Below are 144,179 nucleotides of genomic sequence, written 5' to 3' on the forward strand. Positions count from 1 at the left end.
CTCGTCTCAAAAAAGGCCCACACCAAAGAACTTTTAGAATAACGCGCAGAGGCAGCGCTCTGCACAGGTGGAGCTCTGCGGTGTGATTCAGTCGGTGTGCTGCCCCTAAGCTGGCCCCCGGAGGGCATCCTGCCTCGTTGGACATGTGCCTCCTCCTCCTCCTCCTCCTCCTCTCTCCTTCCAGGCACCCACGTGGAGTCAGTGCCCTCATCATCCCCTCCCTCTTCATCGCTGTAGCAAACCTGGCAGTATGCTGCAGCTTGTGGAACATGACTGCCAGATTGCTGTCCTTCTTGAGCATCCCCTCTCTCTGGGCTCACGCTACTGCCTTCCTCTAGCTGAGTGTCATCATCAGAGCCCACAAAACACTGGGCATCCTCCTGGAGCATGTACCCAACACTGTGCTCAAAGAGTTCAGGAGACTCCTCAGGAGGACGTGGTGGGTCTAGGGAAGGAGTCACTGATGATGACATTGAGAGGAGGGAAGACGATGCGTTGGCAGCTGCTTTGCTAGTACCCTGAGACTGGGTGAGAGAGGATGAGGAGGATGAAGAGGGCTTGGTCATCCACTCTACCAAGTCGTTGGCATGTTGCGGTTCAACATGTCCAGCTGCCGAAAAGAAGGACAAGCGTGTCCCATGGCCACGTGCTGATGACAATGCACCGCGTCCACGACCAGCACTGTTGTCTCTAGACACAGAGCCTGCTTGCCCTCTTTTATCGGCTCGCGCCTGTCTGCCTCTCCTTACTGGCCTTCCAGACATGGTAATGGCCTGAAGGGAGTTGGGTAAAAAAGCAGTTGGGTAGTGTATAGTGTGCTAGAGGCACACAACACCCACTAACTCCTGCAGATGCCTTTATTATAGAACACCAGAGATAAAGGGGTATATACAGATGTATACTGTGCTGTGCTGGAAGCACACACAACTTCCAATAACTCCTGCAGATGGCAAGTGGGCTCAAATAGAGAACAGCTATGTAGGTGGATATAGCGGTATGTACTGGGTACAGAGCACGCAGACAGCATGCACTATCTCCTAACACTACTGACTGCAAGCTCTATTATAAAAGATAGATCACTAGCTATATAGGTGAGGTGAATATAGCGGTGTATACTGCGGTCAGGGCACGCAGACAATAACCACTACACAACAGCAAGATCGAAAATCGGCCGAAAACGATCGGTGTGTACTGTGTTGAAGGTACACAGAACACCCACTGCTTCAGACGCATACACACTACACAAGGCCGCCGCGCTGGTGGCCTTATATAGTGTGGGGCGTGCACTACACAGCCTGAGCTATGATTGGCCACAGGCATCCTGTGGCCAATCATGGCTCTCCTCGCTGCTGGCGCTGCGATTGGCCAAGCATGCGGGGTCACAGTGCATGCTTGGCCAATCATGAGCCAGCAATGCACTGCGCCATCGCAGTGCATTGTGGGCCGTGAGCGCCACACGAATTTGGCGCGAACGGACCAAAATGTTCAGACTTCGCCGAACGGACGAACAGCCAATGTTCGAGTCGAACGTATGTTCGACTCGAACACGAAGCTCATCCCTAGTGGTGACCAGGAGAGAACCTCAGCACGGAGCCAATCAAATGAGGGGTTGTGCCTCTGTAACCAAGGGTAACTAATAACCAGCGGAAACCTGGATGAGGAAATAACTTGGAAGTGAGCTGGACAGCTTTAAGTAGGCAGGTCAGACGAGCAAGATCAGGAACAGCTGGGTAACTGTGGAGAGAGATGAGAGCTGGCAATTAGCCGACAGTTGAGCAGCCAGCCCAGAGAAGGAAGGGCTAAGCCAGCCCTGACAGCGGGTTACAATATGTGAGGCGGACCACCCGTGCGTTGAACGTTAGATTAAACAAACACATTGCTAATATCTGTAAAGGATATACTAAGCACAATGTTTTGCGTCACTATGACCTTGTAGACAAGAGACCCCTCTGGTATTCTTTTGATCTGGATAGATCATTTTGTTCCCCATTGGAGGGGGAGCTTTAAAGTTAGGGAATTGTCAAGGATGGAGACCAAGTGAATTTATATCCTTAATAATTACATCCCGCATGGATTAAACATAGCTTTGGATGTCAATAGCTTCATAGATAATTCCTGACTTTTTCATTTGCAATATTTATATATGTCAGAAACCATGAACCAGACCGAGACAGAAGTACAATAAAATCACACTTGTTTATTAATTAATTAATTAATTAATAAAAATAAAAAGGTAAATAGAGTAAGCGTAGTCAAAGCATAGCCAGTGCCAGTAACCGGATTGGGTAGTCAGCCAAGCCAGAATTCAGTAATCAGCCAAGACAGAGTTCAGTAACCAGATCGCGTAATCAGCCAGGCCAGAAGTCAGGAATCCAAGTATAAGAACATCAGGCAGGATAAGGAGCCACAAGGGATGTCAGCAAAGCCAGTCTTTAAACAGGAACGATGAGATGGTTTCTTGTGATGTGACCACCAAGGCGAAGGCAGGAATGAAGTAAGCTGGAGATCTTTAACCACTTTCAGACCGGACCATTTTGCTGGTAAATGACCAGAGGTCTTTTTACAATTTGGCACTGCGCTGCTTTAACTGGTAATTGCGCGGTCATGCAATGTTGTACCCAAACAAAATTAGCGTCCTTTTCTTCCCACAAATAGAGCTTTCTTTTGATGGTATTTGATTGCCTCTGCGATTTTTATTTTTTGCGATATAAACGTAAAAAGACCGTAAATTTTTAAAAAAAATGATATTTTATACTTTTTGTTATTAGAAAAATCCAATAAACTCAATTTTAGTCATACATTTAGGCCAAAATGTATTCAGCCACATGTCTTTGGTAAAAAAAAAGTCAATAATTGTATATTTATTGGTTTGCGCAAAAGTTGTCACATCTACAAACTAAGGTACGTTTTCTGGAATTTACGCAGCTTTTAGTTTACGACTGCCTATCTCATTTCTTGAGGTGCTAAAATGGCAGGGCAGTACAAACCCCCCCCAAATGACCCAATTTTGGAAAGTAGACCCCCTAAGGAAATTGATAAGTGGCATGTTGAGCCCATTGAATATTTTATTTTTTTGCCTCAAGCGATTGAATAATGACACAAAGTTGTCACTAAATGATATATTGCTCACACATGCTATGGGCATATGTGAAATGACACGCCAAAATAAATTCTGCTGCTTCTCCTGAGTACGGGGATACCACATATGTGGGACTTTTTGGGAGCCTAGCCGCATACGGGGCCCCGAAAACCAAGCACCGCCTTCAGGCTTTCTAAGGGCGTAAATTTTTGATTTCACTTCTCACTACCTATTACAGTTTTGAAGGCCATAAAATGCCAAGATGGCACAAAACCCCCACAAATGACCCCATTTTAGAAAGTAGACACCCCAAGCTATTTGCTGAGAGGCATGTTGAGTCCATGGAATATTTTATATTTTGCCACAAGTTGCGGGAAAATTACAAACTTTTTTTTTTTTTTTTTTTCCACAAAGTTGTCACTAAATGATATATTGCTCACGCATGCCATGGGCATATGTGAAATGACACCCCAAAATAAATTCTGCTGCTTCTCCTGAGTACGGGGATATCACATATGTGGGACTTTTTGGGAGCCTAGCCGCGTACGGGGCCCCGAAAACCAAGCACCGCCTTCAGGCTTTCTAAGGGCGTTACAGTTTTGAAGGCCATAAAATGCCAAGATGGCACAAACCCCCCCAAATGACCCCATTTTGGAAAGTAGACACCCCTAAATTTAGGGGTACACTAGTGAGACTAGGTAATAAATGGCGGGTGCCCTGAAACTATAAAAAATAACTAACCAACCAGCGTCACCTGTAACAGTTATATGGTGATCACTGGTGAAAGGGTTAACTAGGGGGCAATCAGGGGGCTTTATGCGGTAGTATATGGGGGTCCCTGGCGCTATAAAAAGCTGCGGCGAACCTAAATACCTACCTGCCTAACTAGCGTCACCTGTGACACTAATACAGCGATCAGAAAAACTATCGCTTATTAGGCTGGGTTCACACTGGAGCGATGCGGGAACGCCACGAATCCGCGGCGGGTTCCCGCATCACATGCCTCCCGGCGGCAGTTTACACTGCCCTATGCGAACTGGGAGTGTCAGTGAAATGTTAATGACACCCCCAGATCAGTTCGCATATCGCAGTGCGATCTGCAAACTCGGATCGCATGGTGTGAACACCCATGCGATCCGATTCTGCTGCGGGCCAAAAAAAGGGTCCCGTGCGAATTTGCGGCGGGTGCGGCGGGTGCGATGCGAATTTAGCCATACTATCTGTATGGCTGAACTCGAATCGCACAGAGATCGGATGTGATTTGCACTGCAGTGCGGTGCGAATCACATTCGTTCTCATAAACCCCTGCAATGTGAACCCAGCCTTAGTGACACTGGCGACGGGGGGTGATCACGGGGTTAAACCTTTATTGGGGGGTTAGGGGGTACATTAGAACTAAAGGGGGCTAACCCTAACTGCCCTAACAGTTATTACAGTCACAAATGACACCAATGCAAAAAAAAAAAAAATGACATTGGTGTCACTGTGACTGGGGGGCAGGGGTAATTGGGGGGGTGATCGGGGGGGTGTGAGTGTGCCTGGCATGTTCTACTGTGAAGTGTCGTGTTGGTGCAACTCACCGATCCTCTCTCCTCGGTGTCGGAACGAAAAATACCGACACGGAGGAGAGATTACATCACTTCCTCTCCTGTGTTTACATTACAGGAGAGGAAGTGATGTCACGAAGGATTTCTATTCATCGGGAGCGATCGCGAGGGGGTGGCCATGAATGAATGGCCGCCCCCTCATCCCGGATCGCTCGCGAACGAATACCGACCGCCGCAGCCACCGGGCGGGGGCCCGATCGGGCCCCCGACCCGCGGGAAGGCAGGGACGTACAGGTACGCCCATATGCCTGCCCGTGCCATTCTGTCGACGTATATCATCGTGCGGCGGTCGGGAAGTGGTTAAGTAGGCAGGACTGATGAGCAGATCCACAACAGCTGGTTATCTGTGGAGAGAGATGAGAACTGGCAATTAGCAGACATCTGAGCGGCCAGCACAGAGAAGGTAGGGCTGAGCCAGCCCCGACAATATAATTATAATTATTTTATTTTTTTATAGTTTATTTTTGTATATATTATATTTATGAATGTAGCCGAACATTTATAATTGCAGCCATTTTAATTTGATATATTGATATTTTTTTTATATATTACAGTCAAATGCGAGGTGCTAACATTGTTTCTGGATGCGGAAGTACCTTGTTTCCTTCCCTGGGGACACTTGTTTCCTTCCCTTGGGGCTTTTTTGTTTTACTTCACTGCTCTGTCTTGTCTAAATCTGAATGAGACATGAGCTTTTTCCTTTTAATGTGAAAGTGAGGCTTGGTTGTCATTCTTTCCTCTCAGGCTGCAGATATGAAAGTGAGACTTGAACCGCAAGGTTCAAAATATATAGAAAATATGTCGAATGCACATGAGTCAATAACATTTTCTATACATTTTGAATGTGTATGTTGTTGCGAATCTTCGCGAACATTACGCATTCAAAAGCGATATGTACAAATACTTTTTAAAGTATATGATTGCATGAAGTACAACATTATTTATTCACGTTCTGAATATCTGTTTTTTGATACATTGTTAAAATAAAAATACTTTATACTAAATTATATGTCTCATAGTTCATGCCTATAAAGTCCCGCCCCTTTGAGGTGAAATTTTTGAAAATATCTAAGTTTGGGATGTTGACTGTACACAGCAGACTATCTCAAAACCTCCACTCCTTTTGATTTTTATTTATTTAGTGAGATGGCAGGAAATAATGATCATGCCCTGGAAGAAGTCTTTTTGACAACAAAACTAGTTGGGCTGAACTGTATGTTCCTGCTATCACACATTTTACATGTTTGGTTGCTCTGTAGTGACCTACTGCCTTTTTTGTACCATGCAATGCTGTTTTTACTATGGATACTTGTAAGTGCAATACTTTATATTAAATGCAGCTCAAGAGGTTTTACACTATCCAGCGTTTTTTTGTTTTATTTGGATCTGACTACATGATTGGCGGAGTCCCCTGGATGCTCTGGAGTTGTTTCTGACGTGGTCTCTTTGTACACCCCGTAATGATAACCTCTACCGGGACATATTAATCAAGCCTGTTTGACCCTTCATAATAAAGGGTCCAGGCTCTCTGGTAAGAGTCCAACCTATTATGGTGGTGGAGTGTTCACATGGTGAAGGGATTGGATAGCCTTACCACAGTTGAATCATGGAGTTTCCCATTTGACCATTATGGCATTTTTGAGAGACTAATTTTTCTGGGCTGTTTATTTAAAGTGGTTGTAAACCTCAGTCATGAAATCTGAACAAAGCTCATATATCTGTTGTGTTTACTTGTTTATCTCAAGGGCATGAAAGATGTATTTCAGGAGTTCTGACTACACTTAACTGATACTTGCTCCAGTATAGGGACTAAAGCCATGGGATCAGCATGACAATATTTTCAAAAGGAGGTCAGTAATTGGTGCCTACATATCACTGTCAATGCAGATTTCCTTCAGGGGTTCTAAAAGTTCTACGATCAGCTTGCACCGCCTATGATCGTGTCCATTTATCATGCTGTAAAAAATAATCACCTTAAGTAAAAATTAAAGATAATTTGTTCTGATCATCAGTGTCACATGGGAATGAAAGTGAGGTTAAAACTTAAACTTTTGAGTTGCCTCTAGAACTGGCGTAGAGGGGAACTCTTCCAATGGCTGTTACAGCTATCTAAGAGGGGATTTCCATGACATTGTAGAGCTATCCTCTCACTTTCTGTTGAGTCTACATGAAAGACACAGATGATAAAATGAAAACTGATGACAGTATTAAGCCTCCCCTACTCTATCCACAATTAGAAAGAAGAATATTTTTGGATTTAACTGGATTTAACTCTGTTGTGGTCCATTTTATTCACCTTTCTCACTTACTTGATACCTTATTGGTCTGTTTTAGACTCGCTGTTCTTTTACTCTGCATTATGAGTCTATATTTAACCTGTCCCATTTGTCTTCACCTTTTAGCTCTTATGTTTTTAAAAATACTGATGTGTAGACCACTTTGCTCCATTTGTGGCATTGCACACTAATCAAAACCACTCCATAACACTCCCCTTGTTTTGCAAAAAATGTAGTCCTGTAATCCAGACAAAAGTATAGCGAAGTTGGTGTCTAGGATCCTATTGCTGTGGACTCTAATGTTCATGGTGGGATCCCATCTAATGTTAGCCATAAATTATAATAATATGCATTGTCATATTTATTCCATGCAGTGGTGAAAAACTATAGTAGCAAACAGTTTGCCTACCTGTAACCCTCTACCATCAATGACAGTGCATCCTCCAACAGAGTATAGAAAAAACTTTAGGGAACACCCAACAAAACATTTAAGCCACTGCGATAAACTAGACCAAGCATACAGTGGTTTATCTATAGGTGCTCTTTGGCTTTCGGTACTTGCTCCTGTTTGATGTACAGTAAAAGCTAATGCTAATAAGTAACCGCCTCAATAACTTCAAAGTTAGCCAAGAAATGTTTGAGTTGAGAGATATTGTCATTAAAATTCACTGTCATGATTTTATATAATGCTGAAAGTGTGCCAGGTCAGCAAAAAAGAAGATAATGCTTCTTTAGATTCTATTTCTAAGGGCACAAATGGATCCTGTGGGGCTACTGTGGCTATAAGACAGATTTCGGTATATGTTCTCTAGTGGGATATCTGTTGGATTTTCCTGTCCTGGAGCATTTCTGTTTCCCTGTTGACATAATTTGCCAGCTGCTGATGTCATCATATTATAATTGTTATAATTGATTTCCGTGGAAAAAAATAACACTGAGGATGGGCCTTAGGCAAAGTATAAAGGGAAGAATGTGAAATTAAAAATAAAACTTTAAGATTGTTAACACTTTACTAGACTGTAAATGTCAAAACAGCCCCTATGTGTTCATGTTGCAGTGAAAGTGAGTGAAAATCTAAACTTTTGAGTTATATAACTGGGTATCACGCATTCTTTCACACAAACACAACCTCTTGGGAATAAAGAAATTTACGGTATGCTTTTGGAAATATAGAGATGTACATACATGCTATAAAATTGATCTTGGACCCCCATACTGTCAGTAAAATACTCATATATATATATATATATATATATATATATATATATATATATATATATATATATATATATATATAATTATACAAAATCCTCTTTATATATATATATATATATATATATATATATATATATATTTTTTTTTTACTTTTTACTATGGATTGGACCCTGACTACTCTGAAGCTTTCCTGTCGTGTACCTGGGCTATCATTGAACCAATCTGCCTGTGTGCCAATCGCAAGTACCTGTTTGCTTTGCTCAGTTCACGCCTGTCCTGGCGTGGTAGCCAGGCACTATAGCATTGTGTATAAGACCTGAGGGCAACCATGTACCAGTAGTCCTGCTAGCCTTATGGGAAAGGGGGCTGCTATAGGTGAAGAATACAGAAGTTAGCTATAGTATCTGACCACCTGCGTTAGGGATAAGCGTGACATTATCACAAGCCTTTAACAAGAAATGTTTTCTGTGAAGATGAATTACACACAGACTTTATTTGCTTTTCAAACTGACACGCCGAGGAACTGTCTATGCGTGTAAACTCCCCTCCAGCAGTAAGAATCAGAGCCCAAGGTTAACCTGCCTGATTGTTTCTCTGGTGACCATATATGTTTTCCAACTTTAAAAAACGTTGTATTCTATACTTTAAGCTTAAGCCACAGCACTTCTGGTTCTGAAGCACAGCGGGTTGAACAGATTATAACATGGTAGCAGGGAGACCCCCAGTCTTGGACTTTTAGTCTCCCTGCAGAAGAGCCAGCTCAAGGGTCAGTCAAAGCATTTTTCAAAGCCCTGGGTTTACTTTATTCTGATCCTGACCATGCCCACTCACCTGAAACTAACCTTAGGTCATTACAGCAGCATTTAAGGGAGAAGCATGCCGAGAGGTTTGCTCCCTTGCCTCCTAACACCCTGCCCACCACTTCCCCATTAGCCCTTCCTGGCTTCTCTCAACCCCTCCAGGAGGAGCCCAAGCACATTGGCACTATTCATTTATCATTTGGGAAAAAGACTAGAAGAAGATCCCAGAGACATTGCGTATAGAGTGGCAACCATGGCCAATTTGTCGCAAGCTGCCCTAATAAGCCGGGAAACGCTTAGAGTCTAGTGTGGGTAGAGTCTGCTTCTTAAGACTATGCCCCCCCTGAGACAAGCTATTTGTTCCTGTGCAGCCTAGTTCTGCCACATTTTCTCATAACCTCTCTGCTTTCATAAATTCTGGTGTCGCTAGCAATTTTACTCATAGGCACCTAGCACACCATCTACAAATTCCCTTGACTAAGGTGCACAAAATCTTTTTAATCTTAACTCTCCCTTGCCCATGGGACTGGTCACCTTTTGCACTGTACCTATTGCTCTGACCATCAAAATTTCCTAGGGAGACAATCAGCTTTTACTTGATAACTTCCCCTGCTTATCCTCTTATCTTAGGTTATCCTTGGCTTAACCTTCATAACCTACACATAGATTGGGCTACAGGGAAGATTAGGTCTTGGTCCCAGACTTGCCTCTAGAACTGCGGAAAAAAAGCTGATGATTTGCCTTTATATGACTCTGTTGAAACGGAAGACACTGACAAGTTTATTGAATCCTCTACAGGCCAGCTCTCCTGACAATTGTCGCAGTCTGAATCTTTTCCGCCTAGGGGCTGAACTTACCCGCTGTCTCACAGCTTTGAGCCCTGTTTGGAAACTCTAAAGTCGCGTGCACATGATCAAACAATCCGGTGGAAAAGTCTGGCGGACTCAAGTCCGCCGGACAATCCGCCCATGTGTGGGCTCCGGCTGACTTTTTTTACCCAAAAGTCCGGCGGACTAAGAAAGTAGTTTTGCACATAAATATGTCCGCTGGACTCGCATTTCGGCAGACAATACGGCCTTATGTGTGCTAGTCCGGCGGACAATAGGGCCGTGTATGTGCTAGTCGTACTTTTGAAATGAACAGAGAAAAGTCCGCTCATTTTGAGCATGGCTCCAGGTAGCCGGGACCAGTGAAGGAGGCGTCTCTGGCCCCCGTCACCTGATATGGTCTTAAAGGGGAAATCCTATGCTGAAAAAACGGCACGGGGGTCCCCCTCTAGGTCCATATCAGACCCTTATCCGAGCACGCTACCCGGCCGGTCAGGAAAGGTGGTGGGGACAAGCAAGCGCCCCCCCCCGTCCTGAGCCGCACCAGGCTGCTTGCCCTCAACATGGGGGTGCTTTGGGGAAGGGGGGCCGCGCCCCCTCCACCCCAAAGCACCTTGTCCCCATGTTGATGAGGACAAGGGCCTCTTCCCGACAACCCTGGCCGTTGGTTGTCGGGGTCTGCGGGCAGGGGGCTTATCAGAATCCGTGAGCCCCCTTTAATAAGGATCCCGGCCCCCAACCCTATGTGAAGGAGTATCGGGTACAATGTACCCCTACCCATACCCTGAGGATGCTGGGACTGTGACATCATAATGGGCGGGGACATCATCCGGCGATGTCCCTATATAAGACGCCGCGTGCCTGTCATTGTGACCAGAGACAGTGACGAGGCAACAACTCAAGAAGAGAAGAAAAGAAGAACAGAAGGCGACGGCGTCAGAAGACCGGGCCACCACTTGTAAAAGAGCTAGAAGAGGGTGCCCCCCATGTTGAGGGCACGCAGCCTGGTACGGCTCAGGAGGGGGGGGGGGCGCTCGTTCATCCCCACCCCCTTTCCTGACCAGCCGGGTTGCGTGCTCGGATAAGGGTCTGATATGGACCTGGGGGGTGACCCCACACTGTTTTTTCGGCGTATGTAAGTAAAGAAAGAGATTGTTGAAAATTTGTTTGATCATTATGACTCATTATGGCTCAATCTAAATAGCAATAATTGGAGATTGTGAAGAGAATTCAGAACATGCTAAAATTGTAAGCGCTAATGCAGATGATTAAATTGTATATACCCTTTTATGTAAATAAAAAAGCAAAAAATAAAAGGCAGAATTCAATAGACTTTTTAGTTTACGATGATTTGCCATACTGCAGACTAAACAACTGTCTACTAAGGGAAGAATAACATGGATAAAGGGTGGTATTTGCTTTTAGCATGTGCAAGAGCCAGAAAAAAAAAACTAGTAAACATGTTGTATATTCCAAGATACATTCTGAGATACAGTTCTCATTAGATTAGAACCGTTTAAAGCCCAGCTGTAGATTGGACAAATGAAAATGTAGTCCCCAAGATAAGCTAAAAATAAATAGCAGCTAATCACCTTATCCCAAGTGCTGTTCCCCACAGACCCCACAGACTAAAGTGTTGGAGGATCCAGTGCTACTCGTACTCCAGTATAAATGATGCCCAGTGTCATTCAACCCACTTACCAAGAGTTAAGGATCTGTCACCCACCTTGGACTCCCAGGAAAATGATACAGTGAGAGGTGCCAAGTCAATATGGTGCTTTGCTCTGCAGTGTTTAAGGCCTGCCCATCAACAGTGGAAGACATGAATAAAAAGGATCTGTGACATCACTTAACTTTATTGAAGACAACTGGAATAATTTAAGTATATTCATTTCTTTAAAGGGTGCAGATTCTTCAGTTCTTTACAATGGTGCTCCAATGGAAGGGAGAGACCTGAAAGCCCAAGAAATCCACTGTTTTTTCTTTTTAAAGAGCTTTGAAACCCAGTAAAACAGTGTGTAGATATACAGTGCATGAGCTATGCAAATATACACAACCTAGGTAAAAAAAAAATAACAGTGATGCAAGCTGTGTAAACGGTAAGATCTTCCAAATGTCCAGTTTTCACTGGACATTTCATTATTTTCCATCAGCATCAGTCTTTCTGAATAAGTCCATGTTTACTTCACATTAAAATTAGCACAGGTATTTGCTAAAAATCATATATTGTGAACTGTATTTTTATATAGTTTTTTAAATCCTGTTTCTTAGAGGTTGCAGATGATCCTATAGCAAAGAACATCAGAGACTTTGAAATTAAGCACATTTTTTAGGAAATAGCTGCAAAAGGTGCAGATGTCCTATTGATTTGTCAGAAAAGCAAGTAAAAAGACAAAATGATCTGATGCTAAAAGTTTGCTGACCTAATCAATGTACATGAACAACAAAGTAGCTAAGCCAAATATGATTTTGATTATTGATTGTTTTAGAAATATATGTCGGGAGCCAGCTCTAACTTTCCTATCATGAGCCACATAAATAAGTATACAAAGCTATATACTTAGAAATTATGAAATTGTTGATAAACAATCAGTTGTACTTTCATTTTGAAAAAAAAAACACAAAAATGAAAAATGATCCTTTCATATAAAGTGGGTTTGACAATCCTGGGTAAAAGGGTCGTATCCTGGCTATGGAATGCTTTTATTTTATTTTGAAAAAGGCCTTGCTTATCACAAAAATGTATAAATGTAAGTACTGACCCATTAAAAATGTAGGTAAATCAAAGCTAAGGTTATACTCTAAAATGCAAAAAACTTCTGCCTAATATGCCTTTTTATTTTTCATGCAAGCATTGCTGAGTATTACAGAAAACCCCACTGTCTTTTACCTGTGACTCTGGAACACACCACTGGTAGTGTTGAAACACCCTCCTCACTGCCTGTAACACTAAAAAGCAAGATGCCCAGAAATACCAATACTAAGAATCTTCTAAGAAATACCAATTAATTCAAAACGGGCATGGCAATTTGAATGCAGGAAGCAGAAACATTACACAATACAAACTTATGCTGTGTACACACGACAGCAAAGGTCCGATGGAATGAATCCGTCGGACTATCTTATCGTGTGTGGGCTCCATCGTACCTTTGCTGTCCAAAAATCTGATGGACTTTAGAAATAGAACGTTTCAAATTTTTTTTGCTGGAACTCCACCGGACCCAGTTCCTATTGAGAAATACGCTCGTGTGTATGTTAGTCAGACGGACAAAAACTGACGCTAGGGCAGCTATTGGCTACTGGCTATGAACTTCCTTATTCTAGTCCGGTCGTACGTCATCATGTTCGAATCCGTCGGACTTTTGTGTGATTGTGTGTGGCCAAGTCCGTTCATTCGGAAAGTCCTTCGGAACTCCGCCGAAAGTTAGTCGGGAAGACCATCGGAGCTAGTCCGTCAAAAAGTCCGGTCGTGTGTGGCATTAGTGCCCTCCTAAAGATCACATGTGAGGTGTGTTCATTCTGCAGGGGATTATTGATGGCTCAGATTAAAATAAAATTGTAATTTAGGCACAGTTACAATTTTTTTTTTAGGTTTTATCAGGTAGCCAAACACTTTAACGTGGTGCTTTTAAAAAAAATCCATATTGCATGCAAGCATGTTGTCTTGAGTACTGTTTCAATTTGGCCCATATGCATACTCTAATTTCTGGATAGCGAATAAAATTTTGAGCTCTGTCACATGTAAAGGTTGCTGTGCATGATTCAGAACTTGGCAGGGATTTAACTGATCCTAAATGGCTTTAAGCAATGGACACTGTCCCTGGAATTCAAACAGATTTTATGAAGGTGTCTCTCATGTTCTGAAAGTGGTGCAGAATGTGCCAAATTACCTGTCTGGAGCTTGTACTTGAATTTGGTGCATGATGTATGGAGACCCTTTCGCAAAATCTATCTGTACCAGTTTATCTCTCTCTGCAAAAAGAGTGTTAGTGTTAACATACTCAACTTTCCTAAGATACAAACTGTCAGTATTTTATTTTGAATTCGACACACAATGTAAAAGTACTGCATTTTAGAACTACCTGAATTTGATGCTCGAGTCATTGGCAGAGCCAATAGTGTTGCAAATTCTTTATGAATTTTGTGTGATACATTAACAAGAGGGATTAACCCAGTACTGTGGTACAGCAGCTTTATTGAATTTCTCCCATATTAGTAAACCTAGGTAGAACATGTCAGGAAGACAGACACATGAGAACATCAAGTCAAGATATCTTGACTGCAAATGTATTGACTTTGTGGGGGGGGGGGGGACTTCATAACCCTAAAAAGCTACAATCAATGCAGGCCCTGATCTTGTATACCCACTTGGGGATTTGTAAAGTTTCTACTGGAAGGCCAGGTTCCTTAAAATGCATGTCAAGGGTGTGACTGCTCTTGCAAGCTGGCGTTTGTACATGTACATAAGAAAAAACAAGGAAGAATTTTACATAGTAATTAATTCATGTTCATCAGATTTATTCTAGTAATTACATAGCTTGATTCAGCTTTTACCTAATGCCATAATCACATAAGTTATTAGCACAGCTTACTCTTCTATATGTATAAAACCTTGTGCTTGTAAGAATTGGATCATGTTGTAAGATCTATTTGTTTTTTTATAAATCTTTTTTTTTTTTACTTTAATTCATAAAGCCTGTTCCCTTAACTGACTACTTAGAAAAGCTTTCTCGCTTTCATAAGAACTTGTAAAGTTAGCAGTTTAGCAATTATGAAATTTAAATTTAAGTCTAAGGTTCCTGTGCATAAAACCCACCAAGGGATTTTTTTGTTATAACTCGCGTGTGTTTTTGTTAAATTTCAGTGTTTCACCACAATATCACAGAATATTCCCTTCCTATTTACTTTAATGGAGTTAGCTTGTTTAACCACTTGGGTACTGGGCATGTAAACCCCACTCCTGCTGAGACCAATTTTCGGCTTTTAGCGCTGTCACTCTTTGAATGACAAGTGCATGGTCATACAACACTGTACCCAAATGAAATTTTTATAATTTTTTTCCACACAATTACAGCTTTCTTTTGGTGGTATTTTATCACCTTTGGGTTTTTTATTTTTTGTTAAAAAAACAAAAAAAAACACATTTAATAAAAAAATTACATAACAGTTTTATATTTTGTTAATACATATCAGTGCCCATCAGTGCCAGTTATTAGTGCCCATCAGTGCCACCTATTAGTGCCCTTCAGTACCTCCCATCAGTGCCCATCAGTATGCCATGGTTTTGCAATAGAGTTTGTCTGCTTACCTGTTTCCATGTGTTCATCTCTAGAGACCAGCCGACCCTCACCTGACTGCTTTTGTAATCCATCCTCTGGCATGACTCCACCTTAGCTCCTATCAGAGAACTCTATATTAACCTGTGCACTGCAGGCCAACCCGGCTGATCAACCTTTGTGTGTTAGCTTCCTGTTACCTGCAGTGTGCACTTCTGTTATTCTGTTTCCGACTTTGGCGTGTCCTTGACTATCCCTGCTTGCCTGTGATCCTGACCTTTTGGCGTGTCCCTGACTATTCCTGTCTGCTTGTGGCCCCTACCTTGGCTTTATTCCTCACTATCCCTTTCCTCCTGTTGCCTGCTGTGGGTGCGAGCTGGGGGACCCTGGGGGTAACGACCTGGAGCCAGTTGCAGCCTAGTCCATCCTCACTACTAGAGGCTCTGGGGAACACCTGCTGGCTCTTAGACTCCACGCCCCAGGGAATCTTACGCTCTATCCCCAGTGGGATCTGTCTTGGTGTTCTGGCGGCCCTGCCTTCCTTATCACCTTGACCCCCATCCGCAGCAGTCAGCCATAGGGTCCACAACCTTGCGGTGCACTTCTGATCCCTACGGTGTGCATCTGTCATCTGGCCTCAAGGTGACCTGACAGTTTGATCAGCCATGGACCCAGCTGATGTGTCGCTACCTGCAGATGATCCATTGCAGGGCTTAGTTCGCAGACTTGAGACCAAAGAATCGCATCAGACCCAGATAATGCGATTCCTTCAGGATTTGGTATCCCGTTTTGAACAGGTTCAGGCCTCTTTAGGACCCCCTGTTCAACAGCCTCAACCGCTATCTGCTGCTGCACCTATCGCATCAGTCGCAGCCACACATTCATTACAACTACCAGCTCCGGCCCGTTTCTCTGGGGACTCCAAGGCTTGCAGGGGGTTCCTTAGCCAGTGCACAATTCATTTTGAACTTAAGCCCCAAAACTTCCTGTTCGATCGAGCGAAAGTAGCATATATTATATTCCTCCTGTCCGGCGAGGCGCTAGCTTGGGCTGCCCCTCTGTGGGAACTGAATGATCCAGTGGTTTTTAGCCTGTCTGATTTCTTGAAACTTTTTTGGAATATCTTTGAGGAACCGGGTCGTGTCTCCTCAGCAGCTAGCGCTCTTTTACGTCTCCGTCAAGAGTCCGCTTCTGTGGGACAGTATGCTCTTCAGTTCCGTATCCTTACAGCTGAACTGAGCTGGAATAATGAGGCCCTAGTTGCAAACTTTTTACATGGCCTCTCTGATAGAGTGAAGGATGAATTAGCAGGAAGATCCCTTCCTGTTGATCTGGACAGTGACATCACCTTGTGTAATCAGATCGATATTCGCTTTCAGGAGAGGGCCCTGGAAAAAAGACGCCAGCACTCCCCGTTCTTTAGACAGCCTGAGCTCCCAATACCTTCTCTTCGATCCGAGGAGCACCCCCTGCCTGCTGAGGAACCTATGCAGTTGGGCCAGACAAGGTCATCTCCCAAAGAACGCGCTAGGCGCAGAACTCTGGGCCTATGCCTCTATTGTGGGGCCAAAGGTAATTTCCGTGACACTTGTTCTCTTCGTCCGGAAAAACGCTCAGGGCTAATACATCTGGAAGGTGGAGTATTAGACCCTGAAATATCACCTTCTCGTCTTCTCCTTTCTGTGTTGCTTCATGTCGGTGCTTCCTCTCGTTCGGTCTCAGCACATCTGGATCGCGGCGCCGCTGCCAATTTCATAGATTGGGAAACTGCATCCTCCATGAGACTTACCCTTTTGCCCCTTACAACGCCATTGGTGGTCTTGGCGATTGATGGCACTGTTCTCCCAGGGGGCCCTATCCGCTTCCAGACCCTTCCTGTTAAGATGTCAGTAGGGACACTCCACCAGGAGTGGATATCCTTCCTTGTCTTACCTAAGGCTTCATCTCCTATCATATTAGGTCTTCCTTGGTTACAGATCCATTCTCCACACGTTGACTGGTCTGCTGGACAGATCCTGGCTTGGGGTTCCTCCTGTTCCTCTTCCTGCCTACTCAAGGGTACCCCAAAAGAGAAACTTCCTGTTACCACCATCCCAGTATCTTCTGCTCTTCCCGCTGTATATAGCGATCTCTGGGATGCGTCCTGCAATAGTCGGACTGATGCACTCTCTACGTCATGTGGTACTCTGGATGAGGGGCCCACCTATGAACCTGAGCCGATCAGTCACTCCAGTTTGCATAACCATTTACCTTTGCCTGTCCCTAATCTCCCTTGGACGCACAGCCAGGCTAACTTGTCTGCAAGTTCCACAGTTGCTATGCCCTGTGATGCGATTGAGATGGTCGCTACACCTGACAATACTATTCAGTCAGCCTCTGCACCAGTTATGCCAGTCCAGCCCATGCCCAATGAGCTTATTGCTTCTTGCTCGGGACCTTCTGTGACCTGGCCTCACCCTACTGCTACTATGTCCGTTCAAACCCGTTTAAGAGGCTCAATCCATCCTTTGGATAGACTTCCTCATTAGGCCAAGGTGAGGTTTTCAATCTTTTTCTCAGGGCTCTCTGCATTCTGTTTGTGTTTCAGCTATCCAGCTTGACTCTTGTGACATGTCACCTTCTAACCAACCTGACCTCAGGGATCCACTGACCTCTGCCCAGTCTGCTGGTCCTGTTCTGGATGCTCAGCTCATCTTTAAGGGTCTGGGGGACCCTGCTCAGGCTCCTGATCTTCTCATGCCCTTACCCATTCCTAAAAAGTCTTTAGTCCTCAAGTCCTCTCGTCCTCTCCCTACCTCGGTTACAGTCACTGAGGATAATCTAAAATACGAGGTTAGTCAAGTTTTGGATTCCCGGCTCCGTGAAGGCATTCTTCAGTACCTCGTACATTGGAAAGGGTTTGGCCCTAAAGGAGAGGTCTTGGATCACTGCATCTGAGGTCTTTGCTCCTAGTCTGTTGAGGAGGTTCCATCTGGAGTTTCCCTTTAAGCCTGGACCCAGGTGGGGGAGGGGGAGGCCTCGTAAGAGGGAGGGTACTGTCATGGTTTTGCAATAGAGTTTATCTTCTTACCTGTTTCCATGTGTTCATCTCTAGAGACCAGCCGACCCTCACCTGACTGCTTTTGTAATCCATCCTCTGGCATGACTCCACCCTAGCTCCTATCAGAGAACTCTATATTAACCTGTGCAATGCAGGCCAACCCGGCTGATCAACCTTTGTGTGTTAGCTTCCTGTTACCTGCCATGTGCGCTTCTGTTGTTCCGTTACCGACTTTGGCGTGTCCTTGACTATCCCTGTTTGCCTGTGATCCTGACCTTTTGGTGTGTCCCTGACTATTCCTGTCTGCTTGTAGCCCCGACCTTGGCTTTATTCCTCACTATCCCTTTCCTCCTGTTGCCTACTGTGGGTGTGAGCTGGGGGTCGCGACCTGGAGCCAGTTGCAGCCCAGTCCATCCTCACCACTAGAGGCTTTGGTGAACACCTGCTCCGCGCCCCAGGGAATCTTACGCTCTATCCCCGATGGGATCTGTCTTGGTGTTCTGGCAGCCCTGCCTTCCTTATCACCTTGACTCCCATCCGCAGCAGTCAGCCATAGGGTCCACAACCTTGCGGTGCACTTCTGATCCCTACGGTGTGCAACTGTCACCTGGCCTCAAGGTGACCTGAAACAGTGTTGCCTTATCAGTGCCCATCAATGCAGCCTATAGGTGCCCATCAGTGTAGCCTTATCAGCGTAGATCAACAAAGGAGAAAAATTACCTGTTTGCAAAATTTATTAACAAAATATAAAACGGTTTTGTATTTTTTTTTTAAATGTGGCCTTTTTTTATTTTTTTAACAAAAAATAAAAAACCCAAAGGTGATCAAATACCACCAAAAGAAAGCTGTATTTGTGGGGAAAAAATTATTGGGTACAGTGTTGTATGACCGTGCAATTGTCATTCAAAGAGTGACAATGCTAAAAGCTGAAAATTGGTCTCAGCAGGAGGGGGGTTTACATGCCCAGTAAGCAAGTGGTTAAACAAGCTAACTCCATAAAGTAAATAGGAAGGGAATATTCTGTGATATTGTGGTGAAACACTGAAATTTAACAAAAACACACGCAAGTTATAACAAAAAAATCCATTGGTGGGTTTTATGCACAGGAACCTTAGACTTAAATTTTATTGTCTTAATTAATTTCATAATTGCTAAACTGCTAACTTTACAAGTTCTTATGAAAGTGAAAAAGCTTGTCTAAGTAGTCAGTTAAGGGAACAGGTATGAATTAAAGAAAAAAAAAAGATTTATAAAAAACAAATAGATCTTTCAAAATGATCCAATTCTTACAAGCACAAGGTTTTGTACATATAGAAGAGTAAGCTGTACTAATAACTTATGTGATTATGGTATTAGGTAAAAGCTGAATCAAGCTATGTAATTACTAGAATAAATCTGATGAACATGAATTAATTACAATGTAAAATTCTTCCTTGTTATTTCTTACGTACATGTACAAAGCCAGCTTGCAAGAGCAGTCACACCCTTGCCATGCATTTTATGGATCCTGGACTTCCAGTAGAAACTTTACAAATCCCCAAGTGGGTATACAAGATCAGGACCTGTATTGATTGTAGCTTTTTAGGGTTATGAAGGCACCCCCCCTCCCCCTACACACACAAAGTCAATAAATCTGCAGTCAAGATATCTTGACCTAGTGTTCTCATGTGTCTGTCTTCCTGACATGTTCTACCTAGGTTTAGTAATAGGGGGGAATTCAATAAAGCTGCTGCGCCACAGTACTGGGTTAATCCCCCTTGTTAATGTATTGCACAAAATTCATAAAGAATTTGCAACACTATTGGCCCTGACAGTGACTTGTGCATCAAATTCAGGTAGTCCTAAAATGCAGTACTTTTACATTGTGTGCCAAATTCAAAATAAAATACTGACAATTTGTATCTTAGGAAAGTGGAATTAATTAAGACCAACACTTTTTTCAGAGAGAGATAAACTGGTACAGATAGATTTTGGGAACGGGTCTCCATACGTCATGCACCAAGTTCCAGACAGGTAAGTGAATTTGGCACATTCTGCACCACTTTCAAAACATGAGAGACACCTTCATAAAATCTGTTTGAATTCCAGGGACAGTGCCAATGGCTTATGGAGTCATGCACAGCAACCTTTACACGTGACAGAGCTCTAAACAGAAACATTTTCTTTGCTATCCAGAAATTACCGTATTTGCTGGCGTATAAAAAAACTGGGCGTATAAGATGACCCCCTATTTTTCCAGTGAAAACTTAGGTTTTGAGCTATACTCGCCGTATAAGACTACCCCCTTCCAAGGCAACACCATTAAAAAAAATATCAGACTTAACATCAGATTTGATTTAAACATGATAATTTTAATGAAAATGGTTGACTTTCTGGTACTTAAAGCGGGGTTCCACCCTAAAGTGGAACTTCCGCTGATCGGAACCCTCCCCCCCTCCGGTGTCACAATTGGCACCTTTCAGGGGGGAGGGGGGTGCAGATACCTGTCAAAGACAGGTATTTACACCCACTTCCGGGCATAGACTCCCACGGGAGTCTATGCCTCTTCCTGTCCCTGCGCGCTGTCTGCTGGGACTCACACGGGTCCCAGAGACAGCGTGGACAAATCCTATTGCGCTGCGCGACTCACGCATGCACAGTAGGGAACCAGGAAGTGAAGCCGCATCGCTTCACTTCCTGATTCCCTCACCTAGAATGGTGGCGGCAGCAGCCGAGAGCCGAGGGATCGATCAGCCTCGGCTGCCGGCATCGCTGGACCCCGGGACAGGTGAGTGTCCATTTAATAAAAGTCAGCAGCTGCAGTATTTGTAGCTGCTGGCTTTTAATATTTTTTTCCACAGTGCAATCCCGCTTTAAAGTGGAAGTAAACCCTTCTATCGTTTTCAGTCAAAGAAGCTTGGCCCCTAATGATTCTTCAACTGCCATAATGATGCACATGTGATCAGTTATGAAACCAGCCATTGGATGGTTTGAAAGTTTGGTTGAGAGCGCAACCAATGTGAAAGTTAGCATTTCTGGGAATGTAAGTGTTTTTTGAAAATAGGTTTACTCCCGCTTTAAAATCCTTCAAAATCCTCTTCATGTTCATCCTCTGATATCATAAGTTCATCAATGACATCTTGCGGTACATTCGTAAGACAATCATCATATGGAGCTTTGGCTTCCCCTTCATCTTGCCACAAGTCATTGTCCTCCATACCATCCAATGAATTTGATATGCCACACTTCTTGAAAGACTTGAAGGGGGCGTGGCCAGCGCACGAGCCGAATGGAAGCTCTGTGAGAGAGCTCCGTGACACGAACGGGCATATTAGCGACAATTCACAGCGAATATCGGTAAAAAAGATACGAACAGACGATGGAAGAGTTCCTGAATCCGAAGGTGATGTCAAAAAAGCGGAAAGACGAACGGAAAATGAAAAAACTAACGACATTCTCCTCTCAGTCAGCGGGAGGGAGAAAAAAAGATGGCGCAGATCCTCTCACAGCTGCTGTACCAGCAACGGCCTCCTCAGGGAGAGCACACTACACTGACATGCCTGATGCTGCTCTAGAAGAATCAACTCACAAAACACATCTGGAATCTCCTCATGGGGAAGATTGCCTCAGCCCTACATGTCGCAGCTCGGCTAAAACTCATATCAAACTGGATTTCACAGGCCAGGAGGTAAGCCATAAAATACCTCATATTAGTCAAGATAACACAGTCATAACTCCTATAGCTTTGCCTATAGCCGCATTCCCCACTAATGACCAGCCTATTCTGGACACCCAATTAAAAGAAATGCTATTAACTTTACATATTTAGCTTCATATGGATATTTTACAACTCACAAATCAATTCTCCAAAGCAGTGAACTCCTTAGGTGAAAGAGTACACACTATTGAGAACTCTATGGGAGACATGACCAATACTATTAATGACTTAATAGATGCTCATGAAGAAAATAAAGCTGAAAAAGAGTGGCTTAAATTTAAAATCGCAGATTTAAAAGACCGCTCAAGGAAGAACAATCTCAAAATCAGGGGTATCCCTGAAAATATACAGCAGTCTGATCTTAAAAAATATGCCACTGACTTATTCTCCAACTTGCTGCCAGCTATACCAGCCTTAGAGCTCACAATTGATCGTATCCATCGGATTCCGAAACCGTCATTTCTCCCTCCACAGATACCACGTGATGTACTACTTAGAGTACACTTCTACCATGTTAAAGAACAAATCCTATATAAAGTGCGACATCTAGGACAACTTCCACAACCATATAATACAATCCAGATTTATGCTGACTTGTCTAAACATACTCTAGATATGAGAAGACAACTTTCCACGATTACAAAAGCTCTGCGTAATCATAAAATTGAATACCGTTGGAAACAACCATCTAAACTACTGATACAGAAGAACGACACCTACCATACAATCACTTCTGTGGAACAAGGCATTAAGTTACTTCACGCATGGGGTATTATCCCCGAACCAACTCCACCTATCGGAGCTAAGAAGAATCCGGAGAAACTTACGCCACAATGGCATTAGCTTTCATTGACTAGATCCGGTCAAAATACAATCCTATCTATAGGAAACCGATCTATCAGCTTGCCCGCCGTGCCGTGCGATACTAAATCTTTGGAACAGCTGACCTTTGAACTAATTCCCCATTCTAATGTTGCAGTATGCATTGAAATGTTTACCACTGCAAGTTAAGTTTAATGTTTGGTTATATTTTTGTTTGTGCTTTTACTTTTATTTTTTTCTTCACAGTATACACAACTCATAGCATTCAAAGGGACAGGTATGTTGTGAACCTACAAAATTTGAATCAAAACTTTTCAGTCACTAAATTTTTGGACATTCATAGTCATTTCAGACTACAGATTGTTCACATGGAAGTAGAATTTAAAGCTATTATCAGGCTAGTATGTACTTACTTTTTCCATCTTATTAATATCCTTTTATGAGTATAAAGTTAATATCTTTAAATACTAATGGTCTTAACCATCCAGCAAAAAGAGCGTCGATGTGGCAAATGGCTAACACCCAGCGATGTCAAATATTGTGTATACAAGAAACCCATTTCAAAACAGGCGCTATTCCCACTTGCACCCATAAGAACTTTCCTCACATATTTACAGCCTCTGGCCAACAGAAAAAAAGAGGAGTACTTATTGCCATATATCATTCAGTTCATTTTCAATTACATTAATCTATTGTAGATACCAATGGATGATACCTCATATTAATATGTTCCTGAATCCGAAGGTGATGTCGAAAAAGCGGAAAGACGAACGGAAAATGAAAAAACTAACGACATTCTCCTCTCAGTCAGCGGGAGGGAGAAAAAAAGATGGCGCAGATCCTCTCACAGCTGCTGTACCAGCAACGGCCTCCTCAGGGAGAGCGCACTACACTGACATGCCTGATGCTGCTCTAGAAGAATCAACTCACAAAACACATCTGGAATCTCCTCATGGGGAAGATTGCCTCAGCCCTACATGTCGCAGCCCGGCTAAAACTCGTATCAAACTGGATTTCACAGGCCAGGAGGTAAGCCATAAAATACCTCATATTAGTCAAGATAACACAGTCATAACTCCTATAGCTTTGCCTATAGCCGCATTCCCCACTAATGACCAGCCTATTCTGGACACCCAATTAAAAGAAATGCTATTAACTTTACATATTTCGCTTCATATGGATATTTTACAACTCACAAATCAATTCTCCAAAGCAGTGAACTCCTTAGGTGAAAGAGTACACACTATTGAGAACTCTATGGGAGACATGACCAATACTATTAATGACTTAATAGATGCTCATGAAGAAAATAAAGCTGAAAAAGAGTGGCTTAAATTTAAAATCGCAGATTTAGAAGACCGCTCAAGGAAGAACAATCTCAAAATCAGGGGTATCCGTGAAAATATACAGCAGTCTGATCTTAAAAAATATGCCACTGACTTATTCTCCAACTTGCTGCCAGCTATACCAGCCTTAGAGCTCACAATTGATCGTATCCATCGGATTCCGAAACCGTCATTTCTCCCTCCACAGATACCACGTGATGTACTACTTAGAGTACACTTCTACCATGTTAAAGAACAAATCCTATATAAAGTGCGACATCTAGGACAACTTCCACAACCATATAATACAATCCATATTTATGCTGACTTGTCTAAACATACTCTAGATATGAGAAGACAACTTTCCACGATTACAAAAGCTCTGCGTAATCATAAAATTGAATACCGTTGGAAACAACCATCTAAACTACATATACAGAAGAACGACACCTACCATACAATCACTTCTGTGGAACAAGGCATTAAGTTACTTCACGCGTGGGGTATTATCCCCGAACCAGCTCCACCTATCGGAGCTAAGAAGAATCCGGAGAAACTTACGCCACAATGGCATTAGCTTTCATTGACTAGATCCGGTCAAAATACAATCCTATCTATAGGAAACCGATCTATCAGCTTGCCCGCCGTGCCGTGCGATACTAAATCTTTGGAACAGCTGACCTTTGAACTAATTCCCCATTCTAATGTTGCAGTATGCATTGAAATGTTTACCACTGCAAGTTAAGTTTAATGTTTGGTTATATTTTTGTTTGTGCTTTTACTTTTATTTTTTTCTTCACAGTATACACAACTCATAGCATTCAAAGGGACAGGTATGTTGTGAACCTACAAAATTTGAATCAAAACTTTTCAGTCACTAAATTTTTGGACATTCATAGTCATTTCAGACTACAGATTGTTCACATGGAAGTAGAATTTAAAGCTATTATCAGGCTAGTATGTACTTACTTTTTCCATCTTATTAATATCCTTTTATGAGTATAAAGTTAATATCTTTAAATACTAATGGTCTTAACCATCCAGCAAAAAGAGCGTCGATGTGGCAAATGGCTAACACCCAGCGATGTCAAATATTGTGTATACAAGAAACCCATTTCAAAACAGGCGCTATTCCCACTTGCACCCATAAGAACTTTCCTCACATATTTACAGCCTCTGGCCAACAGAAAAGAAAGAGGAGTACTTATTGCCATATATCATTCAGTTCATTTTCAATTACATTAATCTATTGTAGATACCAATGGATGATACCTCATATTAATATGTACCATTGATAATACACTTACTACATTGGTAAATGTGTATGCGCCTAATAAAAGGCAATCCCATTTTCTGAATGGCCTGATGAGAAAAATAGGTAAATGCCGAAAAAGGTGCCTTAATAATTTGTGGAGACTTCAACACAATACATGAACAAGAACTAGACACTTCTATCCCAAAACCAGAACCAACTGTGCACTTAATTTTTTTTTTGAATAAAAGCGATCTCTATGATGTATGGAGATGCCATCATCCTGGAGATCGTGAATACACATATCATTCCCTGGTACATAATACCTATACTCGTATCGATTATATTTTTACGGATAAGTGGTTATTGCAGCGGGTGAGGGAGTCTGACATTGCACCCATCACTTGGACTGATCATGCCCCAATTAGTATGACTATTCTACTTAAACACTCTCAAACAATCCAATTTTCTATGGAGAACAAATGCATATCTTATCAAAATGCCTACCTATGCTACAGCTATACAAAACCAGATAACTGAATTCTTTAAATATAATGTGGGATCGGTGTCAGACTCTGCCACCCTATGGGGTGCTCATAAAGCATTTAGTAGGGGAATCCTAATGCAACTGAATGCTCAATTCAGAAAAAATAAAACGAAACTCATTGAGAAACTTACTGCTGACATTAAAACATTAGATTCCCAAAACCAGTGTCACCCATCACAACAACTGAAAACGAAACTACAAATATTACGACAGGAACTCAGAATGACTTTATTGGATACATTTGAAAAACATACTAGAAAACTTAAAGCTAAATATTACCATACTAGCAACAAAGCAGGAAAAACATGGCACTTTGGATCAAAGGCAGATATTCCAAATCAAAGATTCCATATCTATACCACCCTATTACCAGAGAAAAATTGCAAGACCCCCAAGACATAGCGAATGCATTTAGCTGTTATTATAGCTCCCTTTACAATCTTAAAGATGATTCTCAAACTCCCACACCTACCCCAAAGATAATAAGTGATTTCTTAGATACTATTAGTCTTCCATCATTAACTACTGATCAAATCTCGGATCTTAATGTCCCATTTTCAGTGGAAGAAATTGCTAGAACTATAGACTCCCTGCCCAACAATAAATCTCCGGGCCCAGATGGAATGATAGGAGAATACTATAAATTACTTTGAGATATAATGGCTCCCCACTTATGCTCACTTTTTAACGAAGCGGCATCCAAATCAGAATTTCCGGCTGAGATGCTTCAGGCCTTGATCATAACACTGCCGAAACCAGGCAAAGATCCCAACGCTCCCCAAAATTTCAGACCGATTTCATTATTGAACATTGACATCAAAATATACGCCAAAGCAATAGCGAATCGACTGATGAACTACATACCAGACCTCATTCACAAAGATCAATCTGGCTTTACTAAAGGTCGACAATCTTCAGATGCAACAAGACGTCTGATTGATATTATACACTTCACTGAGAGACATCAAACGCCTTCTCTGCTCCTTTCTTGGGTGCAGAGAAGGCGTTTGATAGGGTCCATTGGGGCTATTTACAGTCAGTGCTTTTAAAATTCGGCTTTCATGGAAATATTTTATCTGCAATTTTTGCACTGTATAAGGGCCCCTCAGCGAGAGTATACACAAATGATGTCTAGGCCCTTTGGCATCTCGAATGGAACACGACAAGGTTGTCCCTTATCTCCTTTAATATTTAATTTAGCCATCGAACCTCTAGCAGAATGTATACGATCTGACACAAAACTATCTGGTATAAAAACTGGGCAAATAGATAATAAAATAAGTCTGTTCGCAGATGACATAGGGCTTATAGTGTCTGATCCTATTTCATCTCTCCCGAATCTCCAAAATATACTAACGACATTTGGAGCAGCATCATATTATAAAATCAATGAAACCATGTCCCATATTTTAGACCTAGGATTAGATAACACAACCAGGCAGTTATTGTCTAATAAATACCGCTACCACTGGAAAGACGAGGGGATTTCTTACTTAGGAATCACTCTCACTAACAAAACAAAACAGTTATTTAAAACAAACTTTTTACCATTTAAGAAACATTTTGAAACAGATCTGACAACACTTAGTAAATTCGAATTTACATGGGCTGGTCGCCTGGCAGCTTTCAAAATGATGACCTTACCAAAATTATTATATCAACTCAGGTCCCTTCCAATATGTATCCCTAAATACTACTTTAAATCCTTACAAAGCAGTTTGGGAAAATATCTATGGAATGGCAAAAAATCCCGTTGTGCATACCATATACTAATTAAACATAGAAATATAGGTGGTGCGACCGTACCTGATCTACAGGATTATTATGACGCAACTCTTTTGACCCAATTGAAAGAATGGTTCTTGCCTACTCCTAAAACTTTATGGGGACAAATTGAGAAAGACATCACACGACAGCCTAATATGCAATTCTGGTTACTTAGTAGGAAAATTAAGTCCACAATTACAGCTCAATGCCCACCAACGGTGAAAGCGACGCTACACTCTTGGCAGAGAATCATCACATACAAATGGGATAAAACTCCAATCACGGTGTTAAACCCTCCTCTAACAATCATACCAACATTAATTCCTGGCGTACAAATACACGACTGGAATTTGGGTCGGGATATCAAACTTGGTTCCTTCTTCCAACAGGGCTCATTAAAGTCTTTTTCTCAGTTAAGTAATGAATTACAGCTTCCAAATTCTGAGCGATCTACATATATTCAAATAGAAAAGTGTCTGCAACACAATCCACAACTCAGAGCTTCAATCCCGGTTAAAATATCGTCTTTCCTCAATAACCATGCCACCTCACAGAAAGGAGTAGCTACATAATACCCAATTCTAGGGGAAAAAAACATACCCAGCAAACTACCTTCCTTCCTTAAATGGGAACAAGATTTGGGGCAAGACTTTTCAATTAAACAATGGATGGCTTCCCTATGAAGCATATATAGGGCCACTGCATGTGTTACACTATGGGAATTGGCACAAAAAATTGTTCAAAGACAATACCTGACTCCACATATCCTAGCAAAATTCAAGGGGAACTCGTCACCTAATTGCTGGAGAAATTGTACCCAATTGGGGACCCTATTTCATATTATGTGGGACTGCCCAAGCTTACATAACTACTGGCAGGCAATCTCCCATTTACTCTCTTCCGTAACAGGTATTGTCCTTCAACTTACACCAGAACTAGCCATTCTGAATATGAATTTACATACGATTCCCAAACAATATCGTAAAGTAGTAACACATATACTTTTAGCTGCGAGACTATCCATAACTAGAAAATGGAAAACTGACTCTCTTCCTACTATGACAGAAGTTATAGAATTAACCCAACTCCACCACTCCTACGAATTGTTATTTCCTAATGACAAATCCCTATATATTAAGGAACAACAACTATGGGAACCTTGGAGTATATGGTACAAAAATTATACTTCCACAATTTAGATAATGCTGATTCTTTAATCATATAGAAGAAAGAACTCCTGTGCGTTTTAATATTTTTTGGATGGCTTTAAAAATATTTCATAACAAAGTGACAAATATATCACATGTCTGTTTATCTGAATTGAGCTGCGGAGTAAGAATAGATCTTTATTTTCCTTCATAAAAGATAACTACTGTGTTTGAATTTCCTTTAGGATGTTGGCCTAGGTACTCCAAGACACAGATAGATCCCTGTGAGGGGTGTCTTGGGGTCCAGAAGTGGCCATTATCCATATCGCTATTTATAAATCTTACAATAATTATATTACGGACTTTATTATACAAGTTCTAAGAGACTTACTCTTGTTCGAGTCCCTTTATGACTATGAATATTAGATACTTGGGAATACTACTTTATTCTTTATTGTGGACTATTTGTTACTATGCTATATTGTGCTGAGAAAACCCTGTCACTACATTATACTGTGTTATGTTACTTTTATTACTATATATTATTTTTATTTTTTTTGTAACCCTTGTTGTAACTAACTCTTCTAAAAATCTCAATAAAAACATTTGAAAAGAAAAGAAAGACTTGATTACTTTTTTTACATCAATATCATTCCAGGCTTTTATGACAAAGTTGCACAAAACATCCAACTGTGGAGCACGCATGTTTCCTCCTTTTGTGAATGACTTTTCGCCGCTAACCATCCATTCCACTGTTCTCGAATGCGCTTTAAATAGCTTATTTAGGCACACAACCAGTGGCTGTACCAATGATGTCAATCCTCCAGGAATAACCGCTGCATCTGCGTTTAGTCTTTTCAGCCTTTCCTTTGTGCTGAGAGTTAAATGAGCCCTGAACATATCCCACGCCAGTAGGCTACGTTCTCAACTAATTCCACCTGGTCATCTACTCCATACATTTTCAAGCCATAGCTTTACCCCTTCTTCATCCATCCAGCCTTGTTCATTAACATGTACAAAAACTCCAACTGGGAACTTGATTTTCGGCATTGTTTTTCTTTTGAAAATAATCATGGGTCTTAGTTTGGCACCATCAGCTGTACATGCTAGTACCACTGTAAAACTGGCCTTCTCATGTCCTTTTGTTTTAATTAACACAGTTTTGGCACCTTTTGAATTGACTGTTTTATTTCCAACCATGTCGAAATTCATAGGAGTTTCATCCATATTTCCGATCTGACTTAACATATAGCCATGTTTCTTGCGCTGTTCTATTACATATCAATGGAATTACTTACTTTGCCGTCCAGATCTGCAGGTAATTTTTGTGCAATTTTGGTCTTTTGCCTCAGTATCAGATCATGCCTTTCTAAGAACCTAATACACCAGGATATAGTGGCCTTAAATCCTTTGCTGTGATCTGGGTTAGATTTGGCCCACTGAAGTGCAAAAATCCGTATGCTGTTTCATGTCACTACAAAACCATTGTGACAATGCTCATGCACCATGTCTGCTACATGCTTCTCGAGTTATGGCCAATGTGGGGTGCCTCTTCTTAATGCACACTTAGCCCTTGGCATACACTTTAATGCATCTACCTTTGCTTTCCAGTCTCGGACCATCTTTTCTGTTACTCCATATTGTCTTTCAGCAGCACAGTTATTATGTTCCTTGGCAAAGTTTACAACTTTGAGCTTGAAACTGGCTTCATGTTTCCTTCTCCTTGCTGGAGCCATGCTGAGGCCCTGTCTATCAGCCATTTCACACTACAGGAAATCTGAAATCTGTCAGATATTGTAATCTGTTAGGTATTATGCTGTCACTTTTATGAAATCAAAAAGGAAACTGGTGAACTACAAGTCCCAGAGATCCCACAATTTGTAGGTAGCAACAATGACTCCTCTCCTCCAAAGCACCATAAATCATGGCAGTATTTTATATGAAGGGGAGATCTGGAGCTGGATGTGCAGTACAGGATGTGGCTACCGGTACTCACAGTATACTGTATGATGCTTTGTAATATACCGTACAGTAGCGTCAGGAAGACACAGTACCGTATATGATGCTTTGTAATTCCGATACAGTAGAGCCAGGTACACACAGTAAACGGTAATATGATGCTTTGTTAGTAGGTACAGTATACCGTATATGATGGTACAGTATGATGGTTTGTTAGTAGGAACAGTATGAGGGTTTGTTACTGCAAGCTTGTCAAGTTGTCACTTCCTCACTGGTTAAACTTTTGATGCACTGTATGATAGGGCTTTTAAATTACTGACAAAGTACCGTACAGTATACCGGTAGAATACGGAATACAGTGTGCATGCGGTGTGCACCACTGAGCCAATCACGGCAGGCAATGCATTTTACTACTCTGTTGATGGATGCAAAGGCTGCTCGGATTGGCAGAGGCTGTGACATCATCAGTCCGCACCGCTCCTGCTCGGATTGGCAGAGGCTGTTACTCCATTCCGAGCAGGCTTAACAGGCTCTGCATTCAGCAACAGAGTGCATTGCCCACCAGGATTGGCTGAGCAGCGCACACTGTATGCACACAGGATTTACTGAGCACCCAGTGGTCTCTCCACCCGGTTCGGAGCACCCGGCGGGCTTACGATCGTCTGGCGGCCTGTTCATCCAGCTACTGAGGAACCCGGCGGGCTTTACCAGGTACTGAGCTTCCTCTTCACCCGGCGAATAAGACGACCCCCTATTTTGGTGGTGGAATTCGGGTGTAAAAGGTCGTCTTATATGCCGGCAAATATGGTAGAGTATGCATATGGGCCAAATTGCAACAGTACTCAAGACAACATGCTTGCATGCAATATGTATTTTTTAAAAGCACCAAGTTAAAGTGTTTGGCTACCTGATAAAACCTAAAAAAAAAAAAATAGTAACTGTGCCTAAATTACAATTTTATTTTAATCTGAGCCATCAATAATCCCCTGCAGAATGAACACACCTCATATGGGATCTGTAGGAGGGCACTAATGCCGCATATACACGAGCGGACTTTTTGATGGACTAGGTCAGACGGTTTTCCTGACGGACTTTCGGCGGAGTTCCGATGGACTTTCCGAATGAACTGACTTGGCCACATACAATCACAGCAAAGTCAGACGGATTCGAACATGATGATGTACAACCGGACTAGAATAAGGAAGTTCATAGCCAGTAGCCAATAGCTGCCCTAGCGTCAGTTTTTGTCCATCAGACTAGCATAAGCACGAGTGGATTTCTCAATAGGAACTGGATCCAGTGGAGTTCCAGCGAAAATATTTGAAACATGTTCTATTTCTAAAGTCCGTCAGATTTTTGGACAGCAAAGGTCCGATGGAGCCCACACACAATCGAATTGGTATTTCTGGGCATCATGCTTTTTAGTGTCACAGACAGTGAGGAGGGTGTTTCAACATCATCATTGGTGTGTTCCAGAGTCACAGGTAACAGACAGTGGGGTTTGCTGTAATACCCAGCAATGCTTGCATGAAAAATAAAAAGGCATATTAGGCAGAAATTGTACCCTTTTTGCATTTTAGAGTATAACCTTAGACTGACCTACATTTTTAATGGGTCAGTACTTACATTTATAAATTTTTGTGATAAGCAAGGCCTTTTTAAAATAAAAAAAAACATTCCATAGCCAGGATACGACCCCTTCTATCCAGGATTGTCAAACCCACTTTATATGAAAGGATCATTTTTCATTTTTGTGGGGGTTTTTTTCAAAATGAAAGTACAACTGATTGTTCATCAACAATTTCATAATTTCTAAGTATATAGCTTTGTATACTTATTTATGTGGTTCATGATAGGAGTGTTAGAGCTGGCTCCTGACATATAGTTCTAAAATAATCAATAACCAAAACCATATTTGGCTTAGCTTCTTTGCTGTTCATGTACATTGATTAGGTCAGCAGACTTTTAGCATCAGATCATTTTGTCTTTTTACTTTCTTTTCTGACAAATCAATAGGACATCTGCACCTTTTGCAGCTATTTCTTAAAGCGGGGTTCCACCGCCGTTTTTTTTTGCTGTTAATTGCATGAAGTACGTTTTCTAATTGGTTAACTTACTTTTTGTTTTTTCTAATCCTCCTGCTGCCGTTTTTCGGTATTCTGGAAACCTTATAAAAACGTCTCCTGACGTTTTCCATTTTGCCTGTGGGCATGTGAAGCCCACAGGCATTGTCTTCCGGGACACTGTGCTAATTTCCCAGCATGCACCGCCCGTATAAGCTCCGTTCTGGTGCCTGGGCGCCACACAGACTCCTGGGAAATTGAAAAAACGATCCCAGGAGCCAGTGCGGTCGTCAGGAAACGCTGACCTGCCGCTGAAGCCCCGCCCATATCCAAAGCAGCACCGCCCCTTTCCAGAATCTCCAGGAGCAGGAGATTTAAAAAAAGAAAAAAAGACAAGATGACAGCAGCAAGGTAAGAGGGATATCCAGCGATTAGATAACCAGATAATCCCATAGGCATAGGAGTAGGAATTTGGGTGGAGCTCCGCTTTAAAGAATGTGCTTCATTTTGAAGTCACTGATGTTCATTTCTATAGGATCATCTGCAACATCTAAGAAACAGGATTGAAAAAAACTATATAAAAAGACAGTTCACAATATATGTTTTTTTTTAACAAATACATGTGCTAATTTTAATGGGAAGTCAACATGGACTTATTCAGAAAGAAAGAAAAAAAAACACATACGTAGTCAAGGATGCATAGTAAATATACAGACAATAGCGGAGTGGTATATTGGAATAACCCAAATCCAACAACGTTTCAGAGATGAGTTGTATTCTCCTTCATCAGGGGTTTTTCAGGTAATACCATGTCTGAAAGATTTGAATATAGAGCAATCTGCCAATAAATCATAGCTTCGACTGTTGTAATACCATGAGATAGTACAAAACATATACTTACATCCTAATCACTGAGTGAGTACATTTTGAGCATCCAAAACTCATTTTTAAAATAAATGAGGAAGATACATCATGACGCAGGGCCCAACACAGATCCCATGCGACCATAGATTCATAGAAGATATATATATATTGGACAAAAGGAAAAGAATTGGGGGGTATGGTGAAAAGGTCCCCCACTATATCACCTATCCTACCGGCCACACTAGAGTCCGGATTCCCAGAACAATAGGGGGCAGGTCATGTATACTGGGGCCCAAAAGAAATAGAGAGTCTAAAAATGAAAGGCAGACATGGAAAAAGCATATGTAATTTAAGGATCAAAAATAAACAAAACATATTGTATATATATAAAAACAAAGAAAAAATCGCGCTACAAACTATAAATGCAGGAAAATTTTAAATCCTGTGAGAATGCTGCAGTTCTGTTATATAACCCAAAAAATTATATATAAAAGAATTTTTGAAAACAGAGAAGAACCGCGCTCTTAAACTACTCAAACTTCCCACGTGATCCCAATGTTCAAACAAATGGACCGTATTGGATGAAAGTAAAAATATATAGAAATAAAGTGCACAAAGTGTTATTAAATAATCATAGTGAGCAGGATTATCATTCACCAAACAATACTAATATGAATTACATTTTAAGCTTGCATATTAATAATCCCAAAGATAAAAATGCATAAAAAAGTTGATCAAAAAAAAGTCCTCCTTAATTACTAAATATATCCTTATGTGGTAGTCCTCAAAAAAACGTGTGAAATCAATTATAAGCAGAAAAAACACCACGTGTCAGTAATAGTGTCCAAAATATTCTGAGTTCTTGCTTCATAGATCGTGGAACAAAGCGTAGTGCACCACCACCAAACATCAAAATTGGCTCCTTACCAGATGTCAAACAAATATTCGCACATCAAAAGGATTATATCCTGCTACACATGCTCCTCAGTCCTGCAGAACTCCACCCTCTTCCAAGATCATGGTATAGAGAGGCTCCCCATATGAATCCAAAGACATGCAGGTAGGATAATTGGCTTCAGTCAAAAAAATTGGCCATAGTATATGAATGGGGACCTTCAATTGTGGGCTCCTTAAGGGTAGGGACCGATGTGAGTGTGCAATGTACAGGGATAGGGACAATTGTAGACACTCAGGTTGAACTTGATGGACTGGTGTCTTTATTCAACCTAACTAACTATGAAACAGATTACCAAATTCACCATAAAAGGGAGAAAAAAGCGCTCCAATAGTGTAAAATTGCTTTTTTTATTATAAAACTCAAACTAAAAAGGCACACTTACAATACAGCAGTGAGATTAGGCATGAACAAGTGGAAAGCGTCGGTCGTACGCTGATGTCCACGGGTCTCTCCTTCTCCAACTGGTACAATTTCTCTAGGCAGTAAACAGCGTGTCACACCGCCCGACGCGTTTCGTGAAACTTCACGTCGTCTCGGGGCTCGGGTGACACGCCATACTGCCTTTCTTTATATACTAGATCCCAATCTAAACCTCCTCCTCCAGATCCCGTTCGCATTTCCGCACAGGAAGTAACGCTATCACGTGACCTTCCCACATATCCAATCCCCATACTGCAAAAAATAAAGGACCAATAGTGTCTGGTTAGCCCTAACTCATGTGTGAAGACCAAGCCTCGTTTTCATTATCACAGCGGAAGCAACTCGATGTGACATCACAGGCGGAAGACGTGCCCAAAACATGTCCCCGTCAACATAGTTGGCTACATTACGTTCCGGCCCCACGGCTGTTCTTTACAGAGATCCAGCATCCATGGGAGAGGACCAAGCCTCACTTTCAAAGATAGTCTGTCAAGGAGCCCCTGGAGACCAAACCTCACTTCCATTTAAGTGATAGGGACATGACATAACTATACCGCCCGCACATCCCCTCTCCCAGCGGCGCCTCCTCCATCCTCCCGCCCCTCTCAACCCGTACGGCAGAAAGCCATAGCCTGAAGGGGAAAGAGGTTAGCAAGGAGTCGCCTTAAGTGTATTGCTGCAATTTAATGAACACCATATACTATTACCGGAGGAGGAGGCTTAGGCACACATCTTATCCATAAAACACTTATAGTCAGAACAAATGTCATTACAACAAATAACATACATTTCCAAATATCAAGCTGATCATATCTGGACTCTTGATTATGAAAAATTGAAAATTAGAAATAAGATAAAAAATAATAAAATAAATGCAATAAAATGGAATAGAATCAGCTCCAAATAAAAACTTCTTACATGCATATACACAGCATGCTACAGACTTCCTACTTTTCTCTTTCTTATAAAAAATCTTTTTCTTTTTTCAAAGACAGTCCCTCAAGGCCATATATATGGATTCCAAAACATTTAGAATTGAGCAATTAATTAAACAAAAATTAAACAATTACCCTGAATCCCACCAAATTACAAACTTCCAGATCAAATCTAGAGTTCAAAAGATTGCTAGAGAGGCATAATGGGAAACATGGTATTGCCCAATATAAACTCCATAGCAATGGATAGAGTCATATCAGATCCCTGAACTGCCCCATAATTTAAAGACTCTTCTTTCATCAAAGAATCCCCAAAACCCTTCAGGCATTATTGATGAAAGCGTTAACATCAGTGTCCACGTTCAACCCAAAAGGGGTGTACGTCTTTAACCTATAAATCCACGACATTTCGAGGCGGGAAATTTCTCTCACTAATGACCCTCCCCTCCAGTGCGGTTTATATTTGTCTATCCCCATGTAGAGAGTGTTGGAGGGATCCCTACTGTGGACCTCATCATAATGTCTGGACACTGGGTGTTTGTCAAACCCCGTCTAATGTTACTGATGTGTTCATTTAATCTAACTTTCAAGGCCCTCATGGTCCTCCCCACATATTGGAGACCACATGGACATTGAATGAGGTAAACTACCGCCTCTGAGGAACATGTAATGAACGGTTCCACTTCAAATGTCCTCTGTGTGCTGGTGGAAGAGAAACTACAAATCTTAGAGCTTTTATTGATATTCAATGAACACACTTGACAGTTTCTACATCTAAAGAAACCTGTGAGGTTCTGAAAAAAACACCTACTTTTTTGGGGGGGATCCTGTACGCTAGGTGCAACTCTGTTGCCCAGTGAAGGGGCTCCCCTAAAAATAACTCTGGGGTTTTCGGGTAAAATTGTCCCCAAAATTTGGTCACTAGTCAGGAGATGCCAATGCTTCCGGATTAGGTTTTTAATGTTCCAGTGTTGCACAGAAAAAGTAGTAATAAAGGGCAATACCACCTGGTTTCCTCCCCTATTCGTATCCCTTTCTGCCAGCAGGAGTGATCTATCCTTGTTTCTAGCAATGTTTACTGCCTCAGCTAGGGACTCTGCATTATAACCCTTCTCCAGAAATCTATGAGACAGCAGAGAAGCTTGTTCATCAAAAGTCGTAATTTCGGTGCAATTCCTCCTGAGGCGCAAATATTGTCCCAGAGGAACCGCCCTCAACCACGTATCATGATGACAACTACCCAGGGGAATATATGAATTCCTGTCTGTTGTTTTAAAATATGTGAACGTTACAAAAGTGTTGTTGACCACTTTAATATTCAAATCTAAAAAGTTAACTTCCTCTAAGCTCGCCTCATAGCCAAACCTAATACCTCTGTTGTTCCCATTCAACATGGTCATGTAATCGTGTAAATCCGATTCCTCACCGTCCCATAGGAGAAGGACGTCGTCGATATAACGTACCCAAAGGATCACTTCCGGTCTCCTCGGGGAATCGACCACGTCCTCCTCCCATTTCGCCATGAAAAGGTTGGCCAAACTGGGGGCATATTTTGCCCCCATGGCTACCCCCCTGTCCTGGCGAAAAAACTGATTATCGAACCAAAAGTAGTTATGTTTGGCCGCGAATTCCAAGAGTTCTAAAATAAAATCTATTTGAATCTGAGTGAGTCCTGAACTCCGCTCCAAATAAAGTTTAACCGCCTCTAATCCTAAATCACGAGGGATGATGGTGTACAGAGATGTAACATCGGCGGTTACCAGCCACAGGCCCACTTTGGGTTTCATCCCCCCCAGCAAGTTAATAACTTGCTTGGTGTCCTTAACGTAGGATGGTACCCCTTGTACTAGGGGTTGAAGGAAATGATCAATGTACTTGCCCACCCGGGACGTCACTGAGTCAATTCCACTGACTATTGGGCGTCCCGGGGGGCAAGTGGAGTTCTTATGTAATTTTGGGAGATAATAAATCACCGGAGTGCGGGGGGCAGCTGGTACAAGAAAAGGTTTTTCTTTGTCATTGAGGATTCCTTTCCGGGAACCCCCCTCAACAATTTTTTCTAACTCCCTCTTGTATTTGATCACTGGATCCCTGTTAAGCACTGTGTATGTCTCAATATCATCAGTGATTCGATGCATTTCTTTTAGGTAATCGCATCTGTCCAAAACCACAATCCCTCCTCCCTTATCTGCTGGCCTGATCACAAGGGATTTGTTATCACACAGGGTATTCAAACCCTTTTGTAAATCTCCTTGCATCCTCACCTTCTTCACCTGGATTTCTTCCAAATCCCGAAGTACCACATCTCTAAACACTTTAATATTAGGTGCCATTGACCCTGGGGGATTGAACAATGACGCATTAGAAAGGCCGGAATGTTGATATTCCGATCTTGTCCCCCCATATTCTTTAATGGGATTGCCCAGCATATACCTTTTGATACTGAGTCTCCGAACGTATTTGTGTATGTCCATGTAGGTCTGAAATTTGTTCAAACCCCTGGGTGGAGCAAATTTCAGACCCTTATCTAGTAGTCTTTTTTCAGAATCTGAAAGTTCTTGTGTGCTCAAATTAAAGATCCCTTTTCCTAAATCCTTTTTCGTTTTTGCTGCTTGTATACGCCTCCCCCCTCTGACTCCTCTCTTAGTTCTACAGGCCTTTTTAGGCCTCTGTTGTCCCTGGGAAAACCCCATCCTTGATTACTTCCAGTGGCTGAATTCCCTTGTGTGTAATCATATCGAGGGCCATAGCTCATCTGTTATGATCCATTAGAATTCATTTCTCGCTGGTATTCACCACTATTTTATCTCCATGTATTTGGTGCTTCTAGATCTGATCATGGGAAAAAGCGATTTTGAATGGGTACATCGTGTTCTTGGCCTCTATTGTCTCTATTGTAATAGATGGATCTTTCCTGGTCAAAACCTCGTATAGAGCCCCATGGCTCATGACCCCCTGATCTCTGATTCTGAGGTATTCTCTGATTATTATTGCGTTGAAAGTCCCTTTTATCGTTCTTAGGGCCTTTTTTAGGTCCCCTGAATGATGTCCCCCCATAGGTTGTTGAAAAATTCGACCAGGGTTTCCATAGTCACCACCCCTCCTATTGGGAGTCTGCCTACCACCCATGGGATAGTGGACTATGTTACTCCCTGATATGGCATCCGGGGGACCTCTTGTAATATTATTATTAGATATATTTTGGGGTAGTGTATCCATTTGCCCCGCCCCCTCTTTTTCAAGGGCTAGCTTTTTTTGCCACAAAAAAACCAAACCCGACTGATAGTCTTCTTTATCCCTAATATATTTCTTTTTCTTTTTTAATTTTTGATCTTTTTCTTCCTCTTCTAGGTTTTTAAGAAGACTTTTAGAGCACTCCTTGTACTCTTCACTTGTGTTCAAAGTCATTAATATTTCTTTGATCTTTTTGATCTCTTCATCTAAACGGGCTAGTTTCTCACTTTTTCTTTGGGCAAGAAAACGCAGTAAACAGAGGCCGGAATCATTAAAAAATTTGAACCAACCTTCAAGGTCTGGTTCATCCCTGTGTGGGCTTAGTTCCCATCTAAGACTTCTCGGGACCATATTTTCTTTAACGTAAGTCTCGAGAAAAGCAATGTCCCACTGAGTATGAACCTCAGAGATGGTGAGATTCTTTAGTCTAGTAAATAAACCTTTTAAATCCGTACCCAGAGGTCCTGAAGTAGAATCAAAGACTCCAGTGGTATCTATAACTCTCTTGGTTCGGAATTCAAAGATATCCATAATGTACACCTGGAATTAACCACTAAAGCAGCGATAATTTATAATTGGTAAATGGCAAATAGAAAAACAAAGAAAAAATCGCGCTACAAACTATAAATGCAGGAAAATTTTAAATCCTGTGAGAATGCTGCAGTTCTGTTATATAACCCAAAAAATTATATATAAAAGAATTTTTGAAAACAGAGAAGAACCGCGCTCTTAAACTACTCAAACTTCCCACGTGATCCCAATGTTCAAACAAATGGACCGTATTGGATGAAAGTAAAAATATATAGAAATAAAGTGCACAAAGTGTTATTAAATAATCATAGTGAGCAGGATTATCATTCACCAAACAATACTAATATGAATTACATTTTAAGCTTGCATATTAATAATCCCAAAGATAAAAATGCATAAAAAAGTTGATCAAAAAAAAGTCCTCCTTAATTACTAAATATATCCTTATGTGGTAGTCCTCAAAAAAACGTGTGAAATCAATTATAAGCAGAAAAAACACCACGTGTCAGTAATAGTGTCCAAAATATTCTGAGTTCTTGCTTCATAGATCGTGGAACAAAGCGTAGTGCACCACCACCAAACATCAAAATTGGCTCCTTACCAGATGTCAAACAAATATTCGCACATCAAAAGGATTATATCCTGCTACACATGCTCCTCAGTCCTGCAGAACTCCACCCTCTTCCAAGATCATGGTATAGAGAGGCTCCCCATATGAACAGATTACCAAATTCACCATAAAAGGGAGAAAAAAGCGCTCCAATAGTGTAAAATTGCTTTTTTTATTATAAAACTCAAACTAAAAAGGCACACTTACAATACAGCAGTGAGATTAGACATGAACGAGTGGAAAGCGTTGGCCGTACGCTGATGTCCACGGGTCTCTCCTTCTCCAACTGGTACAATTTCTCTAGGCAGTAAACAGCGTGTCACACCCCCCCCCCCGACGCGTTTCGTGAAAGTTCACGTCGTCTCGGGGCTCGGGTGACACGCCATACTGCCTTTCTTTATATACTAGATCCTATTAGTATTGTTTGGTGAATGATAATCCTGCTCACTATGATTATTTAATAACACTTTGTGCACTTTATTTCTATACATTGTATATATGTATAAAAAAGTCCATGGCATATTTTGAAATTACCACCTCACCTTGATCAAATAATGATATCGCTTACAGGCCGCAAACAGAATGGAGAGGGGTGCCCTGGAAGCCCCGGGATCCCAAAAGTCTAGACCCGCTGACAGGTGAAAAAAAAACAAATCCCAAACAGGAATTACAATAAACCAAAGAATAAAACCAGATGAATCTATATATAGTATAACATGTCCAGGTTGGATGTCAAATACATCCAGCCCAAAAGACATAAATGTTAGCCAAACACACATTGTAAAATACCTGCACAGTCTGGATCTCAAACAAGGGTCCTAGGAACACCTATAGTGAGCGTCTGTCTCCTAGCCTGCAATGAATCAGCGCTTAAGTAGTGAGCCTGACACAGCCGATCGGTTGTTTACTGATCATCTGCGTCAGGATCACTACTGATTCATTGCAGGCTAGGCAGGGCTAGGAGACCCTCTCCTTTCTGTTTGCGGCCTGTAAGCGATATCATTATTTGATCAAGGTGAAGTGGTAATTTCAAAATACTTCATGGACTTTTTTTTATACATATATACAATATTTTTGGGTTATTTTTGATCCTATAATTACATATACTTTTTCCATGTCTGCCTTTCATTTTCAGACTCTCTATTTCTTTTGGGCCCCAGTATACATGACCTGCCCCCTATTGTTCTGGGAATCCGGACTCTAGTGTGGCCGGTAGGATAGGTGATATAGTGGGGGACCTTTTCACCATCCCCCCCCAATTCTTTTCCTTTTGTCCAATATCTATATATCTTCTATGAATCTATGGTCGGATGGGATCTGTGTTGGGCCCTGTGTCATGATGTCTCTACCGCATTTATTTTAAAAATTAGTTTTGGATGCTCAAAATGTACTCACTCAGTGATTAGGATGTAAGTATATGTTTTTTACTATCTCATGGTATTACAACAGTCGAAGCTATGATTTATTGGCTGATTGCTCTATATTCCAATCTTTCAGACATGGTATTACCTGAAAAACCCTGATGAAGGAGAATACAACTCATCTCTGAAACGTCATTGGGTTTGGGTTATTCCAATATACCAATCCGCTATTGTCTGTATATTTACTATGCATCCTTGACTACTTATGTGTTTTTTTTCTTTGTTATTGTAATTATGTACTTTCTTTTTTCTCTTTATATAATAAAATATTTTTATATTTTTCTAATATTGTTGATATGGTAGTACCTATAAAGTCCCAGTGCTAGGGGCATTCTTATATTTTTTGGGAATGTGGTACACCTTTACAGCAGTCTTATTCAGATAGCCCTTCTCATTAATGTCCAATGAAAACGGGACATTTGGAAGATGTGGGCACTGATGAGGTGGCACTGATGGGAGGTACTGAAGGGCATTATTAGGAGGCACTGAAGGGCACTAATAGGTGGCACTGATACCTAGCACTGATGGGCACTGATGGGTCACAGTGATTGGCACTAATTGGCACTGGTAGGTGATGGGCAACACTGCTAGGTGGCACTGATTGGCACCACTGGTGGGCATTGATAGGTGGCACTGATGTACTGGTGGGCACTGATTGGTGGGCACCGATTTGTGGCACTGGCAGGCGGTACTGGGCAGGCGGTACTGGTGGGCACATGTGAGGCGGCTTTGCCTCTTCCTCTTTAGGACTAATGTCCCTTCAACAGAAGTCGGTGATCAGCTTTTTTTTCTCTCCTCATGCTATCAGCATGAAAAGAAAACAAAAATGATTACCGATCTTCTGTTTACATCACGTGATCAGCTGTCATTGGCTGACAGCTGATCACATGGTAAGGAGTCAGGATCAACCTCTTACTCTGATCTGTGATCCCCGAGTCTCATTGACCCGGGTGATAACAGCGTGCGCCCTTCAGGGGGGTGTGGTGAGCATGCAAAGGGGACGATGTCTATTGACATTCTCCCGACAAAGCAGATCCCCGCTGTAGCCATCATTTGGCTATATCATGGATCTGAAGGAGTTAAAAGCTGTTTTTTAGTAAAACTTTTTTGTGCTTAACCACTTCAGCCCCGGAAGAATTTACCCCTCTCCTGACCAGAGCACTTTTTGAGATTCGGCACTATGCTGATAATTGCGCGGTCGTGCAACGTTGTACCCAAACAAAATTTTTTTTTCCCACAAATAGAGCTTTTTTTTGGTGGTTTTTATTTTTTGTGCTATAAACAAAAAAAGAGCAACAATTTTTAATATAACACATTATTTTTTACTTTTTGCTAGAATAAATATCCCCCAAAAATATATATAAAAAAAATGTTTTCCTCAGTTTAGGCTAATATGTAGTCTTCTACATATTTTTGGTAAAAAAAATCGCGGTAAGCATATATTGATTGGTTTGCGCAAAAGTTATAGCGTCTACAAAAGGGGATAGATGTATAGCCTTTTTATTTTATTTTTTTTACTAGTAATGGCGGCGATCTGAAATTTTTATTTTGACTGCGATATTATGTCAGACACATTGGACAATTTTTACACATTTTTGGGACCATTGGCATTAATACATCGATCAATGCTATAAAATTTCATTGATTACTGTAAAAATTTCACTGGCAGTGAAAGGGTTAACACTAGGGGGCGCTCGAGAGGTTAACTGTGATCCCTGGGAGGTAATTCTAACTGAAAGGGGAGGGGACTGACTGGAGGAAGTGACGGATCGTGGTTCCAGCTAATAGGAACACACAATCTGTCACTCGTGTCTGAACATAACAGAGAAGTGTGTGTTTACACACACTTGTCCCTGTTCTGTCTCTCCTGCTCACGATCGCTCGTGGCCAGTTGGCCACGAGCACCGACCCCCCCGCTGTGCAGCAGGTGCCTGCTATGCTGACCCCGTATAGCTACGACGGCTCACGCAGAGGAGCCAACCTGCCGCAGTAGGCGGTTGGTCGGGAAGCAGTTAAAGTGAAGCTGTGAAAAATAAAGATGGGACTGGGGTATTGTTTTATTTTTTGTAAAAATACAAAATGCAGACTCTCTCTATTTCAATATTACTATCAAATTCCAATCTTACTATCATAACCTGGAGAGTCACAGATCTTGAACAAGCAGCTTCTCTGAACTCCCTACATGCCTTTTCTTGGTTAGTAACTCAGCAGGTAGTGAAGCCATAAAGGTGACCACAATGAAGCTTGCACCTTTAGGCTGGGTTCATATTGGTTTCCCCACATTCAATTTGCATGTCAGAAGACTGTGACTGGCTCTCAATGAAGCAGGTTCACATAGCTCTGGGACAACTCCAGAGCGAATAGCAAGGAGTCCTGTGCATCCTCTGGACCATTTCAGATCTGAATTTAGCCAACAATTTTGACCGAAATCTGACCCAAAGCGGTGAACAGGGATGCACTATACCCCTGCTGTGAGCCACTCCAAATGGAGATGCGAACCCAACTTCAGAGACAGGACAGCAAAGACAACTCCCATATTTATATCCTCATAGATTAATTTAAAACAAGTTGCAACTGGCCTTTAAAACACTTGGTGTATGACATTCTAACCACTTTGTCAGGCAAGCATGTAAACGTATTATGGACTGAGCTTTCTTTTAATAATTGCAAGCCCCTTTAATCAGATTATTATTATACTCACTGTGGAACTTAAGGGGCTACTCCTCTGTATTGTGTAAAAAGGCTCTTTGATCCTGTGTGGACAGATCCTCCCCCTCCTGCAGGGTCACACTGGGCAAGCCCAGATAAGACACAGTCAGAGTGCACATGCTCAGTTTGGTCTCTAATGATGTAGAGAATATTTCCTTGTTGAGCTGAGCTTTTATTGACATCACACATGTGGGCATGTATACAGATCCTAAATGACAACCTAGTCCCTTCCTCCTCCTCCATTCCGAAAAACTAAAAAAGAACACAGTGGGGCTGATTTACTAAGATTCCCGGGAAGTACTGGGCGCTCTACATGTAATAGTGCCTTTAAGAGTTCAACTAGGTGAACGTGCAATGAAAATTTGCACTATTAGCAGCGAAAATGCCTTAGTAAATTCAGAATCACCGCTAATCATGACAATATGTGATATTTGGGGGTTCTTGGTGTGGGAGTGTAGAATAGTGATGTTACCCTCTGAATTTTGGGAATTACATTTTTATTTCTGATGATACACATATCAAATTTTGTGGGCTCAAATTATAATCATTTGGAAAAAATAAAAAAACACACAAAATTGTGACTCATGTTAAATTTGCATCAGCAATGGTATTGTTTATAAAGACACATGTGTGAGTTTGGGTAAAGATCTTTGTGAGATGAACAGCATTACACATTCTAGCATTCTTAAAAACAAAATAGATGAAGAAGAATCATCATTGTTGCAAGGACAATTTATTTGAGAGAAACATACAGTTCATCTCAACATTAATAGTATTTATTTGGGGAAGATACAATTGTACCGTTATAATCAATGGCTTAAACTTGCACTGGTCTATATAGCACAAATTTTCACTCTCAAAAATGCATTTTAACCCATCGCTAATTTGGGTATTTACTATAGCGCCCTGTAAAAAAGGCATGGGATTTAAAATTAGAGTAGTTTGCATATCTGAGCATGCTCAGTTGTGCTGACACAAAGTTGTACAGAGATGGGGAATTTCTCTCTTCTCAGACTTTTAAAGATATTTCAGTGCATGTATATATCACTTTTTAATGCAGTTTAACTCTTTCATGACTAAGCCTATTTTTGGCATTTGGTGTTTCCAAGTTAAAATCCATATTTTTTGCTAGAAAATTACTTGGAACCCCCAAACATTATATATATTTTTTTAGCAGAGACTCTAGAGAATAAAACGGCTCTGGTTGCAATATTTTATGTCACACGGTATTTGCGCAGCGGTGTTTTAGACACAACTTTTTGGGAAAATGGACACTTTCATGAATTAAAAAAAAAAAACAGTAGAATTAGCCCAATTTTTTTGCATAATGTGAAAGCTAATGTTACGCTGAGTAAATAGATACCAAACATGTCACACTTTATAATTGCACGTATTCGTGGAATGACGGCAAACTACGGTACCTAAAAATCTCAATAGGCGACGCTTTAAATTATTTTTTCCATTTTTTCGGTTACCAGGTTAGAGTTACAGAGGAGGTCTAGTACTAGAATTATTGCTCTCACTCTGACGATCGCGGCAATACCTCACATGTGTGATTAGAACACCTTTTACATATGCGTGCGTGGCTTCCGTATGTGTTTTCTTTGCTTTGCAAGCTCGCGGGGATGGTGGGCGCTTTAAAAATGTATAAATTGTTTTAAAAAAAATAATAATTTTGATCACTTTTATTGCTGTCACAAGGAATGTAAACATCCCTTGTGACAGTAATAGGTGGTGACAGGTACTCTTTATGGAGGGATCGGGGGACTAAAAGATCCCCAATCCCTCCTTTACACTTCAAAGTATTCAGATCGCCATTTTCGGTGATTCTGAATAGTGTATTTTTTTTAAATCCGGCGCCATTGGCAGCCGAGTAAACGGGAAGTGACATCATGACATCACTTCCGTGTTTACCATTAGGAGACTAGAATGAAGCCGCTTACGAGTATGCACATCTGCGTACGTTTGGCAGCAAGGGGTTAAAAGCAGTTTATCTTTAAACAATATACCACATATTTAAGTACCATTTAGGCATTTTTTTTTTAAATGGAAGAACTAAAACCAGCTAAGCTTATCGTTTTTAAGACATCAGTCATGTACAGACTGTTTCAACAAGGAAATTTAAATTTGATGTACAAAATAAAGTAGTCCAAACCACCTAGTCAGAAATAAAGATGGCACAATGGAGTTGATTTACTAAAACTGGAGAGTGAAAAATCTGGTGCAACGGTGCATGGTAGCCAGTCTGCTTCTAACTTCAGCTTGTTGAATTAAGCTTGGACAAAAAATCTCGGAAGCTGACTGGTTTCTATGCAGAGCTGCCCCAGATATTGCACTCTTCAGTTTTAATAAATCCTCCCCATAATTACTTGAATTGCTCCTGATTTTGTGATGATTGCACTATTGCTAAACTGAGATGATAGAGAATACTTCCAGAGGTCAAATTTTCTTTTTACCACAGAGGGAGATTTTTCCAGCTTGTAAAAACTCCCTGAAAACATGCCCTGTATATTTATCTTCTAGGAAACGTAAGAGAGGTAAGATTAAACCTGTACGTTCCAAGACATTGTGATGCAAGTATACAAGAAAAAAGCATGGTGGTGCTAGACAATTGGTCATGTGTTTCCTCAGGGCTTTTTTTCTCAGAGAATAGGTGCAGGAACTCAACCATGCCTGCCACACACACACCTGCAAATATCATCAAATAGTAGCTCTTCCCTCTGCATACAACCCCTCCCTCCACTGCTCTCATCTTCTTCCCTCTCCTTAAAAGCCCCACCATCTGCCACGTGTCTTACCTTTGTTGCAATATTAAGCTGTAGCACCTATCCGGCTGTAGTACCTCCCAACATACTATACTATACTACAGTCACTTACAAGGGAGATCGTGCAGTAGAAGCATCAACAACTGGTCACCAGGGAAAAAATGGAGACCACAGAGGGTGCAGCCTTCCAACCCTGGGCACCTATTCTGTATCTCCCTTGTCCCTGTCCTGTACTCAGTGAGATCTACTCGGGAGATCTGACCTGTGGGAACTAATGGAAGATAAGCAATCACTTTTAAATGCAGAAGCTGGACTTGTGTGTTACCAAGTGATAGTGGTGAGTAGGGAGCAGAAGACCTGAGCCAGAGGTGGTGGAACTGAGTTCCCCCTAGTTCCTGCTGAAAAAAGCCCTGTGTTTCCTTCTTTCTTCTATATGAAGGTATGCCGCGAGTATGATCGGGAGGTATGGGCCATGCTTATGAATTACAATATATGTGAAAATTTTTCACAGCAAACGAAACCCTCTGAAGAAAACCCTGTTGGGTCGAAACGCATCAGAATTTTGTGTACTATCAGCATTTCTTACATTGAATGTTGTGTACCTTTGTGTTTAGCCTCATTTGTGTTGGTTTTATATATCTCCTGTACCACAGCTCATGTTTTAATTGGCATTGTCAGCTTTTTGATACGATTGTCACTAATAAAATTCAATATAAACTTTTTATTCTATGTAGTATTTTTCCACCACCTTTCGCTGCCTATAAAACCCCATGGGGGACATTTCCCTTTTTTGACATAGATCGGGGTGTGCAGCATCCATCTTTTCTCCTATAGATGTCTTTTTCCTTTACAGTGCAAGACAATTGTTAGCTAGATTATATTCGTAAATCTACTTGGCCTGTAGGCCCATTGGCACCAGGGGGATGGCTTGATAACTGCTTGAACCTTATGGAAACTGGGTCCTTCTGCAGTCATAAGTCTCTGGAACAAGTGCCACAAAACAGAACTATACAAAGTGAACACCTTTATACTGGAATCTGTTTTATTAAAAGAATTGTGTGTACCACACATTTTGAAGATGTTGCATTCCAGTACAACTGTATTGCATATTGTCATACATTTCAGCCAGCCTGCTTAGTGAAACCTCCAAAACTGTGCTGAACTTTGAAATGTTTTAGCAGCTAGTGTGTTGGCTTTTTCTTTGTGATTGGTGCCTGTTTACATCCGAGGGCTGCAGCCCATTTTCACCAAATCAAAAGCTTTTCAAGCACAAATGTCTGAAATGTACAACCTGTACAAAGGCATATGGGTACTAAAGTCAGATAGGCTGTACACTTTGCAAGGGAATTTTCCCTGCAGGTTATCAAATGAGGTGAAATTTCACTTTGCAAAGAATAGCCAATCGTGTGCAAAAAAAATAAAAACAGAGTTTTGTTTGCACAAGATTGGATGATGGAAGTTAGAACTCCACCTCATTCACTAAGCTGTAAGAAACATTCACCTGCAAAGTATAATACAGGGTAGTATTGCTATCTGATTGTAGTTGAGATTCTCTTGCTATGATGTGTTCTTTGTAAGTGCCATTTTAAAACTATTATGCATTTAATTCCTTAGAAATAATGTACAACTAGAACAAGTAGTAAGCACAGTTTAATAAATATTAAGTACAAAAAAAGGTCATATGAAAAAGTAGAGAAAGTAATATCAATTTATACGCATACACACATTTTGGTTACACCGCTATCATTATATAAACATACAGCCAAAAATGCAGTGCATTCCCATTATTTTATATGTACAATAAAATGGCACTGTGGAATATAGTTTAGTTTTTGATATCACAGCCAGGAAAGCAATGGAATAAAAGTGAACAAACTCTCTGGATTTAAACTTGTTTTTTTTTTCTGTAAGCACAGACTATAATTATGGGCAGGATTATTTAAGTAAGTGTAAAATCATTTGATTTTCTTTAAAAGATTCAAATAGTGTTATATAACGAATCATTAAAACCGGGGTAATATGATTATCTTTTAACATATAGTAAATAAAAATATAGTTCTAAGTTAAAAATTTGGTTTTCTGTGGAATACAAAAGTTAGAGAAGGTAAATCCATATATGTATATGAACCAATTCTCTAGGGTCATTTGATTCAACTAACAATGGCTACAAAGAACTTTGGGCTGGCAATTTGAAAAATTTAGTAGCAATGGGCATGGCCTATTAAATATACATAGTAGTTATTCCTATAATATCTTTATGTTTGTTCTCTGTTTCAGATGCTGATACATGTGGACCAATATAATTAACAACCAGTAGCCTATGGACAGAACAGAACACTTGAAAATTGAAATGTAAAAGTTTTTTTTTTTTCCTTGAGATGACTTGCATGGTAAGCTTTAGGCATAGTAAAGTCATTTTGTAACCCAGATGTAGGCTGTTGATAGCATATAAAAAAATTTACATATTTTTTAAATCAGTTTTGAGATGCAGTCTTGGTTTTAAAAAAATGAATTATTGCGATGGAAGAAAAAAAAAATATTTATCTGATCACTTTGCATGCATTGAGCCACTGCTTTTGGAAATATGGCAATACAAAGTCAGTGCAAAAGACATTCCTAATACCTGCAAAACACAACAAACAACATTGTCATTCTCAAAAGCTTATTCTACACTTTCTTTTTTCATACTTGAAAAATGATATAATTTTATCATTTACATCTGTATATTGCTAAACATTTAACTCTTGTATATAGACTGAATGAAAAATATTCCCCAAAATCTACTGAATATTAATGTGTTTAAAAAAATAAAGGGAAATTATACATTATGGCATATAGAGGCTACATTTAATGTGTAAAAGCAGTATCTAAAAATCAGGATCCAAAAACTTAGGATAAGGCCTTGTTCACACAGGTGTACCACAGAGTACACCCATACGAGGGTTGTGTTTACCCAAACAAGAATGCACAATGTTCCCTATGCAGGCAGTCCAGTTCATGTCAATTAGGATGCTGTGGCTGCACAGATACAAAAATAGCTGCTCCCAGTCTGACTTCCATGCAGATGCGGGTGCATTGGGCCCTTTATGCACACTGCATGTAGGACTGTGGATCTGTACAGATGTCAAAAAGGGAGCAGCAGCTTTGTGTCCATGCATCCACTGTATCCCAATTAACATGAATGGGACTGCCTGCATGGGGATGCATGGAACACCTGTGAATCCCTGGGGGGGGGGGGGGGGGGGGTAAATGCAGCCCTCATACAGGCGTTCTCTGTAATACGCCTATGGGAACGAGGCCTTAAACTGAACTGTAATGTTTTGAAGGATGTTAGATATAAAATACCCAAGACATTGTAACTAAAAATCTACAGAAAGGGCCATCACACTAAAATTCATGCAACTACTTATATATAGAAGTGCTTGCAAGCTGGAGAAATGTGTGCAGCAGTGGGTACTCTACAACAAACTCCTGAGTAAATGAAACCTGTCATGAAACATACGTTTCCATTGCTAATATTTCCTTCTAATACTTGTCTGACTCTCATATTGACACTTTTTCAGTTGCCAGGAACAAGTATGCGGGTAAGGAGTTTTAAATTTGATTGCTCAGACAATGTGAACCTCCCAGGACATTCCCCTCACGGAGGATGACTGGTCTGAATTTAGTGACATGTATAAGTCCTCAGTCATATCTCGGGATTGTATTATACAACTTAAGGTCTTTCACCACTCCCATCTTACTCCTGCCAAGCTACATAAAATGGGGTTATCCCCCTCAGCTGAGTGTTTTAGAGGCTGCGGCCAAACTGCTGATTTCCTACATTGCTTCTGTACTTACCCCATGGTTCAGGACTTCTGCATAGCTATAGGTTCCTTTTTTCCTCCACACTAAGCCTGACAAACATTGTGAATCCCAATAACTGCCTTTTGGGAATTTTTGGCGACCTACCTATCCCCTCTAATGCTAAGAGACTATTCACATCTTATATTTCTATGCAAATAAGTCCATTTTACCATCATGGAAGGGATCACAGTACCCAACAAAATCCATGTGGCTGAAACAAATACAATGACTCTTTACCATTGTATAAAGTCACTATTGATACTAGAAAAAGAGCTAAAACATTTAATAACATTTGGGGCAGATGGATAGCTAGCCCTCTGACACAATAGGATAGATATATCACTCATTGGTTGTGCTGGCCACTCTATTCATTCATTCTGACTAATATGTACTTGACTTGAACATCTGTTGCAATTCCTTGTGACTATGCATGTAGTAATCACGTGAGAAGTGTGTGGCGATAATTGATTGGTTTAATATTTGTTTCAGTACATAGTCCTTTTTTGTGCAATGTGATTGGCAAAGAACATTTTGTTTATGTATGTATGTCTGTCGAGTTTTACATTTTCCTCCAACTTCATTAGCTACACAGTTGTTCCAGGGCAGTGGCTTGAAGCCAAAGCATCCCACAATAGCCAGGCAACTAGTATTTTTAGAAATAATCACAATGCCAACCCCTATATTTCTTTAACTATAGGTTCACATGAATACTGAGTCTCATGACACATATATAGTGGGGTTGATTTACTAAAGCTGGAGAGTGCAAGATTTGGTGCAGCTCTGCATAGAAACTAATTGTCTTCCAGTTTTTTTATTTATTTTTGTCAAAGTTTAATTGAACAAGATGAAGCGGATTGGTTACCATGCACCAGATTTTGCACTCTCCAGTTTTAGCAAATAAACCCCAAATTATCCCCTTAAAATTTCTTACCTCAATAATGGATGTACAGATAGTCACTATCCCAACATACAGGAAATTACTTTCAAACCACGCTGTGAAAGCGACCGAACACCCCTAGGATTTAAAGTAAAGACTTTTTAAGACACTTTTTTCTCAATATACAAACTACATTAAAAACAATATATATTAGGAGCTCTTCTTCTGAGAAAAGTTTTGCTTTAGGTGTACATAGGCACATCATTGTCCCCTAATCTTTGGATCCTAGATGTGGACAGCAGACAAGGTTTTGAATTCTATACTAATAGAAATTAAGTTCCAACTTTGCTGCTATAAAGTCCTATCTTTGTCATTTAACTGTTAAATGGTATGTAGAGAAGAAATCCAAATATGAATATTTGATGCATAGTTACATTGGTCCAGCTTGGACCAATGTAACTATGCATATACCATACCTGACAAATGCTCCTGGAAGCTAAAAATTCCCACTTGCTTCTGGGTCAAACACTCATTGGCTTCCCTGCTCCATTGTGGTCGCAGGAGGTAGGATGTCATTCAGAGAATGCTTTGCATTTTCTGATCGAATAGAAAGTATTCTCTGATTGGATGAAGTGCAGAGGCAGGGCGTTGATATCACATTCTCCATCCTGACAAATCGGAGAACACTTTGCATTCGTTCAGAAATTGCAAAGCATTTTTTGATTGGTGCTGGTGCCAAGCGGCCAACCTACTATGCTCAGAATTCACCAAGGCAGCTGCTTGGCATGGGACCCAGAAGCAAGTAGAGATCACTCAATTAGACACCTGCAGCTTCTAAGGACATCGGCCAGATATGGTATATGCATAGCTGAATTGTATAGGCACTGTATGAAACCTGGACCTAGAATGCGGAAGGTCCTTACTGGATTAAGAAAAAAAAACTATTGAAAGATGAAACAGTTATTTTCAGACACAAAAAAGTACTTCTGTAATAGTAACCATTCCAGCCCCAGAAGGGTTTACCCATTCCCTGACTAGGTACTGCTTTATTTTAACTGACAATTGCACGTTTGGGCGGCGCTGTACCTAAACAAAATTGATATTGTTTTTTTCCCCCCCCAAATAGAGCTTTCTTTTGGTGGTATTTTTTTTATTTTATTTTTTGCGCTATAAACCAAAAAAACATACATTTTGAAAAAAATATATATATTTTTTACTTTCTGCTATAATACATATCACCAAAACAAAAAAAAAATGTATTCATCAGTTTAGGTCAATATGTATTCTGCTACATATTTTTGGCTAAAAAATCACAATAAACATATATTGATTGGTTTGCACAAAAGTTATAGCGTCTACAAAAAAGGGAAAGATTTAGGGACTTTTTTTAATTGTTTTTACTAGTAATGGTGGTGATTTTTAGCGGGACTGCGATATTGTGGCGGACAAATCTGACCCTAAGTGACAGTTTTTGGTGACCAGTGATACCAGCACAGTGATCAATGCTATAAAAATGCACTGATCACTATATAAATGCACTTACTAGGAAGGGGTTAACACTAGTGGTGATCAAAGGGTTAAGTGTTCCCTAGATACTGCTTTCTATATGTCAGGGGGATTTGCTCACTAGGAGTAGAGACAGATCGCTGTTCCTGATCAGCTGATCTCTCTCTCTCCTCCCCTGCCAGAACAGGGATCCCCATTCTGCTTCTCTTCACCGTGATCGTGGGTGGCCAGTGGACATCGAGTCCGCTGGACCCACAGACGAGCTCCTCCGGCGGCGGGCGTGCACCTGCAAAAGCCAGTGCACGAACCGACGTACCAGTACATAGATTCCCGCAGCCGAGCCACCTTGCCGCAGTATAACTGCAACAGCTGGTCGGGAACTGGTTAAGGGAGTTCTATGGTCACAGCATACACATTCATTTTATAACATCAACATTCTAATGCAATTAATACAAAACAAAAATAACCTTTTCCCAGACAGTGTCATTAGTACAGTACAGTGTTTAGTATTAGCACTGATAACTGTATCAGTGTCACTGGTGATATCAGTGTCAATTAGGGGTCAATTTACTAAAACTGGAGAGTGCAAAATCTGGTGCAGCTCTGCATAGAAACCAATCAGCTTCCAGGTTTTTTTTGTCAAATCTTAATTGAACAAGCTGAAATTGGCAGCTGATTGGCTACCATGCACAGCTGCACCAGATTTTGCACACTCCAGTCTTAGTAAATCAAACCCTTAGTGCAGTGGGCAATCTGACACTATCATAGTCCCACTACAATCACCCCCATTACTAGTATAAAAAAAATACATAAAAATTCCAGTATATATACAATCATTTGTAGATGCTATATTTTTCACACAAATCAATATGCACTTAATGGGATTTTTTTATTCATTTTTTTACCAAGGACAGAGGTAGCAGAATACATTTGGGCCTACATTTATGAAGAAATTAGATTTTTGATTTTTTTTTTAATTGGATGTTTTGTGGCATTATATTTTCTTTAAAAAAAAACAGTCTTTTATTCGTTCACCACACTCTCTAGTGAATTTCAAACTCACAAAAAAAAATATATGCTGCAGAATATGCAGCACAAACAGCTTGATTCATCAACTGCCGCACACTCTCCTTGTCATCACAGCCTCAGCCAGGAGGAACAGCTTCTCCTGAGTCCTCACTTTCACACAGCAAAGGGAAAGAGCAGAATAGAAAAGCACTGGAAGAATAAAGCTCACCCCAAGAGCAAGAAGAATGAACTCATAGGGGGTTGTTTTACTAAAGGCAAATATACTCTGAAAGGGAATTTGCTCTAGAGCTTGGTAAATGAGGAATCACATGCAAGGAAAAAAATAATTGTTTTTGCTTGCACATGTTTGGATGATGGAAGTAAGCAGTGTTTCCTCTTAGTAAATTATTATTTACTAAACTCTAGCGAAAATCAGTTTACGAGTGCAACTGCACAGCCTAGTTGCCTTTAGTAAATCAATCCTATAGTGTAGTAGATGTATTTAAAATTGCACAGGTACATTAAATAAAAACATCCGGCATGCTCTTTTACTGACAGTAAGTAATGCAAATGACTGTCTGTACTCAGTTAAGTGTCGTGCAATATCTGTGCTATAAAATGTACAAAATAACATCTAATTGTATAGACATTACTGAACTGCAAAGGTTTGCAAACTGAACATTTTTAATCCCATAGTTTGCACTGTTCTGTCCTTTTTATAGCAGTGGATTTATACTAATATCTCTGTGCTGATCATTAATATAGCAAACTATGGTGCTGTAATAAGATGTAAAATAGAACTATTTTCCGGTCTTCTCAGAAGCAGCCAGCAGAGGGAACTATTCACTAAGCATTGCAGCTATAATGATTACATTGCTAATCTATGGACTGCATAAGGTATATTAAGAAACCTCAAGGAAAAATCAAGGAAGAGCATGTTGTTGTGTATATTTAATATCTTTAAACCAGTAAGTAACATTAGACATTTTCCAAGTGCATTGGCATCAATTGAGTTAAGCTATATAGGAATAGAACATATATGCATTGTTTAGCTGAAAGGGTAACTTGGGCCTATGCAATAAAGTATAAAGATTCATAAAGAAAGCTGCAATATAAATCGCCTATACCTGTTTAAAGGCATCACTACTGGAACACCTTTTAGTTTCTGTAAGGCAGCAAGAATGTGGAATTGAATTACCCCAGTCTACTGAACCATTGATTCCACAGCATTGCATCTAGAAATAAAAAATATATATTTGTGATAGTATTTCTAACTAAAACATCATCAATATTTTCAGCGGAGCTTCAGGCAAAATTATTATTGCCCCCCCCCCTCCCAATTAAGCGCATGCTCAGATGTGCCGCAAAGCTTCAAGACCACACAGAGCCCTGTGGCATGGGTGGCTCTTCCCATGCATGTGTAAAAAGACCACTGTTATGGAAGTTCTAAAACATTGGCGTGTTTGTGCATGCGTGGGAAAAGATGTGTTGAAGGGCTCTGCCAGGACTTGAAAGCAGACCAAAGCCCTTCAGCACATCTGCGCACATGCCATAATAATGCAAATGAGGGCATTGGAGGGGGCAGCCCCAAATAAAAGGGGACTGAGGATCCTCATTAACGTATGATTTTTCCAATTTTAATGATTATCCCGTCCACAGTACAAATTCAACAGATTCAAGAATATTTAGGGCTGTATTATCATATAGGCATGTTTAAATATTATCTCAGTTGTTTTTAATTCTAAATGTATAAATTCATTAGACTAATGGTATGTTAAAAACTCCAGGCAGATATACACAAAAACATAATTTAAACCAGTCACATTACATTTAAAAATTTGAGTAGAATTCCAGGTTTACTTTGACTTTAAATGAACTATTTCCATTGCTAACTGATGCGGCCGCTGTGTGCACCATACTGCACTGTAGTAGCACTATAGTAGCATTAGCTACATACAGTATGCGGTGCTGTGTACTACAGCAGTACTGTCTGCTTTGTATTTTTATCAATGAATACAAGGATTCACACAGTGGACACATCAGTTAGTAATAAAAATAGTAATGAAATTATTTGGGCCAGCTTAGCCCAAAAAAATGATTTAAAGTCAAAGTTAACCTGGAGTTCTATTTTAAATTCATAAGTAGCTGATTCTATCTTGTCATCACTGTTCTGCCATCTCGTGCACAATAGGACTTTAATGCTTTGCACAGTGCACATTTAAAGACGCTCATAGATGGTGCGATTATCTTTCCTGTAACCACAGGTCGATTCCCCCATTAACACAGCCAGTTTTAATAGGGGAATCCCTCCCGCAGAGCTAATGTGTTCTCCTGGTGGGGGGATAGGAGGGGGCTGTCCCGGCCGGGAGAACACACAGTGATTATTGCTAGCGGCTATAACTTCTTGCAATAATTGCGTGAAAAATCCAATAGGCTGATTGTACCCAAGTTGATTGATCAATCAACCTGCCCATACATGGTTTGAATCCCGGCCTATCCTTGCTGATCCGGCCAAGGTTTGACTAAGGGGGGCTTAAACCTGTGTAAAGGAGGGGAGAGCACCCAATCGATGTGCTACTGCTTCATTGTTCAATCACAGGTTGTGATAGGTTCTGGACCAGACTTTATAGCTTAGTAGTCATGCAAGCTATGAAAAGGATTATACAGATTGTCAGGTAAAATAGTTCAAATATATGTATTTCATTTATGCACTGTGCTTTTTGCCTGAAGTTCAGCTTCAAAAACAATATTTTTTCTTTTTTTTTTTACTATACGAAGATAGCTGCACATTAGCCTTTGCATTATCAGGACTTTATTATCCGTGCTCATAATAGAAGCTTAAACTCTTATGTGTTCCACACTCACGGTCTTCTGTATTTCGTCCCAAATAGTTTCATTTTTGTTGTTTTCCTTGGACGTCTTAAAACTCTTTTCCAACTGCTTTGTGATATGTGGGCCAATCTAAAAGAAAAAAAATATATATATAAAAAAAAAATATATATATATATATATATATATATATATATATATATATATACGCACACACACGCACACACAAGCGCACACACACGCACACACACACACACACACGGTGCAGCGACTTAAATAGGGACATCACCGGATGATGTCCCCGCCCATTATGATGTCACAGTCCCAGCATCCTCTGGAATGTTGTCTATTTTAGGAACCCACTGACAATCTCATCTATATGAGACTTGAGAAGGATTTTAAACATAAAGGGTGTTAGCACAGGGCATACAGTGTATTAGCAAGAACCGACCCCTTTCCATCCATCCTGAAACAGCATCCGGTGAGAGAGGAGAGGAGAGGAGAGAAGGTGGCAGCACTGTAGTGGGGAAACTGAGTGCCAGGAAGCAGGAGCAATTGGCACTGCATGAGGGGATTAGGGTGTGCCCAGGCACACTTGGCACACCCTGCGCGCATGCCTATGAGTCCACTCCAATTTCGTTTTGAACTTCTCAGTCTTGCACAATTGTTCAGGTTCCTCCCCTGTACTGAAATTGCCTTACTCTGATTTCACGATACACTGTAAACATCTCACAGTGTGCATTGAAATCTGGAACAAGTCAGATAGAGCCTGCCTCATTTCCTAGTCGGAAGATGTCCAGGATCATATACCTCTTTCTTCCCCAGCCTGACAGTCCCTGGACCACCCCTTTCATTCATTGAATTTCACTCCTCCAGTCTGAGACCTACCCATCAATCCATTTTATTATTTATATAACTCAGCCCAAAAGCCAGCCAACTGCTTGCATGGGGGCTGAGGGCTCTGGTGAGGAGTACTGAGGCCGTGTGCTGTCATGTTTTCAGGAAGCTATTTACAACACCCTACTGCCCCTCTCCCCCACCAGCCATGGCCACGATCTGCCTGAACTGCATAGAGGAGCACAAAGACCAAGTGATAATGAGGTAGGTATCTAAAGAAAACGGAAGGGGGGGGCGTGGCCTGGCGCGCGGAGGAGATGGCAGCCTGAGCGTTGAGCTCCGAGAGACCCGCGGCTCCTGAGCAGATTCTTGGCATCCATCGCACCTTAAAATGAGCGGATCGGGCAGGCACAACCCGGGGAAATCGTCCCGCCGCTCGTTAGCAGCCCTACCAGCACGAAGCATACCGGATATTTTCCGCAGCAGGTCCCGTTCTGGCCGTGAGACACCTCTCAAGATGGCGCTGGCTCGTGGGGAGGAGGACGAGCTGAGCGAGGGATCTCAGTCAGCAGCGGAGGATATGGTAAGCGGAGCGGAACAGGCTAATAACCCCCTAACTCTGGGAGACATGACAGCAATAGCGTCTGACATCAAAAACACACTGTTCTCTGCTATAACAGACTTAAAAGCTGACCTCCTATCATTGACTGAAAAAATGGCTGCCCTGGAGAGGGCTGAGGACAGAAGGGATAGAGCTGTCCGTAGACTTGAAACTACTACTGCCTCACATTCAGCGCATCTTATTAACATCAACAGACATCTCGAGGACCTTGATAACAGGGGACGGCGCAACAATATCAGGGTCCGGGGGGTCCCGGAGTCGGTGAGCCCCGACCAAATACCTTCAGCCCTCCGGTCAATCTTCAATAAGCTATTGGATAAGTCCCCGGACTCCCCCATCGAGTTCGTGAGGGCACACAGAGCTCTCCGGATGAAACCCCCAGATGATGCACCCCCGAGGGATGTAATTTGTTGTTTGCAGAACTTTCCCTTAAAGGAGGATATAATGACCCATGCTAGGAGAAATGACCAGATTTTCTTCAATGACAACATTTTAGCCCTGTACCAGGACCTCTCACCAATCACTCTACAAAATAGGAGGGCCCTGCGCCCCCTGCTGGAAGTGTTGAGGGAGAAGGGGATTGTATACAAGTGGAGGTTCCCCTTTGCGTTGCAGGCGACGGCGGGTGGCAGGCAGTATATCTTACGGTTACCAGATGATCTTCCGGACTTTTGCACGAATTTGCATATCCCTCTCATTGACCTTCCGGAGTGGTACGCGGAGTTCAGGGATCCCCCGCTGGAAAGCAGCCCCGAAAATACTCCTCACACTACCCCCACCAAGCCCCCACTGAAGAAGAGCAAGTATGGCAAGCTGCCAGGCACCGATGCGGGCCGTCCGCCACACTGACCTAAACAGTCCAGGCACCGAAGCCAGACCTGACTTTCCTTACCGTACTCCAGCATTGCGTCTCAGGCGCAGGAAGGTCGCTACATCTAAAGATAATGGCACATGTCTTTTTGACGGTTTCGTGATTTTTTTTTTGCTAACTTTTCCTTATTATTTTTGCTTTGGACCGTAGCTGAGAGGTTGTTCGGGATTTTTATACTTTTTCACTGTTCATCCTCTTGTTTGTGACGGACTCACTGCTTCTGTGTGACGGCCACTAACACAGGGCACATGTTTTTTTGTTTTGTTTTTTGTTTTATTTTTGTTTTTTAGCTTAATGGCCGAGTGCGCATTCATACCGCTGTAATGCCAGTAATGTCTGTATTGTTTATTTTCATTTGCTCTCTCACATTAATGTTTTGCATATGTTTTGTCGCTGAAAATGGGCCTGCGGGTCTCCAGTGGTCTCTAGCTGTGACTATATTGTTTAGGTTATATTCTGATTATAGATCTGGTATTAGAGTTTGCCGCTTATTTCGGGTGTCGCCTCTTTGGCGCGCCTCCCACGTTTCCCCCAAAGTGGGTGCTGCGCTGTGTAGTTCGGCACAGCTAGCGCCCACAGGTTAATTTTGCGCTTGCAGTCGGCAGTCTGCAAGCAGATTTCTCACTCGATTAGGTCTGCGCCCCATACCAGGGGCCTTTCTCTTTTTTTTTTTTAAAGAAGTTTTTATTAAGAATTTGTACGTGTACAATATCATAAACGAAAACAATAACATATGTATGAGTGAAAAAAGTGACAATATTATTCGGTACATATAAGAGTCGACAATCTCGAATGGCATATAGCAAGAAATTCTAACCAATACTATGATGTCATTCTTTAAGGTAAATATCTGTAGGCTTGGTCTATTCAACTAAATAGTCTACTAAAAAAAAGGGGAAAGAGTATTAGATCTCGAGATCTCAGTGGAGGGATTTAGTGTCACTTCAGAAAAGTTTGATGTCATAATGTGGAAAAGGGACTAGAGTTAATTTTCATGAATACTTAAGGAATAGAACAATTTGTTGGGGAATGATACTGCAGAGAAATACAAATTAAAAATAACTAAAAACATATTCCAGAACATTGTGTGAAGTAAATGCAGTCAAAGCTGCCTTCCAATTGCACATTCGACACTAAAGTGGTATTTGAGTAGTAATTCTAAAATGGGGCAAGGTAGGGGCGGTGGAAGGATATCAATGTAAATACATTGAATGGGATAGGAGTGTTCTGTATACAGCCTGTTCCGATATTGGAGAATGGGTAAAATGCTTCCAATGGCCTATGTGGTTTGAAAATTCAAATGGTTCTTGAGAATGTGAACCAAACCTGTATATAAACAGTAGTAAAAGATAAAGAGAATCTAAAAAAGGGGGGCTCTAGTTGAGTAAGGAGAGGGGGTATGGAAATTAGGTGATTCAAGATTTATTTGTGATAGACGTTATTAACATTGTGTTGAGTTTTCATATCATGTAAGCAGATCTCGATATTCCTGTGTGGTGGTGAAATGTTGCCAACAGGACCATGTCTGTATGAATTTGGAAGGTGTGTCTTTGGCTTGATGTATCAGGTCTTCCATTTCGGCTGTTTTGTGGAGTCTATCAAACCAATCACGCACGGTTGGGGTGGCCGATGATCGCCATTTCCTGGGGATGCACATGTTTGCAGCGGCTATCATGTGCATAGTGAGGGATCGTAGGTAGGTACGTTTTGGTTTTGCAGGGTAGTGTAATAGGAATTGTGCAGGCGTGTATTCAAGTGTGTATGTGGTGATTTTTTGTATCAAATGGTGAACTTTCTTCCAAAACGGTTGGATTTTATGGCAGGCCCACCATATATGTAACAATGAGCCGATTTCAGTGCCACAGCGCCAGCATTGCGGTGAGAGGGAAGGGTAAATGTGATGGAGTTTAAGAGGTGTGCGGTACCATCGTGAAATCAGTTTATATGCATTTTCTTGCGCAGAAACGTTCAAGGATCCTTTGTGTGTGATGGTAAGTATTGTTTCCCAATCCTTATCTGTGAGGTTGATAGATAAATCAGTGGACCATTTCATCGTGGTCCAGCAGTTTCGTTGTTGTTGGTTCGGGAACAGTAATCCGTAGGTAAAGGAGATAAGGTGTCTATGGGGTTCTGAGTGTTGGCACATGTCCTCAAATGGAGTGAGAGGTCGGGACCACTCCAATTTTGAAGCTTGTGTGTCGAGGTAATGTTTAATTTGGATATAGGTCCAGTATGAAAATGTGTTTGGTCTAAGCTGGTTCGAGAGAGTAGAGTATGAGAGCAGTTTGTCGTCTGTGAAGAAGTGATTAGCCCGGACAGGCATGTGCGGCCATTTAATCTTCAAAAAGGGAGCGTGTGCCTTTCTCTTTTTACTCTTGTTTCTTTCTCACCTGGTCTATCTTAACTCTTTTCTTTCCAGTTTTATATTTTCCTTTAGCTCCCTCCCCCCCCCCCCTCTTTTTTTTTTTTTCTTTTTTTTTTTTTTTTCTTTTCTCACGTGCAGGGGTACGCGGGGTCCCTACGTACGACCAGCAGATGGCCTATTCCTCGTTGGGGCGGGCCCCAACCGTGATATCGCACAATGTGCAGGGCTTGAATGTGCCGGAGAAAAGGACATCCATGTTCAGAGAACTAAATAAGGTAAAGCCTCTCTTTGTTTTCTTGCAAGAGACACATTTTCAAACCAACAAGATACCTAACTTATGTCACAAAAATTTTCCCCATATTTATCATGCAACGAACCCAGACGCAAAAACCAAAGGGGTCTCTATACTAATTAATAAATCAGCGGGCTTTGAGGTGACCCAGCAGCTAGCAGATCCCGGTGGCAGGTTTATATTTGTGAAAGGGAACTGGGGCTCCACTCCCTTGACTCTAGCGAACGTGTATTTCCCCAACAAGGCACACGGAACTTTTTGTAAGCACTTGATTGCTGAGTTGAAGATTTTTGCGTCGGGGCGGGTGATCCTGGGAGGGGACTTTAATGTCCCTCTATACCCACTGCATGACACGTCTACCGGGAAATCGAGCGTCTCCTATCGCACACTTAAACAAATCAGGAACTCTATACTTTCTCTCACTCTGATGGATACATGGCGACTGGCTCATCCGAAAGGACGAGACTTCACACACTACTCGGTCCCGCATAGAAAACACTCGCGCATTGACTACATATTCTTGACACAAAGGGATCTATCAGATGTGGTAGATGCACGTATTGGCATACAATCGTTTTCTGACCATGCCCCTGTTGCCCTTACTATCAAACGACAGATTCCTGGGCCTAAACCCTGTACGTGGAGGCTGAACCCCTCCCTCCTGACAGATTTAGATATTAAGTCGAGATTGACGGACTCGTTACGCAACTATTTCTTGGAGAACTCGGTGGAGAGCCTCTCTCCCCTGACCATTTGGGAGGCGCACAAATGCGTCATGAGGGGGGAGTTGATCTCCGCGGGAGCATCTCGTAAGAGGGAGGCAGAGCGCAAGGTCCAGTCTCTTGCGGCTCAGATTGCGGGCCTTGAGAGCCAACATAAACAATCTTTGGATGTGGCAGTAGCGGAGGAACTCTTGCTCTTGCGTCAAGAGTTACAAAATATTCTAGATTTCAAAAGCAAGCGAGCGCTTTTCTTGAGGAAAAAGGTGTACTACGAACATGGGGACAAGGGGGGTAGGCTGTTGGCTAGGGCCCTGAAGGAGGCATCTTTAGCCAACAACATTTTGGCTATTAGGTCGTCAGAGGGCACTTTGTCTAATCGCACCGAAGATATTTCTGCCTGCTTCCAGCAGTTTTACACTAAGCTTTATAATATCCCACACCCACATAAACCTCCAGATTTGGGGGGTGATAGGAACCACATTATTAGGGAGTACATAATTCAAAGTGGAATGCCCACACTTACTTTGGAGGAGGCAGAGTCCTTAGAAGGACCAATCGCCTCTGCCGAGCTATTGGATGCGATTAAAAGTCTCAAGCCTGGTAAGAGTCCGGGCCCTGACGGCTTTTCCGCCCATTATTTTAAAACTTTTAGTGATATTTTATCCAAGCCACTATTAAAAATGCTAAACTTTCTAATGACCCCACAACAAATACCGGAAACATTCCTGGAGGCGCATGTCACAGTCCTACTTAAACCGGGCAAAGATCCGACGGATTGTGCCAGTTACAGGCCAATTTCTCTTTTAAACTTGGATCTAAAAATTCTTGCGAAAATAGTGGCAAACAGACTGAACGCTTTTCTCCCACGGCTGATTGGTTTGGAGCAGGTGGGGTTCGTCCCGGGCAGAGAGGCCAGGGACAACGTGATAAAGGCCCTGGACTTGATAACTCACTGCCATAAGGCGGAACTCGAGGGCTTTCTCCTGTCTATCGACGCGGAGAAAGCCTTCGATAGGGTCGCTTGGGACTTTCTCATGGCCACCTGCTCCCATATTGGCTTACAACCACATATGCTGACTTGGATATCCACCCTATACCAGAATCCAACAATGAAATTAAAAATCAACGGGTCTCTATCTGGTAAGGTGCAGGTGAGAAACGGCACTAGGCAGGGGTGTCCCTTATCTCCTCTCCTATTTATTTTGACTTTAGAACCTTTCATTCGCACTGTGAATGGTTCCCCAGCGATTTCTGGCTTCAAAATTGGCCCAAAAATTTATAAGGTTGCCGCTTATGCGGATGATTTACTATTTTTTCTGACCCATCCACATACATCCCTGCCTAATCTGCTACAGGCTTTTTCTACATACAACTATGTTTCTCAGCTGAAAATCAATTATACAAAATCTGAAGCACTAAACCTCACTTTACCAGAGGCGCACCTGACTCAGGCCCAACAAAATTTTTCCTTTAAATGGGTTCAAGGATCACTTAAATATCTAGGTGTGAGGCTGCCACCGACACTCGACCGTGTGTTTGCTGAGAATTTTGCCCCTATGTTGAGGGCTGTCGGGGCCGACCTTACTAGGTGGTCCCCGAGGCCCTTTTCCTGGTTCGGGAGGGCAGCAATCGTCAAAATGGTTGTCTTGCCGAGGCTACTTTATCTATTCCATACGCTACCGGTCCATGTCCCGTCAAGTTTTTTCAAACACCTTCAGTCTGTGGTGGGGAGGTTCGTGTGGGGAGATAAAAGACCCCGTATAGGCTTCCGCACCCTGACGAGACTTAAAGAGGATGGGGGTCTAGGCCTACCGGACCTCAAGCTATATTATTACGCTTCACACCTGACACGGATAGTGGACTGGCATTGCCATGGGAGACATAAGGATTGGGTGGCCTTGGAGAGAACCAGTTCCACTATGCCACTGCAGTCTGCCCCTTGGATCCTTAGAGGACATTGGCCCCCGGGAACTCACGCAACAACCGACTATAGGTACTTCTCTGGCGGTCTTTCATAAGGTATCCATCTTGCACGGGATTTCCTCTGTCTACTGTCCGCTCACTCCTTTGACAGCTAACCCAGATTTTCCCCCGGGGGTGGGTTCCCATAATTTCACTTATGGTGATAATTTGCCACTTAGAGCAATACAGTTTGTAGAAGGTGGCCGCATTATCCCCCACTCCAAGCTGCTGGAGATCCTCTCACCCACTGTACTTTCTTTTTGGAATTTCAGACAAGCTCATCATTTCCTTGTGTCGTCAGCTAGGTGTACAGGATTCATGAGAGAACCAACGGCATTTGAGTCTAGAGGTCGACCGATATATCGGCCGGCCGATATATCGGCCGATATTTGCCGTTTTTTAAATAATCGGCATCGGCCGATTTGAGCTGATAAAAAGCCGATTTAGAACTACAGCGGGACTTTTCTATTACAGAAGTCATTTCAGTCAGTGTAAGTTGCCTGAGTCGTCATAGCAACACTTTCCTCCTCTCTGGGCAGGCTGCCAAGAAAAGAACAGAAAGATACAATGTTTACACTTGAATGAATGAAGTCATCTCTGTGTGTAGAAGTTCTCAGTTTAACCATTTAAAGACCAAATCTTTTCTGACACTTGTTACTTACAAGTAAAAATCCTGTATTTTCTGCCAGAAAATCACTTAGACCCCCCAAAAATTATATATATATTTTTTAGCAGAGATCCTAGGGAATAAAATAGAGGTTGTTGCAATATTTTATGTCACACGGCATTTGCACAGAGGTCTTTCAAATGCATTTTTTTAGGAAAAAAATACACTATTTAAAAAATAAAAATAAAATAAAAACAGTAAAGTTAGCCCATTTTTTTTTCGTCCAAAAGTTTTGACTACCTGTTTTTATTTAATATATAGGTTTTTTTTTTATTTATTTTTTTTATCTAAATCATACATACAAGTAAACTGATTGGAGGTTTGTTTTGTTTAATAAATGTTTAAATGTAAGAAATTTTCTGTATCACTTATGAAGACTGCTTTCACACTGGAACGGGCAGGCGTTGATGGTAAAACGCAAGTTTTAGCGGCTCTTTACCATCATTTTAGCGGTGCTATTTGGCTAGTGGGGCACATATAACCCAGCTAGCGGCCAAGGAAGAGGTTAAATGCGCCCATGAAGCACTGCTGCCAAATCGCATTGCATGCGCTTCGGCAGTGGTGCCCATTCATATCAATGGGCAGGAGTGGTGGAGGAGCGGTATACACCACTCCAAACGTGCTGCTTGCAGGACTTTTTTTTTTAAGATCCTGCCAGCGCATCGCCTCAGTGCGAAAGCACTCTGTCTTTCACACAGACTGCAGGGGAGCCATTTTACAGGCGCTATTTTTAGCCCAAAAGCCCCTGAAAAACGCCCCAGTGGGAAAGGTGTGTTAGATCAAGGGGGATTAAAAAATAAAATAAAAAATGAAAAAAATAAATAAATAAAATAAAATCGGCCTAACATTTCGGCCCAAAAAAATCGGCATCATATATCGGCTATCGGCCGCCATGATTTCTAAATATCGGCATCGGCATCGGCCAGAGAAAAACCCATATCGGTCGACCTCTATTTGAGTCGCTTTGCCTAAAAGGGGACCCTGTTAGGAAAACTACATCCTTTGCCTATACGCTTCTCCAGCAGGGGAGAGGAACACCCTCGTTGGGGTTTCGGAAGCATTGGGAATCTGCATTGCAGACCCGGTTCACGGACTCTCAATGGCAGAGTGCCTGCATCTTGGCACATAAATGCTCAATCAGCACAAGGGTACAAGAGAACTCATATAAATTATTATCTAACTGGTATGCTACTCCGGTTAAGGTGCACAAATGGTACCCAGCTTTCTCGGATTCCTGTTGGAGATGTGGTGTGGGCAGGGGAGATCTGCTACACATTTGGTGGGACTGCCCACACATAACTGCATTTTGGGACGAAGTCAGAGAGTTGACTCGGAACATTACGGATACTCAAATTAACCTTACACCCTCTTGTTGCCTCTTGCATATCACGGAGGTCACCCTAGCTAGATACAAGAGTTCTTTAACTAAGCATCTCTTAAATGCGGCTAAGATGTTGATCCCTAAGTATTGGAAAAGCACTTCCACACCCTCGATTAGAGAATGGCTATCCATGGTAAATTACACTTTCCAGCTTGAAGACACATTGGCCATAGCTAATGAGTCTGCAGATAAGTTCCACAAAACGTGGGCTCCTTGGATTGAATTCAAATTCTCTGATAGGTACAAGCGGCTGACAACCGGGTGAGCTCTGGGCTTTGGCCCAGTATGGTGTCTCTGTTCTCCTTGACATTACCTGACGAGGTAGCGGTTGGTCGTCCCTGCCCATTGCCCTTGACCCCGGGTGCCCGGCTAGCAAGCCCTAGTGACCCCTGCGCGTGGGAGGGGGCTATTTATGTTTTTTTTTTTTTTTTTCTCCCCCCCCGCTCTCCCTCTTTCTCTCCTCTCTCTGTCTTCCTTCTCTCTTTTCTAGCCGTTACAATTCTTCCAGCATTACCTCGCCATTTTAATATGAACAGATCTTAGGCCTTAGATGGCTCATTATCTACCCTTTGTGAGGTTGTACATGATCTGGACGAGTGATTCATCTATACTGTTACTAAGGTGGATTTTTCTTGCTTTTTTTATTTTATTTTTTTATTATGATCTGTACTGTTTGTAATTGTATCTGGAACCTTGTAACTCCTCTTGTTTGTGTTCTTTCACTTTGTATTTCTACTTGAGTAATAAAAATTTCTATTGGAAAAAAAAAAAAGAAAACGGAAAGTTCTCACTTTAAAGAGTAACTCCACTTTTGTTGAGAAAAAAAAAATCCCCTTTTGATGATCTATGTACAATGCAGACATTTTAACAAACTGTGTTGCAGATTCCTACCTTTTCTTATTCTGAAGAAATAGCTGTTTGTTTGTCTGTATGTGTCCTTGTGAAAAGTGAATCTAATGGGAGTGATTTTATCAGTATCAATCAGCTGCTGCACTTTCAGGTTCCTAATGAGGAAAGCAGCAGGGTGTGCATCCTTTAAGACATGATTTCCTATTGGGAGTATCTCACCAAAAATGACATTTTGTTCCAGAGGATGCCTAAAATCTGACTTGTATCTAAGGCCGCGTACACACGGGCGGACTGTATGGCCTACTTAGTCCGTCATACAATCCGACGGACAGTCCGTCATACTTTCGAATGAACGGACTTGACCACACACGGATGCACAAACAGTCCGTCGAAAGCTTGCGCGATGACGTGTACAGCACGTACGACGGGACTAGAAATAGGAAGACCAATACACAGCAATGCACCCTTCGGCCGTGTAAATCCTTTATGAGCATGCGCCATTCTTAGTCCGTCGAACTAGCCTACTCACGAGCGGATTGTCCGCTGAAACCAAAGTATGACGGACAGTATTACAGAAATTCCGAAATACTTAGTACGCCAGACTGCACGCTGAAAAAGTCCGCTGAAGCCCACACACGAGCGGACTGTCCGCTGAAATGTGTTTCGATGGACTAAGTAGGCCATACAGTCCGCCCGTGTGTACGCGGCCTTAGTGAAAACTTCTGGAAAAACCAGTAAGCCAATCACACAAGAGGGAAATTAAATTTCTGGGGCAGCGGTCTGTACTCCATCTGTGTACAGAACGCCTCCAGGTTGCCATATTGCATTGCATTTTACAGAAAATGATAGTGCTGCAGAATGAAAAGGAAAGGTAATTTTTAACCGCTTCAATACAGGGCACTTACCCACTTACTGCCCAGACCAATTTTCAGCTTTCAATGCTGTCGCACTTTCAATGACTATTGCACAGTTATGCAACGCTGTACCCAAATTAAATTTGTATCTTTTTTTTGGAGACAAATAAAGCTTTCTTTTGGTAGTATTCAATTTGAAAAAAAATAAGCTTTTCTTAGTTTCTAGTAGAAAATGGTGTAAATAAGTCATTTTTCTCCTGATGTGTGCTGATAAGGCTGCACTGATGTGCAGCACTAATGAGAACTGCTAGGCAGCATTGAGAGGTGCCACTGATGTGCACTGATAAGTGCCGCCTATCAGTGCACATCATAGGCGGCACAGATAGGTGGCACTGATGAGCAATTATTGGTGGCATTGATGGGTGGCACTGATGGGCAGGCACGGCTGGGCACTGAAAGGCAGCACTGATTGGCAACACTGCTAGGTACTGACTGGCATCACTGATGGGCACTGTTGGGGCTGCACTGATATTCAGGGTCCTAACAGTCATGGCTCTGATTATGGCCCTGAGTCATGGCCCTGCGAGGAGATGCCGCTGATCGGTTCTGCTCTCCTCTCTTCACACGCTGTCAGCGTGAGGAGAGGAAAGCCGATAACTGTCATTTTCTTGTTGTGATTGGACACAGCTGATCACATGGGTAAAGAGCCACGTCATCGGCTCTTTACCGAGATCGGGGATGCACCGTGTCATGGGAACACGAACGCTTGCGCGCCTGCAGAGATTGGGACGACGTCAGAACAATAGAACCAACCCGCAGCCGTCATTTCCCTATATGGCGTGCTGGAGGTGGTTAATAATAATCAATAATCAATAATAATCAATAATCAATCAATAATAGTCAAATAAATGCCTAGCTTGTGCAAGCCATTTGTATAGTAGCAGTATATCCTCCTTACTCATAATGTCCTTAGACCTACAGTAGATATTAGTTATAATCCTCTGTCTAGAAGCATTTTTTCAGTGCAGAGTCAACATTACAGCACCCAATAGCTTGTTTTCATAGAATATTTGACAATCCTTTTCTTCTACAGGGTAATGCAATTAGTTACAATGATGTTTGCTAATTCAGAATTTTCAATGTGAGCTTACCAAAGGTACCAATCTCACAGACTTTCAGTCTGAGCTGATAGAGATTGCCCATGTAGCCCCAGCCTAATGCTCAATATCATCCAGTAAAATCATATTGCCTAAGGCACTTTGGGGAATATTTACAGAGGGAATGAATATAAAGCCCTCATGCACACGGTTTTTCTCCTCTTAATGCCAGAACTCCTGGCATAAGAAAAGATGCTTAAAAAAAGTTCCTAAAGCCATTGACCAGAATATATATATATATATATATATATATATATATATATGGGTTTAGTGTGTCCTAGGAAGTGATTCTAACTGTGGGGGGGAGGGGCTGTGTGTGACACATCACTGATCAGCGCTCCCGATTACAGGGAGAGCTGATCAGTGACAGTGTCACTAGGTAGAACAGGCTTGCTTTCTAGGCAGAACATGCTTTATGTTAGCATCTCCCTGTTCTTCCTCCCCGTGAGATGATCACGGGTATGCCCGCAGACTCGATGTCCCGATACCCACGATCACGGTCATGGAGCTCCCAGTGGGCACGCGCCACAAGCCACCTCTTAAAGGGCAACATACAGGTACATTAATCTGCCTGTATGTGCCCTTCTGCCGCAGTATATCTGCGTGAGGCGGTTGGGAAGCGGTTAATGCACACTCAGCATTTTTTTCTGCTCTTCAGCCATACCTCCCAACTTTTTGAGATGGGAATGAGGGACACCTATCAGCAAAAGTATGCAGGCATAGGACACACCCCTTGCCACACCCTCTTAAAGGGAAATTGTACAAAAACAAGATTGGGTAAACCCACAAGTGCTTTTTTTTACCACTACTTTTCCTTCATATTGACTATTGGAATTTACAAATGCAGCAATTTATAAATCAGATGAAAGGGTTAGCGCTGGAAAACACTTTTTGATAGATAAAAAGTGCATTTTATATACATCTATATAGATCAGACCAAAACTGAGGGACAAATGAGGAGAAATGAGGAACAGAGGGACATTGCTCCAAATCGGGGACAGTCCCTCGAAATCAGGGACAGCTGGGAGCTATGCTTCAGCTACTATCCTAATCGTGCTTTTGATGGGTTTTTTTCAGCCTGTAAATGCTCCTCTTTTAATACGCCTAATAAACACCTAATGTATATGTGCTGCACGGACACATAGGCTGACATAGGGGTGCTTTAACAGGCTGAAAAAAATGTCAAATGCCTGTCAAAGCGTCTTTTTTTTTTTTTTTTTAAGCCCAGAGTGCATGAGGCCTTACAGTTCTAAAATTCATATAAAGCTTATAAAGTTATAACATAATATACATTTACCAAGCATTTACTGCAGGTGAATACATCACAGTAATTTAAAATACATGCACCAGGAAGATAGACTTGCAGCAAATGTTTGTTGAATTCCACATTTACTGCTTTATAAGTATACTTCACAGGCAGGTTTCAATTAACATTAAAAATAATACATCTTACCTCTTTTTCATAGACAAACAGGACAATAGCCAGAATAACTTCGGTCAATAGAATCAGAAGGAGCAAAATAAAGAACTAAAAGGAGCAAAAAGAACATTTATTTAAAGCTGATCTTCATTGCATCTGAGCACCACAAACCAAAAATACTGTTTAATAAATTTTTTAATACTATAAGTACATTTTCTTTGTCGAGAAATCACTTTACTGAAAAACAACCTCTTAGCGTTTCTGGCTTTGGCCATCTTGAGTAAGGGTAAATGATTAATGTACCATTTATTTCCTGGAACACTTATGTCCTCAGCAGGGCTGGCACGAGGATTTTTGACACCCTAGATGAAACCTCAATTTGCCACCCCCCCAGCTCCACCCCTTTGCCCTACCCATGTATACCCCAACTTTTTAATGAAATGCTCATTAAATGCAGCCCACCAGCGCCCATCAAATGAAGCCTCACCAATGCCCATCAAATGTAGCCTATCAGTGCCCATCAATGCAACCTACCGGCGCCCATCAATGCAGCCTACCAGCGCCCATCAATGCAGCCTACCAGCACCCATCAGTGCAGCCTACCAGCGTCCATCAATGCAGCCTACCAGTGCCCATCAATGGAGCCTACCAGTGCCCATCAATGCAGTCTACCAGTGCCCATCAATGAATGTTTGCTTGCTTCCATTCATTCGAGAGTTGGGACACAGACACAGTCCTCCACCACCTCTGAGCCTTTGACACTATGTGCAAATGGAGCGGCAGCTGCCTGCTGATGCTGAGTTGCTTGCTGCAGAGAGAAAAGAGTAGAAACCCCAATGGCCAGGCACCTTAGGCAGCAGTACGGCCTAGGCGGCTGCCTAGTTTGCCTACTGCTAGCACTGGCCTTGGCCCTCAGCTCAAGCATGCATGCGGGGGGTGTGCTTAGCTGGGAAAACCCCTCCTCCTCTGCTGAAGACTCCTGGGATGTATGAAATTGGCCTGGGCAAGAAACCAGGAAGTAACTGAAGAAGTGTAGCAAAAAAAGTAAAACAAGTAAATATTATATACTTTCTTATGTATTTACTAATGCTAGCAGCATGAGGATTAAAAATATTCAATGTTGATTGAGAGAGTGAAGTCCCAGTTTACATTATTACATTTGTAAAGGTAAGGACAAGGGCTAAAATAATTTTTTGTTCTCTCTTGCTTATGAATTGAAATAGCGTTGTAAAATTACAGTGCTCTACATATTACCAATATGTTACCTCGTAAAAGAATGTAGACATTTTGACCAACAGTTGTTCAAAGTAATATTTAGAATGCATAGAACAAAAAAGATAGTTTCCCTAATATTCATTAATCCAAATGGTCAGTGCAATATCTTTTGTAATTTTGGATTTGGAGTGTAGAAGAGTTAATGTTTCTGTCAGCTTTTTATTTCTGTCTGCGGTTTTTTCCTCCCTTCTTATCCATGGGATATCCATAGAAGAGAGAGGAACCAAGGCAGTCACCAGGATAGGATGGCATCAATAGCAATAAAAAAAAAATGTTTAAAAATTAAATCTTTCCACACTATATTAAAAATATGTATTTTTTGTCTGTGAGTCCCTACTGGGGAGATTTCCCATCACTTGCTGTGCTTACAGAAGAAAGCTACCTAACAGGGACAAATATAAAAAAAAGAAAACTGACAGAGGCTGTAACCGTCTCCAAAATGAAATAAAATAACTACATTAATCAAATGTTTAGGTTTCTTATAGACTCTGTGTAGAACACAAGCCATTTAACTATCTCTAACTCCCTGAGATAGACTTGCTTCCCACCTGATACTGAATATTTCTGTTCAATGCTTGTCTTCTGAAAAAATACAACTTTAATTACGGGAATACGATCTATGAGGCACTGTTAATTTTGATGTCAAATTTTGATTTAGTTTTAGTCAAAGTCTTTTGACTTAAATGCCATTTTAGTTTTAGTCATATTGTAGTCATTTGTTGAATTGTTTTAGTTGTATTTTAGTTGACTAAAATCTCTAGTACCTACCCAAACTTCCGCTTTCCTCAAAGCTGTGCCTGTCTGTTAAAGCCCTAACCCCCTGACTCTATCAGAAAGCTGTATTGGCTGAGAGACACAGGCTCCCTCTGTCTGCCTGCTGCCTGGGAGTTCTGGAACACTGCCCTGCAAACCGCAGAAGAGGAACTCCTCTGTCAGATGTGTATCTGCCTGGGTATGACATGATTAGTGTTTCCCCTCCCAGCAAGGTAGCAGTGCTTAGTACTGTGTAGAATAACAGCCTCCCCAGACCTCCTCATCCCAAGTTGCAGGTCACCTCATCCCCAGTTGCAGGTCACCTCGCCATCCCCAAAGTATAATGCACACTGCCCTGTGCACTCCCTCACTCCCATTTACTTCCCCATACCCACTTGCAGGTCATCTCCCCACCCCCAAAGTATAATGCACCCTGCCTTGTGCATTCCCTCACTCCCATTTACTTCCCCATCCCCACTTGCAGATCACCTCCCCATCCTCAAAGTATAATGCACCCTGTCCTGTGCACTCCCTCACTCCCATTTACTTCCCCATCCCCACTTGCAGGTCACCTCCCCATCCTCAAAGTATAATGCACACTGCCCTGTGCACTCCCTCACTCCCTTTACTTCCCCATCCCCACTTGTAGGTCATCTTCCCATCCCCAAAGTATAATGCACCCTGCCCTGTGCACTCCCATTTACTTCCCCATCCCCACTTGCAGGTCACCTCCCCATGCCTAAAGTATAATTCAGCTTGCTATGGGGGCACCCGAGCTGAGACACAGCTTTGTGTGTCCATTCAGTCACAAAGCCCAGCTCCACCCCCTCTCTCTTCTGATTGGCTAACTTTTATTGACAGCCACGGGAGTCATTGATGCTGCTACTGTGTCTCAGCCAATCAGGAGGAGGTAAGTAATTGGAGGGGGGGGGTAGCTGGGGAGGCTGCTACACACAGAAGGCTTTTTATTTTAACCACTTCAGCCCCGGACCATTTTGCTGGGCAAAGACCAGACCACTTTTTGCGATTCAGCACTGCGTCGCTTTAACTGACAATTGCACGGTCATGCGACGTGGCTCCCAAACAAAATTTACATTCTTTTTTTCCCACAAATAGAGCTTTCTTTTGGTTGTATTTGATCACCCCTGTGGTTTTTATTTTTTGCGCTATGAACAAAAATAGAGCGCCAATTTTGAAAAAAACGCATTATTTTTTACTTTTTGTTATAATAAATATCCCCAAAAATATATAAAAAAAAACATTTTTTTTCCCTCAGTTTAGGCCGATACGTATTCTTCTATATATTTTTGGTAAAAAAAAACGCAATAAGCGATTATTGATTGGTTTGGGCAAAAGTTATAGCGTTTACATAATAGGGGATAGTTTTATGGCATTTTTATTATTATTTTTTTTTTTTTACTAGTAATGGCGGCGATCAGCGATTTTTATTGTAACTGCGACATTATGGCAGACACATCGGACATTTTTGACACATTTCTGGGATCATTGTCATTTATACAGCAATCACTGCTATATAAATGCAGTGATTCCTGTGTAAATGACACTGGCAGTGAAGGGGTTAACCAGTGGGTGGCAGTGTAGGGGTTAAGTGTTCCTAGGGGTGTGTTACTAACTGTTGGGGGCTGGGCTTTCATTTAGTGAACACTGATCTCTGCTCCAATCACATGCAGCAGAGATCAGCGTCACTAGTTGCTAGGCAGAATGGGGAGATGCTGTTTACAACGGCATCTCTCCGTTCGGCCGCCCCGTGAGATGATCGCGGGTATGCCCACGGCGATCGAGTCCGCGGGACACGCGACCGGACTCACAGGGGTCCCGACCAGCACCGGTGCGCTCGTGATGGCAGGGCGGCATTAAAGATTGGACGTACCTGTACGCCAAAATGCCTGCCCGTGCCATTCTGCCGACGTACTTCGGCGTGCGCTGGTCAGGAACTGGTTAATGTATAGAATACATTAAGATAAAAAAACCTTCTGCCTTTACAACTCCTTTAAACATTGCATTACAATTTAACTAAACCCATTCAATTTTAGTCAAATAAAATGTACTAAATGAATGTACTAAATGGCTAAATTAAAATCGGTATTGAATTTCATCATAGTTTTCGTCAAATGACTTAATTTTAATTTTATTTTTGTTTAGTGTTCATCGCTGAAAACATGCAGCTGACGAAAACTATGATGAAAATATTTTTGTCCAGAAAATTAACACTGCTTCACAGTTTGTCATTGTGCCCAAGAGTTATTGTAAGGGGTTCCAAAATGTATTCTGCTAGCAAAACAACTCTTTCCCCCTACAAATAACGATGCTCGCTTTGGCATCCTGGGATAACCTTCAGAAAGAAAAGTCAATACTCACAGTGAGAAGTAGGCACTTATTCTCCTTAATTGCTCCCATGCATCCTACAAATCCAAATACCATTATAACGCATCCAAAAAAAATTAAGATATTGCCAGTTGTGAGAGATGGAATGTTTGGAAATAGGCTCCCATAGATGTTATGAACAACAAAGTAGATTCCAATAGCTATGACAGAGCATCCAATTGCCTGTAAAAAATAGAAACAAGATATCATAAGACCAGTATTGTTTGTAATACGTTAAAACTTCATTCATAAAAATAACAAGCTGTTATTAGAAAGTTGTCAGACATGCATTTTGTAGATGTATAATATATATCAAATGGGAAATGGGCATAGAAGATGGCCTCTGCCATGGTTGCACAAGACTGTGTAATCATAGGAAGCCACTGGGCAATGCACAGGTTGCCTTTACTTGTTTGCATACAAATTAGCACTTATTTGCTTTAGAACTGAATATCAACTCAATTGAAATGCAAAAACAACTTAAAGCTGACAAACAGGAAATTCCTTTGCGACCCACTACCATGCTGTGCCATGCTGTGCAATGCAGGGTAATGAGTTGCACTGTGTAACAATACATATATGCTGCATTTGTACACAGCACACACCACAGCACTTGTATGGTGTGAACAGGGCACATAGATAACAATTGATTTCTATATTGACACATGCCTTGAGCCAGCATTAATCTATGCCAGTGGTTCTCAACCTGGGGGTCGTGACCCCCTCGGGGATAGAATGACGATTTGTCAGGGGTCACTGAACCCTGGGCTGTTCTTGAAGCCTGCACCTCTCTACCAGCCTTTTTGTGGCAGCCCAGCAGGGCTGTTCCTGGAGGCCGCCCACTTAGCCTCTTGGCAGCCACCCATTCAGTTCATGGCATGGCTGGGGGACAGACACTAGAGGTCAGCTGACTGGTGAGGAATGTGAAGTGGGAGGGGCTGGAGGAGACCCTATCTCCTGATGTCGGCATAGGTGTCACTGCTGCGAGACACCACAAAGTTTGAGACACAGTGAGTAACACTATCTGTGATTATAGTTGCCATTAAAAGTCCCCACTACAGTTCTCAGATTAGCAGATGAACTTGATCAAGAGCACCCAAGTTGGCTGATCAGAACTTCCCCCCCAGCACTGCCACTCATCCCAACTCCCCGCCTGCACTGCCACTCATGCCAACTCTCCACCAGCACTGCCACTCATCCCATTCCCCCCACCAGCACTGCCACTCATCCAATTCCACCCACAAACACTGCCACTCATCCCATTACACCCACCAGCGCTGCCGCTCATTCCCCCCCACCAAGGAGTAAGAGACGGAATAACAATAGAGAATACATGGAAGGGAGAGGACAAGTGGGGGAGGAACAAAGAAAAAGGGAGAGAAAGAATAAGATAAACAACAAGAAAGACGGCTAGAGAGAGAGGGATCGAGGAAAAAAAGAAGAATTTAGGATAAAGAAAGATAAAAAGGAAAGAAAAGAGAACAAAGACAAAGAGTGGTACATCCTAAAATGTTCCATAAGGGGTTTTAACACTGTACGAGTGGAAGGGACTCAGGGAGCACTAAATATCCATGGGTTAGGAGCGCAAATTACTTGCCTTGCCTTGAGTGCTGACAACCCACACGACAAAAAAACGTTACTGTTGGGGGTCTCCACAACCTGGGAAATTTTATCAAGGGGTCACGGCACTAGAAAGGTTGAGAACCACTGCTCTATGCAGATCAATGCAGTTCAACAGACATGGTGTGAATATACATTCAAGAAAACATAGTCTTATAATTCTAAATACATTCAAGATATTGTAGTCTTATATTTAATACTTGCTTGAGATCTGTGCTCATGAGAACTTCAGATAAGCACATTCAGACTAAAAATGATCATTAACCGGTTAGCCAACATTTATCAATGACAAAAACAGCTGCATACCGTACTGGGAGGAATTACTTACCCAAAACAATAAATTGAAGACAAACAGCATATACTTGAGCACTTTGATGCACTTGCTCATTTTTGTAGTTTTTAGGTCTGAAAATATATAGAACATAATGTTTTAGTACTTAGCATTCATTTGAAAGATAGCATTTAACAATGTATTAATAGAGTATAACATAATATCCATTTGACTTTTTTTTGACATATTAAATTTATGATAGATTGCGCAAAAGGGTCCTGATTGTCCTTGAATGGAAAATACATAATTCTTAATCAGAAAAACAGGACTTGCCGCTAACATGTCAAACATGCCAGATTCCATTGTACTATATATATAACTGACATCATTTTTATGTTCACTACTTATTAAAGATGAACTCCAGGGAAACATGTATATACACAGATGAAATACACACACATAAAGAGCTGTCTTACATGCCAACCTATTTATATTTGATTTACAGAACTACCACACAGCACGGCTAGGATGATAATACCATTTTTTTTTATTACAGTTTTAGGCTGTAAAGGAAATACATTGGTAACTTGTCTCTACCCACAGGCTACTGATTGGACAATAAAAGGGCGGTAGCAGATTGATGAGATCATCTCCTGATCTTTTCTCTCCTCCCCTGCAAGTCACCCACCTGACTCCCAATCTTTCAGTCTAATCTCAAGGGTCTCTAGCTGGCGGCCCTCTAGCTGTTGCGAAACTGCAAGTCCTATCATGCCTCTGCCTGTGGGAGTCATGCTTGTAATGCCCTGTACACGCGGTCGGACTTTGACTGAAAATGTGTAATTGGATCGTGTTGTCGGAAAATCCGATCGTGTGTGGGCACCATCTGGCTTTTTCTGTTGGAATTTCCGACACACAATATTTGAGAGCAGGATCAAAAATTTTCCGACAACAAAATCCGATAGTTTAAATTCCGATTGTGTGTAGACAATTCCGACAGACAAAGTGCCACTCATGCTCAGAATAAATTAAGAGACCACAGCTATTGGCTACTGGCCCATTTATAGTCCCGACATACGTGTTGTATGTCACCTCGTTCAGAACAATCAGATTTTTGGACATCTTTGTCTGACCATGTGTATGCAAGACAAGTTTGGCACAAAATCCGTCAGAAAAAATCCGATGGATTTTGTTGTCGGAATGTCCGACCGTGTGTGCATAACTGTCAGCCTTGCAATGCCTCGTGGGACTTGTAGTTTTGCAACAGCTGGAGGGCCGCCAGTTTGAGATCCCTTCTCTATAGTATTGAGGCTTACCGTAGGCTAATGCCAAGACAAATTTGAAAACTTACACTAGCACCAATAAAAAATACATTTAATTATATATTAACAAGTTCCTAGCTGCACTAATTCATGTTTTTTTAATATCTGCCTGGAGTTCAGCTTTATTATTCTTTCTATGCTCCATGCTGACAATTTCTTCATTTTTTTTTTATTCATAAAGAGAAAGAAGGAAGAGAAAAAGAGAGGAGTTTGGACTCACTGTTCCTTTCCTTCTCAATTGATCATGGTAATCAAGTTCAACTTGCAACAAAGATATATTTTTATTTTTTGGGACTGTTATCTCTTTATTTTCACCTAGTAATCAAGTCAGTAACACACTTCCTCTCGTAGGGTGTCTCCACTCAATTGGAGGAGCAATGGAGACACCTTGGGACAGCATCATGTGCAATCTGGGAAGGGGGGTAATGTTAGATGCACTAGTAGATTTAAATGGACTTGACTAACAAATTAAAGTCAAACTCCAGCTAACACTTTAAGTAGCTACAGAAACATTGTTTTACTTTTAGAATAAAGGTTTCACATAAATTATTAAAAGCTGGCCATTGTAAGCACCCCTGTCCACGTTAAATGGTTTGTCTCCACCTTGGTGGCCAGTTCTCTCCGGTATGTGGTGGCATGTTAAGGAAGCAGGCTTAAGGTGATCAACACCAACAGACTCAATAAACTGGTTTGCAAGGCCAGTGATGTTGTTGAAATGGAGCTGGAGTCTTGAAGAACAGTGTTGGAGAGGATAATGTTGTCCAAGGTACGTCCAATCTTGGACAACTCCTCCCACCCACTCCATAATATGCTGGTCAGTCTGAGGGGAGTACCTTCAGTGACAGCTTGTTACAACCATGATGCACCACAGAGCTACACAGGAAATCATTTTTGCTTGCGGTCAATGGTCATCAAATGATATAATTCTCTGTGAGTGGTGGTTGTGAGAATGTAATCTGGTTTATGATCCAGATTTTTATGTTGTTTTTTTTATATTGTTTTAGAAATAGGTTAACTATGTGTTTTTGGGTAATGTTAGAGAAAGGGGTGTAAAATTTGCATTTTGGCAGTTTGATTTTCTGTTATTTTTAAATCTATGCTATTTAAATCTATGTTATTTATTCCATGTCATGTTTTAATAGGATGGTATGTTTTATTATAGTATAGTAATAATTTTATTTTTAATAGTTTTATTTGGTGTTAATTTGCTGTTATTGGTAATTTTGTTGGTGTTATAGTTTCCATTTGTTACTGTAATTTTGTGTTGTCTTTGTTGAATGTAACTGCATCCTCAATAGTTTCCCTTTGGGCTTAATAAAGTATTGTGAATCTGAGTCTGAATCTGAACAACTGCTACTTTGGATGAGTTGAGGAAAGTGGAAAGATAGTGCTGGATAGGGTTATCTTACTGGTATTGTTATCTTAGGCTCCGTTCACATTTAGGTGTTTTGGGTATTTTTCTTCTCTAAGCCTGAGCTCTAAAAATTCCCAACAAGACATATTCCATTTTTTTCAATGGCCCCTGTTCACATCTAAGCGTTCCGTCGCCTAAAGCAAAATGCCTGTCACTACAAAAAAGTACAGAAGCTTCTTTTTGGCAGATTACAGGTGTTTTACTGCGTTTACATAGGTGACCTTTTAACCTTGAAAACGCCTGTACAAAAATGCTGCAAAACTCTACAAAAACACCCAAAAAACACCTGTAAAAAAGGTATTGATGTTGTAAATGATCTGGTTCCTGGGCGGGCAGCTTCTACACTCCAGAAGATCTCCACAGTCTGCATGGCTTGTAGTGTAATATATTGAGAATTCAAATTGAAACTCCACACCACTGCTAAGAGGTCCAGATACAACTTTATTCCTGTTAAGGTGTACAATCCAAAAAAGTAGCCAATGCATTTCGGATTCAAATGCCCCCTTCATCAGGGCTTGACTGGCAACAATGTGAACAAGCCAGAAGTGAACTGGACCTACAATGGTATTTTATCCAGTGTGAAAAATAAGCACAGGCCTTAGCAGCAGCTTGTTTGGCTATTTTTGTTTATGATTGCACCCCTGACTTTTAATGGAATAAATGTGTATGTCGACCTCTTAGCATATGCTACTTTCCATGGACAGCTTAGTTTATTAAAGTGGGAGTAAACCCGCTGACTTTTTTTTTCTACACCTGTAAGGGGAAAGGCATAATGAGCTAGTATGCACCGCATACTAGTTCATTAAGAAAGACTTACCTTAGAACGAGGGAGCTGACAGGTTCCCTCTGCGTGTCTTCCAGGTATCCCGGCTCCGGCGCTGTGAGCGGCCGGAGCCACGATGTTGTCACTCCCGCGCATGCGCGTAGGAGTTTTCTTCCCGGCAGAGTCTGGCATCTGCCGGAATTTCAGCCGAGAATCCCTAGAGCACATGTGCCGCTGAAGCGGCTCATTGCTAGGGGAATATCTCCTAAACCATACACGTTTAGGAGTTATTCTTTTTACCTACAGGTAAGCCTTATTATAGGCTTACCTTTAGGTCAAAGTTAAAAATATGACTATACAAACGCTTTAAAGGAAGTTGAAAGATAACAGCCTTACTGGCCAGATCACCAGGTAAAAATATAGGTAAAAAAACAGAGTGCAACCACCGCATCTAAGTATTGGTAAGCTGCAATATAATATGTTTGTTTTTTGGGGGGTTTTTTGTTGCATAAACATTTTATATGAACAAGGAAGTAGAGTAGGAAAATTCCACGTATAGTACATAATCATGTTGTAACATCAACAATTTCTATAAGGAAGCGGGGGTGATTAGTCAACAAAGAAGACGAAGAACCAAACCAGAATCTGCCTCTAGTAATAGTATATAAATTGTAAATATGTACTTAAGTAACCAGTATAATAGCAGACCAATAGGGTTTGAAAATCACATAAACAATGTACAAAGGTGCTAATATTTAGGTCTTAATCCACCCCTTCCCTTCCATGTGCCCCAAATACAAAGGGGGCTGAGGGCACAGAGGGAAAAAAGAGCCATCTCCAACAACAAACCTTGCCAAAAGTTTAGCCTGTGGTAAAGATCCTACTACTGCTGTGTACACACGATTGGAATTATGGTCAGAAAAAGGTCCGATGGTTTTCCCGATGGAATTTTAACGGAATTCTGCTCAAGCTGTCTTGCCTACACACGGTCACACCAAATTCCAACCTTCACCTTGTAGAACGCGGTGACGTACAACACGTATGACGGGACTAGAAAAAGGAAATCCAATACCCAGTAGCCAATAGCTTCTTTCTCGTAGTTGAATGCGTAGTAGCATGTGTGAATTTATGCACGTCAGAATTACATACAGTACACACGATCATAATTTCCGATAGAAAGTTTTTCCATTTTTACTGGTGGGAATTCGGCCAGCTAAATTCCGATTGGAGCCTACACACGGTCGCATTTTCCAATGAAAAGATCTCATTGTTTTTTTGCTGGCCGAAAATTCAGACCGTGTGTACGCAGCATAAGTTTTAAAAAGAAGAGGTGAAAGTGTGAAAAAAAAACAACTAAAAGGTGGTGGGGAAAAAAAAAAAGGTAAGAGAGGGGAGGGTATGTATGGAAAAGCGGGGAGGGGGAGTGGGAGATTCTGTCAACTGCCCTCTGTGTCGCCGTCTGAAAAAATGGTATCAAAGAGCATCACGCCCCTGGCGTGACGTGAAGATATGAAAGGCAAAAAGAGTATCCAACAGCACTTTATGAACCCAAATACATGTTTAATTTTATGTTTAATATGCTGACCATTGTGGCAATGTCAACCAAACAAAAAGGAAGATAAAATGTTTGAAAGCCAGTAGCCACAATTTATATTTCATTACAGTATAATATAATTTGTTAAAGTGTATCTAAAGCCATTTTTACATTTTTAATATTGCAGTGAAGGGTTAGAAAACCTGTCATGTTTTTAGTACCATTGTTTTTTCCAATGGGGTGATTTACTCTCTTTGTTGTCCTGATAAACATTTCCATAGATGGAAATCACTTGTTCTTGTGATAACTGCCTGAATTCTCTTGAGTTGCATTCACAACTGAGCGTGGCATCTTTGAGCTTTTTTTTTTTGCATGTTTTTGGTGCGTTTTTTGTATGTGATTTGGGTGTTTTTTTACAGTATTTTTGAGCTTTGGCTTTTTTTTTATTAGGCAATACTGAAAACTATCATCATTTGTTGCTAGGTTGTTCAACTTTTTTAGCTTTTTCATCAGCTTTTATTTATTTTTATTATTATTCATTTATTACTATTTTTTTTGTTAGTGTAAGGGGTTTCAGATGCCCCTGAACTCTCCTCTATGTTATCTTATCAGTACATGTACACAGGGTCGTTTATAGTCGTTTCTAGGCAGTTGCGATTAGAAGCATTTTTTGGAAAGCAAAAAAATGCGTTCAGGACGGATGTTCAGAAGTATTTGAAACGCCAAAAGCCTGTAACAGCTTGTAAGTGTGGTAACTTGCGTTCAGCCGTGATTCGCTTACAGCCGTTTTTTAATTTTAGACTATTTGAAGAAAAAAAAAACGCTTCTAAATGCGACCACGGCTAAATGCGGGCGACAAGTAAATGTGGCAAAACTGACATTTTTAAACGTTGATTACTATCTGTCAAGTTAAATCATTCAGCAGAGGTTGTAAAACGTCCCGTGTACATTAAGCCTTAAGGTTAAGTTAGGGGGTTATTTATTTTGTTAGGGTTAGCGTATTAATAATGCTTCTACTACTACTACTACTACTACTACTACTACTACTAATAATAATAACAATAATAAATTAATAAATGTAAAATAAATACACAAATAAATAAAAATAATCACAAATAAATAATACATAAATACAATAAATGATTACTATGTATTAATAAATAAATATTTATTTGCTAACCTTAACCCCTAACTCTTAAAAAAAAAAAAAAAATAATAAAAAAAATAATAATAATAAATAACTAAATACCCTAACCTTAACACGAAATAAATAAATAAATTAATAATAATAATATTTTTAATAACATTTTTTAAGGTTAGGGGTTGATTATTTTTTCTTTATTATTACATATTAATTTATTTGATCTATTCATGATGATTTATAGTTATTTGTGTATTTATTTTAAATGTATTTATTCATATATTATTAAAAAAAAAAAAATTTTATTTTGATCTATTCTTGATGATTTATAGTTATTTGCATATTTATTTTAAATGTATTTATTCATATATTATTAATTTTTTTTTTTACATTTTCTAATTTGATGCAGAAAGCACACAAAAACGTGCGACAAAATGTGCGAATACGCATAAAAGTGCGCAAATCATGCGTTTCCATAAATTTCTATGGGAATAAAGATGCAACAAAGGGCAGGGTTTATGATCATTTAACCGCCGTGACAGCCAATCCTGGCAGTCACATGATCATAAACCCTGACCTTTGTCACATGATCAAAAATTTCCTGATCGCAAGTAGCGATCAAGAGCTTTCCATTAGCCACTGCTAAATGTGCTGAGACCGCACAGGAGGCACTCTCTCGGCACAGCTGTACACCAATTCACGCAAATTGGAGTTAAGGAGAACTGCTTAATATGGGCTTCTAGGAAGCTCTTCCTGACCCAAAAGTTGCCCGGAGAGACAATCATAAACAATGTTCCACTTTAAAGCGGTATTAGCTGAAAAACCAAACATTTATTATATTAAAGCTTACCAATTATTAGATGTGATGGCTGCCTTAGTTTTCTTTTTAGGTTTTCCATCTCTTATTTTCACCTGGTGATCAGGCCGGTAAGTCTATTGTGAGACAAACCATTCAACACTGACAGGGGTGCTTACTATGTTGTTGTAACCACTTGTGTGCCTGCAGTCCGAGCTGGAGTTTGGCTTCAATTTGTTAGTGTATCTAAATCTGCTAGTGCAACTAATACTGCCTCCACCCCCCCAGATTAACAATGCTGCAGTCCAAATATGCCCCATGTGCTTCTTCATCCACAGTGGGAGCTCTCTAATACAGGAGATGTGTTATTGGCCAGATCACTGGGGTAAAACAAAGGGGAAAAAGCCTAAAAGAAAGAAAACAAATGCACCCACACTTCTACTAGTTAGTAAGCTTCAATATATTACATTTTTGTTTTTGGGTTTTTATACTCCAAGATTGAGCTCACTTCGTATTTGCAGATCCCTTTTCCATTAAAACGATGACAAATATGAACAAACAGTGGTTTTCTTTTTGTGTAAGTACAGCAACACTCACTGCAAAAAGGACTACACCAAGGAAGTTAGAAGACCAGTGGATGAGGACTGAAGGGCATAGTGGCCACCAGCATTATGAAATGAATTACATGGACAGAGGCATGTTCAGGAATGCTTACTTTCTCAGTGCCTGGATATGTAAGCAAACAAGAATACATTTCCAAAGCGGGCCTTTTCTAGCACTCCTGTCCTACATGTAAAAATCATAATTTTTTGCTAGAACCCCCAAACAATATATATGCATTTTTAGCAGAAACCCTAGGGAATAAAATGAAAGTCATTGCAACTTTTTTATCTCACACGGTATTTACACTTTGCCTTTAGTTATTTTTTTTTGATCACTTTTATTTCTATTACAAGGAATGTAAACATCCCTTATAATAGGAATAGAGCAGCCTTTCTCAACCTTTTTAACACATAGGAACCCTTGAAATAGTTCTCTGGTCTCGGGGAACCCCTGCTAAATATGAGAAATCTACAACTCATGATACATTAGTGTGATGGTCAGTGAGAAGAATGGTCCTTACACTTGTGGTCATTGGGAAGAATTACCTCCTTACAGATAGCTAAAAAGATCAATGGTGTGAGTGGGAACTTATCTGAGAGGCAGAAATTGCCCAATGCTGAAGGAACCCCTAGCAATCTCTGGAGGAACCCTAGTTGAGAATCACTGGAATAGGGTATGACAGGTCCTCTTTATGGAGAGATGTGGGGTCTCTCTCCTCTAAGTAGAAAAGACTGAGCTAAAAAAAAAAGATCTCTGCCTTTCCAGCCAAGTACACGGCAGTGTTTACATCTGCTGGGCTGGACTTGACGTCATAACATTGCGCCCTGGCCTCCGAAGGTCATGGAGACTGGCATCTGGTCCTTGGTATTCTCTATGGTAAACTTCTGCCACCGGCGGATTCCTTCTCCAGCTTGCCGATTGCATGGGCAAGCAGGAGAAGCACTGGAGGGCGTTGGGGAAACGTCTCCCCCCACCGCCTGATTTTTTTACTGCACTTCCGCTATGATTGTTTTTATGGTGCCGAGAATCAATGGCAGAAAAAAATGATATCTGAATGATGCCTGTAGCTGAAGGTATCATTCAGATTGATATCTCCACTCAAAGTCCAGGATGTCATATGATGGCCTTGGGTGGGTAAGTGATTAAGAAACCACCTTTATAAACCTGTAATGATATGTATGCCTCCAAATATTCAATCAGGCTCAGGAAAATTTTTTTTTTTTTTTTACACTCACACTAGATGAGCTGATAGTGACATAGCTGGTCTCAGTGACATTGTGAAATATATATATGTATGTGTGTGTGTACTGTATATATATATATATATATATATATATATATATATATATATATATATATATATATATATATATATATATATATATATATATATATATATACACATGATAGTAAAAGTTTAAAATGGAAATGCACCCAAACCCAACCAAAAATGCAAGCGGAAGCTGAACGCTTTCATTGCTGTAAGCTGCAGATAGTTTCACTTCTATTCAGCATTTAACCCTAACTCCACAAAAACATCTAAATATATCACTGAAGATGTCGTGGCTCAATGCCATTGTACATGGTGTTTCCTGTATGCGGTATGTGTTGGCTATGTGATTTCCTTGTTAAATTTGTAGAAATAAATATTTTTTTGAAAAAATTCAATAGCCAGTAGCCAATAGCTGCCCTTGCGGCATATTTGGTCAGCATACAGACAAATGGTTTTCTCGATAGGAATTGAGTTCATCGGACAGATTTGAAATATGTTTCATTTCTGGATCCGTCAGAATTTTTTAAAGAAAAACGATCGGACTATCCCACACATGATCGGACTATCCGATGGAATGATTCTGTCTGACCTATTCTGCCGGAAAGTCCGGTCGTGTGCATTCGGCATAATTCCTGGGGATATTTTCACCAAAGAAATGTAGCAGAATATATATTGGGCTAAATTTAGGAAGAACAATTATTTATTTGCAAAATTATATACCCTGTTTCCCCGAAAATATGACCTAGATTGTCAGTGATGTCTGCAATATAATCCCTACCCCCAAATAAGCCCTACCCTGTTTCTCTGAAAATAAGTCCTACCTTGAAAATAAGACCTACAAGGACTTTAACTAGGGCTTATTTGGGGGGTAGGGCTTATATTGCAGCCATCACCGACAATCACACTAGGTCTTATTTTCGGGGAACAGAAACAAAGAAACACTTTTTTTTTTTGGTCTTTTTTTTGTTTATTTAGCAAAAAATAAAATACCACCAAAAGAAAGCTCTACTTGTGTGAACACAAATTATAAAAATTTAGTTTGGGCCCAGTGTTGCATGACTGCACAATTGTCAGTCAAAGTGTGACTGGGTACTGACATTTATAGGTAAAGTTGATCCGGGGAAAATCCGATTGCCTCTCGGGGGATCAGGAAGGAATTTTTTCCCCTGTTTTAGCAAATTGGATCATGCTCTGCTGGGGTTTTTTGCCTTCCTCTGGATCAACCGTGGGTATAGAATTGGGTATATGGGATTGTATGATATTATTATTATTATTTTTTTTGTGGTTGAACTGGATGGACTTGTGTCTTTTTTCAACCTGACTAACTATGTAACTATGTAACTATGTAAAGCCCCCTGTATTGAAGTGCATTCAATTACCCATTTGGGTCCCCTCAGAAGCTTGCCTACAAAGTTCCTGGTTAGCAACCCTTACATCCTGCCTTGTTGTTAGGATGTGAGTTTTTTAGCCAGGCTTCGGAGGAGTAAATGAAATCATTAATGAACACAATATTCTAAGTGAGGTCTTATTAAAGGGTATCAGGACTACCTTTCCCCTGCTGGTGACCCCTCTAGTGATGCATCCTAGAATTCTATTCGCTTTTCCCACTGCCTAGTTATTATTGATTATATATCATACTAAAATATTATATCGGTTGGGAAGTTTATTAAAGCAGTCCACTGTCGTATTTTCCCTATTTTAGCAGTGACTTTTTCAGAAACTCAGATATACAGTATATAGGGGATATCCAAACTTTGGTTTTCAAAAAGTCAAAACTTTTTTCATAGAACACAGTTTTACAGCTGTCCTATGTACAGCTTACAATTAAGGAAGTTGGGAGATCCCCAGGGGCATTTGTGTAATTTCCCCAATAAAGAAAGCCAAACATTTATTAAAAAGAGTGACGTAGACTTTAAATAAATCTGTAAGCTGTGCAGGCATGAATTCATCAGTATCATATATAATATGCAAATATACTGGCAAGAAAAATTCCTGCTAGGCAAATATCATAGCTATGGTAATAGAAAAAAAAAGGCAGCCTTTAAAGTCTAACTTAAAGTATATGTGAACCCTCAACATTTGTGTGTGTGTATATATATGTATATATATATATATATATATATATATATATATATATATATATATATATATATATATATATATAAATAAAAATATATATATATATATTGTGGCAGCACACAGGTAAAGTCATCTGGTTGTATCCAGGATGGGAAATATGTGTGCCCTAGATTCAGGCTTTATGCAGACTTTTACAATTAGAGGGGAAGAGTTAATGAGCCCAGCTGAAGTAAGTGGGCTCATTAAGACCTCTACAAAAAACCCCAGCATGCTTAGGGAGATGCTCCATCCTGGAACCAGTTTTGTGTGTATAGACAGGGGAGTGTGATACCTGTTCTGTGCAGTGAGTTAACGCCTGTGTGTCAAACCTCTACAACAGAGACAGGGACTGGTGCAGCACAAGGCTGCACTCAGTTGTTAGACAGGGAATCTAAGTGTGTAATTAGAGGTCAAGCTGACCAGGATTTATTTTCATGTTTTATTTTTGTTTGGCTGTTATATGTTTCACTGCATGTAGCATAAATAAACCGCATCTTTTGTTTTTTTGCACCTACAACGCTGTCTGCTGTGCCTGATTTTGTGTTGTGAACCCATTCAGGGGGTCACACACACCCGCTGCCGAGCTAACCCCTCACAGTTGGTGGAGAATTTTGGCAGTTTTTTTTTTATTTTTTTTAAGGCCAGCATGGAGGAGATACTGAGACAGCTGGCTCTAGCAAATGCCAATCAGCAGAAAACAAATGTGGGTTTACAAAGGAGCCTTGCAGCCCAGCAGCAGACAAATGCAACTTTGCAGCAGAGTCTGGAAGCTCAGCAACAAGCCCAGCAGCAATCTGAAGCCCGCTTCATAGACCTGTTGCAGAAGCAAGAGCAGAATTTTCAACAGAAAATAGAGACATTAATACAGCAACGTCCGCAGACCAATGAAGCAAGTGGTTACAATAATACCGCATCCTTTGGTGTGAGCCGTTTACTGACAAAAATGACTGGAGAGGATGATCCGGAGGTGTTTTTGACCACATTTGAAAGGACTGCTGAAAGGGAAAATTGGCCTAAGGAGCAATGGGCTGGACTGGTGGCCCCTCTGTTAACTGGGGAATCGCAGAAAGCTTATTATGACCTAGAGCCTGACCAAGCAAAAGACTATGTGGTGCTAAAAACAGAAATATTGGCACGGCTGGGTGTCACCCTGGCCGTCCGGGCTCAGCGTGTGCATAATTGGACTTTTCAGGTTGGAAAACCTCCCAGGTCTCAAATGTATGATCTCATTCACCTGAGCAGGAAGTGGCTGCAGCCAGAGACTTTGACCGCACCAAACATTGTGGAACGTGTTGTCATGGATCGTTTCCTGAGAGCTCTTCCTACTGCCATCCAAAAATGGGTAAGCCATGGAGACCCAGAAAATGCAGATAAACTTGTGGATCTGGTTGAGAGGTACTTGGCTACAGAGAACCTGACCACCTCTTCCAGGGACTCACGGACTTTCTACCCTAAGACCAGATCATCCCCAGTGGCGGGTAAGATGACTCCAAGGGGTGAGGGTGGAGAGAGTGAGAGGGTGGGAGTTCTACCTAAGGTCTGGCGGGAGCAGCCCAGGAAGCCCATGCTGCAAGAGGCAGCGAAAAAGATTATTTGCTACCGCTGCCGCCAAGAGGGACATATTGCAGCCAATTGCCCAGTTGTGGATGAGCCTATGCAATGTGACTTTATAAGGGAGAGACGTCAGTCGCTGTTTGCGACAGTTGCATGCACTGCCATTCGGGGACCTGAGAAACATTTTTGTAAAATGTGTATTAATGGTAGAAATGTTGATGTGTTGCTGGATTCAGGTAGCCTGGTAACATTGATAAAAGCTGAATTAGTTACTACAGAGGTCTCTGGGAAGAACAGGGTGGCTGTTATTTGTGTGCATGGGGACACCCGAGAGTATCCTGTAACTTCAGTGTTTTTTGAGACCCCCAAAGGTAACCTCTCTCATCAGGTAGGGTTAGTGTCTCACTTACAACATGATGCTATTGTGGGAAGGGATTTTCCAAAGTTCTGGGAACTCTGGGATTGTCCAGAGCCCCCCACTGGTGCCCCTATAGACCAGGAAGATGACCAGAATTCCTCTGGGAGTGGTGAGGACTCTCCTGAATTTCCCTTGTCGGTATTGGCGGGGGAAACTCGAGAAACTGGGGAGGAGCCAACATCCTCAGATGAAAACATGCCGTCTGTGGAGTTTTCGGATCTTGAGGTTCACAGGGAAAATTTTGCCACAGAACAGTTAAAAGACCCCACCCGAATAAAGGCACAGGAAAATGTGGTGAAAATAGATGGCGAATTAGTGAACCCAGATAAGACTTGCACTTATCCTTACTTCACTATGGAAAGGGACCTGCTGTATCGAGTGGCTCAAAGGGCAGAAGAAACCATTGAGCAACTTGTAGTGCCCAAACCTTACAGGAAGTTGGTGTTAGAATTGGCCCATGGGCACATTCTGGGAGGTCATTTGGGGACAGAGAAAACCAGAGAGAGGATATTGCAGAGATTCTATTGGCCTGGGGTCATGAAGGAAATAGAAAATTATTGTTCCTCCTGCCCTGTGTGTCAGAAGTCGGCACCTATGCCACATTTCCGTAACCCGCTGGTACCTCTTCCTATCATTGAGGTCCCCTTTGAAAGGATTGCAATGGATTTGGTAGGTCCGATAATGAAGTCCTCCAGGGGGCATCAGTACATTTTGGTTATATTGGACTATGCCACCCGTTATCCGGAAGCAATTCCTCTTCGAAATACCTCGGCCAAAACCATAGCCAAAGAGCTATCTCTTGTTTTTAGCCGCGTGGGTATTTGTAAGGAACTGCTTACGGACCAAGGTACACCCTTTATGTCCCGGGTTATGAAAGAATTATGCAAGTTGTACAAAGTGACGCAATTGCGTACATCTGTGTATCACCCCCAAACAGATGGGTTGGTTGAAAGATTCAACAAAACCCTAAAACAAATGTTAAAGAAGGTGGTGGATAGAGATGGAAAGAATTGGGACTGTCTAATACCCTATCTGATGTTTGCCATTAGGGAGGTACCCCAATCCTCTATGGGTTTCTCACCCTTCGAGTTGCTCTATGGGAGACACCCAAGAGGGCTGCTGGATATCGCCAAGGAAACTTGGGAAAATGAGAGTTCTCCTCACAGGAGCGTGATTGAGCATGTCGCCCTGATGCAAGATAGAATTGCACAGGTAATGCCAATTGTAAAGGAACATTTGACCCAAGCGCAGTTAGCACAGCAGAGAGTGTACAACCGTGGGGCCAAGACCCGTACTTTTTCCCCGGGGGATAGGGTCTTGGTGCTAGTCCCTACGGTTGAAAGCAAATTTCTGGCCAAATGGCAAGGTCCATACGAAGTAATTGAAAAAATTAGTGAGGTGAACTACAGGGTTAGACAGCCAGGAAGGCGAAAGCCGGAGCAGATCTATCACGTCAATCTGCTGAAAGCCTGGAGGGATAGGGAATCCCTAGTCGCAGAGACTTTGTCACAAGCACAGCCTGATTGCTTAGTTCCTGAGGTTGGAATAGCAGACACCTTATCGAAAGCCCAACAACAGGAGGTTAAAGAGTTTGTACTTCGTAACAAAGAGATTTTCTCTGAGCTGCCAGGACAAACATCTGGCGTAGAGCATGACATTATCACCCCGCCAGGAGAAAGGGTAAAACTAAAACCTTATAGAATACCAGAGGCCCGACGGGAGGCAATACGTGGGGAGGTTCAAAGGATGCCGGAATTGGGTGTGATAGAGGAGTCCCAGAGTGACTGGTCCAGTCCTATCGTACTAGTGCCCAAACCTGATCGGAGCTGGCGGTTTTGTAACGATTTTCGACAATTGAATAAAGTTACAAAATTTGACACCTACCCCATGCCGCGTATAGATGAGTTGATTGACCGGCTGGGAACAGCCCGATATATGACAACTCTTGATCTCACCAAAGGGTATTGGCAAATTCCCCTGGCCGAGTCGGCCAAGGAGAAAACTGCGTTTGTAACCCCAGATGGGGCATTCCAATATAAGAGAATGCCGTTTGGGTTACAGAATGCACCGGCAACATTCCAGCGGAAAATGGATAAGATTCTGAGGCCCCATCAGAAATATGCTGCAGCTTACCTGGATGATGTGATTGTCCATAGCACAGACTGGGTCTCACATTTGCCAAAAGTACAAGCAGTCCTAGACTCTATCCGGGAAGCTGGGTTTACGGCCAATCCAAAGAAGTGTACCATTGGACAGGAGGAGGCCAAATATCTTGGGTACACTATTGGGAGGGGGGTGATAAAACCGCAAGTCAATAAAGTCGAGGCCATACAGAGTTGGCCACGTCCCAACAGCAAGTACGAGCCTTTCTGGGAATCGCTGGCTATTATCGACGATTCATTCCCCATTTTGCTTCTCAGGCTGTGCCCCTCACCAACCTGACAAAAGGGAAAGAGTCTGTTATGGTTAAATGGTCCCCAGAGGCTGAAGAAGCATTTCAGTCCTTAAAAACAGCCTTATGTAGCCAGCCAGTGTTGTACTCACCAGACTTCTCTAAGGACTTTGTTGTACAAACTGATGCATCAGACGTTGGGTTAGGAGCAGTGTTATCCCAGGTCTGGAACGGGGAAGAGCACCCAGTCATTTACCTCAGCAGGAAGTTGAAGTCCCATGAGGTAAATTACGCCACGATTGAGAAGGAATGTTTAGCAGTGAAGTGGGCTCTAGATTCCCTTCGGTACTATCTGCTAGGTAGGCACTTTGACCTGGTGACTGATCACGCTCCTTTAAAGTGGATGGCTCAGAACAAGGAGACCAATAGAAGGGTAAATAGGTGGTTCCTGGCCCTACAGGAATTTAACTTTACAGTTAAGCATCGCCCTGGTGTTAAAATGGGGAATGTGGATGCTTTGTCTCGGATACATGCGTGTCTGAATGCTTGTGTTACAACCCCAAGGTTGAAACAAGAGGGGGGGGGGGGTATGTGGCAGCACGCAGGTAAAGTCACCTGGTTGTATCCAGGATGGGAAATATGTGTGCCCTAGATTCAGGCTTTATGCAGACTTTTACAATTAGAGGGGAAGAGTTAATGAGCCCAGCTGAAGTAAGTGGGCTCATTAAGACCTCTACAAAAAACCCCAGCATGCTTAGGGAGATGCTCCATCCTGGAACCAGTTTTGTGTGTATAGACTGGGGAGTGTGATACCTGTTCTGTGCGGTGAGTTAACGCCTGTGTGGCAAACCTCTACAACAGAGACAGGGACTGGTGCAGCACAAGGCTGCACTCAGTTGTTAGACAGGGAATCTAAGTGTGTAATTAGAGGTCAAGCTGACCAGGATTTATTTTCATGTTTTATTTTTGTTTGGCTGTTATATGTTTCACTGCATGTAGCATAAATAAACCGCATCTTTTGTTTTTTTGCACCTACAACGCTGTCTGCTGTGCCTGATTTTGTGTTGTGAACCCATCCAGGGGGTCACACACACCCGCTGCCGAGCTAACCCCTCACAATATAAATATAAATATATGTATGTATATATATATATATATATATATATATATATATATATATATATATATATATATATATATATATATATATACACATACACTCACTGGACACTTTATAGGGTACACCTGATCAATTACTTGGTAACATCCGTTACTACTACAGTGTACCCATCTTCTGATGGCTCCTTCCAGCAGGATAATGCACCAGGTCACAAACCTCAAATCATCTCACCACTGTTTTCTTGAACATGACAATAAGTTCACTGTACTCCAATGGCCTCCACAGTGGAAGATTCGCATCATGGATGTGCAGCCGACAAATCTGCAGCAACTGCGTAATGCTATCATGTCAATATTGACCAAAATCTCTTAGGAATGTTTCCAACACCTTGTTTAATCCATGACATGAAGAATTAAGACAGTTCTGAAGGCAAAAGGGGGTCCAATCTGGTACTAGCAAGGTGTACCTAATAAATTGGTCAGGGAGTGTATATGCACTTTGTCAGCAGTTTCTGTTTGTGTTAAAACATGTATAACCTCTGTCTGTAGTCTGAGAACTGACACTTTCTGTGAAGAAACTATATATCCAACAATCCCTGGGTCTCTCAGCCTAGTGTTCTGCAGCTGAGAACTTAAAGTGCTATTAAACCGAAAACTAAACATGTAAAAATACTGCAGCTTATCAATCCTTAGATGTGGTGGCAGTATTTGTTTTCTTTATTTATGATCATTGTAAGCACCCCTGCGGGTGTTAAATTGTTTACCTCATCCCTGTAACTGATATATCTGCAAGTGAGCATGTTTTGAAAAACAATTTACTGGCCAGATCACCAGATTAAAATAGAAGAAAGAAAGCCTAAAAAAAAAAAGAAATATCTAAGAACTGGTAAGATGCAATAAATACCACTTTAACAGTAATTATATTTGACACAGACACAAAAAGGCAGAGAAAGGAAGGGAAGAGATGTGTTTGGAAAACATTAGTGCTCCCATACTTGTGATCCAAACAGGGGCGGACTGACCATTCAGCCACTCGGGCACTGCCCGGGGGGCCCCGGCCACTAGGGGACCCCATCAGGGTTGCCAGCCTCAGTAAAACCAGGGACAGTATGTAAAAATCTGTGTTTTTTTACATATGTCTCTGAAATGTCCCTTACCGACATCCTTTTGGTCTAAAAATCCTGAGATTATAGATGCTCCACCTCTCCAGTACCTTCTCAGCCAATAGAAACATGTCTCTGTATACTGTGTGCACACGGTGTAGGGGGCACACGTGCACCATTCAGCAAGTCCATCGGCCATCGGGGCGCAAGCCACCGATCGCTCAGTGGTGAGACCAGGCAGAGGTCTGTCTATGTAAACAAGGCAGGCCACTGACCTGTCAGGGAGCAAAAGAGAGATCTTTGTGTTTCAGCTAAGCTGAAACACAGATCTTTTTTTTCATCCAGTATATCCATCCCCCACAAAGTAAGCACCTCCCAGGGACACACTTAACTCTTTGATTGCCCCTAGTGGTAACCCCTTTCCATGCCAGTGTCATTTATACTTTGACATTGCATTTTTTTTTAGCACTGACCACTGTATTGGTGTCACTGGTCCCCAAAAAGTGTCACTTAGTGTGAGATTTGTCCAGCACAATGTCGCAGTCCTGCTAAAAATCTCTAAAAACCATTAAAAAATAAAAAGTCCCTAAATCTATCCCATAGTTGGATACGCTATAACTTTTGTGCAAACCAATCAATATATGCTTATTGGGATTTTTGTTTTACAAAAAATATTTAGCAGTATACATATTGGCCTACACCGATGAATACATTTGATTTTTTACATTTTTTTATATTGTGAATGTTTAATAGCAAAAAGTAAAAAATATTGTTATTTATTCAAAATGGTCAGACTTTTTTTGTTTACAGCCCAAAAATAAAAACTGCAGAGGTGTTCAAATACCACCAATAGAAAGCTCTATTTGTGGGGGAAAATGGACATCAATTTTATATGGGTACAGCGTCGCACGGCCGTGCAATTGTCAGTTACAGTAACCCAATGCCATATTGCAAAAAATGGCCTGATCAGGAAGCAGGTAAAACTTTCTGGACCTGAAGTGGTTAATGGAAGTTGCCTCCAAGTGGGATCCTCATCTTAATTGATGTGATTTGGATCCGACATTACAGGAAGTTTACACAGGCATTCCCTGAATTTGCTTCAAAGTTGTGCTAAAGTTGTGCCAAGTCGCGCCAAAGTTGCACCAAAGTCATGCCAAGTCACGCCAAAGTTGCCTAGCAGACAAAGTTGTACTGTAGAGTCGCAAGACTTTCAGGTTGTGGCAGTGTGAACCGAGCCTAATACTTAGAACAACAAAAAATTTGAAAATGTAAAATGCCTTTAACTTAATTATCACATTACTACTTTAAATTTTTACCTCTACGTGGAGTTCAGGTTAAAGCGGTTGTATATCCGCTGACACTTTTTTTGTTTTTTATACCCCTTAAGGCAAAAGGCATAATGAGCTAGTATGCACTGCAAATACTTACCTTAGAATGAGGCGTCGGTATTTCACCTGGTCCACGCCGAGGTAGCTGACATGTTGCCTTGGCGTGTCTTCCGGGTATTGCGGCTCCAACGCTGTGAGTGGCAGGAGCCGCGATGTCGTCACTCCCACTCATGCGCGTGGGAGACTTCTTTCCAGCAAGGTCCGGTGTCTGCCGGGCTTTCAGCCAAGAATCCCCTGTGCGCATGCGCCGCTGCAGTCAGCAGCTCAGTGCAAGGGGAATATCTTCTAAACCGTACAGGTTTAGGAGATTTTTTTTTACCTACAGGTAAGCCTTATTATAGGCTTACCTGTAGGTAAAACTTAAAAATGTGACTATACAACCGCTTTAAAGCATATGTAAACTCAGTCACCAAAATATCATATGGTATAATGTTAATGTACGATAAATTTTTATCTTTTAAAATTTGACGTTTTTAATAAAATTATTGGTTATTCTGCCACGAAGGTGCTTGTTCAGGCATCTCCTGTTGTAGAGTGACAACCCTCTGTTTATTAATCAAATTTATGCTTTTGTGTTGTCACCTTGTTACGTGAGCTACCAATGGTGACAAGTAAACATTACAACATACATGAACCACTGTTGTCACTATCAGGAAACCAGCACTGAAAAATTCTCTGCAGCCATTGTTGGAATGCATGATTGTACTGTAGGCAGTGGCTGCAAAAAAGCTGCTGGAAATCACCAGCAATGAGATGCAATAAAACAGAAAAAGTGAAAAGAAATATTTTAGTTTAAACAATAGCAATTGTTTTTGATACACCATGCAATAGCAAACTAATTGGCATTAAACTTCAAATATGTTTTCCTATAATAAAAAGGATTATTATTATTATCATTGTACACGATTTATATAGCGCCAACAGTTTACGCAGCGCTTACTCACTCTGGGAACTGATATTGTGCAGAGCGGTCCCTTACCTCTTCTTTGGTGGTCCCCCGCTGGCACTCTCTGCACTTTTTTCTTCTGAGTGCCCCCTCAGCAAGCTGGGAGCTAAGGGGTCACCTGTATGCACACACTCCTGAGCCGGCCTGTGTGGCACTACGTTTACATTGTTAGCATGCACCTAGCGTACACACAAGCGTACACACAATGCATAAGATCATGCTGTCATTAGACAGAGCAGATCATAGGCAAGATGTACAGAGCAAATCAGAGTGGCTCTTTTCCTTGTCATCTCTTTGATGGCAATCATATATATAAAAATCCCAGTTCTAACCAGTAAAAAGTGACTAGTAAAGCATGGAGGTGGAAACATCATTCTTTTGGGATTGTTTTTCTGCAAAGAGGACAGGACAACTGCACTATATTGAGGGGAGGATGGATGGGGCCATGTATCTCAAGATCTCGGCAAACAACCTCCTTCCCTCAGTAAGAGCATTGAAGATGGGTTGTGGCTGGGTCTTCCAGCATAGCAACGACCTGAAACACACAGCCAAGGGAACTAAGGAGTGGCTCTGTAAGGAGCATCTCAAGGTCATGGAGTGGTCTAGCCAGTCTCCAGACCTGACCCCAATAGAAAATCTTTGGAGGGAGCTGAAAGTCCTTATTGCCCAGCGATTTCACAGATCCTGTCTTTCTGCTTTGCAGGAGGATGGATCTGTGGGTTGTCCCAGAGAGCCCTTCCCCCATACAGTTAGAACACACACTGAGGGAACACAGTTAACCCCTTGATTACCCCTGATGTTAACCCCTTCCCTACCAGTGTCATTAATGAAATAACAGTGCATACTTTTAGCACTGTAGTAATGTCAATGGTGTCAAAAATGTTCGTTGGGTGTCCAATCTGTCTGACGCAATGTCACAGTCCCACTAAAAAGCACTGATCGCCACCATTACTAGTAAAAATTGAATAAATAATAAAAATGCCATAAATCTATGCCCTATTTTGTAGAAGCGGTAACTTTTGCACAAACCAATTAATATATGCTTATCAATTTTTTTTTTGTCACTTGTTGAACTGATAGAACAAAAACTATTTCAATTGTATATTTATCAGATTAAAAGGGAGCAAATAAAAAAAAGTATTGTTAAGCCGACCATATACAGTTCAAATCTCTGTTCAGCGGTAGCGGGACAAGATTCGAACTATGTATGGGCAGACTGAATGTACCCAAGTGGTTTGACCAATCAACTTGGGTACAACCATGCTGACAAAATTTTACATGAGATTATTGCCAGCAGCTGTTATAGCCGCTAGTAATAGTTACTGTTTCCCCCTCCCTGGGAAAACACAATGGCTATGTGGGAGGGATTCCCTTGTCAATTCTATCTGTGTTGATGGGGGAAGCAGGGGCAACCCATGGATGCAGGAAAAAAATGTGCTCCTCCTATGGCTGGCCTTAGGCCGCGTACACACGCGCGGACTGTTCGCCCAACTTTGTCCGCTGAACAGTGTTTGGGCGGACAGTCCGCTCGTGTGTGGGCTTTCAGCGGACAGTTTCAGCGGACAGTTTCAGCGGACAGTTTGACGAACAAGGTTTTACGGAATTTCCGAAAAACTGTCCGCTGAAACCTTGTTTCAGTGAACAGTCCGCTCGTGTGTAGGCTTGTTCGTCAAACTAAGTTCCGCGCATGCTCAGAAAGGATTTACACGACGAAAGTTATAATGCAGTGTATAGGACGTCGTATTTTTCGTCCCGTCGTACGTGCCGTTCACGTCATCGCGCACGGTTTCAGCAAACTGTTCGTCCGTCGTGTGTGGCCATGTCCGTCCATGCTAATTTTGAGCGGACTGTTTGCCGAAACTGTTTGACGGACAAAGTTGGGCGAACAGTCCGCGCGTGTGTACGCGGCCTTAGAGTTTACGTACTCTTTCATCTCTTAACCACTTCAATACAGGGCACTTAAACACCTTCCTGCCCAGACCAATTTTGAGCTTTCAGCGCTGTCGCACTTTGAACGACAATTGCGCGGTCATGCTACACTGTACCCAAATGAAATTTTTATAATTTTTTTCCCACAAATAGAGCTTTCTTTTGGTGGTATTTGATCACCTCTACGGTTTTTATTTTTTGCGCTACAAATAAAAAAATACCAAAAATTTTGAAAAAAAAAATGTTTTTTTTTGTTTCAGTTTCAAAACTTTGTAAATAAGTACGTTTTCTCCTTCACTGATGGGCACTGATGGGGCTACACTGATGGGCACTGATAAGGTGGCACTGATGGGCACCAATGTGGCACCAATGAAGTGGCACTGATAGGCGGCACTGATGGGCGACACGGATGGGCGACACGGATGGGCGACACGGATGGGCGACACGGACGGACACTGATAGGTGGCACAAATTGGCACTGATAGCTGGCACGGATGGGCGGCACGGATGGGCATGGATAGGCGGCACAGGTGGGCATGGATAGGCGGCACAGGTGGGCATAGATAGGCGGCACAGGTGGGCATAGATAGGCGGCACAGGTGGGCATGGATAGGCGGCACAGGTGGGCACTCATAGGCGGCACAGGTGGGCACTCAGGCGGCACAGGTGGGCACTCAGGCGGCACAGGTGGGCACTCATAGGCGGCACAGGTGGGCACTCATAGGCGGCATCGGTGTTATAGTAATGGATGCCAATCAGTGCCAAACAATAATGCATGCCAATCAGTGATGCCCATTGTGGCCACTGATTGGCATCCATTATGGGCACTGATTGGCACCCATTGTGCTGACTGGCACCCTGGTGGTCTAGGGAGGATTATGGATTTTTATTACCTTTTCCCTGGTGGTCTAGTGGTGTCCCTGGTGGTCCAGTGTGGGCATCCTCGGGGGGGCTGTGCTGATAATCGATCAGCACAGACCCCCCCTGTCAGAGGAGCAGCCGATCGGCTCTCCTCTACTCGCGTCTGACAGACGCGAGTGAGGGAAAGCCGATCACCGGCTCTTCCCATTTACACTGTGATCAGCCGTGATTGGACACGGCTGATCACATGGTAAAGAGTCTCCGTCGGAGACTCTTTACCGAGATCGTAGTTGCCGGGTGTCAGACTGACACCCCGCAACAACGATCGCCGCGATGCGCGCCCCCGGGGGCGCGCAGCGGCTCATAATCCTAATCACGTCATATGACGTCCGGTTAGGATAATGAAACCACTTTGCCGCCGTCAATTTGTAATAGGGCGGGCGGCAAGTGGTTAAAGGATGCAGGATGACATGTAAATTGCTAAAGTATTAAAGCTGCCTGTGTAAGAGACTGCAGACGTAAAGCTGAAAACACAAAGGAAGTGTCAGAAGACAATAAAAACAGTATGCAATAATCTGCTGAAAGAAATTTTGTGTCAATAGCCTTCTGGCTGAAGTGTTTTTGTGTTCACGCCTGATATTTGTGAGCATGTTTATTTCACCAATACACTGATGACACTGTCATGGAACATTTAAACCACACATTTACCCTATGAGTGGTAAATAATAGTAGAAAAAGAAAAAGTAAAAAAACATAAACATATACACTGTTATTCTTCAAGTAAGCCTGTCACAGACCTGTGCATGTACAATTTAAAGTAGATGCAAACCCCAACTGGATGACATTTATTCTACAGACACTGTGTGTTTACATATTGTGCAGCTTTTTTACATCTTGGTGCTGCCAGCACCAAAAAGTCTGATACCAAACTTAAACAGAATAAATAACAAATGTGGATGCAGCGCTAATTAGTAATTATGTGAGAAAATCATGATAACCCAAAATCATTAATAATATGACATAAAAGTGGAAATGATACCACTTAAGCCCCATACACACTATCAGATTTTCTGCTGATTTTTTCCTTCAGATTTACCAAAACCATATAATATGAGGTCAAACCTTAGGAGTTTAAATTTGTGTGCAATCAGGCAGGCCCTTGTACTACATGGTTTTGGTAAATCTGAAGACAAAAATCATCAGAAAATCTGATAGTGTGTATGGGGCTTACTTGACATTACATGCGATGAAACAAACAAAATGAATAAAAAAATTATTAATATAAAAATGAATCTATGAAAAAGTAGCGGTGAAGAAAACTAAAGCGGTCACCAAAACTCTCACCAAACAATCACCAAGCCAGAAAATAAATAAATTATCCAATTAAGTGATATATGTGCATGAATCAAAAGTAAGTAAGTAATGAATGTATGCTTACATGCATGTTAGATTTGTGCAAGAACACAGCTGTTATACTGGGAAAGGTAGCCATTAATTGTCTACACACAAGAACCAAAATGTACTGCTCCTTAGATGTGGTAGTTGCATCCGTTTTCTTTTTTCTCTGGATTATTTTTCTTTTTTTTTACTTGGCGATCCTGCCAAATGCAAGCTAAATGCAGCTGAATGTGTGCTACATTTTCCCATTTACACAAGCCATAATGAGATGGACAGCTTGACTGACTAATGCCAAAGCTTGGCATCTAGGAAACGTTGACGCTTCTGAATGTTTCACTATATACTTACTTTTTTTTTTTAAACTATAAAGTATATTTGTTTAAGTCAGACACAATTCCTTACATAAACGACAGTGATGCTGGAGAAATTAGTTTGTAAAGCAGGCAAATTATTGAATCGTTGCAATGCAAACAAATCTGTTTTGGTTACGGAATTCATAAGAAGTCTGAATTGACTAATTCTCTACAGATGAGACAAAATTTATATGCAATATTCCGAGGAATCCATAATTAGCCATGCAGCAATTCTCCTGATGAAATTATCACTATGCATATGTAGCCAGATGCTAGATGACAACAACATGGAAGAATGGGACAATGCCTTCTGTTGCTCTACTTTTCGCGTTATTCCCTCCAACCAGTAAGGGGAGAGCAAAGCCTCTCCAGGAAATTGATTTTTATGCAGAGCACTGTGAATGATGGGAGTTGTAGTTCGAGGCTTTAGCCATACAATGGGACCAGTGGACACTTTATACTACAGTTCCAAGGCACTGATGAGCTGGGGAAGGAGCAAGGCGGCTTTTGTTGGATTGCCTGGGAAAACTTCCCTCTCTGAGTTTTCATGGACTCGGAAGTGCAGACCTGTAGCCAGGGTTGGACTGCTGCCAGGCTGGGCCAGAAGGGATTGATTAGGAAGCCCAGAGAGAGAGACATCCTTGCTGCACATTACAGACAGACAGCAATGATCAAGCTGCACCATTGCTCTAGTGGGACTAAAGTGTCCTCCAACCAACCTTCTGGTTCCCACTGCAAGACTTCGGAGGCACCTCGGAAAGAGAGAAAGAGAGAGTGCGGGGCACCTCACTCTACATCAAGAATCCAAATGCATTCTATTAGATGGCTCATCCTCCAACCTATGCGCTGTTAAGCAGGACCTGAGTTATTTAAGGCAGGACATTGAGCATACCACATTGCACCAGTGCCTTACCTACTCTACAATTATACCCTTCTTCTCTCCCTCCCCCACCCAGATACAGGTTCTGGGCCATACTGCATCCTGGTCTATTAGCACTACTGACAAGTGCACCAATGCTCCTCATAGGGCTCTAACAATAGCCAGCAGAGGAGCAGTTTAAAGGACTGCCCTTCCTGTTGAGTCACTCTATACACCCCCCTGGTACCCTTTTTATTACTACCATTTTCATACAAATAGTGTATGCCAGTCATTCTAGGCCTAGCATAACTGCCATTAATGCACTCTGGCAGTATAGTCCAGTATTTGGTAGCTTGAGCTTCATTACTGCCCACTGTTGCACCTAAGGTGGGGTTGCTACTGTTTATGCTGATCTGGAAACCAAATGTCATTATATAGTTAGCCCTTACTACCTTCCCTAACATTATTTTTCATGTTGAGTTGCATGTTGAGAGTGTTACTACCATTGTTGACTCAACCTTATGCTTGCTTTGTTGCCAGCTTTGCTTAGTGACAATATATTACGCATGCCTTTACTGATGTGCTTAAAGTGGAGTTCCACCCAAAAACTTCCACTTTTTGTAATCCTCTCTGCCTCCGGTGTCACATTTGGCACCTTTCGGGGGGAGGAGGGAGCAGATACCTGTCTAATACAGGTATTTGCTCCCACTTCCTGGCATAGATCACTGCGGCGTTCGCGGTGACCTACGCCACTTCCGGCGCCTACACTGTCCTCCCCCGCTGTCTTCTGGGGGACAGAAGACAGCAGGGACCAGTGAGGACGCGCGGCGTGACTCACACATGCACAGTAGGGAACCAGGAAGGGAAGCTACACGGCTTCACTTCCTGATTCCCTTACCGAGGATGTCAATACATTCAACCCATCATGTCAAAGGGGCTGAGATCTTTGAGAAAGTCGAGCAAAAGGACAAGAGATCGAGTGAGGCCGCGTACACACGCGCGGACTGTTTGCCCAACCTTGTTCGTCAAACAGTTTCGGCAAACAGTCCGCTCAAAATTTGCATGAGCGGACTTGCCCACACACGAGCGGACTGTTTCAGCGAACTGTTTGCCAAACAGTCCGCTCAACTTTTGAAATGAACGGACTCGCCCACGTAAGGAGGAGGCAAATCCGCCCATTTCGAGCGCGTGTACAGGTAGGCGGGGCCCGCGAAGGAGACGTCGCGGGCTCCGCCGCCTGGAATGGGCTTAAAGGGGAACCCCAACGCCGAAAAAAATCGGCGTGGGGGTTCCCCCAAAGTCCACACCAGACCCTTGTCCGAGCACGCTACCCGGCCGGCCAGGAAAGGGGGGCGAGCGAGCGCGCCCCCCCTCCTGAGCCGTACCAGGCCGCGTGCCCTCAACATGGGGGGTGCCTTGGGGAAGGGGGGGCCGCGCGGCCCCCCCACCCCAAAGCACCTTGTCCCCATGTTGATGAGGACAAGGGCCTCTTCCCGACAACCCTGGCCGTTGGTTGTCGGGGTCTGCGGGCGGGGGGCTTATCGGAATCCGGGAGCCCCCTTTAAGAAGGGGGCCCCCGGATACCGGCCCCCCACCCTATGTGAATGAGTATGGGGTACAATGTACCCCTACCCATTCACCTGTGAAATAAAGTACAAAAAAAAAACACAACACAGGGAAAAAATATTTTATTGCACAGCTCCGGGGGTCTTCCGTCTTCGGGGGTCTTCTCGCCGGACTCCTCCGCTATCTGTGTGTAGCTCTTTTACTAGCGGAGGAGTCCGGCTTTCTTCCTCCCCGCCGCCGGCCTCTTCTCCCGACTTCGGGGGTCTTGTCCCCCTCTTCGGTTCTTCTGCCGGGCCACCGCGCCTTCTTGTAGCTCTTTTACAGGCGGTGGCCCGGTCTTCTGTCGCCGCTGTCGTCGCCGCCGCCGCCGCCTTCCGTTCTTGTTCTTCTTCTTGTTCTTCTTCTTCTTCTTCCCCAGGAGATGTTGACTCGACGAGCTCTCCGGCCGGAATGCCAGAGCCGCGCTGTGCGGTCACTTATATAGTGACAATGGGGCGGTGTCACATGGTATATGTCACATGGGTTGGTCACATGGGTTGATGTCACATGGGGACTATGACATCGTAAGGGGGCGGGGTCACCATGTGACCAACCCATGTGACATATACCATGTGACACCGCCCCATTGTCACTATATAAGTGACCGCACAGCGCGGCTCTGGCATTCCGGCCGGAGAGCTCGTCGAGTCAACATCTCCTGGGGAAGAAGAAGAAGAAGAACAAGAAGAAGAACAAGAACGGAAGGCGGCGGCGGCGGCGACGACAGCGGCGACAGAAGACCGGGCCACCGCCTGTAAAAGAGCTACAAGAAGGCGCGGTGGCCCGGCAGAAGAACCGAAGAGGGGGACAAGACCCCCGAAGGCGGGAGAAGAGGCCGGCGGCGGGGAGGAAGAAAGCCGGACTCCTCCGCTAGTAAAAGAGCTACACACAGATAGCGGAGGAGTCCGGCGAGAAGACCCCCGAAGACGGAAGACCCCCGGAGCTGTGCAATAAAATATTTTTTCCCTGTGTTGTGTTTTTTTTTGTACTTTATTTCACAGGTGAATGGGTAGGGGTACATTGTACCCCATACTCATTCACATAGGGTGGGGGGCCGGTATCCGGGGGCCCCCTTCTTAAAGGGGGCTCCCGGATTCCGATAAGCCCCCCGCCCGCAGACCCCGACAACCAACGGCCAGGGTTGTCGGGAAGAGGCCCTTGTCCTCATCAACATGGGGACAAGGTGCTTTGGGGTGGGGGGGCCGCGCGGCCCCCCCTTCCCCAAGGCACCCCCCATGTTGAGGGCACGCGGCCTGGTACGGCTCAGGAGGGGGGGCGCGCTCGCTCGCCCCCCTTTCCTGGCCGGCCGGGTAGCGTGCTCGGACAAGGGTCTGGTGTGGACTTTGGGGGAACCCCCACGCCGATTTTTTTCGGCGTTGGGGTTCCCCTTTAAGCCCATTCCAGGCGGCGGAGCCCGCGACGTCTCCTTCGCGGGCCCCGCCTACCTGTACACGCGCTCGAAATGGGCGGACTTTCCGAGCGGGAACAGTCCGCTCATTTCGAAAGTACAGCGGACAGGCCCACACACGGGCGGACTGTTCGCTCAAACACAGTTTCAGCGGACAGTTTTTCGGAATTTCCGAAAGACTTTGTCCGTCCAACTGTCCGCTGAAACTGTCCGCTGAAAGCCCACACACGAGCGGACTGTCCGCCCAAACACTGTTCAGCGGACAAGGTTGGGCGAACAGTCCGCCCGTGTGTACGCGGCCTGACTCCTACATAGGCAACTCTACACATACATGTAAACCATAGCTGCACATATTTTTTTTTTTAAAAAGCTGCCCTTATCGGCATTAATATTTCATCATAATGAAATAGGCTGTTTTTATACTGTATATTGTAGTTATTCTGTTTGTTAGTGTCTGTGAAAAAAATATATATAAGTAATACATCATTCCTAAAAAATCAACATCTCTCACTGCTAAGAGTAAATTTGTTTTAAACTACATGTCATTGAATAACATACCAGCTAAAAACATAGGAATAAATATCTCACACCACCTATCACAGCAATCGGACATGTGTCACTTAAAGCCTAATTCTAATTAGATTTTTTTTTATATAAATAGCCTAAGCTAGTTTAAAGAGGAACTGCAGTATGCAGTACTGCAGTATGCACATAATATGTAATAAAAACATCTTTGCCATTCTGAAGCTTCCCTCCAACCACTTTGCATATTATTTTATATATGCTGTCATTCTTTACTTGCCAAATATGCTGCAGAAATCTCCATCCACTGAGTCTGGCTGCAACCATTTTAACTGTGGGCAGCTGAAGCTACTGCTTGTCCACTTACTGGATTTACACAGACACACAGAGGCACACCTCCAGCTCTGCAGCTCTCATTGGTCCTCTTATGCCTCCCCCTCCCTTCCTGGCAAACTCTCACGAGAGTGAGAGAGAGAGCTGTGCATGATGTCATAAGCCTAGGCTTTTTACCAGACAAGAAACAGGAAGTGATCTGTATAAGGTATTTACTGGCAGAAAAAAAAGTTTTACTATCCAAAGTTAAAACAAGAGAAGAGGATTTAATAGATGGAATGATGGAAAAATTACTGAAGTTCAGCTTTAAAATGAAAAACAGAGCTTCTGTCCAGCTCTGTTCCCCATAGACTCAACCCTAATGGTCCATAATCCTCTTCTAGGTTCAATAACACCCAGTCAATCCTCTTTTCTGTGAGCTACAACTCTGAATGGTGCCAACACAATACAGGACCACCAAAGCCCAGACAATAAGAGAAGAAGACTATTTTTATGTCATGTGACCAGCTAGGGGATAACTGCAAAAAGTAGATATGTTAAAACATTTTAAAAATCAAATTGTGCGGGGGTATGCTCTAAAGAGGGATTGTCTGCTCAAACTGAAGTTAGATTTTCATTAGCTTTCATAAATGAAAAACACAATTTTTTAAAGCTATAAGAACAGAAAAATATATACTTCTCAGAGGAACAAAGGAAAATAACAAAGCCATTGGTAAGTGAAAGTAGTAGAGACCCTAAGCATCCAAACACAAAATACTTTCCATACAAATGTAATAAAAAGTTGCCATCATAAATGGGCAGTAATTTTAATGTGGCTAAACATGATAACAGCTGTGATTTCATATATAAATATAGCAACATGAACATTAATGAACACTCTGTGTAATGTAATTTGTTACAATTAAGTCTAGTTAGGTATTATAAATGAGTATAAAAGAAATAAAATACTACACATATACATCCCTGAAATTGTTAGCATAATTTAAAGTGTATATCAAGTCAAATTGTTTTGGGTAGAGTGGAGAAGGATTAGAACACCTGTTGGGTTTTTACTTACTGCTATCCGGGACTCTGTTAGAAAGATCTACCCTCACTTTAGTCCTGCTAGTCCTGGGGAAATCTGCAAAAGGGACAGGGGTCCTAGCTTTCTCCTACTCTGCTAACGAAAAGTTATGTTTCTGTTGGAGTTGAGTTCGCCTCTTCCCTCTTCCTATCTGGTAAACAGTTTTTATCAGTGCAGTAAGTGAGGCTATGGGGTTTATTTACTAATGCTGGAGAGTGCAAAATTAGTCTTACTTCTGCATAGAAACCAATCAGCTTCCAGTTTTTATTGCCAAAGCTTCAGTGAACATGGTGAGGTTATAAACTGGTTTCTCTGCAGACGTGAGCCTGATTTTGCACTCTCCAGCTTTGGTAAATAAACCTCTACAGTGCCTTACAAAAGTATTCACACCTTTGGCGTTTTACCTATTTTGTTATATTACAGCCTTTAGTTCAATGTTTTTTTATCTGAATTATATGTGATGGATCAGAACACAATAGTCTAAGTTGATGAAGTAAAATTAGAAAAATATATATATAAAACTATTTTTCAGGAAAAAAAAACAGATAATTGGCATGCACATATGTATTCAACCCCTTTGTTATGAAGCCCATAAAAAAGCTCTGCTGCAAACAATTACCTTCAGAAGTCATAATTAGTGAAATGATGTCCACCTGTGTGCAATCTAAGTGTCACATGATCTGTCATTACATATACGCAACTTTTTTTGAAAGGCCCCAGAGGCTGCAACATTTAAGCAAGAGGCACCACTAACCAAACACTGTCACGAAGACCAAGGAACTCGCCAAACAAGTAAGGGACAATGTTGTTGAGAAGTACAAGTCAGGGTTAGGTTATAAAAAAAAATATGGAAATTTTTGATGAACCCTAGGAGCACCATACAAGCTGTCATAACCAAATGGAAAGAACATGGCACAACAGCAAACCTGTCAAAAGAAGTCCACACACAAAAACTCACAGGCAGGACAAGGGCTTTAATCAAAGAGGCAGCAAAGAGACCTAAGGTAACCCTGGAGGAGCTGCCAAGTTCCACAGCAGAGACTGGAGTATCTGTACATAGGACGACAATAAGCTGTAAGCTTCATAGAGTTGGGCTTTATGGCAGAGGGGTCAGAAGAAAGCCATTACTTTCAGAAAAAAACAAAATGGCATGTTTTGAGTTTGCGAAAAGGCATGTGGAAGACTCCCAAAATGTATGGAGGAAGGTGCTCTGGTCTGATGAGACTAAAATTTAACTTTTTGGCCATCAAAGAAAACGCTATGTCTGGCGCAAACCAAACACATCACATCACCCAAAGAACATCACCCCCACAGTGAAACATGGTGGTGGCAGCATCAAGCTGTGGGGATGTTTTTCAGCAGTTGGGACTGGGAAACTGGTCAGAGTTGAGGGAAAGATGGACGGTGCTAAATACAGATATTCTTCAGCAAAACCTGTTCCACTCTGTGTGTGATTTGAGGCTAGGATGGAGGTTTAGCTTCCAGCAGGACAATGACCCCAAACACACTGCTAAAACAACACTTGAGTGGTTTAAGGGAAAACATGTAAAGTGCTGGAATGGCCTAGTGCAGGGATATGCAATTAGCGGACCTCCAGCTGTTGGAAAACTACAAGTCTCATCATGCCTCTGCCTCTGGGTGTCATGCTTGTGGCTGTCAGAGTCTTGCTATGCCTCATGGAACTTGTAGTTCTGCAACAGCTGGAGGCCCACTAATTGCATATCCCTGGCCTAGTCAAAGCCCAGACCCCAATCCAATAGAAAATCTGTGTTCAGACGTAAAGATTGCTGTTCACAAGTGCAAACCATCGAACTTGAAGGAGCTGGAGCAGTTTTGCAAGGAGGAATGGGCAAACATCCCAGTGGAAAGATGTACCAAGCTCATAAAGACTTATCCAAAGAGACTTGGAGCTGTGATAGCCACAAAAGGTGGCTCTACAAAGTATTGACTTTAGGGGGTGAATAGTTATGCAAATTGACTTTTTCTGTTATTTTGTCCTATTTGTTGTTTGCTTCACAAGAAGTAAAAAAAAACAATCTTCAAAGCTATGGGCATGTTCTGTAAATTAAATGATGCAAATCTTCAAACATCCATGTTAATTCCAGGTTGTGAGGCAGCAAAACATGAAAAAAGGCCAAGGTGGTGAATACTTTTGCAAGGCACTGTATATCTTTTTAGTAGAGCCTAGACAGCAGTAAAAAATCAACACAAAACACACTTTTCCACTTTATCCAAAACCAAAAAACTTTTAGCACACATATGTTAACAGTTGATATTCCACGTGTTAGTGTTCATTGCATTAAGGCAGTCCATTCATCTGGCAAGGTACTTTGGCCATTCAGAGTAAAATTACCACGACAGAGTTGTCAGTATCTACTATTGTCAATATGAAATATAGCATAATCTGAGGTTCAATGAAAATTATGGATACATTACTTTCATTTGGATGTATAGGAAATAAATTTAAAAAAAATAAAAATACATTTGAGATTCTGATTTTTTTAAATTATCTGACACAATTCTAAACCTAGAAAAAAGGTAACTTTTTTACCATTCCAAAAATGTATTTAAACATAAAGATACTAATAAAACTATTATAAATTCCTGGTATGGTTACTTATATGCAGGCTTTTGACCTGAAGGCAGCAAACCATGCCAGTGGCTGCTGGGTCAGTTCACCTCTATATGGCCCTGGGTACATTTGTATATAGGTATATACACTTTTACATCATAAAGGCTATTTTAAGTAAATATGAAAAAAGTATTTTTACAGTACTACCAGGGATCAATAGCCAGTTTAGAGAGTGTTGGACTGCAGTAAGTCATGCCTTTTAGAGGTATAGGAAACCATATACATACAACAACTACAAGAATTTTCATCCATTTACAAAATCTATAAGTCTTACTGGCTGTAGAGTGTGCACTTATTGGAATTTCAATCTACATTTTCCCACCTTATTTTTCATCTCATCATGTATATTGTGAGCCTTCCAAAGTCTCTTGGCTGTACTTGGCCATTATATTTACATAGTAAGTCCTCACAGTAGCTTGTTTTTTATGACTATATAGAAGGTAAAAGAAACAAACATCTGCCCATCAATTTACACAATGTGCAAAAGATAGGACCAATAGAGATATCTATCATTTTGAATGACTTGCATTGTAAAGTCAGTTTACACTAAAGAATTACACTCTTACCTTCTCTCAAAGCTTTCACAAAAATGTTCTTAACTGCTAGACTTGCCTGCGTGAATTTCAGAAAAAAAAGAAGTTGCTGCCTTAAGAGGAAGTATATAACTGAATATTTCCGTAGTAGAAGCAGAAGAGTTTCGCAGCTTGCTCTGAGTATCCGAGGGTGTAACTCTTCTTACAAAACTGACAAAAAATTCTCAGTGACAGATAACAGCTGTAGTATGTGACCGCTAATAAAAATATTCAGAAATTGTGGTCATACCTATGAAAGTTTTAAATGGTGTTTGTCATGGTAACACGGTTTCAAAGGTCAAAGCCAAGCAAGCTGTCTTCAACTATATTAGTAAATCCTAACTGAACTTCTTTAATTTGCTTCCTTAGGGTCTATTAATTGTTAAAATGACGAAAATGATTAGCCTTTATTTTGTGGAGATGGAACAGTAGGTGGGCCTGAGTAGTTATACAAAGGAAAACGGGTCGGTGCTGACAACTTTTAGTATATAAAAATGTTGCGTGTTGTCAGCCCACAACAGGACTTACAGTATGAGCTACAATTTGATTTCTTTTTTTATTTTTTTTTAAATATTCTTTATACATCTTTAATGAATTTCAGTGGTCTTAACACTCAACAAATTCATTTTCTTTTTTCTTTAGCCATATTGGTTTAATATCTAGATATGAGATATCACAACCCCAGACCACACAAACAACGACCACATAATACAAGTATGTTTTAAAAGTTTGTACTTATTGATATACATTTTTTTAAACAACAAACAATGAAACCATGATAATACCAGTAAAGGGCCAATTCAGTGCTGGAGAATATGTAGCACAATACAATACATTTTAATTAATGGGTCTGTCTGTACAGATTTCTGTATGTGAGCAGCAGTATGTGATTTAAAGTTACATCCAAATACTTCAATACATAGCTAAAAACAAATCTGTACCAATAGATTTCCCTACAAGAGTTTTGACATTAAGACCAGACCAGCCACATATCCTACAAAAAAACTATCATTGATAGCAGTGCACTTCCTTGTAAGTGAGTGTGCCCACAGCCTCACAAATGTACATTTGCAGTGGGAGATCTAAGGCACTGCTGCCTGTTGGTATCACTATTGTTCTGTTCACTGCTATCCTTCCTGGAAGCTCTGACATGAGGTACTCTGCCCCTAAGAAGATGTCTGCCTCGACACAAAGATACAGTTAAGAACGTGGCATAGTTATATCTATTAGGTCTATCACTTATGGGGCATCTAGCTGCTGTGTCTCCCAACCCCACATTTTAAAGTATCCTGGCAGTATAGATGCAGCATCCAGCTTTGCTGTCTGCAGCCTGTCGAAGTCTACAGCTTGAAATATACTGCGGCTGGGGTGGGGCCAAATGCTGTAGCCCTATGCATTCAGAAAAAATGGCTGGAACAGGGGTATTCTGGGATTGGAGGCATAGCAGCCAGATGCCCTGTGTGCAAAGGGCCTAAAATGCTATTTTCTGAAAACTCCAGGACTGCAAATCCTGCTTATTTCTCCCTAGTTATGTAATGTTTATGAGGGGACAAGAGTGTTTGTCAAAATTAATAATGTCTCTAGTATGTATCAGTTGTTAAATAGACGCACAGGACTGTCTCCCAACAAAGCACTAAAGATCTCATGACACTATGTTAAATACAAGTAGCAATTGGTCCCATTCTGATCCCCCCCCCCCCTCCCGTTAGCTGAGTAGCATAATCGGACAGCTTGACCCGTTCCCCACAGATTTCTATCTATGCTGCTAGCAAGGAGACAAATACATAATGAGGAAATGAGGGCTGATAGGCAGCACTCATCTCTGGCATCAGGGGTGCTCTGGAGATGAGCACCAGCATTCAGCACACTGGGGGGTGGAGTTAGTCCAATGATTTAAACAAGCTTCATGGGTCCCCCTCTACTTTACAAAATCCACAAACTCTTATGCCGCGTTCACACGGTCGCACATTCCGACAACAAAATCCATGTTTTTTTCCCGACGGATGTTGGCTCAAACTTGTCTTGCATACACATGGTCACACAAAGTTGGTCGGAATTTGCGAACATCAAGAACGTGGTGACGTACGACAGCACTAGAAAGAGGAAGTTCAATACCAAGTGTGCCACCCTTTGGGCTCCTTCTGCTAATCTCGTGTTAGTAGAAGCGCTTTTCATCCTCCTGCTTCCTGCTTTTTCGATCATTCCTGCTCTTCAGTTTATGCTTGTGGGTTTGTATTTGTATTACGTATTTGATTTTCAGTGCGTTCTTGTCTGCTTGTTTCTGTTTTTCAGCTCCGGCCTTTGTTTTACAGTGCTGTTAGTTCACTCTGACCAGCCGATCTTTTTGAAGCCATGAGGATCCTCACCCCGGACCAGAGGGTTTATAACTACCGTCTAGCCAGAGCCAGAAGAGTGGTGGAGAACACTTTTGGGATAATGGCCAGCCGGTTCCACCTATTCCTTATGCCAATCGACATGGTGGAATATAAACTTAACCATATAATCCTTACATGCTGCATTCTACACAACTGTTTAAGGAAAAATTCAATGAACTATGTGGCCTCAGTTGGGCCTGAGGCCAGACTTCAACAAGAAACCCTGACGGCGCCTGAAGCTGGCCGTCCTGGCTTGCCCTCCCAAAGCACCCGTGAAGTTAGACAGAAGTATGTTGAGTACTTTGGGGCCATTGATATGCCAGAAACTGTTTAAGAAAGATTTTATCCTAAGTTTTTGAACTTAAACTGAAAGAAGATTTCCTTTGATTTACTGCCTGGGTTTCTTTTAGCTGTCTCCTAGGTTCTCCAATGGGATTTTCTTTTTGGACATTTTCTTCAATAGTGCAAATGTAATTTATTTGATACATGAGGTGACAATCTCTTCTTCAGCGAACTATTATTATGTTGCAAGTCTGCTACACACACACCTTGTTTTTGTTGTTAATGTATGTAATGCATTACTGACAAAAATATTCATAATTTTCATCACCATGAATGAATTTTGTGGAGTCGTGAAAATGGCCTGATTGTGGCAAATTATAAAGCACTGTGGGTGTTATTTACTAAAGGAAATTCAACTTTGCACTACAAAAGTGCACTTGAAACTGCACTTGTAATGCACTTGTAGTGCCAAGTGGATTTGCTTTTAGTAGCTAACCCCCATTGTCACTGTAAAAACCAACTTACTACAAATTTTCCTATTGAGCATTGAAAGAAGAAGCCACACATTGTTGAGTAGAAAACATTTTACTCAAAGCACGTCCACATGTGCGTTAGAAAGGGGTTTTGGAACAAACCAACATCTTTTTTGGTGTATAACTTTTTTTTCACATTGTAAATATCCTTTTTTTGGTTAGCCAGGCATGTTTCAAAGCATAACATACACAACTCAGGGACTTAGTTCAACTTTGATAAAGTGAAGGCAATATGAGACATGAGTATTTCCAAACTGTGTTGATATTGCCTTCATCAGATGGGGTGATGTCACCCCTATAAAAGCCAAATTTTGAAGACAAATTGGGATTCAAACTGGGGATTTCCCTCCTGATCCCATGCCTAATGTCAACATGTGCTATCTCCCATCATGGGGGATCAATGGACGTGTTTTGGGGGTGAAACCCCTTCCTCTCACCTAATTGAGTTGCGAGGAAGGGGTTACACCCACAAAACGCGTACATTGATATCCCATGATGGCAGATAGCACATGTTGACACACCATGTGCATATTAAAAATTTGGCTTTTAAAATACTTTAGATTTTTTTTTTCTAAGCAAAAATACACGATTAAAACGGTACAATTTTTGTGTGTTTTAGATTCTGCCTAAAACATCAGAGATTTTCTTCTTTTTTTGTTGAACATCATTGATGTTCTCTTTTATATTTTCAAAATCATGATTGCACCCCATTCTCTCTCCAATGAGGATCTGGGCACTTTCACTGGTGAAATGAGATTCTTCTTCCACAACATACACATCACCTAAAAGAAAAAAAACTGATCAGAAATATGCAGGAATAGATCTCTTATCTGAAGCTGTGGTCTCAGACACTCACCTGTTGTGGTGACAATTTCACCCACTTCATAAACCTCTCCCTCCTCATCCTCTGCTTGTGGTTTTGTGATTTTCCCTTCTTTAGGAGGTGGGGGGTCCCTGGTGTCCTTAGATGTCCCAAGTCTTTTCTCCCCTATGTGAATAAAGAAAAGGTATACTTAGCACACAGATATTGGAGGGCAGAAATAGGAATATGAAACATTGCTTGGAAGTGTCGTACGATTGTGTGTTTTGGCAGAGTTTGAAGCTGAAGAACATTTTATTTCCTTTCTAAAGCTGGAATACTTACCTTTTTTGTTAAAGTATCACACATGTAGAGACCCCTAGTATCCACTGGAGCACCTATGTGGGACACCCTAAAAAGTTTGATTCTCGTGTCCCACATTAGTGCTCCTGCGTCCAGATCTGTAAACAGCTGCTGAGTGTCCTCTCCTTACACTGAATCAAGTTTGCGTTTCATTCTAGTTATAAACCCATCTAGACAACAAACTTATTTTAATACAAATAGGCCTGAACAAATATAGTTAACCTGTATCTGCCAAAAAACATCTTATAAGTGGGCAAACAAACTATGTTTCCTACGACCGATTACTGTGCCCATGAACATGAAATTTGCCATTTTAAACTGTACAACAGTAAATAAAAGCACATGGTGAGGGGGCGGAGCCAGCCGGAGTCCAAGATGGACGTGCAGTAAAGGAGCTCCTGACTCAGCGGGGAAGAAGTGGCTAAAAGCACCCAACCCAATCGCTCAATCGGGCAACCAAAGCGGTGATCCAGACCCCCGACAGCCAGAGACCACTCTGCTGACATGCCGGGGAAGAAACACAGGCTGGGAGGACCGGCGAGGCTCACGGAGTACTTCTCCTATGAAGGGAAGCAAGATGGCGCCGGCCATACATCCACGCCGACAACCGTAGCTTCCAGCCGCGGAACGCAGCAAAGGAAGCAAAAAAGGAGCAGCCCTCCGGGTGATCCAAGGTCCCCACCTGCCACACCATCGTCAGGGAGCCCGGAGAAGGCGCGATTCAAGCCGGATGCCACGGATGGCAACCATGAGGTGAGCTCCCTTCTAGACTCAGGCGATGACACTAGGCAGTTGCCAGACTCCATAGATGCCTTTCCCACTAACGGTCAGCCAGTCATAGACACTATGCTGAAGGAGATGCTGGTATCCTTAAGGGGCTCACTGCACTCAGATATGGTGGCATGCATGCACAAATTTGGGAAAGATCTTCAGTCTGTATCTGCCAAGGTGACCCATATTGAACACAGAATGGGGGAATATGCCACAACTATTAATGAGCTGGTTGACGCTAATGAAGCTAAAGATGATGAGATAGAAGATATCAGAGCTAAAATGGCGGACATTGAAGATAGGTCTAGGAGGAATAACGTGAAGATCAGAGGGGTCCCTGAGTCAGTCCAACAACAGGAGTTAAGGGAATATGCAGTACAGCTTTTCACTGCCATACTGCCAGACTTGAAGGAGCTTGACTTCACGGTGGACAGAAAACCCAGCTATCTATCTGATAACATTCCCAGAGACGTCATCCTCCGTCTACATTTTTTCCACACGAAGGAAAGACTCATGACAGCCACTAGGCAGAAGGACAAGATTCCTCCCGAATACTCCCATCTGCAATTTAATGCGGATCTCTCACACTACATGCTGCAAAAACGCAGAAACATGGCAACCTTAACGAAAGCACTCTAAAATTGATAGTCACAAAAGATGGCAAGGAATATGTAATGGACTCCATCCCCAGGGGCATGGCCTTGTTGAGCTCATGGGGGATCATTGCAGAAACCCAGAAGCCTTTCCGCCATGGCAGTCCCTGCGATGAGCAGGATACAGAATGGGGCACTGTCAACCACAAAAACGCCCGCAAACATACTTGATTGGGAACAGGGATCTTCCAATCCTCACCCGCTCAGGAGGCATTGTACCACTCTGTAAAGTTGGATACAACTTTCCCCCCAAGTTACTACCTGAGAGACAACTGTCACACTTTTTCACACTTTTGATGTGTATGACCTTTTTATTGTTCCAGGTCTTTTGTTTACATGGTTGGTGGCACTTGACCACTCTGTTTAACGTTGACTTACACAATATTTCTCTCTTTGGATTGTCAGTCGTCTCTTCCCTCCCAGGTGCGATGCGGGCTTTGCAAACCGGAACCCTTCGAGCATCGGTCTGAGAACCTCATGGTAAGCCCACACTGGAGGAACACTATAACTGTAAGTGAGCAACACTTCCACTTGGTAAGCACTCTCTCCACATACGACTCCCATGGCTGTTAATTTTCTATCAATTAATGCCAAAAGCCTTAACCATCCGGCCAAATGCAGGTCTGTATGGAAAGAGGCCCTTCAGAGGAACTGTGACATCTTGTGCGTGCAAGAGACTCATTTTCAGAGTACTGCACCTCCCAAATGCACTCGTCCCAAATTTCCCCATACCTTCTTCGCCAGTGCTGACAAAAAAAAGAGAGGGGTGAGGGTGGCGGTGAGAGACACTGTTGCATTTAAACTACATAAAATTGAAGAGGACCCTCAAGGCAGATTTATAATTATGGTCTGCGAAATTAACTCTTCCCTTTTTACGCTGGCGAATATTTATGCCCCTAATGTCGGACAATCCAAGTTTCTGAACTAAATGATGAAGAAAATACATCAAGTACTCCAAGGCTCTTTGCTAATGTGCGGGGACTTTAATATGGCTCCAGACCACAAGCTAGACTCTACATCACACCCCAAAAGGTCTCAGGCTTCCCTCCTCCCGTTTTTGCGCAAGCACTCACTTTTTGATGCATGGAGATGCTTAAATGCCAATGCAAGGGACTTCTTCTTTTCCCACAGCCATAAAACATATAGTAGGATCGATTTGTTTTTGATTGACAAACAATTACTGTTTAAATGTAAATCGGCGCAGATTCACGATATAACTTGGTCGGATCATGCTCCGGTGGAGTTGCAAGTGGGGAACCCTATGAATAGGAAAAGCTTTTATTTGGAGCGCAAATCCCCGGCTCCTCCGTCATGGTCCGACCAAAGATTATGTTCAGGGAAGATTATCTGAATTCTTTAATACTAATCAGGGCTCAGTATCAGATCCTTTTATTCTCTGGAATGCCCAAAGGCGTTCGCCAGAGGAGTACTGATCCAACAGGGGGCCAGGGCTAAGAGGGAGAGGCAGCAGCGGATCTTAACTAATATAGAAACAATAAAATCTCTAGAGACCCAAAACATGCTGCACACAACCCAAGCTTTGACAGATCAACTCACGCTACTAAGAACAGAATTGAGACTAAGCCTTCTGGAGGACTTCGAGAAAGCCTCCAGGAAAATGAAATTGACATACTACACTAGTGGTAACAGGGCGGGGAAACTGCTAGCTAATAAATTAAAGGGCTACAGACACAAGACCCACATTCAACATATAATACACCATGAGACACAGGCTAAACTACAACACCCACAAGATATAGCAGATGCGTTCAGTAGCTACTATGGCTCCTTATACAACCTCAAAGAAGACACTACTATAGCGCAACCGTCTACTGCCACTATAACCGACTTCCTACGAACACTTAGCCTCCCCAAACTTACAGAGGATCACCTAAACATGTTAAACAGCCCCATCACAGACGGGAAAATTGGCCAAATAATACGGGAGTTACCTTTAAACAAGTCCCCAGGCCCGGATGGCTTCCCCGGGGAATACTACAAATCCTTTCAAGATATATTAATCCCGCATATGGTGGAAGTGTTTGGTTCTGCTGTTGCCTCCTCCTCGTTCCCTCAGGAAATGTTGAAAGCCACTATAGTTGCGTTGCCAAAACCGGGTAAAAGCCCTGCAAAATTTTCGACCAATTTCGTTGTTGAATAATGATGTTAAGATATATGCTAAGCTTATGGCTAGTGATGGCCGAACGGTTCGCCCGACGGTCGTTTCGTGGCGAATTTCGGCTGTTCGCGATTCGCCCGATCGGCGGACTATTGCCGCCGTTCGCCCGGCGGACTTCCGTGTTTACTGTGTAAAAGAACTTTGACCTATGATGACACATCCATCATGGGGTACAGGACAGCCAATTGAGACATTACAGCACATGGACACTTGGACATTCCCCCTAACTTATAAATACACCCGATCCGGCGGCCATTTTACATTCTTTCTTCTGTCACTATAGGGAAAGGTTGCTGTGTGGAGCAGGGAGAGATTGCAGTGACCCAAATCGCTAGCTATTTGGTACACAAAAGTTATTTTCAGGACTGGTATAGGTGTTAGGTGTAGTTCAGGATATAGGTTTGAGGCAGTGCTGTGCTAGTGATTTTTGCAGCAGCCGGAGTGTCTTTTGTCAGTTTAGAGAAAGGGACAGGATGGTGTGTGCTGCAGGGAGAGTCAGTTTAATCATTAGCTGTTACTATCAGGTCCACAAAAGTGCTATTCCAGTAACCAGTTATTGTTCCAGCAGCCTCTGTTTTGTCAGTTTATATAGGGACAGGCAGGAAGCTGTGTGTAAGGCAGTGAGGGTCAGTTTAATCAGTAGCTGTTACTATATTAGGTCCACAAAGATTCTTTTCAGGACTGGTATCAGTGGTATGGTAATAGGCTTGTACACGTATAATATTCTTTCTTCCAAATATAGAAAGAATATTATACTTGACTGCTGCCCTTCTGCTGCAGTCTGCTACCTACTTGTTCCACAAAGGTCCTTATAAGGACTGGTAAGGTCTAGGGTGCTACAGTACATAGGGTTGAGTGAGGTACAGTCTGCTATTCTATAAGAACTGGTATAGGTCCACAATACATAGAGTTGAGGTGCACTACTGCTGACCACTGCCCTATACTGCAGCAGTCCTTTATCAGTATAGGGACTGACGTACAGTCTGCTAATCAGTCACACACAACCTACTTGTTCCACAAAGGTCCTTATAAGGACTGGTAAGGTATAGGGTACTACAGTACATAGGGTTGAGTGAGGTACAGTCTGCTATTCTGTAAGGACTGGTATAGGTCCACAATACATAGGGTTGAGGTGCACTACTGCTGACCGCTGCCCTATACTGCAGCAGTCCTTTATCAGTATAGGGACTGACGTACAGTCTGCTAATCAGTCCCACACAACCTACTTGTTCAACAAAGGTCCTTATAAGGACTGGTAAGGTATAGGGTACTACAGTACATAGGGTTGAGTGAGGTACAGTTTGCTATTCTGTAAGGACTGGTATAGGTCCACAATACATAGGGTTGAGGTGCACTACTGCTGACCGCTGCCCTATACTGCAGCAGTCCTTCATCAGTATAGGGACTGACGTACAGTCTGCTAATCAGTCACACACAACCTACTTGTTCCACAAAGGTCCTTATAAGGACTGATAACCTGGTCTAGGGTGCTACAGTACATAGGGTTGAGTGAGGTACAATCTGCTATTCTATAAGGACTGGTATAGGTCCACAATACATAGGGTTGAGGTGCACTACTGCTGACCGCTGTCCTATACTGCAGCAGTCCTTTATCAGTATAGGGACTGACGTACAGTCTGCTAATCAGTCACAACCTACTTGTTCCACAAAGGTCCTTATAAGGGCTGGTAAGGTATAGGGTACTACAGTACATAGGGTTGAGTGAGGTACAGTCTGCTATTCCTTAAGGACTGGTATAGGTCCACAATACATAGGGTTGAGGTGCACTACTGCTGACCGCTGCCCTATACTGCAGCAGTCCTTTATCAGTATAGGGACTGAGAGTTTTGTCACAGGGTCATTTAAAAAATGACAGGCAGAGGAAGAGGCAGGCCCTTCCGCAGGGGTGGTAGGGCTGGGGCAGGAGCAACAGGCTTGAGCCAAAGTGGTAAGTTGCAGAAGGTGCGTTCAATTACTTTAAAGGACGCACCAGACTTGGTTGAGTGGCTCACTCAGGCTTACTCTTCTGCACCCTCCTCATCCTCTCGATCTGCACCCTCTTCTTCACTCTCTGCTATGTGCACCCCCAAAGACACTACCACCAACAACACCACCACCACCACATACCTTCCGCTTGAGTCACAGGAATTATTTTCCGATCCATATCAAGACATTTCTGATGCGCAGCCACTCTTGGTATTGGATCAGGAAGAGGAGGTAGCAACAACCGCTACTCAGCAGTCTGACGACAGTACCCAGATCAGCCCATAGAGGAGGTTGGTCCCCGGTGTTGCTGCCTACTCTGAGATCTCTACTTATAGCGGTGGGGAAGGTGACGTCGATGATGACCTGTCTAGTGATGTCACGTGGGTGCCCACAAGAGAGGAAGAGGAGGGGAGTTCAGAGGGAGATATGGACCAGCAGATAGGGAGGAGATGCAGGAATAACTTACATTGCACAGGAGGGACAAAGCAGACTGCAAATGTATCAGGAGCGAGTCATCGACCATGTACGGTCACATCTGGCGCTCCCAGGACACTGGCACATAGCTCCGCAGTGTGGGCTTTTTTTAACGTGTCCGCTGCTGACAATAGCGTTGCCATCTGCAATCTTTGCAGTCAACGCATTAGTCGCGGTAAGCCCAACACTCACCTAGGGACGACCGCCTTAAGAAGGCACATGAACAGCCATCACCGAGCCCAGTGGGAGCAACGGAACACACAAAGCCACACTCCAGGCTCTCACCGTCCAGCCTCGTCTTCTACTTCTCATTCTCCTCTCTCCTCACAATTGTCCTCCACTCCTTCCATCACGCCAAGCTTACGTTTTTCTGCAAAAAGGCAGGCTTCCGTGGGCCTAATGTTCGAGCGTAAAAAAAAGATGATGCCGGATAACCCTCTTGCCCAACGGTTGACGGCTGGCTTGTCAGAACTCATAGCCCGCCAACTACTGCCATATAAACTGGTGGACTCGGAGGCCTTTCGTAAATTTGTGGCCATTGGAACACCACAATGGAAGGTCCCAGGAAGGAAGTATTTCTCAGAGAAGGGCATCCCAGAGCTATATGGCCATGTTCAGCGGCAAGTGAATGTATCTCTGGCACACAGTGTCGGTGCCAAGATACATCTGACCACAGACACGTGGTCTAGCAAACACGGGCAGGGAAGGTATATCACTTTTACTGCCCACTGGGTGAACCTTCTGACGGCCGTCAAGCATGTAACCCGTGGCACCCGTGTAGATTTGGTTTTACCGCCACGGATTGCATGCAGGCCTGGCTCTTCTTCTCCTCCTCCTCCTCCTACTCCATCCTCCTCCCTTTCCTCCTCGGCTGACTCCTCCTTTTCCGCTGCTTGCGTCTCTTCCGCTGCGCCGCCCAAGCTCCCCAGAACCTATTCGACATGCCAGGTGAGACGTTGCTATGCTGTGCTGCGTCTGTTGTGCCTGGAAGCCAAGAGCCACACTGGCCCGGCACTCCTTTCAGCTTTGCGTTCACATGCAGATCAGGGGCTAACACCGCTCAATTTGACAGTTGGTAAAGTGGTGTGTGACAACGGTGCCAATCTGCTTAGCGCATTGAAACAGGGCAAAATCACGCACGTGCCATGCATGGCACACGTCTTAAACTTGGTCGTGCAGCGATTCATTGTCAAATACCCTGGGGTCCAGGACATCTTGCGGCAGGCAAGGAAAATATCGGCCCATTTCAGAAGATCTTACACGGCCATGGCTCGCCTTGCTGACATTCAGCGGCGACACAATCTGCCGGTCAGACGTCTTATTTGCGATTGCCCGACGCAATGGAACTCAACCTTCTATATGCTTGATAGGCTGCTCAAGCAGAAACGTGCAGTTAACGTCTACCTGTATGAACTCTGCGGCAGAACAGGTTCTGGGGAGCTGGGTTTTTTTTCACTGCGCCAGTGGCTGCTCATGCGCGGCGCATGCAGACTTCTGCGGCCATTTGAGGAGATCACCAAACTGGTCAGTCGCAGCCATGGCGCCATCAGTGACATGGTACCTTATGCCTTCTTTATGGAGCGTGCATTGCGTCGTGTCATTGATCAAGCTGTGGAGGAGCAGGAGCGGGAAGATGAGGAAGTCGCAATGCTGGATGAATTCCCAGGGGGGGCTACTCTATCTGAGACAAGTGAACAACAGGAGTCTGAAGAGGAGTCAGAGGAGGATGGTGCCGAGGCGGATGAGGAGGAGCAAGAAGAGCATGCTTTAAACCTTTCTGGGACCCCTGTTGTTGTGCGTGGATGGGGAGAGGAGAATGAAGAGGACGACATTATCCTGGATGATGAGCAGAAGCCAGGCCACCACACCGCTTCCAGTTTAGTGCAAATGGGGGCCTTCATGCTCCAGTGTTTTAATAGGGACCCCCGTATAAAAAGCATAAGGGTCAAGGACCAGTAGTGGGTGGCAACGTACTTAGACCCCCAGTACAAACACAAAATGGCGGAAATGCTACCGCCGTCACAGAGGGCTGTCAGTATGCAGCACTTCCAGGCCTTGCTTCGAGAAATGCTGCATTCTGCTTTTGCATGCGCTGGCAGAGGAGCAATTCTCACTCCCAGAGAAGGAGTTGCGGGTACCAATCCAACAGCGCCTGCAAGAAGAGCTTGCCCAATTTGCAATCGAACTGTTGGCTTGCCCCTCGTCCAGTGTCCTGTCTGAAAGGACGTTCAGCGCAGCAGGGGGGATCGTGACCGATAAGCGTACTCGCCTAGCTCACGCAGTGTTAACTACCTCACATTTCTAAAAATGAATGAGGCATGGATCTCGGAGGAATTCAACACATGTGACCAGTAGACCATGTATATGTCTATAAACAATTTTTTTAATCGAGCACACAGAACTTCTTTCTTCATTTGGCTCACTTCTTTGTCCAAAAAAAGCACACCGTACTATATGCCCGTACCCTCCTCTTTGAAGAGGTTGAGCGGTGTCATATTTCTACTGGGGCTGCTTATTATGAGGGGCTCCCACCATCCCTGTGCTGTGCTGACTTCCTCCTGGGGCTGCTTATTATGAGGGGCTCCCACCATCCCTGTGCTATGCTTATTATGAGGGGCTCCCACCATCCCTGTGCTGTGCTGACTTCCTCCTGGGGCTGCTTATTATGAGGGGCTCCCACCATCCCTGTGCTATGCTTATTATGAGGGGCTCCCACCATCCCTGTGCTGTGCTGACTTCCTCCTGGGGCTGCTTATTATGAGGGGCTCCCACCATCCCTGTGCTGTGCTGACTTCCTCCTGGGGCTGCTTATTATGAGGGGCTCCCACCATCCCTGTGCTGTGCTGACTTCCTCCTGGGGCTGCTTATTATGAGGGTCTCCCACCATCCCTGTGCTATGCTTATTATGAGGAGCTCCCACCATCCCTGTGCTGTGCTGACTTCCTCCTGGGGCTGCTTATTATGAGGGGCTCCCACCATCCCTGTGCTGTGCTGACTTCCTCCTGGGGCTGCTTATTATGAGGGGCTCCCACCATCCCTGTGCTATGCTGACATCCTCCTGGGGCTGCTTATTATGAGGGGCTCCCACCATCCCTGTGCTATGCTGACATCCTCCTGGGGCTGCTTATTATGAGGGGCTCCCACCATCCCTGTGCTGTGCTGACTTCCTCCTGGGTCTGTACCTCTGCTGTGCATATTATGAGGGGCTCCCACCATCCCTGTGCTATGCTCATTATGAGGGGCTCCCACCATCCCTGTGCTATGCTCATTATGAGGGGCTCCCACCATCCCTGTGCTATGCTCATTATGAGGGGCTCCCACCATCCCTGTGCTATGCTGCCTTCCTCCTGGGGCTGCTTCCGGTGCAGGTGCAGTGCTGTATATCACAGTGCTGATGTCAGTACTCTCTATCACGGTGCTGCTGTCAGATCACTCTATCACGGTCCAGGTCTCATTGCTGTATGTCACGCTGCTGATGTCAGTGCTCTCTATCACGGTGCTGCTGTCAGTGCTGTATATCACGTGCTGGTGTTAGTGCTTTATGTCACGCTGCTGATGTCAGTGCTCTCTATCACGGTGCTGGTGTCAGATGACTCTATCACGGTGCACTGGTGATCATCTCCTGCACCCTCTTCCTCGCCTACCCTGGTCCCTGACCTTCCCTCTCCTCCATTGCCTTCATGCGCTCCGCAGTCCTGAATTGTCACAACAATTTCCCATATAAAAAAAGAATGCTTGTAGTTGTCGATCCCAGATTCACCTCATACATGTGTTATGTCATTGGCCATGTGGTGGGACTATGTTTGCACAGCTATTAATTATTTTTGTGGCTGCAAATTTGACCTGTAGGTTTGCAAAGTTCGCCTCCCATTGAAGTCAATGGGGCCCGCTGCGGCCGCGGTCCACGTTCGCGAAACATCCCGTCGGAAGTTCGTCCATCACTATTTATGGCCACTAGACTAATGCATATCCTGCCTGAATTGATAGACGTGGCTCAATCGGGATTTACTAAAGGGAGGCAGTCCTCCGATGCTACCATGCTGATTAATGTGATTCATGCAGTTAATAGGGATGGAACGCCTTCTCTGCTCCTAGCTTTGGACGCAGAGAAGGCGTTCGATAGAATACATTGGCAATTTTTGTCTCAGGTGCTGCAGGGGTTTGGTTTTAGCGGTACAATCTACTCCGCCATAATGGTTCTATACTCCCAACCGTCAGCTCAGGTACTTGTGGCAGGAGCCCTATCTAAGCCATTTCAGATTACAAATGGGACAAGGCAGTGGTGCCCTCTTTCACCCCTGATCTTTAATCTATTGATGGAACCTCTCGCTATCTATTTGAGATCGCATCCGCATATTCACGGAGTACGCATTGGGGGGAGTGAACACACCATTAGCCTGTTTGCAGATGATATTATTCTGATGCTCACTGATGTTGAAGACTCTTTAGAGTCGGTCCACCAAGCCCTACACGACTTCAACGACATATCATACTACAAAATCAATGCAAGCAAATCGTACATACTAAACTTAGGAGTCCCAGACCATTCCAAGAGCAAATTGGAACAGAGGTTCCCATATATATGGTGCCAGGAAGGGATTAAATATTTAGGTATCACTCTCACTTCCAAAACGGATGACCTGGTAGCAGCTAACTACATTCCAATGCTAAAAAAACTGGAGGGGAAACTGAATGCCATATCCATGACAGAACTATCATGGTTAGGAAAATTGGCGGCTTTTAAAATGCAGATTTTGCCTCAACTACTGTATGTATTTCGAACGTTACTATACCATTACCCAACTCATATTTCAACACAATACAATCTGTCTTGAACAGGTTTGTATGGCAAGGGAAAAAGGCCAGGTGCGCTTTCAGTAGGATGATCAAACATAAGAGAGCGGGAGGGGTGGGCCATGTCCACATCCAAGATTACTATTTTGCAGCAATCTTGGCCCAACTTAGACATTGGGTTATCCCTAACCCCGACCAGAGGAAACTATGGTCGGACATTGAAAAGACACAACTATCGTCGGGCACACTGAGAGATTTTCTACTCACAGCACACTCACACTCTTTTCTGAATGCCAAAATGTCACCTACAATCTTGGCCGCCCTGAGGGCTTGGCTATATTTTAAAAAGCACTGTAGAGGGTCGGGCACTCTTTTACCCCTAAAACTACCCATATCGGCGATCAGGTACCTGATACCAGACATAAACATGAAAACATGGGAGAATCGAGGTATCCAACATTTAGACGACATAATAGTAGATGCACGCATTAAGCCATTTTCCTCTCTTTGTCAGGATTATAACCTGCCGGAACAGGAGTACTACATATACTTACAGATCTCACAGCTACTCAAGAGAGACACTAACCTAACATTTTTACTTCCCTCTAAATTACACCGCTTTTATACAGATAAGCAAAGTAATTCAAAGGGGATCTCAATAATATACATGGGACTTCAGGGGAAAAACCTGTGCGAGAAATCGCAAAATATGGTGGCATGGGAAAATGAATTGGGAAAGGTTTTCCTGATAGAACAATGGGAGAGGGCTTTTAAAATGACACACATGTCCACTAACAGCACAAATCTGCGAGAAATGCAGGAGAAAATTACCCTTAGATGGTACTTAACCCCGAGCCGTCTCTCGAAAATATATCACACTACGTCGTCTGAGTGCTGGAGGCGTTGCGGGGGATATGGATCTTTGAGCCATGTCCTCTGGAACTGCCCTAAAATCGGCCTACTTTGGAAACAAGTAGAGCGAGCTATCTACAACATCACATGATTGCATGGGAAATTGGATCCAGAGACGGCAATACTTTTGCTAGACCTAGACAAATTTCCCACTACGCATAGAACAGTAGTCTCACACGTGCTGTTGGCTACCAGATTAATAATTCTTAGACACTGGCGAGATACCGAGGCCCCATCTTTCTTAGAAGTAATGACTACTGTCCACACACATAGCAAGTACGAAGTTCTACACTCTTCAATACAGGGGAAGTATGAGGAAACAAACAAATTATGGGCTCCATGGTACCAGTGGTACTCGATCTACAGCAATAGGGGACAGCCCGCCTTAACAGGGAGTGAGAGAGGGAATATGTAACGCTTACTTGAGCCAAGACTGACTTTCAAGTTTTGAGTTGTTATTGAATTTGTTATTTTAGTATACAGTCAAATTGGTTAATGATAAACAACAGTCGGATAATAAGGTATCAGCATTTTCCAAAGTACACTTTGCTAAAGTAAACCTTTCTGTTTCACTTTTCACCTAGCAGAATGAATCTAAGTGAGGGAGTACCCACTCGGGGGATGCGTCCTCCTAGGGGGATCGCTTAAGTCCGCCGTGGGGGTAGGCCCTCCCTATGATCCAAGCTCTCTACGTGTATTTGTTTAGTACACGGGAGATGACGCTATTTTGATAATGAATCGATATTTGATGGTTATGAATATGTATCTTCATGTGCAACAATATGTCAAAGCTTGTACTGACTGTAACCTGTATATTTTTCTATAAATTCCAATAAAAATTATTTGAAATAAAAAAAAGCACATGGAGCAGCACAAATGTAAGAGGAAGAATAGGAACACATGACAAAATACTTTTTGGAAGCAGTTTCCTGATCTTTCTGTACTGATCGTACTCCTCCCTCAATTTGAGGCCTGATCATCTTTTCCTCAATTGATCCTTGGATTGTCGTACCCCAAAATTCCTGTGCAGACTCTTCACAACTTTAGGCATGATCTTGGACTTTCTCACATTTGGGTTTGGGTATGGACCATACTTCCCATCATAGTCGGCCCTCTTGAAGATGTCTACCGTCTCCACCATCTCTATAAAGGCCATAATTGAAGCCTTCAATCTCTTCTGGGATCGGGAGGTTCGGGCTCCGGCCTTTTGTCTTTACAGCTGTTGTCTCTCCACCATGTGCTCTCCCACTGTGCCGAAAGAGAAGGGGCGGGGAATTGACTAGAAAGAACATCAGGGGTCAGCCGGAGTTTCACGCATGCGCAGTGTATATAAAGCGTAACACAAGTGCATCGTATGTATGATCTGTGAGCGGAGGACGGAGTAACGGAAGCGATGATCGTTATAATGAAGGTACAATTTTAACTTGGTGCATCAGTGGCCTATACTGCTTATAGAATGAGGTCTATATTGGGTCAAGATTAGGAGAGTTTCGCCTGACATTAGGGTTTGTCTTGTGTTGTGTCATGCAGAGAAAATGGATCCCTTTAGTGATAGGGAATTTCTAGGATTATTCATTGATATGTTCAGGGAACTGCCCTGTCTGTGGCAAGTGAACCACCCGTTTTATAATAATCCAACAAAGAGGCAGGCAGCGCTGGAGAAACTGCTTGGATTTTTGAAGCCGGTGATCCTCATGGCAGACATCAAGTATTTAACGTCCAAAATTGGTGGCATGAGGAGCACTTATATTAGGGAGCATAAAAAAGGTCCAGGATTCCCTGAGATCAGGAGCAGCAGATAACATTATGTACCCAGGCTGTGGTACTATGACAGACGGCATTTTCTGTCAGACTAGAGGGAACCCAGGCCAGCACTCTCCAGTCTTCCTTCAAGGCTTCCTTGCCCCCAGCTGAGACTTCCGATGACCAACATGGGCCTTCAAGGCAGCAACATTTGGAGGAGCCCAGCTTGAGTCAGGTATAGCATTCTTCAAAATATTTCTGATTTCCAAATGAATGATGTTAAATATAAGTTAGTTTTGATAACTAATTTCTGATTTCACAAAGTGTTTTACATATCAATAGACAGTAGTGGCCACAAATGATTGGGACAAGACTGAAAAATGCTGGGGTCAAAATGACAGTCATGAGCTGAAAATTGTGTGTGATTGACGAACCAAAAACTAAAACTATGTCCCTTTTTCATACACAGGAAAGTCTGAGCCAGGAGGAGGCCATGGAAAGTCCCAGTAGCCTGCCCAAATATCAGGTCCCTCCCATCGGCCTTCCACAAAAAAGTGCCAGGGAGAGGAATAACCTGGAGGAGGCAGTACTTGGCATATTTCTGAAGGCTACTGCGGCCCTCAGAAACCCCCTCAGTCTTCAACAGGACTATGCCTACATGACAGCCTGGAAAATGCTGGAAATGGAGGAGGGCCAATGCGTTTTATGTGAGGAAGTGATCTTGCAAGCCCTAAATAAAGGGTGGAGGGGTGAAATCACAAGCCAAAGCCACATTTATGAGTTGAACCATGGTCCTCCTCCACCTCCTGCTACAACTCCAACACCAGAGACACAGCCTGGAAGGAAGCGTGAAAGGAAAACCAAAGAGTGATGGTCTAGTTTCAGTCTGGTCTGACAAAAGATGCAGACTGTTGTATGACCACAGCCTAGGGACAGATATGTCATCTGAGCTGTTCCTGATCTCTTGTAGTTGTGGACCGGATTGTGCTCACTATTATATGGACTCCTCAGGCCACCAATTTTGTCTGGCAAATAGTTGATGTGTGCCCTGAGGTACAAAGGCTTTGCCAATCTCCACAGTTTAGATGGATATTTATTTTTCAGAAATTCTTCCCTATGTGTTTTACTTAAAAAATGGACAGTTTGTTTGTGAGTAGGCAGATACATTTCCTAAATACAATGTTAAATTAACAAGGGACACCAACACCAACCAACCTCCTTAAGGTTAAAAAATACAAGATAATAATGGTGCTGTGGTATCTTGACACACAAAACAAGAAATAATATTATGAAGAGCACTATAAAAAAATAAAAATAAATGTAGATCTTGATAAATATTAATTATGGAGATCTGACTAAAAACAAAATTATTATTTCTCGTGATCTCATGAATAATATTAAAGGAATCATTTTGTGAGAACTCTGTGTGAATTTGAGCAGTAAAACAACTTCATTCTTCTAGCATTCTAAAGAAGAAGAGAGTGTGCTGCATTAAACTATTTAAAAAATTGCAGCGTGACAAATGTGCTATCTCCATTATAAACGCTAGTTTTACCAGACCGAGTGCTTCCATCTCGTAATTTATTCTGAGTATGTGTGGCACTTTGTGCATTGGAATTGTGGACACATGATCGGAATTTACGCAAATGGATTTTGTTGTCGGAAAATTTGAGAACCAGATCTCAAATTTTGTGCGACGGAAATTCCGATGGAAACTGTCCGATGAAGCACAGTACCCCTGAGAGTGGAACAGCGGGCACTGGGCACGGGTTGCCAGCAGGTGAAGTAAGCTGAAGGTTTTCTGGAAGCAGAGGTACCCGTGCAGGATGGACTTGACACTTGGCTGGAGAAAGTTCGGCTGAGGCGCTAACACCTGAAGCTGAGTGTGCAGCTTGGAACAGGAGAAGGCCAGGGGGTCAAGCACAAGCAAGTCCAGACAGATTCGGAGTCCTGAGAGCAAGCCGGGGTCATACACAGAAGTCAAGCAGCAGGTCGGGCGTCAAACACAATGAGCAGGCTGAGACAAGTCTAGGAGGAGGCTGAGGGTCAAACACAGGTATCCAGCAGAAAGAGAGGTCAGAGAGGCAAGCCAAGGGTCAAATGCAGGAGAGGTCCAAGGGTAGTTGGGTCAGTCCGGGTCACAACGGGTAGGCACAGGAAACACAGGCAAGGCACAGGAACACTGGAGCTGAAGAGACAAACCAGCAATGACACAGAACATAAGGTTGCCTTTTATAGGCCTGTCAGGGGAAATGACGTTGTGCGCATAGCCACGCACATGCACGCCCGCCGTTGCACCGCATCGCGCACATGCGCGTGCCAACCTATAATACTGTGTGTCCGCAAACCTGTTAATTCACGCACCCGTATGCGCTAACCTGTAGCATCGCTCACCCGTGTGCGCCGTTGCACCATTCTATTCCGCAGGCGCACAGGGAAGCACCGATGCTGATAGACCTGTAATCTGCTGGTCCTCTGACAGCTCCCATCGAACATTTTCCATTGGAAAATCCGACCGTGTGTATAGGGCATTAGTTGCACACTAGACACCTCTTATCAGTTTGTTAATAAGACTAATAGAGTCTAATCCCAAATACACATCTCAGCACCCATAAAGCTGTCTGACTTGCCCACTTGAGTGACTAACAGTTCTAACAGTTCTTCCCCTATAGTAAATACTGTAGCAATGCACATTCCTGAAAAGACTGGTTAGCAAGCTAAACTCTAAAACGTCATTATATTTCATAACTCATGAAATAATAACAGCATAGCCAGAAAAAGGTTATATTTACCTTCCTCTGTTAATTTGTAGGGTTGTTAACCTATTAATACTGGGAACAGAAGCAGCCTAATTCCTGTCATAGCCGAACTGGGCATCTGAGACCTATCATATTTATATCCATTTTGAAGTTATTTTAATGCTGGATGATAATATGCATGATAACAGACTGTAACCTGTAGGTATTCAGAGATCTGTCATCCCAGGGCCACTCCCCATCCACTTAATTGGTCAGATGGTCCCTGTCAACACCCCCTTGATACCAAATAAAAGTGAACTACAAACACCTTTTGGACAGCTCTTGTTTTTGTTTTGTTTTATATATTTTTATTAAGAGTTTCATAACAAACAACACTTATAACAACAGTGCTCACAGTATACAAGAGTCGTTCATTGACACAGACGTAAACAATGCAACATAATGTTACAGCATTTCACAGTAAAAAGGGTGCTCCACTGGCGGCCCCAATTCCCTCGGCCAGTATAAACGATCCCCTGTCTGGTTTCATAAGAGAGAGCAGAACAGCTCCTAAGAACACGAAGGGGGGAGGGGAGCAGAAAATAAAACATAACATATCGTACCATATCCCCCCAGCAACCACAGTCACTACCCCCATCTAAGCTGTTTCGGGGTCAGCTACCCAAGCATGCCAGACTTTATTATACTTCTTTGGACATACCCAATGGAGGTAAGTATCTTTGTACAGGGGGAGACTGTCATTCACCAGGCGCTTCCATTGCACCATGGATGGGGGTTCTGCCTTTTTCCAGTGCATAGCAATTGTCTTACGAGCATAAAAGAGCAGCAGGCCAGTCATCGTGCGTTTGGCGGTGGACTGCACCAAGGGCTCGATGAGTCCCAGTATGCAGACCTCCATGGCCAAAGGCACCGTAGTCATGGTGACCTTTCTGATTAGATGCAACACTGATTCCCAGTACTGCTGGACCCTTGGGCACTGCCAGAAAATGTGCGAGAAGTCCCCAGGGGAGGCCCCACATTGCCAACAGCTCGGAGAGTGCACGGGGTTCATCCTATGGAGCCTGTACGGGGTGTAGTAGGCCCAGTGTACAATTTTAAATTGCACAAGGCGGTCCCTAATAGAGACCAGGGAGTTAAAAGGAAGGTCCCAAACATCATCCCAGTCATCTGTGTCTAGTGAGGGGATGTCAGTCCGCCAACTGGTCCAAAGTTTGTCAAGAGTCGGCAGCGACACATTTATGAGATGGGAGTATAAAACTGAAGTAGGTTTCCTGTCGCAGTCGGCCCTTAGTGTGTGTTCCAGTTTCGATTGTGTCATATTGCATGAGGAATGTGGGAATTGCGCTGAAAACGCAGTGGACCAATTGAAGGTATCTGAATAGGTAGTGGCCAGGCACATTGTACAAGGAGATCAGGCTAGTAAAGGGGAGTATAGAGCCCTGCTCCACGACATGCGACACAAGCTTAATCCCGTGCCTAGTCCATGCACAAAGGTCAGGGATCTTGTATAGGTGAGACAGGCCAGGATTCAGCCACAGTGGGGCATTTGGGGATACATCAGTGCGTCCACGTCCCTCCAAGGCCAGCCCCGCCCGCCATGCTCGCAGGGTAACGATCATGGAGGGAGTCAAAGAATAAGGAGCCCTAGGGCCTCGGTAGATGAGAAGCTGGAGGGCCTCCAGCGAACCCGAAACCGTAGCCTCCAGAACAGTGGAGGAGTTTGTTTGGTCCGGTTTGCAGCCCTCAGGCTACTGTAACCAGCTGCGCGGACAGATAGTATTTGTAACAGTCTGGGAAAGCCCCCTGTGTCCGTGGTCTCATCAAAGTGGTCAGGCGGTATCTGGGTGATGAGGGGCCCCAAATAAAGGAGGAAAAAATCTGGTTCAGTTTTTTGAAAAATGACTTAGGCAACCACTGCGGGGAGTGACGAAACAGGTAAGTAAGTCTGAGGATGACCTTTATTTTAAGGAGATTTACATGCCCCCAGAGCGATAGTGGCAGGTTGCTCCACGATTTAAGCTTAGACTGGACGTCCAAAAAAAACGGGGTAAGATTTAGTGTGAGGTAATCCGACGCCAAGTGTGATACCTGAACCTACAAATACTTAAAAGAGTCAACCCAGACAAGGGGGTTGTCCGAGAGCGAAGTGGCCCTTGCCCCCTGATCAATCGGAAACAGAAGAGATTTGGACCAGTTCACCCTGAGACCAGTGACCCCTGCATAAGTATCCAGCACATCCAACACTCCCCTCAGTGCAGGACCAGCATCATTTAGAAAGAGCAGCATGTCATCTGCGTACAGGGCCACCTTCTCCTCCAGCAGCCCAATACGCAATCCTGACATCCGGGGGCAAGACACGCAGTGCCTCCGCCACAGGTTCGATCGCAAGGGCAAACAGAGCCGGAGAAAGAGGGCAGCCCTGCCTGGTCCCCCTAAAAAGCCTGAAGGGGGCGGACAAGGCCCCCCCCCAGCCGAACCGACGAAGTCGGGCTCCTATAAATCACCTGAAGCCAATTAATAAACAGTAAAGGGAAGCCCATTTTCCGCAGGGTTTCCCATAAAAAAGGCCATTCCACCGTGTCGAAGGCCTTTTCGACATCCAAGGAGGCCACCACCCGGGTTCCCACATTTAAATGGTGGGCGTGAATGTTAGTAAAGAGTCTCCTGAGGTTAATATCTGTAGATCTATGGGGCATGAAACCAGTCTGGTTCAGAGTCTATCACCGAGGGGAGCATGGGATAAAGTCTACGGGCCAGGAGCTTGGTCAATATTTTAAAGTCAGAATTTAATAAGGCTATGGGCCTATAGGAAGCACAGGAGGTGGGGTCCTTAGGGGCCTTGTGAATCAATGTTAAGTGGGCATGGTACATTGAAGCAGGCAATTCACCAGCAGTCAGACAGGTAGTATAGAGCTGAGCCAGCAGAGGCGCCAGAAGAGCTCCGTGGGTCTTGTAAAAGGCCATCGGAAGTCCATCAGGCCACGGAGCCTTACCCAGGGGAAAAGAACTAATGACCCCCAGGACCTCCAGCGCTGTAAAAGGCTGGACCAGAGTCTCCCTCTCCGATTCAGAGAGCCATCCGAGCGCCAACTGGTCCAACAAAGTATGGAGTGACTCGGGTCGAAAGTCTGTAGGGAGGCCTGAGGAGTACAACTTTTCATAGAAGGCGCTGAAAGTCTGCAGTATGTCCGAGGGGGAGGTCACGGTGTCCCCGTCCGGAGTCTGCAGGGCAGACACCAGAGTGAGGGGCTGGTCATGCTGAGCCATCATCGCCAGCAGACGTCCATTCCTATCTCCTTGTTCAAAGACCCGTTGCTTCCCCTTATACATGTCAAGTCGTGTAATTTCCGCCAGGTGTAGCTGCAAGTCCCTCTGAGCTGGCATTAGTAAGTCAAAATTGGTAGGGTTTGGGTCCGCAGTGTATGTGGCATTACAATTATCAATAGCTTGTTGTAGTGAGAGAGTCATACTCGCCTGTATTTTCTTAATGTCAGAAATACAGGAAATATATTGGCCCCTGGTATATGCTTTGAAAGCATCCCAAACATTCGCAGGGGAAGAGGACCCCACATTCATTTCCCAAAATTCCGCCAGCTGATCCGGCAGTTTGTCAGGGTGCGAAACCCATTGTGCACCCAGCCGCCAAAGTGCCGCGTTACGGGAGGCTGGGGAGCGGAGCACCACCGACAACGGGCTATGATCAGACAATCCACTGGGGAGATAGGACGCCTCCAACACGTCCGCTAACAGTGCAGGGTTGGAGAAAGCCAAATCAATCCGGGATGCCATCTTGTAAGAAGCTGAAAAACAGGAGTAAGCCCTCTTGTCAGGGTGCCTCCACCTCCAGACCTCCACCAAACCAACTGCCTGAGCCCACACAGAGAGTTACAGACACTGCTTCTTAGCAGGTGAAGGCCTGTCTAGTTCTGAAAACAGGGTGGCATTGAAGTCTCCCATAACCAGCACCCGCCCAGGACAGAAGGGTGAAATCTTGTCTAAAACATTGTACAATAATGCAGGTGAAAAAGGGGGGGGGGGGGGTGGAATATATAGATTTATAATAATGTACCTTTGAGAGCATAGGGTAAACACTAGGATCACAAACTTCCCCAGGGGGTCCGTGCGGACCTCTTCAATAAAACATGGAAAATTCCTATGAATAAGAATTGATACCCCCGGCGTAAGTGGAGTAAGTGGCATGTAAACCCCGTTGTATCCAGGGTTTCTTAAGAGTTAGGACCTTGCTGCCAAAAAGGTGAGTTTCCTGGAGGAGAATAAGCTGGGGGGAGTGAGTTTTTAAATATTGGAAGAGCAGAGCTCTCTTAAATTTAGAGTTAAGGCCTCTAACATTCCAGGAGAGGACGGTGAATGAATCCGAGACCTGGCTAGCCACATGACATATAAAGAAAGGGGGAGCAGGAGTATTGGGGGGGCCTGTCCAGGAGCACCCTGTAAGCAACAAGATCATAATTACATTGCAGATAATACTGTCAGCACTGAGACACAACATAAAACATAAACAAACATATGCATTTGCATATAGAACTGTGGAGGCCCAAACAGGCTCCAAACTTCCCAGGCACGGAGTGCCTTTCCTACTATGTCCCATCGCTCCCCCTAAAAATAAAAATGAGGGGGGGGGGGGTCCGGGAATAGTTTGTCCCCAAACAAAAAGAAAGTCCTACCAAATAGGTGCAAGCGCCCCCGACTGGGACCCTACACCGTCAGTGTTCGCCCTTTGCACCACTGGTCAAAGTCATATGGCCAGGAAGCAAGTCAAAGTTAGGAGGCGTTGGCCGCTGACCAGAAAGGGGGAAAAAGAAAAAACAAAAAGTATAAAAAAGAGGGGGGAGGACAGGGAAGGGGGGTAAGAAAAAACCAGGGAGGGGGGGCGGCAATCACGCCGGGGTGGCAGTACTTGCTTGAAGTAGTGTGTGTCTTCCACAGTCTACTGAGTAGGCCCGCTCCTGCAAAAGTGCCCAACAGATCAGTAATGGTAGCACAGCCAGGTCTACAGGAAAAAAAAAACAAAGACACAGGGGTGTAGGTGCCGGAGCAGGCACAGATTAGGTGGCAGCACTCCGTTCCCCAGCGATCAGGCAGGATGAGAGGTGAGAGTCAGCAGGCGCAACGGCCACCTGGCAAGGATCCAGCAGGGGGAATCAAGTAAGGAGCAAAGTGCCAGGCAGTGTAAAGGTGCAGGTGGCATCCATAGTCGGGTGTAACTCATCTGCGACCATCCAGCCAGGACATGGCAGCTTCTGGGTCCATGAAAAAGTGTGCACGATCATCAGCAATCACCCGAAGTTTGCTTGGATACAGCAGGCTAAACTTGAGGCCCTCATTTCGCAGGCTCTTCCTGACCTCAGTAAAGGAGCGTCTACGGTGCTGCACTTCTGGGGAGTAGTCAGGAAAAAGCATTATCTTGGCCCCATTAAAAAGTAGATCCCACTTTTCTCTAGCCGCCATCAAAACCCTGTCCCGGTCTCTGTAGTTTAACAGCCTAAGCAGAAACGGCCGAGGTGGAGCCCCGGGGACAGGGGGAGTTGGAGGGAGCCTGTGCGCTCTCTCCACTATGAATGTGGGAGGCATGTCAGGCAGGTCCAGGAGCGTTTTCAGGAAGGCCTCAGTGAATTCAGCAGGCCACGCACCCTCTGCCTTCTCGGGGAGGCCTATGACATGGATATTGTTCCTCCGGAGCCTATTTTCAGTATCTATGGACTTCTCCTGCAAGGCTCTAACTTGCAACTGTAATGCACGGAGGTCCCGGGAGTCAGATCTGGTGGTGTCCTCTAGCTGCGATATGCGGCCTTCGGCCTCTGTAAACCGGGCCCTAAATTTGTCCATGTCATGCCTAATGAGGCTTACATCGGCCACTAGGTGATCAATCTTCACCATCACCGAATCCCTGCCCTCCTTGATCGCAGCCAGGAGCTCAGCGTGGGAATCAGCCTGAGATGGAGGAGGATCGGCGGTGGCCTGAGAGCCGACAGACATTGTGGCGGCAGGGGGCCTCGTGGGGAAGATGGCCGCCGTGGACCGGGCCTCACCTGCTGTGGACGAACTGAGCCTTCCCGGGGGCTGCGGAGAGGGCCGCAGGGTACCGGAGGTTTTCTTCCGCCCCAGGGTGTCAGGGGGAGAGGCTGTGTGATGATAGAAATGCCGCTGGAAGTAAGCAGGATAAGTGTTGGAGCCGAGCTCAGCAGTCACACGTCTGCTCTCTTTCACATCCCGGCCACTCCCCGGACAGCTCTTGTTTAAACATCAAACCAAGGAACACCTAAAAGGACTTGTGAGAGCCACTGTACCATCTTTGCGTAGTCATCTTTGTATCTTTGTAATACCATTTTCTGTAAATATTTTATGTGCACCACTTTGATTTTGATTATGAAACCATATATTGAAAAGTGTTAAAACTGTCTCTAAAGCACTGTGTGCTAAAGAAAACTCAAAAAATCTGTGTCTCTTGATTCTTACATGATAAATCTCTGAATATATCTGTCTGTGATGACAGTGTGTGTAGTCATTTATTTTAAAATCATAATTGTATTGCTAATCTTGTGAAAGTTTTCGACTCTTTCAGTAAAAGTCGATGGTGGCAGTTTAAAAGGGTTAATATCTTAATTAACTTAACCCAGTGACAATTGCTCACATCCTGCTGACACTTAGATTTGTACAGGGCAAGGCTTAGAGTGTCGTTGTTGCGTAATCAGTGACAGCATGGTGTAAGGTCAACCAGTCCTTTGTCACGATTTTGTGGAAAGGGCAGTAGCCTGAAACCACGTTCGTCACAACAACTGTTTTGGCCCAAGAGTTTTTTTTTTCCATCCTAACATACAAAATAATTATATTTTAACTTCTGAAGAACCAATCATAATTCTTATGAGAATATGTGAAGATTTCATCAAAATAGATTACACTTTAAACTTGAATAATTCCTGGAATATATATTTTAGAAATTCAGGAAGACATCAAAAGCATTACAAAACTCCAACAGCATACTTAGATATTCTTAGCATCAGTCTCTAGTATTTCCCCTTTAGATCTAAATAGAAGTCTGGGCTAAAGTTTTAAAAAGATTTTAACCACTTCAGTCTGACTGAGCAAGTCTTCAATAATGGCCCTTTCACATGGGCTTCCTGATCATGTCCGTCAGTTATTCAGACAGGCTTAATGAAAAGCTCCATGCGAGTCCATGGGTAGATGTATTTAAATGAACTTCTGTCTGTTTGTATCAGCCTACCTACAAGATTGTCTAGGTCCAGAAAAAAAAAGCACTGCACTCTTTTCTATTTTTCCATACCTAAACGTAGGTATGGAAACGTTTTACCTGGCATGAAGATCCAACACAAGTTCGCTACAGTCTGCTGTCAAAATGAGGACAAAAACTCACCGGCAAGGATGTCACAGAACTGACATCTGTCCTGTTCAGATCTGATTGAGCAAGGGACTTGTTCGCAGAACCCTGCTGAACACTTTATTTTCTATTGAAAAAATGGGTGTGTCAGGGGCTACTCCAAAAATTGCCCCACAGCAATGTCCAGGGGCAATAATCAGAGTAGCCCCTCAAACACTCATATTTTGATTATTTCAATTCCAAGGATGATGGTACCTGCCCCTATTTCTGTTTACGTTTTAGATTGAAGCACTACTTTATTTTCAATTGGACCCTGGGCAAACATTTTCTTGCACCCCTCCCCATGCAATTTTGCCCTCTACCCCAACGTCCCAAAAGACAAACAAGCACACACATAGATCTAAAAAAAAGCTTTAATAATATAAACATAAAGAAGTGGGCCTAACACACTGATTGGTCCAGGCTCGCTGATTGATTTATAGAGGTCACTGAACATTATTATAACTCACTAATTTGTTGCTAGAGGTTACTGCACATCCTTACCGCTCACTGTTTGGATGCTACAGGTTACTTCACATTATTAGCACTCACTGATTGGTTGTTAGCGGTTACTGCACATTCTTACTTCTCTCTGATTGGTTTATAGAGGTTACTGCACATTATCACTGCTCACTGGTTTCTAGAGGTTACTGCACATTATTACTGTTCGCTGATTAGTTGCTAGAGGTTACTGCACATCATTAGTGCTCACCCATTGGTTGCTAGAGATTAAAGCACATCATCTACTCACTGCCTGCACACCATGGACTAGGAAGGTGAGGGGACCCACCAATAGACAGAAAACTCCTAGAACTTGCTATTAGCAATGGGCAGAGCGGAGCACACACAGCTATGAAGGTTGAATGAGGGCAGGAAGGAACAAAGCCCAATATAAGCAACATCCCCAAGGATGAGCTGCCAGGAACAAATAATTAGTCATGCCACCTGCAGTAGAAAGCCATACAGGATAAGTGAAACTTACACAAAGTCGGTCCTCCCGGTACAGCTCGTTGTTGGGAGTCCAGAGGCAGCCAGGAAACCTCTCTCTTCTGCCATCACCTTTCTTCCCACCGCCAGCTCAACCCACACCAGTCAACTCAGCCCTGGCCAGGCACAGCAGCACTCCCAAACCCCACCCTCTGCTTTGCCAACACTGGCTGCCGCCACCCTGTTCTCTGAACCAGGCCACCATTTTCATTAGCGCTTTGCGCTGTCTATCTACAATTGGGCCGCTGCTGATTGGGCAGGATGCTGTAGAATCCCAGGGTGGAGGCTGCATGTGTTGTGTGTCTGCACATTGCAGAGTGTGTGCGCTGGCAAGCAAAAGCCAAGGAAACTATTTGCGGGCAGCATGGGCTCAAGAGGCAGCTGTTAAAGACAGTCCTGCCTGAAAAGAGCATAGCTGAAAGGACTCTTGGGTTAAAGTCACTTGTTCTTTATACTGATCAATGAAAGCCAAGAGAGCAGATGACCTAATAACTCCAACTGAAGATTTTCTGCATGTATTGTTTCTTTTAACGAAGTTTCAGATTCCAAGAGATCATAGATCTTTTTCTCTGGGGACATGGTTCCTGAAACGAGACAGTACTTGTATGTGAAGTATGTAAAGGTAAGGTTTCTTTGTTATTTGTGGTGAAAAATTGGATATTTCTCTTTACTATTTTGGCCAAATGCATTGGAGTCAATTGGGAAGGCAAAATTAAGCTGGTTTTCAGTGATTTTATTAGAGTGAAATGTGCCTTATAGGATTGATTCACCTTTTCCAATACATTGCCTATGCAAGTAAGGGTGCCTGTAGATGAAAAACAACTGTGTGGCTTTGATTAAAGTTGAATAGTGCCCTGTCTGTAGGTGTTGGCCATTTACATACCTTCCAAAGCCTGGCTGAAAAACTCTCAGAGATGATGACTCTCTCTCTTCTCCTTCCTTGTTGTTAGGACATTGCTAAGATGATCCCATTACTGCTTTTCACCACTATTATAAGAGACAAAAAAACATCAAATTCAGGAGGAAAATCCACTGCCCTCTCCCAGAGTTGTCAATGGCAAGAAGGTTCCTTCCAACATAACAATGACCTATCGCACACAGCAAAATTCCCCACACAGTGGTTGAAGGAGAAAAAGGTGAATGTCCTTGCATGGCTTAGTCAGAGCCCAGACTTAAACCCCATTGAAAATCTGTGGAATGACTTGAAGACTGCAGTCCACAAACGGTCATCATCAAATTTAACTGAACTTGAGCAGTTATGCAAAGAAGAGTGGGCAAATATTGCAGTCTAGATATGCAGTTAGTTGAGACATATCCCAACAGTTTAAATGCTGTAATTAAAGCAAAAGGTTGTCAAACAAAATGTTTTTTGTTTTTTTCTGAAATGTTAATGGTATATCTTCCACGTGGATGTTATAAGTTGCACTAGTAAATACAGCTGACTAAATAAAAACTATGTCTGTCTTCATTTCAGCCTGCAAACAACAAAATGTGATTATTTTATACCTGTATATGGCATATAATTTTGATTTGCTATGTTTACCATTATCTTCACACTAAAGCATTTGTTTAGGAGGATATATGTACATAGGGTGGCTTTTCCGTCTACACATATTGGCAGGATGGATTCATACATGCACTGTATATGGGATGGCATCTTCATCTGGAAATATTTAAATTATTGTCTTCTATAGCAGAGGCATGGGAACCTCAATATATACTGCGTGTATACCCTTTCATAGATGGTCCTTAGGCTCCGTTTGGCCATGGAGGGAGGCCACATATACGAAATTCAATGAAAGTTGTGTTTTGCATAGATGAAACATTTGAAACACTACACTATTAGACTGAGCACATAAATCTACTGCACTGCCATCCATCTGCTCCTTAAGCGTCACAGCACCAATATGATTTAGCAGATTAAACTATAGGGCATGTATATCTCTGAGAATTATTATGGTTATTGTTGAAAGAATGAAAACTGCATTTTGTGAGTTTTGTACCATTTTTATTTTCAAGAAATTGCAAATAATATCTGTGTGGGGTTTTATACCTGCTGACAATATATATGTATACTGTGTATATATATATATATATATATATATATATATATATATATATATATATACAGTGCTCAGCATAGATGAGTACACCCCTTTTGAAAAATAAGAGTTTAATCAATATCTCTATGAACACAAGAACAATTTCCAATATTTTGACAAAGCAGAGTTTTATTGAACATTTGTTTAGCTCCATTACATGAACGTAAGTTTATAAATATAACTTATGTAGCACCCTCTAGGTAGGTAGGTGCAAGAGGTTGGATTTTTGTGGAGAGATAAATTTAGGCAGGTCTGGCTGGCAGTCAGGCCTGTTTGTTTATTTTCATCCTGGGCTGGGTGGGGCTCAGGGTAGCAGCTGGTGACTCACAGGCAACATCACTGAGGAGATTCTGGAAAGAGAGGAGGAGAGGAGAGGAGAGGTGGAGTTGCCTGGGGTATTCTAAGGAGCCTTGACCAATCCCCAACTTGTCAATGAGCAGGCCCAGGGTTTCCCAGCTGGGTGGGAGTTGTCAAGTGGAAGAGAGCTGGAGTGAGAGGGTGTGGAGAGAGTGTGTAGGCTGTCGGGCCTTTGAGGGAGCTCCCCAGTCTGGGGGGGTGATCTTGGGTCTGAGCTTGGGTGCAATCGGGGCCACCTTCAAGAATGCATGAAGAGGTCCTGGACAGGGGGCACAAGAGAGAGCAAAGAGAGGAAAATTGGAGAGAGCATTGCTAACAGACTCCAGTAAGGACAACTGGTCACAGCCAAGAGGGCTGGTGAGTGAGGCACAGTCTGGAGGACTGGAAGGCACGCCTGGGAGGACTGAGAGCATGCAGTCTGAGATGGGTGCAGAGCCAGAAGAGTGGACTGTGGTAAATGGGGCAGTGGAGAGAGGCTGCTGCAGCCAGGAGGGCTGGCAGGGCCTAAATATGGCTTACTGGGCTCAGTATCTGTGTTTAGGACAGACAGTACCAGAGATTATCTATTTGCTACACCATCGGGGCCCCACGGTCTCTGCCTGCCAAGGGTAATTTCTAAAGGCCAGTGTCAGGCCTAATTACTTTGTACTAGCTGTGCCTGGAAGATTAGAGAAGAAGCGATATGCTGGAGGAGAAAGACCTGAAGACTAGAGAGGAAGCGATGTACTGGAGGAAAAAGACCTGAAGATTATAGAGGAAGTGATGCACAGGAGGAGAAATGGAGAGTATATACTGGACTGTATATAGTTGTCCCAAGAAAGTTCTATTAATTCTACTGGACATCCCATATTTCCCTTAACCCATCCAAGTCCAATCCCATCAATAAAATAAAAAAACATGTGGATTGTTCTATGTCTCTGAGTGTTTGAGAAGTGAATGCTGGGCTGGGCAGGGTGATAGGCAATCCAACATTTCAGCAGCCCCTACAGGGGTACTGCTAATCTTAGATTAAAAATTCTTCAGTTTTACTCAAATTAGTTGATGCAAAAATGAATTCACCCCACACAAAAACTACTACATCATGTATGACCTCCATGATTTGTAAGGACAGCACCAGGTCTTCTAGGAGTGGAATTAACAAGTTGCGACATATTGCAACATCTATCTTTTTCCATCCTTCAAGAACAACCTCTTTTAGAGTCTGGATGCTGGATGGGGAGTGATGCTCAACTTGTCTCTTTAACCACTTGCCGACCGCCGCACGACGATATACGTCGGCAGAATGGCACGGGCAGGCATAAGGGCGTATATATAAGTCCCTGCCTTCCCGCGGGTGGGGGGCCCGATCGGGCCCCCCCCCCCCGGTGCCTGCGGCGGTCGGCATTCGTTCGGGAGCGATCCCGGAAGAGGGGACGGCCATTCATTCATGGCCACCCCCTCGCGATCGCTCCCGACGAATGGAAATCCTTCGTGACATCACTTCCTCTCCTGTAATGTAAACACAGGAGAGGAAGTGATGTATTCTCTCCTCCGTGTCGGTATTTTTCGTTCCGGCACCGAGGAGAGAGCATCGGTGAGTTGCACCAACACACCACACATACAGTAGAACATGCCAGGCACACTCACACCCCCCCTTTACCCCCCGATCACCCCCCCAATTACCCCTGCCCCCCCAGTCACAGTGACACCAATTGCATTTTTTTATTTTTTTTTGCATTGGTGTCATTTGTGACTGTAATAACTGTTAGGGCAGTTAGGGTTAGCCCCCTTTAGTTCTAATGT

The 144,179-nt window shown here is 42.8% G+C and overlaps 1 protein-coding gene across 2 annotated transcripts; it reads right to left on the bottom strand.

The window, feature by feature from the left end:
- Nucleotides 1-48,784: 48,784 nt before the first annotated feature.
- On the bottom strand, nucleotides 48,785-111,084 carry CD53 (CD53 molecule). 2 transcript variants are annotated; one of them, XM_077481646.1, is made up of 8 exons: nucleotides 110,927-111,084; nucleotides 77,574-77,650; nucleotides 75,620-75,808; nucleotides 71,246-71,320; nucleotides 57,250-57,345; nucleotides 55,512-55,619; nucleotides 51,925-52,008; nucleotides 48,785-49,770 (listed from the first exon to the last, which is right to left on the bottom strand). In XM_077481646.1, exons 2-8 carry the CDS (start codon nucleotides 77,631-77,633, stop codon nucleotides 49,696-49,698), a joined length of 687 nt encoding a protein of 228 aa, XP_077337772.1. In that variant the 5' UTR covers nucleotides 77,634-77,650; nucleotides 110,927-111,084; the 3' UTR covers nucleotides 48,785-49,695. The 2 variants fall into 2 exon arrangements, with proteins under 2 accessions (XP_077337772.1, XP_077337773.1); XM_077481647.1 differs by lacking the exon at nucleotides 110,927-111,084 and adding an exon at nucleotides 107,723-107,857.
- Nucleotides 111,085-144,179: the final 33,095 nt, after the last annotated feature.

Source organism: Lithobates pipiens, unplaced genomic scaffold (assembly GCF_037356315.1).
Source record: "Lithobates pipiens isolate NorthernLeopardFrog02 unplaced genomic scaffold, aLitPip1_a1.2 Scaffold_16, whole genome shotgun sequence".
Lineage (NCBI taxonomy): Eukaryota > Metazoa > Chordata > Amphibia > Anura > Ranidae > Lithobates > Lithobates pipiens.

Bases quoted from the DNA above. Each gene is read 5' to 3' on its own strand.
- CD53 (XM_077481646.1), bottom strand. From the start codon at position 77,633: ATGAGCAAGTGCATCAAAGTGCTCAAGTATATGCTGTTTGTCTTCAAT. The intron at 57,346-71,245 runs GTAAGATGTATT...TTTTTCTTTTAG, and splicing joins TGTTTGTCTATGAAAAAGAG to ATTGGCCCACATATCACAAA. The intron at 55,620-57,249 runs GTGAGTGTGGAA...TTTTATTTCTAG, and splicing joins GGGACGAAATACAGAAGACC to ATGCAATGCTGTGGAATCAA.